This window comes from Danio rerio, chromosome 14 (genome assembly GCF_049306965.1).
Source record: "Danio rerio strain Tuebingen ecotype United States chromosome 14, GRCz12tu, whole genome shotgun sequence".
NCBI classification, from domain to species: Eukaryota; Metazoa; Chordata; class Actinopteri; order Cypriniformes; family Danionidae; genus Danio; species Danio rerio.
Genome location: NC_133189.1, coordinates 7,979,060 through 8,123,238, shown reverse-complemented (window position 1 = coordinate 8,123,238; position 144,179 = coordinate 7,979,060). Strand labels below are relative to the sequence as shown.

The following is a 144,179-nucleotide window of genomic DNA, read 5'->3' as shown; positions in this document are numbered from 1 at the left end:
TGCTACCCATTGAGCCACCGTGCCTCCATAAATTCACACACTTGCAAATGCTCTGAAATAGCACCTAATTTAATCGAAATAATTCATACTTGCAGCTTGCATGCGACCTCCAGCTGCAGCAGAATGACACATCCGCCAAGGAAAGCTCACATGTAATGATCCAAACAAATGGCCACAAGACAGAGTAAAAAAAGTGGGAGAGAAAAAAGGCGACAAAGTCGTGACAGAAGTTTTGTGTTTGTGTGTGTGTGAGAACTTCTCATTGTACAGAGGAGGTTTTGAAGTTCCCCATGAGAACCGGCCTGCCTCTTTCTTCCTGTCAGCCCTCCAGATTGTTGTTTCTTCTGCACCGCATTCTTTCCCTCCATCCTGCACAAACGAGTGTCGGGTTGCACTCAGCACCTGTTGGGGGTTGAAAGCATGTGGGATTAGACTGTTCACAGCTAACGAGTTCAAGGACTCCATTACTGCGTCTACAGAAGCGGCCAGACACAGCAGTGGTCGCAGGGCCAGGTGGAGATGTGTGATAGAGACAGAAACTGTTTTCTGGTTGTGTTTGCTGCTTCCTTTATAATGAGCAGAGACATTCACTTCGCGGATTTCCTTCATTTGGAATGACCTGCTGCGCCACATGATTTAAGCTAGATGACGTATATCATGTCGTTGTTTAAATAAAAGAAGTTGGATAGTGTTTTTTATATATATTAAACTTGCAAATTTAAAAATAGATATACACTACCTGACAAAAGTCTTCTTCCATCCCAGTTATAATAGCAACAAAAAATAACCTGACTTCTTGTTGACCATTTGGAAAAGTGGCAGAAGGTAGATTTTTCTGAAGATTTATCTGTTGAACTGCATCCAAATCATCACAAATACTGCAAAAGACCTTCTGGAACCCGCATGAAACTAAGATTTTCATAGAAATCAGTCAAGTTTGGTGAATTAAAAGTCATGGTTTGGGGTTTTGCTCAGTGTGGAGGTGTGCGAGAGATCTGCAGATTGGATGGCAACATCGACAGCCTGAGGTATCAAGACATTTGTGCTGCCCATTACATTACAAACCACTGGACAGGGCAACTTCTTCTGCAGGATAGCGCTCCTTCTCATACTTTAGCCTCCATATCAAAGTTGCTGAAAGCAAAGAAGGTCAAGGTGCTCCAGGATTGGCCAGCCCAGTCACCAGATATGAACATTATCGAACATGTCGGGAGTAAGATGAAGGAGGAGGCATTAAAAATGAATTTAAATAATCTTGATGAGCTCTGGGAGTCCTGCAAGAACACTTTCTTTGCCATTCCAGATGACTTTATTAATAAGTGATTTGAGTCATTGCAAAGATGTATGGATGCAGTCCTCCAAGCTCATGGGAGTCCTACACAATATTCATTGTTATTCCACTGCAGCATGACTTTATATTCTATACTGTACATTATTTCTGTTAAGTGGCTTAAAATCCCTTAAAAGTGGCTGTTACTTCTAAGACCCGAGATATATACTTCCCCCTCATACATTCATATAAACTGGAAGCCTAAACCATAACTTTAATGGCATACATGCATAAGTCATTAATTTTCATGCACTTCAGCAGACAGAAAACTGTTCGTTATACGGATTATTTTTCTGTCGAGAGTCTGACTAGACCAAATGTCCTCTCATACTGTACTCCCTACAAACACCCTTAAGGGTGCACCTCACAGGCCTCAATATTGTGAGATTTGAACTCACACCAAGAGAGAGAGAGAGGTGACCCCCCTGACGGGGAAAAAAAAAATTAAGAGGAAAGGAAGTGAGAGCGATAGATCTGATGTCATCTTGAATTAATGACAAGGAAAGAGTGAGAAAAATGGAAGGAAGCAGCACACAAACAGAGTGATGGATGGAGCCGCGCAGAGATAAAAAGCTTAGATATTCGCAAGGTTCCGCAGATGGAGGTGGGGGTGGGAAAGGCAGGAGAAGAGAATGAAATGAAGAGGGGGGAGAAAAAATTAAAGAGGGCAAGAAAAAACAGCAAGACAGAATTTTAGCGCCTGAGGAGATGGCATGAGCGAGCATCAGAGAGAAAGAAAGAGAGAGAGAGGCGCTCTGAAGAAGGAGAGAGTGGCCAGACGAGCGTGACTGTGTGGAGCAGGTGTATTAAACATGCTGATGCCTTTAAAACAGACAACAGACTATAAATTACTGCAGCGCCTGTTATTAGTGCAGCACAAGAGCAGTGAAGTATAGAAAGACTTCAGTTACCACCCTACACCCATACTAATGCACCGAGAGAGAGAACAAGAGTAATTAAACTACTGAAAAGAAAGAAGTGGAGTGGAGAAGTGCTGTTCAGGTGATGGAGGGATGGAGATGGAGAGAGAGAGAGAGAGAGAGAGAGGGGTGATAAAGAAGTAATGAAGGGGACCGAATATGAGAGTGTGCAAACGGCAAGAGCTTAGTGCTCATTAAAAACACAGGCCCCATTAGAGAGCAAACTACCCGTTTGAAAACACACACACACATACAAAAACACACACTCATATGCACACACACTCCCTGAATGAGTGCAAGAGGCTGAGGAGAAAAGAGAAAAAGTGAGGAATCTGGTTGTAGGACGTTGTCACTGTTCTAAACAATGTTGTTTCATTATTTCCCTGAATAAATCTTTGTCTTGTGTCTGAATTAGCAGTTAAAGTTACCCACGCTTGTATATTAACAATCACTGATCTCTTTAATATGTCGATTTCTTTACCTAAATAAAATAGTTCTCACTAAAATGATCTTCTGTCATCATTTACACTGTTAACAGTTTTGTAAATGACTCAATATTTAACTGCAATAGGAACTGTGTTTTACTGTAGGGCAGTTATGCAGTATGTTGCTGTATTTTAAAGTTGCATTGTGGAAAGTACTGTATACAGCATATACAGCAAGATAAATGGTGCTGCGTATGTAAATACAGCATTTTTGCTGTAATTGACTTGCAGTAAGTTACTGGTGAACTGCTGCCAGCAAGTTACAGTAGATAGGGGAGAGCAGGGCACGAAGTAACACTTTTTGGTTTTGGCCAAATAATGAATAAAGTAATGGGGTTAGACCAACTATTTGTTCTTTACCAACAACACACAAGCCTCTCCTACAAATGAGCACTGGTTGTATGATCGCCAGAGCTACGGTTTCTGTATAGAATTGCAAAAAGTGTCATGAGTATAAATGTTACTATTTACCCCACCTGCGGGGCAGTCAGAGGGTTAGTTGTAACACATGCTTAAAAAGGCAGATTTCACTAAATTAATTTAAATCCAGTTTATTTTAAATAGTAGCTTTATTTCCTCAGAACTTAGCTCATTGTATTTTTTATTCTTTATAGCACAGTATGTTTACTTATCTATTGGATAAACACATTTGGATTTATTTGGATTATCCATCATTATACAATGCATTTATTTGTAGTATTAGCGATAAAATATATATTTTTTGTCTATTGAAAAATATTTTCTATTAAAAACATTTTATTTAAAAAGTTCCAAAATACACTCAAAATTTAAAAAAATTACTTGTTCGTTTAGTTGGTGTCCGTCAAACACCCTGTTACAACTAACCCCGCTGTGTCGTGTTTTCCTCAAATCTGGCTTACAGTCACTCTGTTTTTACATCTTTGAAAATGGCTCCATCTTTTAGCCTAGAAGACGGTCATCACAACAATATAAGATTTTACGTACATACTTACACAGATTTTTTAAAGTAAAAAAAAAAATACTGACTATAATAAAAAAATATTTTTATGCTGCAAAAACGGTTTCTCTTGTGTTTCTCATCCAAACTTCGCCCATTTTTTTTGAATAATTGGCAGGAAGAAGTCTGCCGACACTGTGGTGAAAACCTCAGAAGCATGCCATGGTTAACCCTGAGCTAATACCTTAAAACTCCGTGTTACATTTTACCCTGCGTAACTTTGTGCCCCGTGCTCTCCTACTACAGGAAATTGTTAACAGTGTAGGAAAAAGAAGAATATTCTGGAATTCTTTTTCCATATATTGACCATGAATGAGGACCAAAGTAAAGCTCCTAGTCTTGTGAAGTCAAGTGTGCGAACAAATTTTGATGCTAAAGTTTTTGAGTGGAAAACTTCATAAAAAAGCCTGTGCGCCTCAATTAAATAGCTTTAGAAAGCTTGGAAGTTACTAAATTATAATTTGCTGATTTTATATACTTTTTGATTTTCTAATCTCCTGTCTATTTTATATTATACAGCGGGGGAAATAAGTATTGAACACATCGGCCCCTATCACACACCCGGCGCAATGTGGCGCAAGGCGCGGCGCAATACTTGTTTGCTAGTTTCAGCTTGGCGCAAGAGTGGTTTTGAGACGTTGCGTCACGGTCTTTAAATAGCAAATGCATTTGCGCTCATATGTGCACCCATAGGCGTTCTGGTCTAAAAAGGAAGGCGTTCTGAGGCGTGTTGCTATTTTAAGAAACTATAATAGATTTTTCATTAGACCAAAACAAACCCGGTCTAAACTCGCTTACACACTGCTTAATAGCCTACACACAAGATGTAGAGCAATACGCAAATATCTTTTTATATGAAAAAATTTAAATATTAAGGATATATAGGATGTAATAAGAATAAATATAGGATATAAATATAAAGGATTAAAATGTTACAAAACATTATTTTCTAGCCTACATAAATATGAAAAACCACTGTTTTTTTTTGCCTTCTTCATCTCGGGAGGCTTTTTCAGTTCATTCATAACAATTTGCTTTTGTATAATGTTATTTTTATTAGCAGTATTATTTATTATATCCATATTTATATTTGTTTTATTAAAAACAAGCTTAGATTTGCCCACTTTTTAGACCATATGGGGCACAGCATGTGTTTTAGGATATAACTCAGGTTTTTGACCACACTTCGTTATTATTGTTCATTTATTCATTTGCTGGAAATTTAAACTGAATTTAGAAATAGGTTTGAAACAAATATTTGCTCTTAACTTATGGCACGACGCAGCTGGCTCATAAAGGGAATGGGAGATGAGACTCTGGTTTATTCTCAAAACACACCTATAACTCATTAAGAAAATAAACTCAACCCTTTTAGACCATGCGCCACAGTGCAAAGCAGATTTTCCTGTTTTTAAATTAGCAAATATGGATTCTGACACCCCCTGAAAGCGTTTGCACCCTGCGCTTTCCGTTTTGTACATGGACCACCAAAATAGAGCCCATGATGTTCTTTTTAATGGAAATAATATTTCTAAAGAAAAAATCAGAAAAAAAAATATATTTATGGGTAATAAAAATGGAAATACGCATGGAGAAATTACTAAACTACTGTAATGTACTTACGCTTACTCTTTTTAGTGATGGCAGCTTAAAGACGCCTCTCATATGGTGAATGAAGTCACATGAATTTCTCAGGTGTGATTTTTTTTTTACAGACTTCAACAGAGTGTAAATATCTTGATGGTTCTGTGGGTCTCCTCTGTCAAATCTGATCTTTATTTTGTATTTTCTATTTGATTCAAGTCAGGTGATTGGCTGGGCCAATTCACAGCTTGATTTTCTTTCTCTGAAAGCATTTGAGGGTTTCCTTAGCTGTGTTTTGGATCATTGTCTTGCTGAAATGTCCACCCTAGTTTCAATTTCATTATCCTGTAGATGTTGGACTGAGGCAGCGAATTTTCATTTACAATGGCGAAGGGCAGAGGGTTGCTGAAACTACTGAGAGATTTCAGCTGCTGTCTGGGCTTTCACTGTCTCTCTTCACCTCCCTTTCTTCATGTTCAATACTTTATTTCCTGTGTCATTTCATTTTATTACACATATCTTTATTTGTAAACAATAGATTTGTTTTCTTTACATATATGTATTTCTTTGGTTTTTACCAACATCTGGTAAAAATTTCAAGTCAACAGCTAGAAATATGTTGACGTGTTCAATACTTATTTCCCCCACTGTATATTACACATTGTATTTTAAGACTATAGATGTCTGTATGATATCTGTCTATATGTCAGGTCTCTATGACATGCAAAATATGTCTATATGGCTTCTATTTCAACTTAAATTATTTTTTAAACAAATGGAAATTTATATTTTGCCTCTCAGAAGAAACATGGTTGGATTTGTTATTTTTTTTGTCTTAAAAGTAACACCCCATTTTTTTTTTTTTTTTTTGGGAGAAGAAGCTTAGTTTATAACTCCTTTAGAGTTAAACACCCCCAGTTTTATCATTTTTGAATCCATTCAGTCAATCCCTAGTCTGGCGGGAGCCCTTTTAGCTTGGCTTAGCTTAGCTTAGCATAAATCATCAACTCTGTTTAGACCAGGGGTGATGAACCCAGTTCCTAGACACCCGCACAGTTTAGCCCCATACCTGCTCCAACAAACTTACCTGTAGGCTTCAAACAAGCCTGAAGGACTCAACAAGTTTGATCATGTGTGTTTAATTAGGGTTGAAACTAAACGTTAGCCCTAATTCTATTAGGAAGACCTAATGTCACATCACTCATTACAATCAGTTTTTCGCTAAAAAGACCCATACAGATTCTGATAAGATCAGCGTATAGTTAAGGTGTGTGTGCACCTTGGGCGTTTTACTATGTGGTCACGTGTTGATTGGTCAGTTGAGCGTCTCAATATTTGGGCTTTGGTCACATGGTCAGGAAAGAGACAAAAATGGATTGAAAGTTTTGCTCTTGCTGATTCCTGCTTTGCTCCTGTCCATCTGCTTTGGCTCTATTGCTATCTGGCTTACTTTGGAGCCATCTCTCTGTTCTCAGGTAACTTTATTTTACATTTAAGCTGAGTACAGCTTGATTAATATCATATGTTCTTATTATTTCATGTTTTATCATTTTACACAGTTATTTTGGAACTAATTCACTTATAACCATAACATATTTTTGTTGTTAAATGATTTTATTTTCAAGTATTCTGTGAATTACTTTTGACTTAACATTAACACTTGGCTGCCCCATATTGCAATACAACACAATCACATAATAGCAACAACACTCTCTCACATTTTTAGCTTCTAAGACTGCCCTCAGTATTTCAATATCATGTTCATCTTTCTGCTTTTTCTAGTAGAACTGAGTTTGACCCCTGGTTTACACCATTTATTAGCATTTCATTCAAAAATTACCAAAGAATTTAGATGATTATCCAACTTCAAGCTTGACTCTTTTAGTTAACTAGTTAACTAAGACCAATGGAAAATTAAAAGTTGCTTTTTTTAGGCTGATATGGCCAGGAACTACACTCTCATTCTTGTAAGTTAAAGGGCACCTAGTTTACCCCCCTTTTTCAGATTTAATATTAATATTATGGTTCTTCTGAGTGTGCCAGCTTAGGTTAAATTCAAAACAGATATTTTATTATAATGTAATTTATATAAAGTGTTTATTTGGGGGCGTGTACACAGGTCACTGTTTTAGGGGTGTGTTGCTTCACATAAAAATAAGTTTCGACTTCCTGCCTAACTTAACAAGGGGGCAGAGCAAAGAGATCCCCTGCTTTGTGTTTGGAAACAGACAGGCAAACAGAGAGAATAACAGAGAGAAGCAACATTAGTGAGAGGACCAGCATTCAGCAGTACATGTACAGACCAAGCAGAGACTATAAAATCATTTGTGTCTTTGTATAGATTTACTGCCCACTGTGTACTAGTTTAAAGTTCCGAGCTTGTACACCGAGACTAATAGCCACGCACACTGAATTTAACTGCGGCACCGGATTTGCCGCTCAGACCTGCGACACGGCACACCAGGCGCCTGTTTCAGTAAGGAGGTTCAAACAACTCAGAGTTTAAACTTGAACTCTGAGTTGATTTACAGAGAGATTAAAAACTCAGAGTTTTCGGTTTCAGAATAGCTGATCTGAGTTGGGTCAATCAACTTCGAGTAGACCAACTCAGAGTTAAGCGCGCACACCGTGACTATAAAAAGGCATTATCAATGGAGCGCAGACATTACGAGTGACTATGGCAACATCTTATAAAAGAGATCACCATTTCTTTCTCCAGCTGAACTTGATTTGCTCATGCAAAGTTATAGCAAATATGAGCGTATATATTTGAAAAGAAGCAACCATCAGTGAAGAAAAGACAGTTAGCGTGGGAAAACAGCTGCTCAAGTTAATGCCTAATTTCACTTTTTAAGTATTTAAATATTTAAGCATAATAAAATAGGTAATGTAATTTGTGACGTTTATTTTTTTTTCAAAACTTTTTTACACATTTATTAGTTTTAAATGATTTAACAGTGCACTTGTGTGTCTGCCTTTTTTATTGATCAAGTGATAGAGATTAATATAACATTTAGAAGGTAAGCAGTACTAAAAATAATTTTTAGAAAGAATAATAATCCCATTAATCTAGTTACAGTGCATGTCGAAGGTAAATTTAATTTAATTATTTATTAAAAAAGGACAAGCCATTCTCGTACAGTTCTTCTGTGTGTGACTAAAATGTAGGCAATAGCTATGTTTCCATCCAAATATATTACATAAATGTATGTGCAAAACTGGAATATTGCATAAAAGATGCGAATAAAATTCCATACAACGAGTCAAAGAGAAAAGACAATGCTGAAACACAATGAACACGTGGGGGCGTCTGAAGCCATGAGACGCGGAGACTCTTGACACGCACCAGACGTTCGGAGGTAATTAATAATATACACTAATACTGAAACAGTTAAGGCATTTTAGAATGACTAACACAATAAGACGTGTTACAGTGTGCTCAGCCTGCTGGTTTGTTTATTTACACACATTTTCATTATCATATGATCATGATCTTTTTTTTAATGTACATACTGTAATTTGTTCAGTAAAAGTGTTTCCATCGTAGTTTATGCGCACATTTTCTATCGAATAAAAGTTTATCCTACTCAGTTATGCGCGTTTTTTATGCATATTTTAAAAAGTTATGTGCATCATGACGTTTCTATCAATCGTTTTTATGCACATATCCAAAATGGATGAAAATATTAAAATAGGTGGGTAGAAACATAAGGCTAAGACGAGAAATACCGCTTCATCTTTAAAAAAGGGGAGGAGACAGACAGAAACTCTGAGTTTAGAGAATAAACCTGCTTTTGACCAGGTCAGATTCACAGAGTAAGTTACCACAGTAACTGACTCTGAGTTAAAGTTACCTTTCTTTCAGAAACAGGCTTGACTTACCTTGCTTTCTCGAGTTTAACAAACCTGCCATTTTGAAACGGAAAACCCAGAGTATCTCTCATTTAAGGGTTAAAATACTCTGAGTTTTCAGTTAACCTCCTTTCTGAAACAGGGACCAGATGCGCACATTCACATGTTATTTAAAATGAAACTATTCAGATGGCGCCCTGTGGTGCGGCGGAAATATGAACAGTGTCTTGGGTCATTGCCGTTGTGTGTACCCTCATAGAAACCTATTTTAGAATTCTAAAATGCATGGCGTTGCACGTCACCGAGCGGCACTTCTGGTGTGTGACCTGCTTAAGGCAAGTTCGTTATTTCCAATGAAGGGATGCGCACGTGAGGCAACGCTCTCGCACTTTCCAGCTACACCTAGTTAAGATCACAGGGAGCTTTTGTGAACGCAAGAAATGCAAACGGCTGAAATTTAAGGAATACGCAATGAAAAGTACACATCGTCACGTTACAATTATAAGGTTCTATCTGTGTTCTGAATGATTTTGAGATATTGAGCTTCAAAGTTTTAGCATTCCATAGCAAACAGTATGTGTGTAACATTTGTTTGTTTTTTTTAATAAAAAGTCTTAAAATGTAAACAACTTATAAAAAACATCCCATAATGTAAATAAGTTGTCATTTAATAAGAATATGTAAATAACTCAGTTTTGAAAAAAATGTCAGAAAGAACCTTATAATTCTAAGATGACGAAATGTTTGCAAACCCACCTAAAGTTACAAACAATGGCACCGATTACATTGATCATGTGGTAAATGTTGAACTTGTGTTGAGCCCAATGAGCCATACATCTAAAAATAGAGCAAGGGTGTTCTTATGGTAACATCACTTTGACTCACAGGCTGAAAATGGCGGACGTAAACAACAAACTGAGGATATGGTAATGTGCACCTGTCAATCATTATTGGCGGACGAGGGGACCGCACTCCTACGTCAAGTTGCGGTCGATCTAAAAATCGTTCCAATTAGTCCACCGTTTTTATGTGGTGAAATAGAAAAAAAGGACAGGGTTTCACCCAATATGATGGTCTATACACTATACCTACACACATGTCTGTCCAAACAGCTTGAAAAGTAGATTTTTCATCATAGGTCCCTTTAAACTTGCTACGCTAAGCTAAAAGTTCTCCGGCCAGGGGTGCGTTTCCCAAACAACAACGTAACTCGTGGCTAAACTATCATAGTACGATGCATCGTTTGGGAAAAGAATGATGTAGTGACGAGTGTTTCCCAAAACCCCTAGTTTCTCTGTTGCAGATCCATCACTTGAACCATGTTAGCTATAATGTAAAACGGCCATAATGATGCTCTAAACAGGGTGGAGTAACTACTTTAGAGAAGAACACCATCATTTCTTTGTGCAAACTATATTGTTTATATACACAAAAACGCATTTAAAATAGAATCCAATAATAGATTTGGTAAAAACATGCACCTGGTTTCCATATTAACTGAAATATATGTAAATGGCACATATAGGGTCTATGTTTGTTTTACTAATATTATTGAAAATCTGACATATCCTATGATAAAACACGTACTCAACACGTATTCAAATCATGTATAAATCATATAAATATATAAATAATGAGGCCATTTATTAAGAAATGAAATTTAATATTTATTATGTATTAGAAATGAAAAAATCATACTTTAATAATTATATTAATAATATTACTGATGATGATGATGATCATGATTATTATTATTATTTAGTAAATTGTTTATTTATTTATTTTTTTTAAAGAAAAGTATACTTTTACAATTTGATAGAGCAGAAAGTTCTAACCAGCAGGCCCATGTCATACAGTATACAGTACAGATCATACAGTAATTAGTACAGATACTTAATGAATAACCAACTATAAATTAAAAGCATTAACGTATGCTATGTTTTGTTTTCACAAGCTTTGGAGATGTAACATAAATTCTGCTTTTAAATAATAGGTCACCTATAGCTTTCGCCATGAGGCTGTGTTCAAAATGACATCAATGTTTTCAAAGTGCACTGCGAAGGGAGCACAATTGTAAATATGAAGATCGCTAAAACTGAACTGTAAAATAGTTAGAAAGCAAATTACACCAACGATAGATGACCTTAATGCTTTTTTATTTTTAATGAATCCAACTTTGAATGTTCTAAATGAATAAGGCATAGGGGGGATAAGTGGGAATAGAACACAGCCAGGAACTATGTTTCTAACTACAGCTTCAGAGGTGAAGTTGTGAGTGCTCAAGTTTGCAACACAGTTTTTGAATGTTCGTTGGAGCAATGGATTTGGGAAACGGCGAACCAACAAAGTATATTTGTAACGACGGAACTCGCAACCTTAGTTGGCAAACGATGGTTTTGGGAAACGCACCCCAGAATGTTCTGAATGGTTTAAACATGGTAAACTGTTATAGGAGTTAGCCTTTTTTAAAACGAAAAAAGGGTCTTTTATTAAACATCACCAAAAAAAAATATTTTAGAATTATTTCTATCAGAAGTGTAGATTTGCTAGATTTTTTTTTTTTTTTTTATAAATTCATATTTAACTGACATTGTCATGCATTTACAAATTCCATTGCATTTGCAGTGTTGTTGAAGAATACCGAAGCCACTTCTGAATTCAGACTACTGATGTTGTATCTCTTAATCAGATGTAGGAAGAGTAACAGAAACAGACGGAGCCTCTGAGAGACACAGAGCGACTGCTGAGCAACTGCTGTAATGAAATAAAGATGTTCTGGAATGATGCCTGGCGCTCTGGACACCAGCAGGGATCTTCACAGAACAAACCTCTCACAGGCTGGAGCGGGCTGAACCACAGTCGCTATACTCCACGGCCTTCAGCTGTCTTATTGTTAATGCAAGTATACATGTTTGAATGGAGAAAGACTGAAACCCCCAATAAATAGTGTGTGCCTAGCTTATGTCACGTCACTAATAAAACTGAACAAACATAATATCAGGGCAATATATTGTTTTGATGTGGTCTAGCTCATGGAGTGGTACAACACCACATGCTATCATTACTCTTTAATTGAATTATAGTTGCTTAGTCATGGTGTGGTACGAAGCAAAGATAAATAAGGATCCATAGAGCAGATTAACCAACAGCTTGCACCAGCATAAACTCTCTTTTGGGGTAAATAATAAATAAAGTACTGACATAATGATGGCATAATTTTCAGTTTTGGCTGGACTGTTATTAAGATACATCTTTATCCTCGACAGACATTCAAACTATTGCTTAATTACGAAGAGGGTGATCTGAAGATGAGATTGACTTGATTGAATGCAGGGATAAAGGTAATCACACTTTCTCAGTCCATCTCTTGTGCTCTCTTGCATAACGCTGCAGTGTAATACTCCCCATAAACACTGATCAGGCATAACTTTATAGCCACATTTCTGATATTGTTTTGGGTCTCCCATTTTGCTGCCAAAAGAGCCCTGACCCATTGAGGCATGGACTCCACTAGACCATTGAAGATGTGCTTTGGTATTTGGCACCGAGGTGTTTTCGGAAAATCAAACGTGAGTGTACATGGTGTGAATTCTGATAGTCGGCAGTGAGCAGAAGAATATAACATTTCCCAGCTAGCAAAATTCAGTGGCTCAAATCTGGCCCACACCAGACACCTACAACTGGCCCACATACCGCATGGAATATTGGCACTTGGGCGGTCTGCTCCTGTTTGCCAGATCTGGTCCACAAGCCATAGCAATAACACGTATCAGCCAAAATTCAACCATATGAACCAGAACTGATCCTATTCTGGGCTACAGTTTGCTTTTATTCTGGCCCAAATCTGACCCACACCAGACACTTACATCTGGACCACATAATGAATGTAATGATGGCTCTAGGGCGATCCGCTACTGTTTGTTAGATCTGGGCCACAAATACGCCAAAGCAATACCAAATTATCAGACAGAATTCAACCAAATGAACCAGAACTGATCCTATTCTGGGCTACAGTTTGCTTTTATTTTGGCCCAGATCCGGCCCACACCAGACACTTACATCTGGACCACATGCTGAATGTAATGATGGCTCTAGAGCGGTCCGCTACTGTTTGTTAGATCTGGGCCACAAATAGGCCAAAGCAATACCACATATCAGCCAGAATTCAACCAAATGAACCAGAACTGATCCTATTCTGGGCCAGTTTGCTTACGTTTGCTTGTAACGGTAATGTTACATCGGTCATACTTTACAATAAGGTTCATTAGTTAATGTTAGGTAATGCATTTACTAACATGAACAAACAATGAGCAATACATTCACTACAGTATTTATTCATGTTATTAAACGTTAGTTAATGAAAATACAGTTGTTCATTTTTAGTTCGTTAACTCATGGTGCATTAACTAATGTTAACAAGCATGGACTTGAATGTTAATAATGCATTAGTAAATGTTCAATTATGATTAATAAATGCTCTACATGTGTTCATAATTAGTTCATGTTAGTAAATGCATTAAATTATGAACCTTATTGTAAAGTGTTACCGTTACATCTTTGAGCCAGATGTAACATATGGGGGCTTTTCCTATGTAAATTAATTTGATTTGATTTGGCTTGCATTAAACTTTATTTGTTTGAGCAATAGATGGGAGAAACCAAGAGGCGAAAATATTTGTTGGATCATTGGCTTTGGTGTTGTAGTACAATCTGAAAAGGTAAGTTATTGCAGACATAGGAAAATTAAGACTTGTATAACAAGATTTGAGACCTATATTTAAGTGAATTTAAGACTTTTTAAGGTCTAAAATTTTCAACCCGGGCTCATTGTGGAAATGTAGCCCCGCGGACGTTTCTGCGGACCGCGATTTACGTCCCGGGAGGTACGTATTCGAGCGTTTTTTTGTTTTCGCGGATCCGCGAGAGGCCGCTGTGCGCGCTTTTTCGCATCTCGGGTGGGCGCCTCTCGAAAAAAAAAAAAAAGCCCCGTCTTCGATTTCGACCGCGTTTTCGGATCCCGCCGCGTTCTCGCCCTTATTTTCCGGATTCCGTTTTTCGTCTTACCTGATTTCCGGAACCCGCCGTTCCCCGGACTCGATCCCGGTCGTCGTCCACCGCGGCCGGCTCCGGCTCGTCCTCCTCCTCCGGGGCCTCTGCTCCGCCAACGCAACGCTGTGAGCTAGGCGGACAAACTGATTGCGTCGGGAAAGCCCTCCACTCGGAGGCGAGCCGTCGGCCGGCGAGCGCGAAGAGGAGGGGCGGAGCGGCGCCACACCGCCCCGTGGCGTTCGCTCGAAAAAAAACAAACGCGGCCTTTACGTACCTCCGGCCACGTAAATCGCGGTCTCCAGAAACGTCCGCGGGGCTACGTTTCCAGAATGAGCTTGGTTTGAAAATTTTGTTTTTGTTTATTCTCATATTGCAATATATAGCGCATGATGGGCCCTATCATACACCTGGCGCAATGTGGCGCAAGGCACGGCGCAATAGTCTTTTGCTAGTTTCAGCTTGGCGCAAGAGTCGTTTTGAGGCGTTGCGCTACGCTGTTTTAATAGCAAATGCATTAGCGCTCATATGTGCGCCCATAGGCGTTCTGGTCTAAAAAGGAAGGCGTTCTGAGGCGCACTGCTGGCACAGAACAAAATTGTTTTCCATACAATTGTCAGTGGTCATAAGGTTATGCCAGATTAGATGAGTTGTAATTCAACTCAACTAATCTGGCATAACCTTATGACCACTGACAATTGTATGTGAAACAATTTTGTAACAATTTACGCATTCACTCACTCGTGACAAGATCTTCAGATTAGAGCTGCGTGATATTGGAAAAAACTGAATTCGAGACATATGCTTGCTATTCTATTGTATGTAAAGGGTTGCTGTTGGTGGATGCACGGATGCATTACAGTAGTACAAAGGGATTTAATGCGTTTGCATTGTGCTGTTTGTAAAATAATGTATATAATGCAACTAAAAAGTAATCAGTAATCAACCAATCACATGGCAGCCACTTAAAGGGATAGTTCAACCAAAAAAAAAGGGAAATTTACTCAATATTTACTCACCCTCAAGTGTTTCCAAATCTTTAGGAGTTTCTTTTTTCTGCTAAACACAAGATTAAAAAGTTTGAAAAACTGATAAGCAGAGTAGAAAACCAAATACAATGGAAGTCAATGATTACAGTTTTCCAACATTTTTTCTAAATAACTTATTTCAAGAGTTCGCCCTTAGCTGATGATTGATTATAAAGCTTGTTTGGCATGCTGTCCCGGCCGAGAGCCCTGAACTCGTGAGATCCTCGAGCTCGTGGCTCCCATTGTTGCAGGGCGAGAGGGAAGTCCGAGTTCAGGTAGGTCTTGAGTACTCCCCTGCTTGATAATGTTGGAAGTAGAATAAAATGCTATAAAGTGTCTATGCTGTCAATTTAGATTAGTCAATTTACTTATGTTACATGTTTTTGGTCTGTGGGAGGAAACCGGAGAGCCCGGTGAAAACCCACGCAAACATGAGGACAACATGCAAACTCCACACAGAAACACCGACCTGGCCAGGTAGAGTCCGAGCCGGTGGCATTCTTGCTCGACCGTGGTGCTAACCACTAGGCCTCCGTGCTGCCCTGACAAGGAAATGGGAGGAGTAGGGGTGGAAGGGGGGATTCTTCAAGACGAAGATGGTTGAGGTAAGATACTCTGGTTATTTACAGTGGTTAAGGAGTCGTCTGATTGGTGAATCAGCGTTAGCTAATGTGGACCAGGTGCTATCAATCATAGGCGCGTGCTCCTCTCGAAATGAGTTTAAAAATAAACTTCACTTTGTGTTCAACAGAAGAAAGAAACTCAAACTGGTTTATGACACATCTAGGGTGAGTAAATGATGACAGAATTTTCTTTTTTGGGGTTGGGTGGGGTGGGGGAACTATGCCTTTAATGCATTTAGACAAGAGGGACAAAGAAAAGTTCAGCACATTTTATGCACAATGTTAATTCAGAGTGCCACTCAGACATATCGCAGTGCTCTTTCAGTTAATGCACAGCTAAAAAGACGTGTTTAAAGTCTTGAATTCATTGTGTCTACTGTCAGAGCACATCAGATCATTTCTGGAAGCTGGCTCCAGCTGCAGGTGGCACAGTGCTGTAGCTAAAAGCAGACTCGCCTTACTTTGAGTGAACCCTTTGTATCTGTAATTGCCTTCATCCTAATGATTTGACTGAGGTTTTTATTTGACGAGCGTTTCTGAAATGTATTGAAGTCCTAGTTATAGAATTTTTAAAATCTATTTAAAATATTACTGGAAGCCAATGATGTAAAGACCTGCGGACTAGTATGATATGCTCTGGTCAGAATCCTGGCAGCAGCACTGTGGATGAGCTGCAAGGGTCTAATGGTGTTTTTGGGAAGGCCAGCGAAGAGTCCATTACAGTAGCTCACCCTGTCGGTTTCTCCAAGTCTTGACTGGAAATATTCTTACAATAATTTTGATGTGATAATATGCTGATTTAGACTACTTTGACTCCAGGATTACACCTAGATATTTGCTGATACTTTTTTGTCCCCTTTTACTAATATACATAGTAAAAATGCTGGATTCCACACAATTTGTTCAATTTGTCAACCAACATAAACCAATTAAGTTAGCTTAACAAATGAGTGGATTGAACATAAAACAATCAAGTGATCCTCAAAAAATCTCAGTAATTGTGTTGTTTCAGCTCATTTTAATGAAGTAGTTTAAACAAGCATGAAAAAAATACTTTTGAGTGTACATTCACCTTGAGAACTTCATTTTTGTTCCCGAATGTTTTCATTTTTCTCTTTGTGATGCATCCAAGTACTTTTGTTTCATCAATACATTGGCTATAGCCAGGGGTTATAGCCAGGGCTTGACATTAACACCCGCCAAATGTGGGTAGATTTCAGCTGTGGTGGGTTAAGCCTGGTTTAAACTTCTGCATGAAATGACCGGCGTAACCCACGGCGCGTAGCTGTGCATTTATACTTCTGCGCGCTGTCCCTGTAGGTCTGCATTAACACTTCCGAAACGCTAGTTGGCAGTGAGGTGTAAATGTTTCTCTGTGTCGAGTTTCTTTGCTTTCTTTGTTTTTCCTGAACATTTCCGGGATGTACAAGTGGCTCAAACTCGCTTATTTTGAGGCAGGAACCGGCAGACGCGCAACAACTTTAACTATGAGGTAAACACAAAACAAAACTTTCCATCCGGAGCTCCTTCACGAGACTCCACACTTGTAAACAATCACTCCATCAGGCTCGCACCATTTACGCGGCTCTCGGTCCCGCCCAGACTCGTCAGCGCTACCAATCCGACCAATCACAGAGCTTGCGCTACGCATTGCTGCGATGTGTAGTTACATTTTTTGAGAGGTGCACGTCAGCGACGCTGACAGCCACGGCGAAGGGCTATGCGTCAGCGCCGTAGCATACGCCGGCGTTTGACGCAGAAGTATAAATCAGCCTTTAGACAGACACTCCCACTAGCCACTTTGGCTGGTTGAAAATATTTTTGAAGTTACCAGAGCTGCCTCATCCCTGAAGATTGGAATTTTAATTTAAGACCGCTTGTCAATATGCGTGCAAATGTGATCTTAGAACTGAGAAGCAGCACGATGAATAACTGTTCGCGCTTGAAAAAGAAAGCAGGTAAATACAGAATGAGAGGATGAGCAGGATGAGCAAGATGAGACCAAGGCGATTCTCGCTTACTGACATTGTGAGCGAGGCAGAGTTGATGTGATGTGCGCAAGTGCTTAAAATCTCCTGTTTCCTTGCGCAAAACAACTGTGCCTGGAAACGCAAGTGGTGCGCTCATTTCTCTTTGAAATTGATTGGAAAAAGTGGTGCTCGTGCACCCACAGTTCTGCTACTTTAAAAAGATCTCCAGATTGTTTGTATGCAGCAGCTGTTGCCGCTTTCACTTTTACCAGTCATTGAAATAATTGGTTTGGTGTGGACAGAGAAAAAAATGGTAGTTCCTTAGTGTCGAGCCCTAAAGTCATGTGAAATAAAAAAAAAAGTTAAGGAGGTATGTGGACTTAACACATAATTAAAAAAAAAAAAAGTAATTTTCGCATGCCAAAGTCAAATTTATGCATATAAAATATACAGTTTCCCAAAAACAAAATTGTGACTAGTGAAAATGGTAAGTAGCTATTAACATTTGAAAACTACTAGCCATAGTGGCTGGTGATCACAAAAGTGTCAAGCCCTGGTTAAAGCCATTAGGTCATAGGGCTGAATGGATCATGGTAAGGCATAGCTGTGGTAAGCAGTTTGTTTTCTTTTTCCATTATTTGTCCTTGTCTATGCATATAGAGGATAAATGTGAGTAGTGCCATGATTGAGCCTTGTGGGACTCCATTTCACGGATCTCTCACATAGTGACGTCTTCATTCTAAGTAACTCCTGATCCATTTAGGGATCATCCCAGATTTCCAACCAATTAAGTGAACTGACAGTTTCAACAGCACTAAGTTCAAGCAGTACGAGCATTAGGCAAGTAGACATGGTCAAAATGATCTGCTGAAGTTCAAACCAAGCATCAGAATGTGCAAAAAAACGTTTAATTGACTTTGAATGCAGCATACAGTCTTTATTGGTGCCAGACAGGTTGGTCTGAGTGTTTCAGAAACAGCTGATCTACTGGGAGATTTACACACAATGATTCTCCAGAGTTTACTGTGAATGGTCAGAAAAAAAGAGAGTATCTAGTGAACAGCAGGGGAGGAATGCCTTGTTGATGCCAGAGGAGAATTACCAAACTGGTTTGAGCTAATAGATAAGCAACAATAGCTTCACCCTCACTCAGCTAGAAGATTGGAAAAGGGTTGACTGGATATGCTGGAACATTCGGATGCTGTAGGGTCAGAATTCGGCTTAAATAGCATGAATGCATAAACCCATCTAGCCTTGTATGTCTTGTGATTTTGCTGCTGGTGGTGTAATGGTGTGTATGTATGCTTTAGGTTCCTTGGTATCAATTGAGCACTGTTTAAAGGGCGCCTAAGATGCAAAATCGACTTTTGAAAGCTATTTGAACAGAACTGTGTGTAGTATAGTGTGTCCACTGTTATATTGAAGTGATCAAAACATAAAGAAATCTCTATTTTAAAATTTACTGATGTAACTTTTTTAAATTTACTGACGTTAAAATAGGATCCAGGGTGGCACAGTGTCGCCTCACAGCAAGAAGGTCGCTGGTTGTATGGAATTTGAATATTCGCCCAGTATTACGTGTGGGTTTTCACCAGGTGCTCCAATTTCCCCCACATTTCAAAGACATTGAATAAAACTAAATTGGCCTTAGTTTATGTATGTGTGTAAAGGAGTGTGTAAGCATTTCTCAGTAATGGGTTGCAGCTAAATGGGTATCCGCTGCATAAAACATATGCTGGAATAGCGGTTCATTCCGCTGTGGCGACCTCTGATATAGAGACTAAGTCGAAAGAAAATAAATAAATGAATAAATGAGTGCAAATCCCAGTGATTTTAAGACCCACTGCAACGCGATGTAGGAGTGTAGTTTTCCCTGCCCACCAAATTGGTTGAGCGGATTAACGTTTTACCATGTTTATAAACATGTCCACAGAACAGGATTTGCTAAGAAACTGGGATGAAAACTTTACTTGTTATTTTGATTCATAAACTAAATCTCTGCTTCATTTATGTCTGTCACTGACTGCTGTTTATCTGATGTAAAGCAGCAGGAGAAACAAACACGCATGTCGGAACAATGGGAGAACCATCTCATTTGCATTTAAAGAAGCAGGCAACAAAAACAGCTACAATGACATCAGACCCCAAAATATTCATCAGGGTTAATAAGTGATCTGATGGGTATTTTGAGCTGAAACTTTTTAGACACAAAAGACCCCTTTAAACTTACCCGACTGCATATCGTAATGTTTTGATTTTGTGTCTAATTGCGTATACATTTTTACGAGCTTGTTTGTTGTACACGTTTGTTTCTGTTTCAAGCTGCTTCCATGTTCTACTTTTCCAGCATTTAAGTGTCCCTGCAACAAAATGATGTCATGCCGCACGTGTTGCTGTTTCAGTGTGAAGTCAAGAAAGAGGTCTAACTCTGTGCCACCTCATAAATGTGTTAAAAATAATGAGCGAATATACATCAGAACAGCAGAGTCACTCGCTACTTTCAAGAAACGACTAAAAACTCAACTATTTAGTCTCCACTTCACTTCCTAATCTGCAATTGCCTCTTTGAATATCACACTAACTGTACAAAAAAAATAAAATAAAATAATAATAATATTAATAATAATAATAAAAATACTAATACTACTAATACTTCCCTTCTTAGACTTTACAGACCTGAAACTTGCCTATAGCACTTATTCATTGTTGCTCTTAGTTGTGTAAATTGCTTCCTTGTCCTCATTTGTAAGTCGCTTTGGATAAAAGCGTCTGCTAAATGACTAAATGTAAATGTAATGTAAATATATACATATATATATTCGAGTCCTGATAGGGAGGTAACGTCCGATTCCGATCGAGTCTAAAACAGCAATAACGTTATCAGATCTGGACATCCCTAGTAGGTTTACGAATGGGGCATACCTCCTTTCAATTATAGTATGTTTTCACACAAATTAAATTTAATAAATTACTCCCTTTTCTGACAACACATACAATAGTCATGTTTCCTTGTGAGATCAGGCTGGTATTGCTGACCATGATGCTATCGAAAATGCAACATAGGCTCATTCTGAAAACCTAGTCCTTTATACATATCTGGAGATTGCAAATTATGTAGCCAGAAGTATGTATGGCTGTATTTTATCTTTAAAACGAACGCTACGGGGTGGCCGTCCCTTTCACGCTTACCAACTGACCACTTACCTCCTTATGGACGGTTTTCCTGCTGTTACCAGTTTGTCCAGTTAGCAATGTAGGTCGGTGGACTTGAGATGCAGAGAGAAGTTATCCACGATGATGGTGTTTGGGTCCAGAGAAGAATGGTTCCTGAAAGTGGATAAGACAGAAACAGAAGCCTGTAAATAACAGATTGAGAATGTGGTAAAATCTGAAAATGTGGTAAATTCAGGCGAGTGCTCAATTGGTGCTTTTGAAAACCCTATTGGTTGGGTTTAGGGAAAGAGGAGGGTGGGTCAGTCGATCGGTCAGTCAGTAAGCCAGTTTACAGCAGCCTCTGGTGGATTTGCACAAGAACAGCAGTCGCAAATGGCATTTGTAAGAGAAATTTGAGGTCTGAAAAAGCACAGACAGAGGGCTCTAGTGGATTCACGAAAACCAAACCGCAAAAAAAAGTAGCTCCTGGGACATAATTTACGATCTCTAGAAATGTATATAGGGGTATGTTTTCAGACTGAGCCTGGGTTGCAAACATGCTTTCAGCACCATGTTGAATCAGTTCTGAAGACTGAAGAGGATCCAACCCACTTGATAAAATCTGCAATATATATAACTCAGAATATCAGAATACACGAAGAACTTAAGTTTGATCTTATAAGGACACATTTATTGGAGTGGAAAAACACTGCAGACTTCACAACCTCCAGCAATGAATAAGCAGCAGCGGCGGTATGAACACACCTTTGTGCTGCCTGATTGCAGTTTACACAGACACACAGAAACCTAGCAGCCCTGAATGAACCAAGCTATATAGAACTAAAATGACAAAAGACAAATGGATTCAGTCTGGGACCACAGGTCGATCCGTCTATGACACAGTTTTTCTTTGTTCTCATTGTGTTCTGCGAAATGGCTCACTTTGACCCCTGTCAGGAGGAAAATTCTGGATCATTTTCATTGTAAGCGACTCAATTAAGGTTTTTAATACAGAAAGTACCATAAAAGAGCACATTATGACACGCTTCAGTAGACAGTATTGATAACAGAACTCTATCTCGCTCTCTCTCTCTTTCTGCAGTGCAGCGTTCTGTGTTTCCTGTGACAACCTATCAGTGTACTCAAATCTATGAGCCATGGAGATGCACGGCCGCCTCCAGCCCTGCTCTCAAAAGGCATGACTCAACAATCCGAGCGTCCTCCCAGCCCATAATCCTCTGCCCAAGAGATGGCCACCACTCCAGACCAAAGGCATGTAGCCGAAGGTAAATCCGTGCTCGGGATAATAGATACATTTCGCAGTGCTTAAGGTAATGTGATATCTCACAAAAAATGTGATATGCGGATGCTAATTTCATGGGGCGGTGAAAAATGCAATGAAATATTTCCTCAATAAGCAGTAACATCTGAGACGCCCACCTGAGGCAGGTAAATGATAACTCCAGTTTTAGGGGAGCCTGCTTGACCTTTTGACCCTTAAGAGTTCTGATAGACGTGGAACTAATCAGAGTCATTTTCTTGCATAAGCCTGCGCCAATTTGTCAGCAAGTCATTTCTGTATCAGCCCCACTGTTCCGGTTTCAGCATTTTCTAAATATATCCATGTATGAAGAGAATGAAGACGACATGCTCGGGGGAAAAAATAGAACAAAATCACATATTCATGAAAAATAATGAGGAATTGGAGCTTTTTTTGAGTTATTTGGTGGATTTTTTTTTTTCCTTGAGCAACAGAAAAGTTTGTTTCGGACAACAGCGAGCGTTGCTTTCTAGCTTATTATTTAAGATCGGATTTTATGTTAAGTCTCCAAAGCTTGTGATAACAAAAACATAGCATATGTTAATGCTTTTAATTTATAGTAGTTTGTTTATTAAGTATCTGTACTGTATATAACATGGGCCTGCGTGTGTCAATTTGTAAAAGTAGACTTCATAAAAACAAAATAAAATAAACAATATTCTACTTAATAATAGTAACATTAATAATAATAATAATAATAATCATCATCATCATCATTCATTCATTCATTTTCTTTTTGGCTTACTCCCTTTATTAATCTGAGGTCGCCACAGCGGAATCGACCGCCAACTTATCCAGCATATGTTTTACGCAGCGGATGCCCTTCCAGTCGCAACCCATCACTGGGACACCCATACACACTCATTCGCACACATACATAAACTATGGACAATTTAGCATACCCAATTCACCTGTACCACATGTCTTTGGACTGTGGGGGAAACCGGAGCACCCAGAGGAAACCCACGCAAATGCAGGGAGAGCATGCCAACTCCACACAGAAACGTCAACTGACTCAGCTGAGGCTCAAACCAGTGACCCTCTTGCTGTGACGCGACAGCAGTGCCTACTGCATCTCCAATCGTCATCATTATTTTTCATTCATTCATTCATTCATTTTCGGCTTAGTTCCTTTATTAATCTAGGGTCGCCACAGCGGAATGAACCGCTTACTTTCCTGCAACCCATTTCCGGGAAAGTCATTATCATTAATATAATTATTATTATTAATAAAGGGTATTTTTTAATTTACTAATAAATGATGAATATTCAATTTCATTTCATAATAAATAGCCCCATTATTTATTTATATGATTTGTATATAAAGAATTAGAACACATGTTAGTGATTTTACGTTTTAGAATAAAATATGTAATGTTCTCAATAGGGTGAGGCAGTGGCGCAGTAGGTATTGCTGTCGCCTCACAGCAAGAAGGTTGCTGAGTCGCTGGTTCAAACCTCAGCTCAGTTGGAGTTTCTGTGTGGAGTTTGCATGTTCTCCCTGCCTTCGCGTGGGTTTCCTCCGATTTCCCCCACAGTCCAAAGACATGTGGTACAGGTGAATTGGGCAGGCTAAATTTTCCATAGCGTATGAGTGTGTGTGTGTGTGGATGTTTCCCAGAGATGGGTTGCGACTGGAAGGGCATCCGCTGCATAAAAACTTGCTGGATAAGTTGGTGGTTCATTCAGCTGTGGCGACCCTGGATTAATAAAGGGACTAAGCCGACAAGAAAATGAGCGAATGAATGAATGTTATCAATAATATTTGTAAAGGAAACATTGGCTCTATACGTGCTGTTTACAGATATTTCAATTAATATGGAAAACGAGTGCATGTTTTAACCAAAACTAATATTGTTTTTTTTTTTATGTGTGTTTGTGTACATAAACAATATAATTTGTACAAAAGTAATGAAGTTCTTCTTTGAAGACGTTGTTACTCCACCCCGTTTAGAGCATCTTTATGGGCGTTTTACGTTGGAACTAATGTGGTTCAAGCAATGGATCTGCAACAGAGAGACTACATCACTACACTCGTCACTACATCGTTTTTTCCCAAACGATGCATCGTATTATGATAGTTTAGCCACGAGTTACGTCATTGTTTAGGAAATGCACCCCTGTGTTGCAATTGGTTGCGATTGGTCTGTTTTTGAGGAAGCTGTAGATGTTTGTAAGTACACTGTGAATATGTGCGTAGGTATTGGCTGGTTGTAGGTTGTGAATGGTTGGTTTACTGTCGCCACATATTTAGCAAGTGGTTGGTTTACTGTAAATGTGTGTGTGGTGATTTGGGGGTGATCGGTGGCGCAGTGGGTAGTGCTGTCGCCTCACAGCAAGAAGGTCGCTGAGTCGCTGGTTCGCTTGGCGTTTCTGTGAGGAGTTTGCATGTTCTCCCTGCGTTCGCGTGGTGCGCCGGTTTACCCCACAGTCCAAAGACATGTTGCAGGTGAATTGGGTAGGCTTAATTGTCCGTAGTGTATGAGTGTGTGTGTGTGTGTGTGTGTGTGTGTGTGTGTATGAGGGTGACAGGCCCAGACAACAGGCCGGCCGGAAGGTGTAAAAAAAAGTCGTTATCATATGGACAAGTCTAAATGGAGGACTTGTTCCAAAGAGCCGACCCCGCAACCATACGGGACTAAGGCCAAAGAAGAAGAAGAAGAAGAAGAAGAAGTGTGTGTGTGTGGTGATTTGATTGTGATTGGTTGATTTACTGTGAATGTCTGTGTAGTGATTGGTTGTTACTATGTAACTGTGAGCATGTGCGCCATTTAATTGTGATTGGTTGGTTTACTGTGAATGTATTTAAATATAATTCGGTTTTTGACTTCATTATCACTCTGAAACAAAATTCGGAGTGAAGATTCTTGAACAATTTTGTATATTTTCGAAATTTTTCTAAGTAAACATTTGTGAATGATGAGGAAAACACTCAATTCCTCTTGAATGTAGCTAAAATAATTCCAATTTAGTAATTTTTTTCTTTCTGTCATTGCAATTTAACTTCCTGTTTCTGTACAGAACGAAAATAATTAAAAAAAAAAACGGTTTAATGAATGCAGGCTAGCAGAACAGGGCTCTTGGTTCTCCAGAGTCCCGTATTGTAGCTCTAAAAGTAAACCAGCCAGCAGTAAAGCTAGAACTGATAGCTGATACACTAATGTCCAGTTTGCACTCTTGTCTTCCGCAGCATTAGCCACATAAATGTTTAATACAAACCCAAACAATGTCTGTGCTTAAGCTATTAAATGAATCAGACCATCCCTCCATTAACAGATTAAAAGCTTTACATTGTCTCCTCGTGTTCTCCATCTCTATCTCCCTCCTCCATTTCTCCATCTCTAATTGACTGTAGATAAAGAAGAGCAAAAGAAAGTTTTCCCTGAGGAACCTCGGTACTGAATCACTCCAGTGTTTACAGGAATAACTAAAGATGAAGACTTCATCGTCAATTACTCACTTTCATCTTGGTCCACACCAGTGTGACTTTCTTTATTTTCAATTAATTTTTTTTCACAATGAACAGGGATTGAATCTTTCAAACTTCAAACAGGCAGAAGCACCATTAAATAAATGGCTCTATATGACTTTCATGCACTCTGTTTCAAGTAAAACCATGCGATAACCAAAATTAAAGTCATCATTATTCAGAGCTAATCTCATCTCTATCTGTGAACTGGATCAGACTATTCATTACAAATCTGCCTAGAAAGAATGATTCGCTTTCACACAATGGTATATGAGGTTTATTATGGTTAAATCAACATATGGATTGCATTTTTGTTAACAGTAATAAAGCAGACCTAATGAAATACACATAAAATACACATCTTATAGGAAAAAAAATACTAAAATATGAGCGTAATGTGTGTTGTTATGCTAAAATCATGAGGGTTTTTTACATTAAAATGTTCCAAAACCAGTATTTAACGTGATTTTAATGTGTCAATGCAGTGTTTTACTTGCACACGTTAAGCTCATTTATTATTATTATTTTCTCTAAGTGTAATTACAAAATTAAATACAAGATTGACTGAACAATTTAACATTCATTTAAATTAATTTTTTAACTGGAAATCAATTAAAATGAAAGGTGAACTAAAATTAATTAATTAATTAATTCATTCATTCATTCGGCTTAGGCCCAATCCCAATTCTACCCCTTAGCCCTTCCTCTTACCCCTCCCCCTCATTTTGCACGTTCACAAGAAGGGGTAGGGCTGTCCCAATTCCCTTTAGCCTGATGGTGTAGGCCTAAAGCCTGGTTTTTACTTCTGAGTCAAGTGACCGGCGTAACCCACGGCGCATGCAACGCGCGTAGCTGTGCATTTATACTTCTGCGCTCTCTCTGTTGGTCTGCATTAACACTGCCGAAACACTAGTTGGCAGTGAGGTTTCTCTGTGTCGAGTTTCTTCGCTGCTGTTTTGCTTTTCCTGAACACTTCCGGGTTGTACAAGTGGCTCAAACTCGCTCATTTTGAGGCAGGAACCGGCGGATGTGCAACAACTTTAACTATGAGGTAAACACAAAACAAAACTTTCCATCCGGAGCTCCTTCACGGGTATACACACTTGTAAACAATCACTCCATCAGGCTCGCGCCATTCACGCGGCTCTCGGTCCCGCCCAGACTCGTCAGCGCTACCAAGCCGACCAATCACAGAGCTTGCGCTGCGCGTCGTTGCGACGTGTAGTTACATTTTTTGAGAGGTGCACGTCAGCGACACTTGACGCAGAAGTATAAATCAGCCTTAAGGGGAAGGGCTAGATACCCCTTGAGAGAGAGATTTTTTAGGACCACTCAAAACCAAGAGGTAAGAAAATTTCCCAGAATGCACCAGCAACAACAGCAGCATAGTTGCACCTGGTAGTCAGGAGGTGCACAAATTAGGTTTTTTTTTTTTGTCATTATTATGAACAAACAAACACGTTTTAATATATTCTTAAAGGTGTTCGTTTTACCATCATGGTTAAAAAAACACTAAAATAAAAACTGCTATATTTCGTAATCTGTTATCCTTAATACCAACTCCTGTATAGTAATCCCACAGCATTCTGACACTCAAAGACACTCAACTACTCTGTCAGAAAATGCTGGAATTACTTGTTTACAGTGTCTGCTATAACGCTAATGTTGTTTTCATGATTACATGGATGAACATGGCCACTGTGTAAATGCACAGTGCAGTTATGAGCTTTTTGCCACATTATAGCATTATAACAACATGATATTGTTGCCTTCAGTGATTTGCTGAAGATAAATATAAAAAAAAATTAAGTCATAAGAAACGACATACATAAAAATAATATCATATACACAAATAACCAAGTTGTTAATAAACAAATGCAAAGTATATATTTCAGTCATTATTTGCAAATAATCTAACCTCTAGTAAACTATTAATGGAAAGTGTCTATTTACTGAAAATAAGTTCATTTGCTAAAATTTCCAACTAGAAACAAATTTAAAGCTGAACTAAAACGATATAAAGTAAATAAAATGAATTTTAAAATATAATGTATAAAATAACATAAAATTTCCAAACATCATTTTTTTGTCGTTACTTGTAATTACCCAGTAAGATCTTTTGAAATTATTGAGAAAAATAGTATAAATGTAAACTATTATTTCCTCTCTACATGCTACAACAAAATATAGACATTAAAGAATTAAAATAATAACTTTTTGTTGTTTTTGAAAATACCAACCCAAGCTGATTCTGAAAACATACCCCTTTATACATTTTTGGAGAGCACCAGGCAGTATGTTTTTTTTTTCTTTGAGATCTTAAATTTCTCTCATGAGTGCCAATCACGCCTGCTGTTCTTGTGTAAATCCACCAGAGGCTGATGTTGACTGACTGACCCATCCTTCCTCCTTCCCTAGACCCAACCAATAGTGTTTTCAAAAACACTGATTGACCCACCCACCAACTTCCCTAAACCCAACCGACCAACATTTTCAGATTTTACCACATTCTCACCCTGTTTTTATTTGTTTATTTATTTTTTCAGCTTCTGTTTTTGTCTTTTTGGCCACTTTCTGGAACCGCACTATACGAGACTCGAACCCCGTGGTCATACTCACACTATGTGCAGTTGCCTTGAACCGGGCCGAAACACGCATGTCCCCCCCTCCAGTCTCCCCTGACAGCCTACTCACATTACATTCGGGCCTGGGCACGCTTACGTCATCGATGATGCGCTGTTCAGTGAGCGCTTTCACTCAGCACAGTGGAGATTTCTTTAGTTATATCGTTTCAGTCGTTTGATATGGAGTGACAAGCAGTCAAATATTTCGCCAAACTGATCTGCTACTTTTGATGCTTATAAACAATCATAAAGTCCTCGTGCTGCGGGTATTAGGAGGTCTGCTGAAGGTGCAGCTGTCATGCAGTGAGGGGTTTGCGTCTTTAATAAACTGCAACAGTTTGTGTTCATTGAACAGTAAGAATGATTAATAAATCCATATCAAACAGTCCCTTAAAAGTCACGTCTTGCTTTCAGTTTCGGGCTTAGGCACATTTTGCACTCACAACCAAGTGTACCGTGCCAAAACCCAAGTAAACTACACTCAGACACACCTCTTCCAACCGGGCCAGGGCCGACCAAGTGAACGGTGCCTGAGCCTGATTCAGAGCACTCACACTTCTCAAACGATCCGGGAAACGGGAAGTTTGGATAGCATAGTGTGAGTAGGCCCTTTAGTCCACCGACATACATAGTGATCTACTGGATAAACTGGTAACAGTGGGAAAGCCGCCCTTACGCTGGTAAGCGCAAAAAGGAATGGCGTCATATCGCCCTGAAGCATTTTTTTAAAGACGAAATGCAGCCGTACAATCATCTGGCTACATAAATCGTGATCTCCAGAAATGTATATAGGGCTACGTTTTCAGAATGAGCCTATGTTGGAAAATACTACTGACCTAAATATTTTACTCAAAATAAGTAATATGAACTGGGACCTAATAAATGAACTCTGAATTCAGAAAACTTGAAACATAGTGCAGAGTTTGTACAGACCTCTTTCATGACACTTTTATCATTGACCTTCATTACATTTAGGCCAGAGGAGAACCGTTTCTCGATTGAGTCTGGTTTTCCCCAAGGTTTTTTTTTCCATTTCAGTTTTCCTCACATAATGGAGTTTGACTTCCTCTCCACTGTCACGTTATACTTGCTTAGTTAGGGTCTAAAAGACACTTAATGTTCAGCAATAACTTCGGTTTGATGGCATGAAGTGAAGTTTTAAGAACAAATGTCAAGACAATCATGTGCTTATGACCAGGGCTGGTCCCCATCATCAATCACTAACCAACCAATTAGATCCACCCAAATGCACATAAATAGTTTACCTTCTTTACCTTAGTCATACTCGTTTGTCGACGAAAGCCCCCATCTACCTCGACTCCTTCCTTCTTCAAAAGCTGGGGAGTTCTCGAGACCTACCTGAGCTCAGACAACCCTCTCTCCCTCTTGACTGAACTGGAGGAAACTCAGAGCTTGTGGATCCTCAGAGCTCAGGGCTCTCTTCCAGGACAGCATGCCATATACGCTTTTACTTAATCAAGCATGAGCTCAATTTAGAACTTGTTTTTATAATAAAGGAACTAAACTGAATCAACATCGACTTGAATTAAGGTGAATCTTTTTGAAGTTGAATCATTTATTTTTTTGTGTTTAAAGTGATGATTCATACAAATCTGAGAATTCTGTCATCATTTGCTCACTCTTCACTTGGGCCCAATCCAAATTCTATTTTTGTACCCCTTCCCCTTAGCCCTTACAACTGAGGGTCAAGGGAAAGTGCTTCAAAATTTACCCCTAAGAATTGGGACAGCACTATAGCACCTGCACACGTCATCATATGTCATCGCGACATCGCTTCATATCAGATCAGACGATCACGACTGCTTTAGTTATTTCAGTTGTGTTGTTTTTAGGTATTTATCTTCAAGAAATCACTAAAGGCATATATTATGTTATCATAACGATCAAATGTGGCAATAAGATCGTAACTGTACTGTGTATTTACACGGTGGCCATATTCATCTATGTAAACACACGAAAACAATATTAACATTAAAGCTGCAAGCAGCGATGATAGGGACCTCGCACCCGGGCTTACCGCCGCCCGGTGGCCTCAGGATGACAGAGAACAGTGAACAGTAATAATTTAAGCCGATATGTTTAAAAAATCGGAGAAAATCACCAATTCATGCCAAACCTCCTCCTCTCAGCAGGTGGCGCTATAACTGTGACTCAAGATTGGCATGTAGATGTCACCAGGAGAGGAATCTTATCAACCATGTGAAGTTTCAGGCAGATCGGACATTGTTTGGCTGAGTTATAAGCCAAACTGCCTTTTGTCAGCAGGTGGCGCTACGACAGACTCAATGTTGTTATGTAGATGTGTTCAGGAGAGGACTTTTATCAACCATGTGAACTTTCAGGCAGATCGGACTTTGTGTGGTTGAGTTATATTGCAAACTACCATCTGCCAGCAGGTGGCGCTATAACTGTGACTTAAGATTGGCATGTAGATGCCTTCAGTAATGGAATTTAATCAACCATGTGAAGTTTCAGGCAGATCGGATGTTGTTTGGCTGAGTTATAAGCCTATCTACCTTCTGCCAGCAGGTGGCGTTATGACTGACTCATTACTGTTTTGGGGATGTGTTCAGAAGAGGACTTTTATGAGCCATGTGAAGTTTCAGGCTGATCTGACTTTGTGTGGTTGAGATATAAGGACTTCCTGTTCCACGGCGAAGTGTTGAGGTTTGTCATGCCGCCACAGACACGCCCCTCTGCAAAAACTCTAGATCTTGACAATATATCATCACTTAAGCTTTCAGATAACAACCCACCAAACTTGGTGCTGATACAAAAAAAAATAGTGGGAGGAGTTTATTACTCTGTAAATCATGACATTTCCTGTGGCCAGCAGGTGGCGCTATAACTGTATCTGGATATTGGCATGTAAACGTGTTCTGGTCTGGACTCTTATTAAACATGTGAATTTTGAGGCAGATCGGATAATGCATGCCTAAGTTATAATGACTTCCGGTTTTGTGGCGAATCGTCAAAGTTTGCGGGGCCGCCATGGTCACGCCCATCGACAAAAACTATAAAGCTCCGCAATTTAACATCGCCAAGGCCTTTAGATGACAAAACCTTATTTTGGTGTCGATAGCATAAAATCCCTAGGAGGAGTTCGTTAAGATACAACGCCTGGAAATGGCAAAAATGCCACTTATTTGCAGCAGGAAGTTAAAAATATCCGACTTCCTGTTGGGTTTGAGATATGGCTCCAAGAGACTTTTTCGTATGTTTTGGCGTGTTTGAGGTGTGTGCCAATTTTCACGCATGTGCGTGATTCGTAGATCAGGGGCTCGTCCGTTATATTTTTCTAGGTGGCGCTGTCGAGTCATTTTGCCACGCCCACTTCAATATTGTTATGTGGATGTGTTCAAGAGATGACGTATATCAATCATATGAAGTTTCAGGCTGATCAGACTTTGTGTGGTTGAGTTATGAGGACTTCCCGTTCCTTGGCGAAGCGTTGAGGTTTGTCATGCCGCCACAGACACGCCCCTCTGCGAAAACTCTAGATCTTTACAAAATATCATCGCTAGAGCTTTCAGATGACACCACTCAATTTTGGTGCTGATGCCATAAAATTTGTGGGAGGAGTTTGTTACAGTGTAAAACATGTCATTTCCTGTGGCCAGTAGGTGGCGCTATTTCTGTATCTGGATATTGGCATGTAAACGTGTTCTGGTCTGGACTCTTATCAAACGTGTGAATTTTGAGGCAGATCGGATAATGCATGCCTGAGTTATAACGACTTCCTGTTTTGTGGCGAATCGTCAAAGTTTGCGAGGCCGCCACGGACACGCCCATCGACGAAAACTCAAAAGCTTCGCAATTTAACATCGCCAAGGCCTTTAGATGACAAAACCCAATTTTGGTGTTGATCGGATAAAATCCCTAGGAGGAGTTCGTTAAAATACAACGCCTGGAAATGGCAAAAACGCCACTTTTTCGCCGCAGGAAGTCAAAAATATCCGACTTCCTGTTGGGTTTGAGATATGGCTCCAAGAGACTTTTTCGTATGTTTTGGCGTGTTTGAGGTGTGTGCCAATTTTCGTGCATGTGCGTGATTCGTGGATCGGGGGCTCGTCCGTTTAATTTTTCTAGGTGGCGCTGTCGAGTCATTTTGCCACGCCCACTTCCGAAGCCCATAACAAACGTAAATTTTCGCCACTTCTGAGGCGTTTGCAAAGTTGCGTGAGTTTTCGGGCATGTTTAGCCCCTCAAAACCGCGATTCATTCCGCGGAAGAAGAAGAAGAAGAAGAATAATAATTAAAGCTGCAAGCAGCGATGATAGGGACCTCGCACCCGGGCTCACCGCCACCCGGTGGCCTCAGGATGACAGAGAACAGCGAACAGTAATAATTTAAGCCGATATGTTTAAAAAAAATCTGAGAAAATCACCGATTTATGCCAAATCTCCTCCTCTCAGCAGGTGGCGCTATGACTGTGACTCAAGATTGGCATGTAGATGTCACCAGGAGAGGAATCTTATCAACCATGTGAAGTTTCAGGCAGATCGAACATTGTTTAGCTGAGTTATAAGCCAAACTGCCTTTTGTCAGCAGGTGGCGCTACGACAGACTCAATGTTGTTATGTAGATGTGTTCAGGAGATGACTTTTATCAACCATGTGAACTTTCAGGCAAATCGGACTTTGTGTGGTTGAGTTATAATGCAAACTACCATCTGCCAGCAGGTGGCGCTATAACTGTGACTTAAGATTGGCATGTAGATGCCTTCAGTAATGGAATTTAATCAACCATGTGAAGTTTCAGGCAGATTGGATGTTGTTTGGCTGAGTTATAAGCCTATCTACCTTCTGCCAGCAGGTGGCGTTATGACTGACTCATTACTGTTTTGGGGATGTGTTCAGAAGAGGACTTTTATGAGCCATGTGAAGTTTCAGGCTGATCTGACTTTGTTTGGTTGAGATATAAGGACTTCCTGTTCCACGGCGAAGTGTTGAGGTTTGTCATGCCGCCACGGACACGCCCCTCTGCAAAAACTCTAGATCTTGACAATATATCATCACTTAAGCTTTCAGATAACAACCCACCAAACTTGGTGCTGATACAAAAAAAAATAGTGGGAGGAGTTTATTACTCTGTAAATCATGACATTTCCTGTGGCCAGCAGGTGGCGCTATAACTGTATCTGGATATCGGCATGTAAATGTGTTCTGGTCTGGACTCTTATTAAACATGTGAATTTTGAGGCAGATCGGATAATGCATGCCTAAGTTATAATGACTTCCGGTTTTGTGGCGAATCGTCAAAGTTTGCGGGGCCGCCATGGACACGCCCATCGACAAAAACAATAAAGCTCCGCAATTTAACATCGCCAAGGCCTTTAGATGACAAAACCCAATTTTGGTGTCGATAGCATAAAATCCCTAGGAGGAGTTCGTTAAGATACAACGCCAGGAAATGGCAAAAATGCCACTTATTTGCAGCAGGAAGTTAAAAATATCTGACTTCCTGTTGGGTTTGAGATATGGCTCCAAGAGACTTTTTCGTATGTTTTGGCGTGTTTGAGGTGTGTGCCAATTTTCACGCATGTGCGTGATTCGTAGATCAGGGGCTCGTCCGTTATATTTTTCTAGGTGGCGCTGTTGAGTTATTTTGCCATGCCCACTTCAATATTGTTATGTGGATGTGTTCAAGTGATGACGTATATCAACCATATGAAGTTTCAGGCTGATCAGACTTTGTGTGGTTGAGTTATGAGGACTTCCCGTTCCTTGGCGAAGCGTTGAGGTTTGTCATGCCACCACGGACACGCCCCTCTGCAAAAACTCTAGATCTTTACAAAATATCACCGATAGAGCTTTCAGATGACACCACTCAATTTTGGTGCTGATACCATAAAATTTGTGGGAGGAGTTTGTTACAGTGTAAAACATGTCATTTCCTGTGGCCAGTAGGTGGCGCTATTTCTGTATCTGGATATTGGCATGTAAACGTGTTCAGGTCAGGACTGTTATTAAATGTGTGAATTTTGAGGCAGATCGGATAATGCATGCCTGAGTTATAACGACTTCCTCTTTTGTGGCGAATCGTCAAAGTTTGCGAGGCCGCCACGGACACGCCCATTGACGAAAACTCTAAAGCTTCGCAATTTAACATTGCCAAGGCATTTAGATGATAAAACCCAATTTTGGTGTCGATCGGATAAAATCCCTAGGAGGAGTTCGTTAAAATACAACGCCTGGAAATGGCAAAAACGCCACTTTTTCGCCGCAGGAAGTCAAAAATATCCGACTTCCTGTTGGGTTTGAGATATGGCTCCAAGAGACTTTTTCGTATGTTTTGGCGTATTTGAGGTGTGTGCCAATTTTCGCGCATGTGCGTGATTCGTGGATCGGGGGCTCGTCAGTTTAATTTTTCTAGGTGGCGCTGTCGAGTCATTTTGCCACGCCCACTTCCGAGACCCATATCAACCTGCTATTTACACCGGGTTTGGTGTGTGTGCAATTTTTCATGAGTTTTCGGGCATGTTTAGACCCTCAAAAGTGCCCCGATAGGGGGCGGAATAATAATAATAATAATAATAATAATAAAAAACGGAGCAATTCCAATAGGGCCTACGCACCGTTTCGGTGCTCGGTCCCTAATAAACGGAGCAATTCCAATAGGGCCTACGCACCGTTTCGGTGCTCGGTCCCTAATTATAGCAGACACTGTAAAAAGCTCATTCCCAGCCACTAGACTTTTCTGACAGGGTATTTGAGTGTCATCGAGTGTCAGAATGTTGTGGGACTGCAGTACAGGAGTTATGATTATGGATTATAGATCGTGAAATTTAGCTTTTTTTTTGCGTGTGTGTGGTTTTTAAAAGCATGATGGTAATACACAAATGCTGTTATTATGAATATATTAAAACATGTTTGTTTGTCGTAAAAACTTGTAATAATGACAAAAAATACTAATTTGTTGACCTCCTTACTTCTGAGTTCAGCAAAACTGCCATTGTGGCTGTTGTATCCTGGGAAATTTTCTTACCCCTTGGTTTCGAGTATGGTCCTGAAAACATTTTCATTTGAAGGGCTATTCACCCCTTCCCCTTAGCCCAACGCCTTCAAGCTAAAAAGAAGTGGGACACCCATACCCCTTGGCGTGAATGTGCTAAAACGAGGGGTAGGGGTAAGGGGAAGGGCTAAGGGGTAGAATTGGGATTGGGCCTTGATCAAAACCTCTTTGAGTTTCTTTATTCTATTGAACATTCTGGAGAAAGCTGACAACCTGTAAACAATTGCCGTATCTCTATATGAGTTCCTGTCTGTACTTGTGTTCTTGTATCCCAATAAAAAATCATCAACCATCACTGAAGTACTGTTCCAATTTAAAGTTTACATCTTCCCAAGTACAGGATGATAAAAGTCCTGGTAATAAAATTGTGTACTTGCTCCGCCCATTTTGTCGAGGAAGCATTGAGAGGTGATTTGTGTGATCTGACGAAGCACAGGTATTTCAGAATAGGCACGTGCACACATAGGGCTCAACCTGTGCAGTGTACATGCCCTTTTTAGTCTTGGATAGAAAATGCCCTACCAAAATTATTTGAAGTGGCCCCCCGCGACAACAACCAACAACCACCCCCCTGCCCCTTCCTCTTCAGTCTCTGCACGGGGCTGTTTGTTTAAGAATGAATTGCAGCGTAACCAGTGAAAGCCAATGGCGGAAGAGAAAACTTGCACAATTTTAAAAATACTCCTATTGTGTCAAAAAATAAGGTTTTAAGAGTTTTTCAGACGAGAATGTAGTTGTTTTAAACTTTAATCGGCAGTTCACAAAGATAGTGTGTTTTTGAGGATGTGCTTTAGCTTATGCGGGCTTTGACACCCAGAATGTAAGCGAGAGCTCCATCATCGGCTCCCCCACCAAGAGCAGCTTTAATCGGCCAGTCCATCTAGGATCTACTGCTGGTTCTCATGTCCATCGTAGTTAAACATGATATTTAATGAATCTCATCTATGTCTAACAGACAGTTTTCGGTCATTTATAGTTATTATTTGTTCTCAGGTGTATTTTGGCAGTGTTATTTTGTTACGTATTACAATTTAATTATGCAACCGAGTTGTACGCTGTTTGTCTTTGTTTACCTTATAGCTTAGCCTTATCATTATTTCCCTTTGTTACATCTTGTATAATGTCCACTGTAGTTTATAAAATCTGATAATCAAAGTGTAACGTTGGGGAGGTGAAACTCACAACAGAAGGTAGGATCCAAATGCAAGTTTTAATCGTTGTCAGGCAAGCAATGGTCAACAGGTATAAACAGATGTATTCAGGCAGTCCAGAATCATAATCAGTACACAGGCGAGAGGTCAAAAAGGCAGGCGGCAGGCAGAGAGAACAAGAGTACAAAGCTAAGTCAAAAAACACAGGAAAACAAGACAGGATAAACACGTTGTAATGTCATCTTTACAGTGAACAAGACTCGGCAACTTGTGTGGAATAAAGGGGTATAAATAGTCCAAATAATCAGTGTGTGAGAGGCTACAGCTTTGAGAGTGTAATCAGTCTGGATCTGGAACCGGTTGTGTGTGTGGCATGACTGGGTATGTAGTCCATTATAAGCAGGTTTGTAGTCCTGTGTGTGTGTGTGAGTGTTTACCAGCGACGTCGGGTGGTTTGATCGCTGGTGATCATGACACAAAGACACGATTCTGTGTATAATAACCCATTTTACTTCACATTTATGGTGATTGATGTTTACATTTTCTTAAATCAAACATATTTATAATTTAATATTAATTATGAGCCTCTGCTTTATATTTCTAAATCATTTTAATGCTAATGTACAATGAAACTGATGAATCCATGGTAAAGTAAGTGATGTTATAAAGTAGGCTGCCCTGCCATTTCATTTGAAGAAGTACCCGAGTTGTGTCCCATGTTCTCTGTAGTTCGTTCTTCCAAGCCTGAACTTCCAAGCACGCAAGTCTGAACTTTGCATACTTGGTATTGAGAAACAGCCATTGGCGTCCATAGTAGAAAAAAAAACAAATAATATAGAAGTCAGTGGTTACAGGAACAATCGATAAAGAAACTCATAAAAGTTTGGAACCACTTGTGGTTGAGTAAACAGTGAACAAATCATTCATTTTTGAGCAAACTATCCCTTTATAACTTTGAAGACTGTTTGAAACAATCTCTATTGTATAAAGCACTGTAAAAATAAAGTCAGCTTGACATTGAAATTACCAATATATTCTTCAAAAAGCATTCTAGAGAACGAAAGTCAGACATGAGGGTGAGCAGTTAATGACAGCGCTTTCATTCGAGGGTGGACTTTTTTCCTTTTAAAGACAGACGGAGAGAGGGAGAGCTGGTCTGACTGATTTAGTCGATTGCCTTATTAAATGATAAAACTATCAAGCCTGCCTTCTGGCCAGAGAAGGAGACGCCGCGCAATTATAGAGCGAAAAGCAAAGGGGAGGGCTGCTGCATTTCTCAAACTGTCAGACAGAGAAGAATCCTCACAAACAACCCCAAACATTCCCCTGCATGTAAAAGTTGACGTTTTTTCCTCTTTGTTGAGGACACTAGCTTGATTTGTATCTTAGCATGAATCTTTTCAAAGTTTGCAAATAGGGAGAAAAAATACAACATTTTGAGCATTTAAGTTATTAGAGAGGCTGAGTGCAGTATTGGTAACCTAGTAACCAATAAGGCAAGCATAATGGCAAAGACTACAGAATACACAAGACATGTCACTCGTATAGTTTTGAATTGGGAAAAGTGTAATGGTCAATGTCGTGGATGAAGCTCCGCCTACTACAACAGGAGCCAATCATCGATCGCTATAAACTTATGTTTCTCTGGGGAAAATCTCGGACCAGATGTGTGCTTTTATGACAGTTTGGTGGTCAACAAACGCACTGGAATCTCAGTGAATACTTGCTTCACAGACATAATAAATATATCCAAATAAAGCTTGAAATCTGTAGTTTTAAATGAACCGACTACACTTGAAAACAAAAGTTTTCTGGTTTTGTAATTTGTATAAAATTAACACGAGGTACAGTTTATCCTGTCGAACACAGATCACATGACAGCAACTACTCAAACGCCACAAACTTGTAAACAGAAGCCCCTTTCACACATACAGACCTTACATGCAATTACATGCAATTTTCCAGAAAAGTCTGTATGTGTAAACAGGCCCTTTTTGAAAATACGGGTAAATTCGTTATGGCAATTTTCCGGAAAGAGAATTTGTAACATTATAGGTAATTTGCCGGATTGCTGCGCTGAGTGAATGCAAAAGGAAGATTGCCGGAAAAGGCGCATTCACGTCTAGAACACGCTGATGTGAGACATCTACTTTAGCCAATCAGAACACTCAGTTGCATTGACATCCGTGATGTTTATGAAAACGCTAGATGTTAGTCAAATAATGTTTGTATGTTCCCTCTTAATGCCTACTGTGTAACAAATTATCGATAAAATGCTTATAATTAACCGCCGTTTGTTTACCACTGCTCTGCTTCAGTTGCTTGACGTGTGTGCACGTGAAGGAGCCGGTGAGTGCCAGCACAGACACATATTATGAACATTCAATTCAATTAATTTCACCTTTATTTGTATAGCACTTTTACAGTGTAGATTGTGTCAAAGCAGCTTCACGTAAAAGATTGTAGTGAATTGAAACAGTGTCTGTCAAGTTTAAGTTCAGTTCAGTTCAGTGTGGTTTAATATTCACTGCTGAGAGTCCAAACACTGAAGAGCAAATCCATCGATGCGCAACTCTACAGGTCCTGAACCATGCAAGCCAGTGGCGACAGCGGCGAGGAAAAACTTCACCAATTAGCGAAAGTGAAGAATTCAAAAACCCAGAAAGAAACCAGGCTCAGTTATGCACAACCATTTCTCCTTTGGCCAAATGCCTTGCGCCAGAGGCTGGAGAAGCTGAACATCAGCGAAACTTGTCTGTCCCTGGAGCGTCACAGGAATCAGTCTCATGCTCTCCAATCCTCCATGACCACCACAGAAGCTGCTCAGGATACGGCCTGGTCCAGGATTATGGGAACCTTGGGATCAACTCGTCACGGGTTTTGGATCACATCAGTGGCACTGCATAGTGTCTGGGGGCCTCGGGATGAGTATCCCTAGGTGGAAATAAAGAATAAAGATAATAATAAGCCTAGCTGCTGTTCATAGTGTATATAGATGAGATGCAAAAACCTGCGTATACCGTTATGTGATGCATTGAGTGTGTGCTTTACTAAAAAGATAGGTCTTTAATCTAGTTTTGAATTGCGAAAGTGTGTCTGAGCCTCGGACTTAATCAGGAAGGCTATTCCAGAGTTTAGGAGCCATAAATGAAAAGGCTCGACCTCCTTTACTTGACGTTGCTGTTCTAGGTACTAACATCCCAACATGCGAGAGTGTTCCTCCATATGTTTACATACAAGTTGTTCACAATACTTATCATCCACATAATTTGTAATGTAGTCAAGTGTGAAAACATTTAGCTGCGGTTAGCGCTTCTGTCTTTTGATGTCTCACAAAGCAGCTGCATGAATGCTATAACTTTAGATAGACTTGAAACCATCAAGAAAAGTTCGATGTCAGAATTTACTGGTAATTTGGAATAGATGTTTGAATAGTCTTTTCTGGTAAAATTACGGAACATCCGTGCCTGTGTGAACACATTTTTAATGAAATTACTGGTAAAGTCGTTCTGGAAATTTTTCGGATATTTACCGGTATAACTGTGTGAAGGGGGTAAAAGGGTCGCTGTCATTTCTGAAGGAGATTCACCATTAAGACCAAGTTATGACTTCAGAATTCCAGCATGATCAGTCGGATTGTTATTTAGAGCATGATAATGTGTAGAAAGGCCATGAATGAGGTTGGTGTCATGATCTCGTTGCTTTCGAGTGCGCATTAGCTTGGACAACTTGAAAAATATGCCAATTTTGTTTGATTTGGACGTTTATAAACGTAACTTCTGAGACAGCTGTTGTCAATTTTATTGGTGATTTTAAATATGTAATGTAATCATAAGCTTGGCAAACAGTTTTGAAGAAGTTAATGTTTCCCAATTCAGACAGAATGCCCAAGTATACTGCCTAACAAGAGTTTCAAAGATGGCCACCAAGTGAAGTGACTTGCCTTAAAGGGACCTTTTTACCCTAAGACCTTTCTTCACACAAGTCCAAAAACCACCTCGGGTTATAACCTGTTTTTATTTTTTATTTTTGGGTATTTAGGAAATGTGAAGTGCTTATCAGAGGGGCAGTAGTGCGTTTGTGTGCCATTTTGTATTTTTGGAAGGGGAAAGCTATGGAGGTCACAAAAAACACTGTGTGATTAATCTCAGTGGGACACAGGCAAATCTGATTAATAAATAAAGGCTTTCTCGCCGGCTTCCATATGGCAGAGAGACTCCACCAGCACCTCAGATGGCTTTTTTTCCGAGGTGATGATGCTCTGATTAACCCAGATGCAATTAGAACAATGACACGACCCAGGGGAGGTCACCCACTGCACAAACAAACCCACCGCATTCATATGTATCTGAGATGACATATGCAAAGCATCAAACATTGAGTAGGCACCTAGATTGATGGCAATTAAACAAGCCCTATTATGCTTCTTACACTTGCTTTAGTGTGTAATGTCACTATTTGAGCTTGAAAAATACACATAAAGATTATGCACTTATTTATTTATTTTATTTTATTATTTTTTGTTTTTTGTTTTGTTTTACAAGCCAATTTGGAATGAACAGGAATTGGACCTAAGTTTTATATGCTTGATTTTGAGTTTTTTTTAAAGAGCCCCTACTTTGCATTATAAAAGATTATATTTTGGTTTTGGGGATCTCCAATAACAGGCTTTTTTGATCTCCAATAACAGAACACTTATTTGCCTGAGACCCCCTTTTCCCTTGAAAAATATTGTAAGCCCCCCCCTCCACATTTAATGATATTATCGCTCATATACATTTACAGTAATGATGACAAAAAATTTAGTTTTCAAACAAACGGTATGTTTATTACTATATTTAGATATGTTTATGCACAAATAATAGCCTAATGTAAAATATAAAAGCAAAACATCAGTAGGCCATATGTAACTGAAAAAACGTAAGCCTCTGGCCTTTAAATTTGCCCTATTTGAAATTCAATAACAAAAATATCAGTATTCACACTGGTGTATAAGGGGAAAAAACAATATAGGCTATTACAATTTACTACTTGCATCCCTGCTGAAAAATCCAGCTTAAACCAGCCTAGGCTGGTTGGCTGGTTTTAGCTGGTTGACCAGCCTGGTTTTCGAGGGGTTTTGGCCATTTTCAGGCTGGTTTCCAGCCATTTCCAGCCTGGTCTTAGCTGGTCAGGCTGGAAAATGACCAGCCAAATCCAGCTAAAACCAGCTTGACCAGCCTGGTTTAAGCTGGATATAGCTGGTTTTGGCTGGACTCCCAGCTTGGCTAGGCTGGTCAAGCTGGTTTTAGCTGGTCATCTCCCAGCCTGACCAGCTACGACCAGGCTGGAAATGGCTGGAAACCAGCCTGAAAGTGGCCAAAACCCCTCTAAAACCAGCCTGGTTGACTAGCTAAAACCAGCCAACCAGCCTAAGCTGGTTTAAGCTGGATTTTTTAGCAGGGATGTTATTTGTTATGCTCTATCAACTAGTGTGAGGACTGCTGGCGAGGCGAATCTGTGAGACTGTCATTTTTTGTGAAGGACGAATTACAAATTTGTCTATTTTTGGTCAGCTATGACAGTGGTCCTTAACCGTTTTATCACCGCGGACAGTTGACAGTTTTACAGCGGATCGGGGGTGGTAGTGTGTTTTGTAGGTTGTAGGTTGCTAGGCGACCCATCAACCGCTTTCCCAGAGGATCACAAGCTGACAAAACATTGCTGTCACTCTGATACAAGTTTTATTTACAAAGCAGTGCAGCGTTTGGGTGTTCTGTGTTTGTCTGAGATAACTAATTTTACCGAAGTATATTCCTTACAAGCTGAAGCTGATCTTTAAATTCTTGTCACGTGACTTGCAGTGTGCTCGCGGGAGTCATTTAGCGCGAGCACGTCACGCCTCTTGTGAGCCATTGGAAACAACAAACTTGTGCAAACTCTAAAAGGCTGCGGTCATTTGCGATCTCCATCAGTTGATCTTCCTGCAGAGCCATGCTGGATTCATCTGATTCGTTGACAACTGGGTTGCAAATCAATTCCTTGGCAGCTTGTGGGTTGTTCACTGGATCTATTTCCTTTCGCAAAGACATTTTCCAAAGAAGTCTTTTTCTTACCCATTTTGCTACTTGTGAGTTAAATTTGGGTGCTCAAGTGACCAAGACATAAGCAAGAGAGTACTGTCATTTTTCAAAATAAAAGACTTTTCAAAATAAAAGATCGTTTAGACTCAGATAATAAATAAAATGTAAATTATTAATGATTTCTTGTGCAGCTGGGTATCAAATAATCCTCTGACCGATAGTTGAGCACCACTGAGCTAAGGGATAAAATGAATTTAGGCAACATGATCATTCTCCTAATTGTCCACTGCTAAGAAATGACGCAACCCCCCACAGAGCTCGCTGAGGCCCTCTTGTGGGCTGGAAACCCCCTGTTGGGAACCACTGCATTAAAGCAATGCAGTTAAATACCAGCATATACTCTATTCTTAACTCTAACCCCAAGTAATAATGATGACACACATTCAGGATTAACCCACACAGTAGCAAAAGATAAACTATTTTGAAAATTGCCCGCTGCGTGTGTGAGCAACAGCTGATGGTGGCCATAGCAAAGACAAACGGCAGAGGATCGAAGCTCACATCATGTTTTCAACATGGTTTTGGACACATTATGTGATCAGCCCCATACAGATTTAACCTGAGAGCTGAATTACAAGCACTGATCTATAATATATAAGTGATTACAAGCCACAGAAAACGAGACAACAATTTTAATGACACTTACATGTTATGATCCGGAGGAAGAAGAAACTGGTCCATGTGAACTGTAACTGTTTCTGACAAAGTCCCTGTCAAAATCTGGCAAAGTCCCATACATCATAATCTCTGCTGCTCCTTCCTTTAATACCAAATGGCAGATGAATGCTGTCTTTTAGCGTAGGTTATTGTGTCAAAAATCAGCAAAATGACAGGAACAAACACAGCACTAGGTTGGCTATACTGTGGTATTGTTGTGAATATCTCCATCTGTCAGTGATCATCTTCGTGTCATGATCAGTCCTGTGATCCCCTGCGCTCTGCTAGTATCTAAAGGGAAAGGCTCGTTCACGTTTTACCGGATCTGGTACTACATATTTGGTGATGTATCGTATTGACGTCGATGCATTCAGGCAAACGATCTAAACCCAACACGATTCATTTATTTGACTCTGAATCAACTATTTTATTAAAGAATCAATAGTTTTAAACACGTTGCACTTTCAGATTTAAACCTCTGCTGGATGTTTTTATTCACTTAGTGCTGTTTTACACACTACATCGAAGGTCATTTTTTAAACCCATAATAGGGGCTCTTTAAATCAAATTAAAGTTGCTATTAAACATTATTTTATTCATTAAGTCAGTTTAATGGTGTAGAGATTGATCGAATAGGCCTGGTGGAAGGTTTGCGAAGAAAGATCATACTCTTTTGTAAAAGTATTTTTAAACTTCAAAAATACTTTATTTTGATACATGTTGCGACTGCTCCATTTTGTAGTTTATTTTGATACACTTATGCTTAAGGTATTTGTTATTTTATTTTAAAATACATTTTAATGTATTTTTGGCCATCCCTGGCAGTATCCACACTTCGTGATGCGATGTCACTTTAATTTTCAGATGAAGTCTGCTGCAGCGCTCACCTCAGAGGCCAAATCCCAAATGGCACACTTCATGTACAATTTCTGCCTTGCGGACTTACAGTGTGCCTGTCTGTTAAAGGGATAGTTCACCAAATGTTCTTACTATTTACTCACCTTCAAGTGGTTCTAATCCTTTGTGAGTTTCTTTATACAGTTGAACACTAAATAATTTATTTTGAAGAATGCTGAAATCCATAAAGCTGTAATCATTGACTTCCATGGCAGGAAAAACAAACAAGTGGAGGATAAGTAAATGATTATGTAAAGTCCACAAAATCACACAGTCTTACAAAAATAAGCTTAAAAGCCATCTCTGGAGAAGTTCCTTTTACTGTACTTAACAGGATATTAATACAAAATTGAAATATCTGTCATGTGCTCACCTTTTAGTTGTTCTAAATCTGTTTTGGAACAGCAATCAGCTTGAGTTTATTTCTTCTGTTGAATACAAAAGTAGATTCATTCATTCATTTTTTTTTTAGCTTAGTCCCTTTATTAATCTGGGGTCGCCACAGCAGAATGAACCGCCAACTTATCCAACACGTTTCATGCAGTGGATGCCCATTTACACATATACACTACAGGAATTTTTTTCAGCCTACCCAATTCACCTATACCACATGTCTCTGGACTTGTGTGGGAAACCGGAGCACCAAGAGAAGACCCACTCGAACACGGAGAGAACTGGCAAACTCCACACAGAAATGCCAACTGAGCCAGTTGAGGCTTTATTATGAAAAATACAACCCGGGCTCATTGTGGAAACGTAGCCCAGGGGACGTTTCTGCGGACCGAGAGATACTTCCCGGGAGGTACGTATTCGAGTGTTTTTTGTTTTTGCGGATCCGCGAGAGGCCGCTGTGCGCGCTTTTTCGCGTCTCGGGCGCCTCACGGGAGCGGGCTCCGTTCGCGCCCCGCTGTTCTCGCGCGAAAAGCCGCTGGATCGGCCGACCCGGCCGCCCTCCTCTTCCTCCTCCTCCTCCTCCTTCCCTAAACCCGAGCGACGGTTTGCAAAAGCCGTCCAGAAAAAAAAAAAAAGCAAAAGCCCTCGTCTTTGATTTCGACTGCGTTTTCGGATCCCGCCGCGTTCTCGCCCTTATTTTTCGGATTCTGTTTTTCGTCTTACCTGATTTCTGGAACCGCTGTTCCCCGGACTCGATCCCGGTCGTCGTCCCCGCGGCCGGCTCCTCCTCCTCCGGGGCCTCCGCTCCGCTGACGCAACGCTGTGAGCCAAGCGGACAAACTGGTTGCATCGGGAAAGCCCTCCACTCAGAGGCGAGCCGTCGGCCGCTCAAAAAACACTAAACGCGTCCGTACGTACCTCCGGCCAAGTAAATCGCGGTCTCCAGAAACGTCCGCGGGGCTACGTTTCCAGAATGAGCTTGGGTTGGAAAAATAGCCTATTTAAATTCTATAGTTGCTCTGGTATCACAGAAACTATAAACATAACCCAAAACTGAAAAACTTGTTTAAAAACACTATAGTATTTACTATAATCATCAGTATTTTTTCATGAGGTCATTCTTCCGCAATAAAAAATGCGAATGTGATCTCCACCACTGGTAATGTTTCCAGGCGACAAAACGATGAGATTCAGGAAGTGTCCGGCTTCTGATGTATTGTTTGAGCCCTCCTCTTACTGCAGCTGCCTGCTCTCGTCTACAATGCAGTCAAGGCGAGGCGCACCTCAAACAAGGCTAGTGTCTACCTGTATCTAACTTTTTCAAAATATCGATCTAACCCTTTTTTGATTTTTAGAAAAGAAAAAAAACATAAGCAGTATTACTAATAAATGCATTTTTAAAGTATCTGTACTTGTTTTAGTGAACATTTTTATTTTAGGACTATATAAACTAACTGTTATAAACCACCTAAACCACAAATATCAAACTGATCAATGCATTATGAATCTGATTGCATTCTCTGTTCTTTAAAAGTAATTGGCCCAGACTGATGGTGCTAAATGTAAGTCACTAATGACGAATTTCAGTATTTATTATTGTAAATCTAAATTATATTTAGTTCAAAACTGACAGTTGTTTGCGAAATAGTCCTAATAGTTCCTTAAAGGAAATGCTGTTTAAGTTCCATGTGTCCAAATTGTGTATTACTGTCAAAACAAGCTAATTTAATAAAAAATTAATTGTCTGATTGTTTTTACTTGCCACAAAAATTAAAAATTAGATACAAAGTATTGTTCCTAACCATAATAGTTTATCATTTACTCAGTTAAAGACACAGCTGACAGAAATGAATAAGGCTGAATGGAGCATACACTAACCAACATATTATTGAGTCACAAGGTGACTCCAAACTGTCCAAAACAGTAGCGTGACATATGATAAAAGCATATAAATATAGATGTAAAAGCATTCACTGACAGCCAAGATGATTCAACGTACCTGGATGAGCTTGTGTTATTAGTTTTAGCAGTTGTTATGTGGAAATAACATACCTTAGAATCACGATTGACCAATCAGAATCAATTATTGCAGACAGCCCCAGGGGTGTGAATAATTTTGACTGTAATTAATGCTAATGACTCATCCTCTAATGCTTTAGTATAAAATAGATATAAAGCTAGCTTTTATAATAAATATTCAAGCCAATCTCATTCTGAAAGTGTACCGCTGTATACATTTCTGGACAGCGCCAAATACATTCCAGGAAGTATGTTTTTATGCAGTTTTTTTTTTTGCGAATCTGTTGTGTATGCTTTTTTAAATCTTAAATTTCGCTCGTGTTCCCACCAGCTCTTCCCGCATAAATCCACCAAAGGCCACTGTCAACTGACTGACTGACCCACCCTCCTCTTTCCCAAAACCCAACCAATAGAGTGGAAGGACTATGACGTCACCTTGTAGGGGAATCGACTGCTAGCATAAAACTGGTTCCCTCGATAAAATCCTTATAGGATTTTCCCATAGGCTTTTCGAAGATTGCAAATAATAAGCTCTCTGTTTAAACACTGTTCATTACACTTGCACGTTTTGTCCAACCGGATAATCCTCTTATGAAAATACCAGTTTTAGCACTTTTGGATCTTAAATGCAAACGCAAGAACTGAAAAGCTAACATTAAACGGACTACAGTGCCTTTGATGCACGCGTCTGTGATGTCAGCACCACCCTGCTAGAGACAACTTTTCAAGCTTATTTTTAGAAATTCAGTCCGTGACAAAGATATAGGGCCCTATCATACACCCGGCGCAATGTGGCGCAAGGCGTGGCGCAATAGTATTTTGCTACTTTCAGCTTGGCGCAAGGGTCATTTTGAGGTGTTGCGCCACACTGTCAAATGTGCGCCCATAGGTGCCCATAAGCTGGCTCTTAGAGGGAATGGGAGATGAGACTCTGATTGGTTTATTCTCAAAACACACCTATAACTCATTAAGAAAATAAACTCAACCCTATTAGATCATGCGCCACGGCGCAAAGTGGATTTTCCCGTCCTTAAATTAGCAAAAATGCATTTTGACACGCCCTGAAAGCGTTTGCGCCCTGCGTTTTGCGCCCTGCGCATGGACCGTCAAAATAGAGCCGATAGTCTCTCTGTGTATCTTTTTAAAATACACATTATATATCATAAACAAATATAAATACACAAAAACACATCTTAATAGACCTACGTGCCTTTTGGATTAATTTTTTTTTTTTTTTTTACATGGGAAATACATTTTTGTTTTGCTTTACTTTTGTTTTAAAAGTTTTAAAACTGTATGTATAATTATATGTCTGATGATATTTTTTCTCCTGGAGAAAGTCTTTTTGTTTTATTTCAGCTAGAATAAAAGCAGTTTAAACATTTTTAAAAGCCATTTTAAGTTCAAAATTATTAGCCACCTTGAGCTATTTTTTTTGATAGTCTACAGAACTAGCCATCGTTATACAGTAACTTGCCTAATTACCTTAACCTGCCAACTTAGTCTAATTAACCTAGTTAAGCCTTTAAATGTTACTTTAAGCTGTATAGAAGTGTCTTGAAAAATATCTAGTCAAATGTTATGGACTGTAATCATAGCAAAGATAAAATGAATCAGTTATCAGAGATGAGTTATTAAAACTATTGTTTAGAAATGTTGAAAAAAATATTTCTTTTGAACAGAAATTGAGAAAAAAAAAATAAACAGAGGGGCTAATAATTCTGACTTCAACTGTATATGAAAATTCTAATTACAGACATATCCCCAAATGCCCAACACAAGCGTGCTGCGTTCCAGAGTTCAGCTTGATGACATATAATGTCTCCGACACTGCCTGTAGTCCCATTTAGCAACTTGATAACAACCGTTTTATTAAAGAAGCGTAACCAATTGAAAAAAATCAAGAGTGTGATGTAACTGATGTGTTTCATGTCATAGAATAAAACGTAAAAGTATCTTGAGTTTGTGTTTGCCACAAACCTTATTTAAGTGATTTAATAAAAATCCTATTAAAAAAACCCATTGACTTTGGGACAAGGAAACCGGAAATGCTAAAATGCTAACTTGTTTCCGGGTTTTTGCATACAAATTGACGTCATAGTTCCTCCACTCTATAGTGTTTTCAAAAGTACAGATCGACCTGCCCACCCACGTCCTTAAACGCAACCTACAGTTCTCAAAAGCAATCAAGAAAAAGAAAAGTCCTCGCCTGATTTTTACCACGTTTTCAGATTTTACCATATTCTTCTCCAGCCTATTTCCAGGCTGGTTTTCAGCCTGATCTTCTAAGACCAGGCTGGAAATGGCTGGAAACCAGCCCGGAATGGCCAAAACCCCTCTAAAACCAGTCTGGTTGGCCAGTATAAACCAGCCAACCAGCTTAGGCTAGCTAATGCTGTTTTTTTCTTTTTTTTCTCAGCAGGGCTCACCCTGTTTTTTTATTTGTTTGATTTGTTTTTGTCTTTTGTTTTTGTTTTACCTGCTTTCTGGAACCGTTCTTTGCCAAACTCGAACCCCATCATCGTGTCAACTCCTCTCTGCGTCTTTAGTCCGCTGACGTACTTGGCGTACTAACTGGACAAACTTGTTACAGCAGGAAAGCCATCCATATGGAGGTAAGCAGACAGCTGGTAAGCACAAAAAGCAACGTCATCATACCGCCCCGTAGCATTCGTTTTTAAGACAAAATGCAGCCTTACGTACTTCTGGCTACATAATTCACAATCTCCAGAAATGTATATAGGGCTACGTTTTCAGAATGAGCCTGTGTTGTAAACATTGTATGCCCGAATGCCTTTGTAAACACCAATAAAGAGTTAATTGTTCCCATTTAAACACTTCATAGTAACTCCAAACTTTTGAAACGTAAACGCATAACACACAGCACTGCTCTGATAATTTGTCTGTATTTAAAGAGTTAAATGAGAAATCCTGAATCTCTTGATTGCGTGCTTAATGAGGAAACGCACGTGAGATTACCGCGGTCTTTTGTCATGCGAGAAGCAGGAAAAGTCTCAGTATGAGCGCGGTTTAATCTCATTGCTATGCGTTCACGCTGACACGAGCTGCGTTTTTCCAGCTACCACAGGCGGAGAAGATGACATCCAGACGAGCACAGCTGATTTGTTTTCTTTCTTTTATTTCAGATGGTACATTATCATGGATCACAGAAACAGTGAAATCTCGTTGTTTTTTTTTAACACCTGATAGGAAACAGGGCACACAAACAGAAGATGAGCAGAGGGAAAGATCCGGCACAGTTAAACAGGTCAGAAAAAAAGTGACCCAGAGGGCGGTTGAAGAGGTCGAAGTTGCGGAGGAGGTTTATTAAAGGCAAGTCCAACATGGCACAGAGAGACATGCTCGAACCACAGCACACTCCACATGTCCACTCAACCAGTCACCGATGGCAAGGATTTCAAGTATAATGACTATTTAAAACTTAATCTTGTGTGCTATTTAAGTGTTTTGCCACTTCAGCTCCTTAATGAAATGTCACATGAAGCGTTGAGCATGACTGAGCATGTGCGGCAATAAGGGAGACGGGATTGGCTACATGACTCTGGGTTATGATGGACATAATCATCATTCAGCACCAACGCTGAAGCGAATCAAGTCCTGAAAGATTCTGTACATGCTTCTGCGCTGGAATTGGGAGTTAAACACTGTAAATGTCCTCAGTTGTGGTGACGTTACACTTCCAGTCACTTCCATTGAAGCTTAGTACACATCAATAATACATGTTTTTCCTCTCTGTTGTCGAATTCAGTTCACACCAGCTGTTTCTATCTTAACAATCCTGAATTAGGTGCGTTTCTAACAAGTTATTAGAGAGGTTGACTGTAGGATTGGTAACTTAGTAACCAATAGTAAACAAGGCAAGAGTTTATTCGGTATGTGTTTTCTTCCTACATTATTCACATTAACCCTTTTTTCACACCTCCAAAACCACCTTAAGTGAACGTATAAACTTGTTTTTTGTTTTGTTTTTTCTAAATGTGTCATTTCCATCAGTCGTTTCTCATATGACATTTAAAAATACGCATAAACACAGGCTGATGGAAACCTCGATATTAAGACAGCGCTGTAAAGCTTTTCAAAATGCATGCGTTCAAAACCTCTGATGTATTTTTTCGTCATGTAATGCAGTCATGGTGTCACATTTAGCCCGTCTGTTCATACTTCAGATTGCATTTCTTCAACAGAGTTTACTCGCAGTCTTTATGTTCTGGAACATTTTACTCAGTGCACAGTCCAGGGACACAAACGTTTTGAGAAGTTTCAGTGTGGATGAAAAACTTATGGGAATTGTTTGAAACAGTGGACATAAGGCTTTTTTTTTTTTTAAACTTACACACTATTTTCAAACCTAGGTTTGTGTGAATGAGACGTAAGATTTGTAGCTGTTTTTGCATTTTAATAAGTCTCTGGCTCTGTCTGATAACTCTTCTCAAGAGTTCACACTTAGCTGATGATTGATAGTAAAGCTAGTTTGGCGTGCTGTCCCGGGAGAGAGCCCTGAGCTTATAAGATCCTCGAGCCCTGGGCTCCCTCCCGTTGCAAGGCGAGAGGGGAGTTTGAGCTCAGGTAGATCTCGATGACTCCCCTTCTTGCTTGTTATAGCTGAGTGGCAGATATGTATACTGAAGGTGTACTCAGAGGTTAGCTAATGTATTTTGATTAATTATTTAGAGTGCTTGTTTTTGAACTGTGGGAGGAAACCGGAGGACCCGGGGAAAACCCACACGACCACTGGGAGAACGAGCAAACTCAGCACAGAAATGCCGTCTGGTGTGGAAAGGAATTAAACCAGGGGCATTCTAGCTGTGAGGCAACAGCACTAATCGCTGGCCACTGTGACGCCCGTTTGAAAGGAGGGAAAGTAGGGTTGGGTGTGGGGGTTTCTTCGAGACGAAGATATTGAGATGAGAAAAGTCTGGTTATTTATAGCGAGTTAAGGATCGTCTGATAGGATAATCAGTCATTAGCTAAAGTTGGAACAGCTGCGAACAATCATAAGCACGTGATCCTCTCGAAATTTGTTTATGAATAAACTTCACTTAAACGTATGTAAATAGACATTCTTATTTTGGTTTAGGTTTTTGGCATATTATTTAGACTAGATGATTTACTGTCTCAGTCTGATCTCACAAGGAAATGCAACTATTTTACGTTTTGTCAGTTTAGTGGCTAATTCGTACAAATTTGTATGACTAAAATGTACGATTTTAAAAAAGGAGGCGTGGCACCCAACCTTCCCCCTAAACCCAATTGTCATCGGGAATGAGCAAATCGTACTAAATTGCATGAATAAATTCATACGTATTAGCCACTAATTAAAAAAATTACGAATTGCCGTGAGATTGTGTTGACTGTCTGTTCAGAAGAGTGAAGTGGTGATTTGTCGCGACTGAAGCCCCGTTCTGTATTTCTGATGAGCTCAAAGTCCCACTGACCTGTAAAACAAATAGATTTGCTATGACCACTTTGTCGCCTACGTTATATAGCTTTCTCCATTTGCATATTTATTTGTTCATTCATTCATTTTCTTGTCGGCTTAGTCTCTTTATTAACCTGGGATTGCCAAAGCGGAATGTACCGCCAACTTACCCAGCATATATTTTACACAGCGGATGCCCTTCCAGCCACAACCCATCACTGGGAAACATCCACACACACTTATTCACACACACACACACTACAGGCAATTTAGCCTACCCAATTCACCTGTACCACGTTTTTTTTACTTGTGGGGGAAACGAAGTTGGGGAGAACATGCAAACTCCACACAGAAATGCCAACTGACCCAGTCGAGGCTCCAACCAATGAATGTCTTGCTGTGAGGTGAATGTGCTACCCACTGTGCCACCGTGCAGCCATATTTATTTGTATAAGCCTCAAAATAGATGGGCGGGTAGCAACCATTTTCAATGGAATTTAGCTAAAGCCTTGTTAAAAATTAGCTAGATGATGTTACTGATATTATCCCATCCTGTTTACCTGTGTTATCTTGGCACTTTGTGACTGTTACTTTCTACATATCCAGATTAGCGACTAAATCCCAATTCAGAAGAAGCACAAGTCACCTAATACGAAATTCTGTATTGTTGGTAAACACTTTTCTCTGTAATGTCAATAACAATTTAACATTATAAAATGATTTTTAGATCTTAAAGCAACACTATGCAACTTTCTTTTGTGACTCCCCCTTGTGGTTGATAATTACAAGTGCCTGTTGCCAAAGAAGCAGTGTTCTGCTCATATATATATATATATATATATATATATATATATATATATATATATATATATATATATATATATATATTTATATATATATATATATATATATATATATATATATATATATATATATATATATGGGTGGGGGGGAGCGGATTGATAGCAGGCCAGTTTGATCGTCAGGTCACAGAGAAATGGCCCGGTACTCTGGATAGCCAGTGTGCCCCTCTTATAAATGAGTGGTTGTGTGTACCAGGTAGTTCACCCAAAATTTCAGTCAATAGTAGGCAGATCTGGTAGCCACAGCAGCAGAATTTATCTAGGTAAAAGTTATTCTAGGATATAATTTCACTCTGTAATGATAATCTCAGGTGTCACAGTGGATAGCACGATCGCTTAACATCAAGAAAGTTGCTGGTTCGAGCCTCAGGTGGGTCAGTTGGCATTTTTGTGAGGAGTTTGCATGTTCTTCCCGTGTTCGCGTGGGTTTCCTCCGGGTGCTCCGGTTTCCCTCACAAGTCCAAAGACATGCGGTACAGGTGAATTGGGCAAGCTTAAAATTGTCCGTAGTGTATGTGTGTGAACCAGAATGTATGGTGTTTCCCAGTGACAGCTGAAAGGGCATCAGCTGCGTAAAACATATGCTGAATGAATGATTAAATAATATTCTCACTATTATTCTTATATGTAATAATATGTAATATTATTACATATTCTCAAAAAAAAAATTTCTGTCTTGTAGCCAAACATTGGATCACATATGGACAAATTCAAAAAAATGTGTTCTTCATATTTTGTTAAAATTTTTCCATATTTGACCCCCACATTGTGATAAAAAAAACTACTGTGAACCTACTAGCTCAAATTATTAATAATAATCTGAATAAATTATTCCCCCATGTTTATCAGTCTGATTAAACTAATAAACCTTTAAATTTTGAGTTCGTAGAAAGACATTTGCGCACAAATGAATTATTAATTCATTCATTTTCTTTTCGGCTTAGTCCCTTTATTAATCCGGGGTCGGCAGAATGAACCACCAACTTATCCAGCACGTTTTAAGCAGGGGTTGCCCTTCCAGCCACAACCCATCTCTGGGAAACATCCATATAACTCACTCACAATCTTACACTATGGAAAATTTAGCCTACCTAATTCATCTATATCGCATGTCTTTGGACTGTGGGGGAAACCGGAGCACCTGGAGGAAACCCACGCAAACGCAGGGAGAACATGCAAACTCCACACAGAAACGCCAACTGACCCAGCTGAGCCTCGAACCAGCAGCGTTCTAGCTGTGAGGCGACAGTGCTACCTACTGGGCCACTGCGTCGCCCATAAATTAATTATTTCAAAGAATTTAGCAGATTCCTCGTCAATATTTCAAAAACAATGATTAATATCTGTTGGCTGACAAGAAAAAAAAACTCTCATTAGCTCTCTTTGTAAATCCTAATTGAATTCTCAAGCATACATTTTGGAGGTGGGACTACATACGCCAATCAATGTAGAGTGTTTGTACAACCGATTTGAATGCACCAATTACAACAAGCGACATTAGCGGAATGGAAATTGAGCGATAATAACCAAACGTGTAGATCTTTGCAATCCTTCAGTCGGCAAGAGTGCTCAGTGTTGATAGTTTCACTCAAATTAACTGCGGAACAAGACAAAAGAAAATCCGTCAAGTCATTATTAAAAGTGAGAGAGGAAATAAAAAAACATAAGTGCACTCCATAAAAGAAGATTAAATACTGACACTATTTTGGGCATCTTCATTAGAAAAACATTAGCGGTGGTGATTATTTTCGTGCAACCGATGATGCATTGTAGGGTGGCAAACAGTGGCTCACAGTCCAGTGGGCTCACAATGAAAAGAGAGAGAGAGAATCAACATCAGTACAAGTGAAATGAGTTTCAGTACGGGTGCCTGCAGCCGCCAAATAAATCAGTGTCCGCATACAATAATAATAAAGCTATGAGCCTACAGGGTCTCTCTCTCTTTCTCTCTCTCTCTCTCATGCAATCTTCCAGCTCTTCTCTCTTTCTCTCTCCATCATGCTCGCAGCTCTCGCCGGGGTGCTTTTTTTTTCCCCTAACCCACACTCTCGCTCTCTCTCTCTCCAGCACTTTCTCCATCCCTTTATCCCTTATTGTGTGTTTATCTCTTTTCCTGTCCCTTGCTCCCTGCAATCTAGCGCTCGGCGCGGAGGATTCGCTGTGGCAGGTTTTCTCTGTGTACACAGACGCAGATGGGCGAGGGGGAAATGTTAGACTCGTATTAAGCAAATCTGTATACGGGCCAAGTCGTGGTTGTAATGCGGCGCACGCAAGCAAACAACCAATATTGTTATGGTTAATTTAGTGTGGGTTCTTCAGATCTTGTTGCTAAGCCTGCTTAACCAGGGCTGGTTAACCACAGAGATTGACCTGACCTGTTATCGATTCCAAGAGAGTTTGAAGTTACAGCATGATACACCAGTAAACAGAATACATAGTGCACTGCAAGAAAATATTTCAGACATGTTTACTACTGAAGATATCTTCAAATAAAAAGTGTAGTGTCCTTTTATATTTTAACTCCCTACATACAGTAGAGTTGCTCATTTTGACATATTTTTACTAATAAACATAAAAAAATAACTAATTAAGGATAATTTTAAATTGTTTTTATTTACGTATTATCCACATAAATTAATTACTGTAGCATTTGTTTCTTGACTTCTTTGAATTTAAAATAGCTTGCAATCCTCACAGAAAAAAAATACTCCTGAGCGAATATTAGCAAACAAACATTATTGTTATGGTCAATTTAGTGTGGGTGTTTCAGATCTTGTTTCGAGCGCGTAGCTAAGCTAGCTTAACCAGGGCTGGTTAACCACAGAGACTGACTAACGCCAAATCTTGCCCTGGATTCTAAGAGAGTTAGCATGCTACGCCGCTAACAGTGTGGGACGTCAATAAACAGAATAGGCAGTGCACTGCAAGAAATTATTTTGGACATGTTTACTACTGAAAATATCTTCAAATAAGAAGTGTTTTATCATATTATATTTAAATTGCCAAGTAGAGATGCTCATTTTTACATATTTTACAAATAAACATTAAAAACCACTAATTAAAGATCATTTTCAATCATTTTTATCCACGTATTATTCACATTAATTAAGTAATACTCATTTCTTGACTTGTTTTTTATTTAAAATTGATTGCAATCCTTACAGAAAAAATTACTCCTGAGCGAATATTAGCAAACAACCATTTTTGTTATGGTCAATTTAGTGTGGGTGTTTCAGATCTTGTTTCGAGCGCGTAGCTAAGCTTGCTTAACCACGGCTGGTTAACCACAGAGACTGACTAACGCCAAATCTTGCCCCGGCCTGGTATGGATTCTAAGAGAGTTTGAAGTTAGCATGCTACACCGCTAACAGTGGGGGACGCCAATAAACAGAATACGCAGTGCGCTGCAAGAAAGTATTTTGGACATATTTACTACTGAAAATATCTTCAAATAAGAAGTGTTTTATCATATTATATTTTAATTCCCAAGAAGAGATGCTCATTTTTACATATTTTACAAATAAAAAGTAAAAATGACTAATTAAAGATCATTTTCAATCATTTTTATCCACGTATTATTCACATTAATTAAGTAATACTCATTTCTTGACTTGTTTTTTATTTAAAATTGATTGCAATCCTTACAGAAAAAATTACTCCTGAGCAAATATTAGCAAACAACCATTTTTGTTATGGTCAATTTAGTGTGGGTGTTACAGATCTTGTTTCAAACGCGTCGCTAAGCTTGCTTAACCAGGGCTGGTTAACCACAGACACTGACTAACACCAAATCTTGACCTGGCCTGGTATGGATTCTAAGAGAGTTTGAAGTTAGCATGCTACGCCGCTAACAGTGTGGGACGCCAATAAACAGAATACATAGTGCACTGCAAGAAAGTATTTCAGACATGTCTACTACTGACAATTTTTTATTATCCACATTGGTATTATAGTATTACCCACATTAATTAAGTAGGCTAACCGCAGTTTCTTGGCTTGTTTTTCCATTTACAAAAGCTTGCAATCCTTACAGATAAACCTACTCCTGAGCAAATATTAGCAAACAACTATTGTTATGCTTAATCTAGTGTGTGTTCTTCAGATTTTGTTGCTAAGCTTGCTTAACCAGGGCTGGTTAACCACAGACTAACGTTAAATCTTGACCTGACCTGGTATAGATTCTAAGAGAGTTTGAAGTTAGCATGCTACGTCACTAACAGCATAGTACGCCAATAAACAGAATACATAGTGCACTGCAAGATAGTATTTCGGACATGTCTACTACTGAAAATATCTTAAATTTTATTCGAAGACTGTTTGGTAACACTAACTCAAGTATTAAAGTATTAAACACTGGCTAATTATTAACGATTTTTGTATATTACACAGTATTTAACTGCAATATGAACTGTGTTTTACTGTAGAACAGTTACAGTATGCAGTATGGTACTGTATTTTAAAGTTGCATTGTGAAAATTACTGTATATTTTACTGTAAAGATTTACAATACTGTAGGATAGAGCACGAGAAATGGTGCTGTATATGTACAGTAAATACAGTGTTTTTGCTGTAAATGATTTACAGTACAGCTGCTGTAGATTCTACAGGAAATTTGCTAACAGTGTATTTAAATATGAACTGTTTGTTAGTAGTTCTAAAGTATGATGTCTTACCTTTCTAATCCTAAGCTGTAAAGAAATCGATGACAAAAAGTCATAAATTTTTTTTAATTACTTTTAACTTATTTAGTTGAAACCTGATTCACTGATTAAAATTAGTTTTAATCCGTTTGACTGATGCTCAGTTGAGGAGACAAGAAAAGTTCATTTGATACAACTAAAGAATTTTAGGTGGTTTTTACAGTGTAATCCAGGGGTGTCAAAACTTGGCCTTGGAGGGCCGGTGTCCTGCAGATTTTAGCTCCAACTTGCCTCAACACACTTGCAAGGATGTTTCTAGAAAGCCTAGTAAGAGCTTGAGCTAGCCCATGTGTGTCTGATTGGGGTTGGAACTAAACTTTGCAGGACACCAGCCATCCAGGACCGAGTTTGAACATGCCCGGTGTAACCAATACCTAAACCCAACTGCTTATTATTAATAAGCAGCTAATTAGTACTTTATTGAGATAATGTGCGTTAATAGTGTTAATTGTTCATTGTAAATTGTAACATGTTAGGACTATAAATTTTGTCCAACTTACTTTACAAGCCGAAATATGCTCAGTTTATATTTTAATATATTTAATTTATTTTAATATCTTATGCTGTTTTTTTAAGTGTTTTAAATTTAAGAATTTTGACAATTTTTTGACTGGAAAACAAGCAATAAATCATTGAAAAGTCATATTTTACATTTCTGTGTGTGATTTGAATGTTTTTGAGTTGAAATATTAAAAAAGTACTTTAAAAAGTACTTAAAACAGGAAAGCGAAAAAAGTAGTGTGGTGTTTTATTATTTATTATTATTATTTTAAAAACGAATTTTTCTACATTTTAATTCCCTATATAGAGTTGCTCAGATAAATAGAAGTGATTTTATTATATTATATATTTATATTATATTATATTATATTATATTATATTATATTATATTATAGAAGTGATTTTTCATATTTTTACTAATAAACATAAAAATATACTAATTAAAAACTAATTTATAACTTTTTTTTACATTTTATCCACAATAATTCAGTAAAATGAAGTAAAAGACTTATTTTTTAGATGAAATAGCTTGCAATTCTTAAAAATAAAATTGAAAACAACATTAGGTTTTTAATACCTTTAATACTTGTAGCAAAAAAGTGATGCCATTTTAATACCGTCTTGCTCAAATAAATCCGCCTTGATTTACGATTATTTATTTCGATAGATTTTTAGATTATTTAAATATTTTTATCGATTAACAAGTCAAATAGACTAATTAGAAGCATTTTTATAGCATAAATGCTCATCAAATGATTGAAAAACATGTTGAAAAAAAAAAACTTTTATTTTCCAATAAATCCAATATTCATATTTTTTTTATTTTTGCTCAAGCTTTACTATCTTATCTGGTGTTTCTAGCGCAATCTGAACTTTGAACGAATCTGAAGGCTTTTAAACAATTTTACTGATAAACAAGTGGAAAAAAAAGCCTAATTAAAAACTAATTAAGCAGTCTTTTTTTTTTTTTTTTGAGTGTATGGAAAATAATTAGCCATTCAATCACATACTCATTTGTAAAATTATATCACTTCTTTCCAGTATTTAATCAGCTTTGTTTATCGTCACCCGCATTCCATTGCAGCGTATATTAAAACAAGCACTTAAAAGTGAGACTCTCTATGGTTGAGGACAACGTTGACACTTTTCTCCTCTCTATCTGTATCTGTCCCTCCCCAAACTTTTTCCTCTAGTGCGCATTTATTTAACGCATGGTTTATTTGTTTATTTATTTATTTCTGAAATATTGTAATGTGAATCGGTGACAACCCACGGCTTCGCTCTCCTCCTCCGGTGTCACTCATCCTCTGCCTCCCTCTCAGTTATGGCTGGGCGGACGACACTGGCCCCAGATAACAATTAAAAAATAACAACAGCCATCATAAAGGCTGCCCGCTATTTGGACAGGCACATCAATCCAGAGGCGCTCTGGTTTCTTCTCTTAATTAACCCTGCTGATTGAACGGGCCTCGCTGACCTTGAGAAAAAATAATAAAACGTTGAGGAGCGCGACGTCTGTTCAATCTCGTGTTCCTCCGCATAATACATCAGTTCGGCGACTGGTTGTTGAAGTGGTGTCGGCGTAATCGAAGGTGCTTCTTGAGAATGCCGGATGAGATATGTACACTTTAGCTGAGCTTTAATTTCATCCTGAGAGAAGAATGAGGAGAGCGAATGTGTCTGGTTGCCAGACGCTCAAAAAACAAAAAGCTGGATGAAAGTGGATTAATGCTGCGGCAGATTATGTGCAATTGAGTCTCTTTTGGGGTTTTGTGTCATGGTTTTAACAGAGATATTGTGCAAAACAACTGGTTTTAACACTGAAAATTATGAGTCAAACTATTAGAGTGGCTGACTGTAGGATTGGTAACCTAGTAACCAGCAATAAACAATCATAATAGAGAGAGCTGATTGGTCGGATGTGATATGAACACTTTAGCTGAGATTAAGTTTCATCCTGGGAGAAAGGAGGAGGAGAATGAGAAGAGTGAATGTGTCCGGTTGCCAGACACTCTAAGAACAAACATCTGGATGGAAGTGGATTAATGCTGCGGCAGAATGTGTACATTCAACTAAAGTTTAAAGAGTCCTTTTTGGGGTTTTGCGTCATGGTTTTAACAGAGATATTGTGCAAAACAACAGATTTTAACACTGAAAATTATCATTCTAACTATTAGAGTGGCTGACTGTAGTATTGGTAACCTAGTAACCAGCAGTGAACAAACATAATGGAGACAGCTGATTGGTCACGTGGGATTAATGGTAAATGCAGGATTAGATATAAACATGTAAGCTGAGCTTTAATTTCATTCTGAGCGGAGAATGAGGAGAGCAAATGTGTCCTGTTGCCAGACGCTTAAAAAACAAAAAGCTGGACGTAAGTGGATAAATGCTTGGGCAGATTATTATTATTATTATAGATTTAATTCAAACTATTAAAGTGGCTGACTTTAGTATTGGTAACTTAGCAGTAAACAATCATAATAGAGAGAGCTGATTGATTACGTGAAAATTATTTTAAATGCCAGATGTGATATGAACACTATAGCTGAGCTTTAATTTCATCCTGAGAGAAGAATGAGGAGAGTGAATGTGTCCGGTTGCCAGACACTCTAAAAATAAACATCTGAAAGGAAGTGGATTAATGCTGCAGCAGAATTTGCGCAATTCACAAAAGTTTGAAGAGTCTCTTTCGGGGTTTTTATGTCTTGGTTTTATCAGAGATATTGTGCAAAACAACTGATTTTAACACTGAAAATTATAAGTCAAACTATTAGAATGGCTGACTGTAGTATTGGTAACCTAGTAACCAGCAGTAAACAAACATAATAGAGAGAGCTGATTGGTTGCGTGGGATTAATGTTTAATGCCGGATGAGATATAAACATTTTAGCTGAGCTTTAATTTAATCCTGAGAGGAGAATGAGGAGAGCGAATGTGTCCGGTTGCCAGACACTCTAAAAACAAACATCTAGAGGGAAGTTGATAAATGCTGAGACAGAATATGTGCAACTAACTAAGGTTTGGAGAGTGTATTTGGGGGTTTTGTGTCATGGTTTAACAGAAATATTGTGCAAAACAACTGATTTCAACACTGAAAAGTATAAGTCAAGTTGTTAGTCAAGAACCCAGCAGTAAACAAGCCTAATAGAGACAGCTAATTGATCACATGGGTGAATGTTTGGTACAATTTATTTGGCAAATGCATTTCCATTTCTAATTATTCACATTAAACCTTATTCGCTTAAGTCTAAAACCAACTTATTTGCGCATTTAGAGACTTTTATTTAAAATGTGGTGTTTCCATCCCTCGTTTCTCATGCGATACTTTAAAATGGCTGATGGAAACCTATTAACATTCATGTGCATGAGCAGAAGTAACAAGTTGCTAATGTCCCTATTAACAAGATTTTTAGAATTATACAAAAAAAAACTAGCATCTTATCTAAAGGATGGCTTTTTTGAACTTTAGCTGTTTTTAAATGTGCAAATTTTAATCTAAATTAAAAAAAGGAATCTCTAGTTTGGTTATTTACACGTCAATATTTTTCTCTGTAACAGTTCGAATTATCCTCTAGCGCTAACTTGCTCACAGTCCATAGGGAACGTGAAGGGACCGAATGTTGTATTTATACTGCACACCTACTGAACACACTCCATTACCGCTTGAGAAGTAAGTTCTTGATCGAATTCTCTACAAGTGCACCCTCTTTCTCCCTCACACACACTTCCACGGACATCAACGAGAGCGAATGAAAGAAACGAGATTGAGAAAAAAAGCATCTGTGTCAGCAAAAGATTTATAAGAAACAGAAAAAAAGGATGTGATTCTAGACTGTATGTTTGTTTTTTTCTTAGCTGGAGGGTTTGAGTCTCTCCTCCTCGTCTCCGTCTGTTCTTTGCCTTGATCTCTCTCTCTCTTCTTTTTTTTCGATTTCGTTCCCATCACGAGTAATTCGTCTCCGTGAACACACAACAAGATAAACAGTTTGTGTTGTAAGCCATTATCTCTGTGAAAGTAAAACAACAGGCACAGGGAGAGGTGCGAGGCGACAGGCGGTTTGGAAAATGACTTCCCGTTTCTTCCCCTCGGGTTCTAAACCCAGACCGGACTCCGACACCTGCTGTGTGGCGAGATATTTATTTATTTAGTGTGTTTATTTCTTTATTTTGGGCTTTATTACTCATGTTTTTTTCTCTGTTCGCGGACGTGTTTTTTTATTTATGCCCCTGGTTAGAGTGCACAGTCTGTGCTGAGTCAAAAAAAATGAAAGCACATCGCAGATAGAGCAATAAATGAAAAGAGCTTGCATCTGCGCGATCGGCTCCGCAGCAGGCCAGAGGAGTGTGTGTGTATGTGTGTTTGTGATTAGGTGTGCGGCCTGACTCGTGAAACACGGAGGCATGATAAACGAAACATTCGGCAATCATGCTCGACGTGTTTTGTTTTCGTTTTTTTTTCTCCAGCGAATCACGTACTTACAAACACACTCGTTTCATACACAACAACATGATCAGCGACAATAAACACGGCGGGTTTTCTGAACGCGGGAAAAAATGCAGTGTTTTCCCACACTTTTCTGAAGCACACACAGACGTTATATAAGAGATACATGGGTCATTCGGTTACCGTCGGCTTTGAGTCAGTCCGAGGAGTCGCGAATCTTCTGAGTGATTCAAAGGATTCAGGTGAGAAGCTCCGTTCAGAAAGCGATTCCCTAATGATGGACAAGCAGCTATAACTATAGCACACCCTCTTCCCAGGAGAAAAAGAAATGAATGAATGAAAGAGGGAGAGAAGAACGGTTGTCCATTGGTTTTGTCGTTCTCGTCATCCCCTGATGATTGGTCTTGAGTCTGGATGTGAGCGAACGCTTCAGGAGGAAGTGTGTTTGCATGTGTGTGTGTGTCTGTGTATGTGTGTGATGGTTTTTTACACCCAGCGGAAGGTGATAAGCAGCAGAACGGCGAGTAGGACTTGAGGGACGCCGCAGGTGGAGGCTGAGCTTTGGACTCTTCCGGCTTCAGAGCCCAGGTTAGTGACTGTCGCCTTGTCTGAGAACGGAGGGATGACGTTGAAGCCTCCTCCACCGGCTTGGTTTTCTTCTTCCTCCTCCTCCTCTTCTTCTTGCTCTTCTTCTTCTACTTCTTCGCTTTCTTCGACCTTTAGGAAAAGAAAAGAGAGAAGATAAATTTGTATCTGCTTTGTTTGTCATGAAATAGGCAGCTTTTTTTGGCCTTGGTTCTAGAAGTGCTTTTTCCTTTGGGGAAGTCCTTGTGAAAGAGCCATGAACCAAACCAAGCAACTACAAGGTCAATCATATGAGTTCCATTGTTTCATTTTTGGGATGCTTCAATAAAAACAAAGACTGGATTGGTTTGCACTGTGTACATGCACTTAAAGTGTCCTTAATTAAGAGGCTGTTTACAAAACATGTTCAGCTAAAAACGGGAAACTTCTATGTGTGTTCCTTTGCTCTTTTTAAAGTTTGAGGTTTGTTTGTTTTCTGCAAAGCAATGCCACCACGATTGAATTATTGCAGAAATGACATCAATACAAAATACCAAAAAAGGTTGATAATAAATAAAGGTTGATACTTGATGATGTCCATTTGTGTTGTGTTTCTTGGACATTTTACAGAATCAAAACTAAGAACGGGCTGAGGATAGTGAGCTAAGTTAGCATAATATCGACAGCTCTCGCTTGTTTATTATTGCCTGTGACAGCGGTGATGTCATTTTTACAGTGGAGTGTCGCTTTTTGATTCGTACTCGTAATCAGGTCATCGTGTTAGTGGTGAATCTGCATTTTCCTGTTTGTAAAGTTCACCCACCATAAATTTATAAGACAATGAAAATGAAAAATAAATGCAGAATTACAAAAATAAACATATTTCTAAATCAAGTCATTCTTACACAACCAGCATCCCCACATTAAAGATCAAAATGATTCAAAAAATAGGTCCCACTTTATATTAAGTGTCCTTAACTACTATGTACTTACATCAAAAAATAAATACAATGTACTTACTGTGTTTATAATGTATTTGAGAACACCTGTGGTGCTTTTGAGTTGGGATAGAGGTTGGGTTATGGACAGGTTTGGTGGCATGGGTAGGTTTAAGGGTGGGTTAAGGTGTAAGGGATGGTCAACAGTGTATTTACAAATGTAATTACAAAAGTTAATTACAGATGTAATTACATACATGTATTTAATCAAGCATAAGTACACAGTAAATACATGTATTTACACAATAAGTACATTGTAGAAAACTTATTAATTCCTGTGTAAGTACATATTAGTTAAGGCCACTTAATATAAAGTGGGACCAAAAAATATATTTAAAAATATAAATATTCTGTGCGTAAATAAAATTCACTCATCTGTAATTATAAAAAACGTAAAGGACAACGGAACATCCTTGTGATTTTACGAGGGTACAAATCTGCAATTAGAACAGACACAGATGTGACATTTTCTTTTTCTGTGTGTATACGACTTATAAATTTATGTTGGGTGTACTTTACAAACACAAACACAGTTTCACCATGGACACGGTGACCTGATTATGAGAACAAATTAAAAAGCGTCACTCTACTGTCAAAACGACGTCACCGATGTCACAGGCAATAATAAACCAGCGAGAGCCATTGAACGCAACAGTGCGCTTACGTGATGAGATTCTGAATCCTGACTAAAGGAAGCCCACCGAGCAAAATGACTGGGCACTCGAGCTCCCACACACTTAAGGTTAAGGTGAGATTTAGGTGCAATAAATATATAGTGCTGTATGTGCAAGTAAAATACGTAACTGTAAATTAGGGTGCTACTTGAGGCTGATTTATACTTCTGCATCAAGCGCACACGTATGCTCCGGCGCAGCCTTCATGCGGTCGCATATCCCTCGCCGGGACTGACGCGCACCTCTTAAAAGATTTAACTACATGCTTCAGCAACGCATAGCGTAAGCTCTGTGAATGGTCACCTTGTTATCGCTTACGAGTGTGGGCGGGACACAGAGCCGTGTGAAACTGTTGGAGTCCCGTTTACAAGTGTCAAGTCCCGTGAAAGAGCTCCAGATGGAAAAGTTTTGTTTTGTGTTTACCTTATGATTAAAGTTGTTATACGTCTGCCAGTTTTTTGAGCCACTTGTACATTAGGTAGCAATCAGAAGAAGAAAAAAATACCCATGGAAAAACTCGACAGAGAGGAACATGAAAACCTCCCTGCCAGCTAGCATTTCAGGAGTGTTATTACAGAGCAACACAAACAGTGCGCAGAAGTATAAATGCACGGCAATGCACAAGGCATGTGACATGGGTCACATCGATCACTCAATGCAGAAGTATAAACCAGGCTTTAGCCTGAACATTGCTGGTAGCAATTCATTGTTAAATAGCATGTAAAGTTTGCAACATTAGATTTTCCATTCAACGTTGTGAATAATCTTAGGTCCAATCCCAGTTCTACCCCTTATCCCACATTTTGCACGTTCACTTGAAGGGGTAGCAGAGTCCAAATTTTCTTTAGCTTGAAGGCATAGGGCTAAGGGGAAGGGCTAGCTAGCCCTTGAAAATGAAATTTTCAAGGACCACACTAAACACGAAGGGCTATAAAAAATTCCTGGAATACACAAGCTACAACGACAACATGTCTGCGCACAGTAAGGAGATCCACAAATGTGTTGTAACGCCCCATTTACACGGGGCTTCAGCTGCAACGCTTCCCATTCACTTTGAATGGGTGTTGTCAGGCATCGCCAAACTGCACTGTGGATCTGTCTGCGCCGCTTCAGTGGCGTTGCTCGCTGCAGAAGTTTCTCAACTTTTCAAGGGCCAACAGACGTGTCAGCCAATCAGATCGTTTTATGCAAATACCCCAGCTCAGACAGAAGCCAATTGCGGACTAATTTTATTGGCTGACCCTGCTATGACAATCACGTCTGCCCCTACTTCAGACACGCCCTCTGTCAAGCGTTAACGCTGAACCCTCGTGTGAATGCACGGTAAGTATTTTTTGAAGAAAAACGAATTTTTACAACAAGCAAGCATATGTTTTAATACAGTCATAACGGTGTTCATGATTTACAGTCATGCTTTTAAAAGAACATTAAAAAAATAGCTACATCACATTTCGCCATTTTCGTTCATTATTTTTCCTTCAGCTTAGTTGCTTATTTATCAGGGTTCACCAACACGGAATGAACAGCGAACTATTCCAGCAAAATTTGCCCTTGCAGCCACAACCCAGTACTGGGAAACACCCATTCTCACATTCACACACACACTCATACACTATAGGCAATTTTTGTTTACCCAATTCACCTATGGCGCATGTCTTTGGACAGTGGGGGAAACCGGAGCACCCAAGTAAACCCATGCAAACACTGGAAGAACATGCAAATTCCACACAGAAATTCCAACTGGTCTAGCTGGGACTTGAACCATCGACCTTCTTGCTGTGAGGCAAAAATGCTAACCACTGAGCCACCATATCCCCATACAAAACCAAAATAAGAATAAAGCTTTATGAAAATCATCTGTGACCTTAGTCAAATGTGTTATGATACGAGAAATAAACAAATCACCTGGGAAAGCGTTTCAGAGAAGCAGGATGGTGTCAGGGTGAGGGACGGAGAGATTGTGAGCGAGAGGGATTAAGAAGGAACGATAAAAGAAGGAGAAAAAGAGAAAAGAGAGTTAGCGCGACAGACAGACAGATGGGTGCGAATACATTAATATTAATGAAGTTTGACTGATGCACCGCTGCTTGCAAACACCTTTAGCTAATCCGTTCAGAAGGAAAGCAAAAGAGAGAGAGAGAAAGTGAGAAGCACATCAAGAGAGACAGATCTGGAAAGACAGGGACATTTGGAGAGGAGAGATTTGCTGGAGAACACAAGTGTGAGAGAGAGAGAGTCTAGGAAAGAAATAAATGACGGCAGAAACTGAATTGAATCCTTTTTGTCTGCGGGCCCAGATTATCTCTAAGCTGAATGCTGTGGTCTGTGTGTTCAGAGAACAGAGGAAGTGAACGCGTTCCAAAGGGAGGACACACCAACACAAAAGACACACAGATCAGAGCAGCGTTTCTTGATAATGTCTGTACGCCTATGGACGCCAAGGGATTATTTGCTTCTCTTTTATGTGTGCTGCAAAATATACAATCATAGTCAAGTAAGCGTCGCTATCGTGGACGCTGTCGTTCCCTGAAGCGCTAAAAAAAACTGATCGACTATCAAGAAATTACTTCAGCTGGATATTATGCTACCGCTAATGCGCTAATGCTAATAACATGGCCAGGGGGGTCAGGGTTGAGCCGATTAGCTTTAGTGCTACACTATTATGCTGTCACAAAAGTTGCTTCTTCCTTGACAACCATTCGAACGTATAGCAGGCTTAATAACTTGTGGAATTAATGTAAAAAAAATTATATTACACAAGATGATTTGTTTGGATGGTGTCACTCCCTGAAGCTACAGGATAGCTTATTTGTCTATAAGGAAATTGACTATGATACATATTACAACTGGAATAGCTTGTCAACGGGGTCATGGTTTAATAGATGCTATAAACGCACTGGGGAAACAAACAATTATAAAAGTACACATTAATATTATTGGTTATAATCGGAGTTGGGTATAACATGTTCCACAGTAATGCATTACTGTATTCTAATTACATTTTTGGGGAATGCAGTGATGTAACAAATTACATTTTAAATATGTGTAATTTGATTACAGTTGTTAAAGTCAAGCATTTGCATTACAAATATAGTTTTAGAAGAAAAAAATGCTTCTTTTAAATCACATTTTACATTTACATTTACATTTTGTCATTTAGCAGATGCTTTTACCCAAAGCGACTTACAAATGAGGACAAGGAAGCAATTTACACAACTAAGAGCAACAATGAATAAGTGCTATAGGCAAGTTTCAGGTCTGTAAAGTCTAAGAAGGAAAGTATTAGTAGTATTAGTTTTTTTTTTTTTTTTTGGGGGGGGGGGTACAGTTTGATATTCAGAGAGGCAATTGCAGATTAGGAAGTGAAGTGGAGACTAAATAGTTGAGTTTTTAGTCGTTTCTTGAAAATAACGAGTGACTCTGCTGTTCTGATGCAGTTAGGGAGTTTATTCCACCAACTGGGCAGATTGAGCGTGAGCAATCGCGAAAGTGATTTCTTCCCTCTTTGGGATGGAACCCAAGAAGGAGCAAAGCCAGAAGTCGCTTTGTAGGCAAACATCAGAGCTTTGAATTTGATGCGAGCAGCAACTGGCAGCCAGTGCAAACGAACTAGCAGCGGAGTGACATGTGCTTGTTTAGGTTCATTGAAGACCACTCGTGCTGCTGCGTTTCTGCTGGAACATCAGTTAATAAGCATGCACTTTTAAATTGCTGGAGACTGGGAGCTGAAATGGTTGCTGTCGAGAGAGGCTGCTTCTTCAAGTTGAAATACAGACATTACTTTAATTTCATTGAGCGTAAAAACAAAAATATTGCTGTCAAATGCTATCCATGTCCAGTCTCTAAAGGACTTTTGACGGCTTTTAACTCGACCAGCAACTTTTTCAAGCATTCTACAACAATACTAGTCACCAAGGAGGACACCGGCACCCAAAAACACAGCTTATATAGGCTAAACTGGATTTAGAGATGTGCAGCTTTTCCAGGCGCACCCAGTTGAAAATCACAAGTCGCGTGACAAGAACTGACTGATCAGCTTTAGAATTTGTATGGAATATACACATTGTAGTAGTGTAATTACTTCAGACAAACACAGAATGCTTTTTCACACTATATATACCCAGTTTTCGTCTAAATGTCTTCTTTCGTGTAAAAAAAAAAGACAAACAGGTTTGGAACAAGTGAATGATGAGGTGATGTTTATTTATAAACTAATTTCGAGAGGATCACATGCTTATGATTGTCCATGGCTGTTCCCGCATTAGCTTACGATTGATTCACCAATCAGATGTTTCCTAATTCGCTATAAATAACCAGAGGTTCTTATCTCAGTATCTTCGTCTTGAAGAATTCCCCCTACTCCCCCTCTTTTGTAGATGGGCGACAAGGCGGCCCAGTGATTAGTACTGTTGCCTCACAGCAAGAATGTCTCTGGTTTAAAGACCCTACTAAACCAGTTAGCATTTTTGTGCGGAGTTTGCTTGTTCTCCCCATGCTCATGTGGGTTTTCCCCAGGTTCTCCGGTTTCCTCCTACAGTCCAAAAAACATGCATCTATTTAAATTGAAGATACTAAATAGCATCAATTGACGTCAAGACTTTTGCAAGCCGTATATTTATCCTTAGCCATCCCTATATCTTTCAGAAGGTAGCTGCTTACGGGGCATGCCAAACAAGCTTATTACCAATCCCTAGCTAAGTGTGAACTCTTTGGGCGAACTATCTCTTTAAGTCTTTTGAGTATGTCAAGCTACTGTGATCTACTCAATGTAATGTTTTTCAGTTTATATTAAATTACTGAAAGAGCTGAAGTTTATTTTATATTTTTTATAGGATTTATATGTTTAAAAGTAACGACAAAGTTAAGTAATTAGTAATCTGACTACTTTTTACATAAAGTAATTAGCAATGTAATCGAATTACGATGTCCATTAGTAGTCAGTAATTTGTAATCTAATACTTGTTTTAAAGCAACTTACCCAACACTGCTTATAATAGAGGATTATTGATTTATATAGTCATTTGATTAAATTGCATTCAAGTAAAAATGCTTAAAAATTGTTTATTTATTTTATTAAATTGCACTAAAATTTAACAATTTGTTGATTTATCAAATTAGCTCGCAATTGAAATCACAGTTTATTTATTTACTAATTTATAGTTTGTTTCATTAAATTACATGCAAGTCAAATCAAAATAATATATTTCCTAAAAAATTGCACCTGAAGTTGCTCACAATACTTATCCATTCACAGAATTTGTAATGTAGTCAAATGCGGTTCACGCATCTGCCTTTTAATGTCTCTGGGACAAAAGCAGCTGCATGAATGCTAAAGCTTCAGTCAAAAGTGAAATCATCAACAAAAGCCTGACCCCTATTATGTTTACAAATAAAACCACAGCAATTTAGAGGTCATTTCTGGTTAATGATGTCAGAATTTACTGGTATTTTGTCATGGATGTGTGAACGGTCATTTCCGGAAAAATTTCGGAACGTCAGTGCCAGTGTGAACAGCACATATTTGTAGTCGTTCCGGTAATCTTCCAGATATTTACCGGTTTCACTGTGTGAAAGGGACTAATGACAGATATTTTACATTCAAACACACTGCAAAGTCTACATATACACAAACAATTGCAAATCGTCACTTCCCTACAGGCACTGTTTACTAACAAAGTGGCTGCCAAACTCTGGCCTGGTATATGTAATACAGCATTTGTGGTCTATTTCTAGAATGGGTAAATGCGGATCATTTTAAAAACGTCATGTAAGCCTGAAAGGGGAAAACCTTTTAGTTTTTGGCAAAATCGTTGTCTTGTAAACATAGCCTAAAATTGTACTGGATAATATAAGGTAACTACATGGTTTAAGGTAAGCGTTAGGTGTATTATAGTATTCATTCGTTTGTTCGTTCATTCATTTTTCTTTAGCTTAGTCCCTTATTTATCATGGTTTGCCACAGCGAAATGAACCACCAACTATTCCTATAGCATATGTTTTACGCAGTGGATGCCCTTTATGCTGCAACCCAGTAATGGGAAACACCCATACACACTTATTCTCTCACACACACACTCCTACACTACAGACAATTTTTAGTTCATCCAGTTCATCTATAGTGCATGTCTTTGAATCAAAATAATATATTTCATAAAAAACTGCACCTAAATTACCTAACTATTCATTTGTATATAACCAGTATATAACTATTTTAACGAAAATACTTAAGTCTCATTACTACATGAATTAAATTACACTCAAGTTGCGTAACTCCTCACTTGCAAAACAGCAAGTAACTTTTCATTGCTTATTGAAACTTATTAGAATCTGTGGCTCAAGCTCTGTAAAATATATGATCAGACACAGAAAAAACCCACAAGATTAGGCCCAAATTAGAGATCTGATCCAGTGACGCTGCTTACTAAGTCTCATTGAGTCATTTAAAGTTTGGCGGTCGGCCATAATGAAAGAAAAATAAAGCTGACACCCTCATTCCAAAGCACAATATAATCTGACTAAAGGGAAGAGCAAATCAATATAGGTTTAATTCCTTACCATGATTGTGTTCTTGGGGGCCTGTGGGTTGTGTGATTACTGCCGATTGAATTGAAGGTGGCAGTTTGATTCCTACCCCACAGTGATCTCTTTAGGTACATGTGGCATTTGTTTACCATACCGAAAACCATTACATCAAGTGAACATGTCCGTGAAATGACCATTTTCAAGTAACAGGGTCATCTTGACAAGGTCATGTGCGTAGAGATCAGAGGTTAGACTTTAAGGTCAAACTGTCATGACCTATTGATTGAGTTGAAGAAATGGGTAGAGCTAAAAAGAGAACGAGCAAAACTCGCATTCATTACTCTTGTTTCCAAATATATGCACCACAGATGAATCAATAGAGTAAATGAATGAGGAACGTTAGTTGCACCACGCACATGGGGAGCCAAATTAAATGCAGAAGGTATAGTTCTGAACAAGCGTTTTTGTGCTTACTGTAGCGGCTGCAGGGGCGGCGGCGTGTGACCGTGTGTTTCTGCAGTGACACGACCAGCCGCGCATAAACGCTGTAGTTCAGTTCTCAGATCCATCAGTATGCTCGAAGCGGCAGGACTGCGGGTTTGTTCAGGCTGTGTTTTCGCAAATCTCAAGTATCACAGTGGTGACACGATTAACCACATTTGGATGTTTAATCAAGACTTTGGCCATGATCAGAGTCAGGTTCATTGTTATTACTTTGAGTTTGTACATGTGGGAGCTTTTAAAAATGGTTAAACATGTGAATGATGTTGAGTTAGTGTAGTCTCTAAGTTTATAGCCCACAATAAACTGGTGGGACACCATTTCGAACAACAAACATTTCAGACGGAATATTCAGAGTAGCGGTAAACAATATAGGGAGCGCGTCACAGGTTGCCATTGTTCAAAAATGAACTGACGTGTATATAAAACCAACTTCACCTCAGTAAAGCTGGCTAGGCGGAATAGAGCGGTTTACCATGTTTTGTTATTAAACTAAATAAAAATCTACATTATCAATGCTGTAAAATGTACTTTAAGGAATTGAAAATAGTCACATCAATCGTTCACCGGAAGATTTCAGTGGCTGAACAACACTTCTGTGCATATAGCCCATTTGTAAAACAACACAATCTACATCAACTTTGTGTGACTAAAATAGATTTAAGACATAACATTACCTGTCTAAAGGAAAAACTTTATCCATGATGTCGTCCTTCCTACAGCGTGCAAAAGTAACTTTAATATTGATTTTTTTTTTAGTTTTTTTTTTTAACTTTGGTTCAGCATTCGTTTTTACTGCTGTCACTCACTCACAAGAGAGCCTTTCTGTGTGAAAGGCCAGCCTGATCTCACGAGAATATAGATAGAGGTAGAACCTTCTATCTAACTGCAATCTATCTAACCTTCTAATTCTGAAAAGTCATTTTCCACTTGGAATTATTAGGTTCTATCTGGCAGATCGTTAATTGAAGCAATACTTATCAAGAAATACAATAAAAAATATTGAATATGGTGTTGTAACAATATGTTGATGCTTGAGAAAGTTACATTCTTGCTTTCTATAACATTTATTTTGTTTGTTTTATGATAAATATTTTGTCTTGTTCAATTTAAGCATACAAGGCTGTGCTAAATATTTTGTCCAGTGCAGATGTTCATTTTATTTAATTAATGGGTTAATATGTATTAAATTGTATGCTTTATATGATTTATTAAATTATATTTATTGAATTGTATGCCAGATGAATTAAATGATTTGCCTTTTTGAGGCCTAATATAAAATTGAAAGAATTAAAAGAAAAAACAGACAACGAGCAAATGAGTTTAATAAACACTGAAAAAATATTTCACTGACTATAGATACAAATAATAATCATTTTTTTCAACAATGTAAAATTTAATATTCCATCTTAATGTCAAAAAATGCTTATAAATCATCACATTTATACACATCTCAATTTTGTGTGGTGCGAAATTATTTACCCGACACTGTTTTTTTTTTTTTATTGTGATTTTGTCTTTCTGGTCTTTCCTGCTATCAATGGAACAGTCCAGGAAAATGTCAAAGAAAGCTGATCCTGATTGGTCCTTGTGTGTGCATTAAAAATGCTGATTGGCTCACAGAAAGAACCTTATAGTTTATAGCTAGAGTTTGACTTTGTAGATAAACTGTTTTTGTTTTTTAAATAAAAAGTCTTAAAATGTGAACAAATGATAAAAAACATCACATCATGTAAATAAGTTGTCATTTATTAAGAATATGTGAATAACTCAATTTTGACAAAAATGTCAGAGAAAAAGAATTATAATTCCAAAGTGACGATATGTACAAATCTTTGTCGGAATTATGGGAGATGTCGGCCTGACAAATTTTAATTGGATGAACATTTTTTAGTCTTATGCCTCACTCAGAATATAAAAATACATATAAACACATTTAGATCATTTACTTTGACCATTACAATTGCAATGTGAAGACACTTTCAACCAGCACAACAAAACATACTTCTGAAAACAATCACATACTGCACCTTTAAGGACTTTTTTACAAGAGCTTGCCGAAGAAAACTTTCCAGAAATGTTTTACTTCAGCAAAAGTATAGGATGTGAACTTCAAAGCAAATGACAAGAAGCACAGTATGTTCTTCAAACCATCTAAGTGCAGAGATAAGCACTTAGGTGGTTTAAATCCAGTCTGATCATTACCATTTTTGTTTTTTTTAAATGGGGGAATCGTCCAAGTTAACACTATTAAAGTATGGAGTGCAACAAAGATTTCTCTTAGGCCCTCTCTTAATAAAATGTCTGATGAGTTTTTTTTTTTCAATTAATTTAAAGGAAACGGTTAAGATGATTATTTACTCCTAAAAAATGTTCTTTGTTGTGAGTATATCAGAGTCTTATTAATATGTTGGTTCTGTGTTAGGAAATGTGTTTGCTACTCACTGCATTGGGTTCAGGCAGCAGGTTGATGTTCAGCTCATCACGCTGAACCTGAGGGGAGGGGCGTGGTGGAGGAAGGGGTGTGCCCTCTACGGGACGAGGGGTGGAGCTTCCCATATTATCAATGGCATTGCCTGTCAGGCAAAGAGATGAAGAGAGTTTCAAACTGGTTTTATTTGAGTTTTACATGGAAATAAGAATTATAAGGTACATTATACGGAGTACAGATAATGATCTAAAATGTAATTCCATGAAATCAGAATTAGAGATCAGGAAAGAAGACACAATGCACCTTTAGTTCATATCCTTTTTTTAAATGAACAAATATATCGATGGTATCCTATGCAAGAGTCTTTAAAGAATTAGTTTGAGTTCATTATATAAATGAATTGATATAATGGTGAAAAACTCATTTAGAGGTTGCTTGGAAGACAGAATGTCCTGTGGAGGATAGGCTGTAAAAGCTGCCAAGGCCGAGATCCCATACCAACCAAATTACTGAAAGAGATGCTACCTGTTGCACCAGAGCCTCTTATTACATTATTGCTAGGCCTCATCCCCAGACCCTTCATGATAATACTTATTAAGCACTTATTAAGCCCCTCATTAAAAACAAATGGCAAAATACAGACCCTATCTTGCTGCTTCTTTAAAACTAATGATATCAGCGAAGAATTATAGTTCTATCATAGTATAGAAAGTGTACTTGTTAAAACTAAATTACTAGTGCTGCATCCGATGAGATTGTTCACAACATACTTGCATCTATTACAAAATCTTTCAGGGATAATCACTATGATTGTTTAAACCTCTGACGTTTGCCATTTTTTTATTATTTTGCTTATTTAAAAATTATCAATCTAAAAAACCATGATACATGAACTCCTACACAGATCTGTCCTCGGCCCTCTCCTAAAAATAAAGTAACCAGTGAGATTACAGCTGTTGTTGTTCTTGTTTTTTATAGCAGTAAAATATGGAATGCCACAAGCATATCTATCTTATCTTATCCCTGTTCTGTTAATAAAGTGTCTAGTTGAATTTCTTTTTTTTTGGACTGTATATTTGTTTTCTTGCCTTTTTACCTGCATTAAATGCTACAAGGATCAGTCTTAGGCCATGTCCTGTTATTTAATAGTATCTGGATGCAGCCTTTATGATGCAAGCTGAGATTGCATCACTCAGCGATGCAATCTCAGAAACAATGCACTCAATGGAACGAGTGACATCACTGTGACGGGTAGGGTTAGGGGTGAGGTTAGTTGAGCCCATTAAAAAGCTTTGGATGCAGCTCAGATTGCACTGCACCAGGTCTGCATCCAGACCCCTCTTTAAAATTTGTCCCATAGCCGGTATCTTTGACAGCAGAACTATAAGGAGTATCACAAGAACCTATTTTCTTCTATTGCGTAGAGAATTGATCATTTACTTATTCATTCTTTCTTTCATTCATTTATTTATTCACACATTCTTTCATTTACTCATTCAATTACTCACGCATTCACCCATTCACTCACTTATTAAATCCATTTTCATTTACCATTTACTTATTCATTCATTCACCCATTCACTCACTTATTTATTCACTCATTATTTCATTCACCTATTCACTCATGCATTCAACTACTCATTCATTTACCCATGTAATCACCTATTCACTCATTAATTAATTCACTCATTCATTCACTAATTTATTCACCTGTTCATTCATTCACTCATTCATTCACCTATTTATTCACTCACCCATTCATTAACTCACTCATTCATTCATTCATTCATTCATTCATTCATTCATTCACCCATTTACTTGTATTAATTCATTTACACATTCTTTCTTTCATTCATTTTCTTCTTTTATTAATTTATTCATTCAGTCATGCATTCAACCTTTCACTCTCATTCCATCATTTATTTACTTATTTATTCACTCACTCATTCCTTCACTTATTTATTTACTCATTTAATCAACCATTTACTCTCATTCGTTATTCACTCATTTACCGATTCACTCATTCATTCTTTCTTTCATTCATTTATTCATTCATTCATGCATTCAACCATTCACTCACTCTTTCATTCACCCATTCACTCATTCATTTACCCTTTCACCCAATCATTCAATCATTCAACCATTCATTCACTCCTTTATTCACTCACTCATTCCTTCACTTATTCTTTCATTCATTCAATCACCCATTCACTCTCATCCATCCATTCACTCATTCATTCTTTCTTTCATTCAGTTATTCAGTCACTCATGCATTCAACCATTCACTCACTCATTTATTCACTTATTCATTCATTCATTTACCTATTCACCCAGTCATTCAATCGTTTAACCATTCATTTAATCATTTATTCACACAATTATTCCTTCATTTATTCATTCACTCATTAAATCACCCATTCACTTTCATTCACTCATTCATTCACTCATTCATTTACCCATTCATTCACTTGTTCATTCTTTTTTCATTCATTCTTTCATTTATTCATTCACTCATGCATTCAACCATACACTCACTCATTCATTCACCAATTCACTCACTTATTTATTTACCTATTCATTCGCCAATTCACTCATTCATTTGCCCATTCACTTATTTGTTCATTCATTCATTCACTCACTCATTGACTCATTCATTCACCCATTCATTCACTCATTTGTTCACTCACTCATTCGTTCACTTATTTATTCGCCCATTCAGTCACCCCTTTACTCTCATTCATTCACTCATTCACACACCTATTCACTCACTCATTCATTCATGTATTTTATTTATTCCTTCATGTTCATGAGAAGGTGCTGTCACAGTATGAGAAACAGATGGCAACTGACCATTTTAAAAAATGTAAGCACAACTTGCTTCTGTAGGAAACAACAAATATGTCAGAAAAGTGCTAAACTAACACTCTCTTTCTCAGACCTCTCAGATATGCAAATTAATTTCCGCTATACTCACGAAGACAAGTGTTGCTGTTGAACATATGCAGGATACGCAGGCAGTCCTGCCACTGGTTCCCGCTGCCTTCGCAATTACACCACTGCGACACCTCTGTACTGCTGTTACTCACGTAGTTTGGTGTCATGATGGTACCTGTGGTGGGAGGGAGGGAGAGAGAGAGAGAAAAAAAAAAGACAGGATGAGAGACAGCCAGAGGAAAAGATCCCATGCCAATTACCCCGAAGCCCATCTGGGAGAATCACCAAGCAGTGTAGCCTATCCACCCCCTTCCGCTTTAATTATGTTGCCTCAGGTTGGTCTGCTAATTCAATCTAAGTGGCACACTGGGTTAAAGCAAACCCACGACATGAAGTTGAACCCAAACCGCTCTGGCCATTCCCGTTACCAATTCTCGTCTCAGTCTACTCGCTCCAGCAGGACGCAGAGCGAAGTGCTCGTCATTAAAAATGTAATATTATTTAAGTACAGACTGTGCAGTGATGTATCGATTTGTGCGCTTTGTGCTCTTCATTAAGCGTGCATCCATTTTTCAAGGTCGTGCGAGGTTGGTTTCTCACCGATGAGCCCAGCGTAGGCCTTGAGGCACACGGCTCCACTATCCCGGAGACAGCCGGAGGGAGAGAGGGAAGACGGCTGACAGTTCTGCTGGAAATCAGCCAGTCTTGACCTGATGGACCAGACAAATTTGAATACAGACACGGATTGGTTAGAACGAAAATGTGTGTTCAATTCTGACAGAGGAAATGTGTAGATATATACACTATCTGACAAATGTCCATGTTTTAAGAACAACAAATAATAAAATGACTTCTAATAGATCATTTATTATCAGAAGTGGCTTATTGAAAGGAAAAGGCCTCTAGATTTAGCTTATTTTACGAAAATAAAATATGGTCATGCCTTGATATTTAGTTATTTATTTAGGACAGTAAGATCTGACTTTGGTTAAACAAAAGTCTTGAGACTTGTCAGAAATAATGTACAGTATAGAATATAAAGTCATGGTGCAGAAGAAAAAGTATTAATAATGTGTATGACTCCAATGAGCTTCATCCATACATCTCTCCAGTGACTCGAATAACTCATTAATGAAGTCATCTGGGATAGCAAAGAAAGCATTCTAGCAGGACTCCCAGTTTTTATCAAGATCCTTTAGATTTAGCTTCAATTTCTCCTCCATTTTACCGCAGACATGCTCAATAATGTTCATATCTGGTGACTGGGCTGGCCAATCCTGGAGCACCTTGACCTTCTTTACTTTCAGGAACTTTGATGTGGAGGCTGAAGTTTGAAAAGGAGCGCTATCCCGCTGAAGAATTTGCCTTTTCCTGGGTTTTGTAACGTAATGGGCAGCACAAATGTCTTGATACCTCAGGCTGTTGATGTTGCCACTCTGCAGATCTCTCGGACGGCACGCCCCATATTGAATGTAACCCCAAACCATGATTTTTCCTTTACCAAACTTGACTGATTTCTGTGAGAATCTTGAGTCCATGCCAGTTCCAGTAGGTCTTCTACAGTATTTGTGATGATTGAGATGCAGCTTAACAGATGATTCATTGGAAAAATCTACCTTGTGCCACTTTTCGACATGATCAACAAGTCAAATTATTATTTGTTGCTCTTACAACTGGGATCAACGACAAGACTTTTGTCCCGAAGTGCATACAGTAAATACGATTTGTTGACCTTATTCTGCAATGTGAATGTGCGCTTGTTTCTCAATTGTTTTTGTACTTCTGATTCAGTTGCCTATGGGAAAAATGACTTGGAGTAATAAACGGCAGAAAATGGCCAAACTAATTACTAATTATTAACACTACAAATTAAAGTGTGTTCATGGCTTAAAAGTAGACTAATATAATAATAAAAGATCAGTTTGAAGCATGAAGTAGCATAATAAGCTGTTTTCAAGTTCACACTTTGATAATGCCCGACTATAATAGCAGGTTTGGCATGCTGTCCCAGGAGAAACCCTGAGCTCTGAGATATATGAGCCACGGTTCCTGCCTGGTCAATGAACATTAGTAGGGATACGAGATTAGGTGTTTCTCGAGAGCCCCCTGGTTAGTTTTTTACCTATACCTTGGTTAACAGGATGGTTCTACAAGAGCCAATTCAGTATGTAAGCATTAAGTGCTTGTGACTGTTATTACAATTCGCTTGTGTCACATGTTTTTAGACTGTGGGAGGAAAACAGGAGTACCCGAGGAAAACCCACGTGGACATGGGGAGAACATGCTAACTCCGCAGAGAGAGTGCCGACTGGCTCAATTATGACTTAAACCATTGGCCCTCCCGCTGCGAGGCGGCCCATATTGCTTGATCCTAGAAATGAGGAGGAGGGAGAAAGGGAAGGATGGGGGAGGGGATTCCAAAATGAAGATAGGAAATGAAGTTTAGGCAGGACATTTATAGCAGTTTTGGAATGCTATAAATGATTAGCAATAAGGACCAGCAGTAGTTGATCATATCACATGCTCCTCTCGAAATTAATTTGTGAAACTTCTCTTTAACGTCTAGAAATCTATGGAAGTGAATGAAACTGGAAGTCTTGAGCCATAAAGACTTTAATGATGGCACTCGCTCATACGTGAAGAATAAGGTCAATTATCTGGCACCATCTTACTTATCAGACCTCCTACATGTATATAATTCTGGTAGGTCACTCAGGTCTTCTGATCAATGTATTCTTATAACACCAAGGTCATGGTGTAAGCGAAGTGGGGATCTGACTTTTGCTGTTAAGGCCCCCAAATCTCTGGAACAAGCTTTCACCCCACATCAGACATGCTCCAGCTCTATCTGAAGAGTTCAGATGCAAAAGCCGCTAAACGTCACTTCCGCTAAAAATGAGCTAATGACATTAAGTGAATGCTTTAGGCACATACTACACCATCAACAAATAGATTTGCTGCAAATCATCCAAATCCCAGCATCAGCGCATTCAGAAATAACAGTTTGTTGGCAAAAGCCGCTCAATGGCACTTGCCTTTGACAGCAAAAGCTGCTATATCCTGAGAACCAATCAGAAGCGTGAATCGAATCATATGTTTTCAATGTAGCAGCGCGCTGATATGCCGGCTTTTATAAGGAGACTGTTTTATTAAGCTTCGATTTCGATTTTTAAAGAAGGAGTTTGATGAATTGGATGAGCCTGTCCGACTGTCAGTGAATGGCAAATGAAAATGTCCATTACCTCAAAACTGTGCATTATAAGAAAAAGAAAACACAATGAGCAGTGGGAAGTGTAACATGCATTCATTACATGTTTTTGTGCAGCGACGCTACTTTGAATGAGTCTGATATACTATACAATAAACGACAACTCCATTTCAGTTAAGATGCCATTATTTTATCCCACGTGGACGCTATGAGGATAAACTAAGTCCTTAAGTATGGTGAGAATGAATGAATGACAGCTTCTAAAATTGTCTGAGAGAGAGGCATCCCCTTTTTGCCCAGTAGGCCTACATTGCATTTTATTTGCTAAGTTAAGCTATTTTTAAAAGATAAATATAATGTATAAAACTATACATTTTTAGCCTACTTCATAATGCCTATACGTCTGATAAGCTTTGTATATTAATAGGCAATGCACATATATGGATGTTTTACAATGTTTTTACACTACATTATTTGAATTTACCAAGCTTAGCTTATGTTTGCAATGTTTGCATTGCTTTACTTACATTAAATCTAAATCCAATTATCAGAAATGCCAATAGTTAAGATTTAATTAATGTCAGTTTTGATGTTAATGATTAATGCACTTACTTTCCAAATTTCATTCATGCATTTCCCTTCTGCTTTTTCCCTGGTTTATCACAGCGGAATGAACCGCCGCTTACTTGACAGATGTATATATTTTAAATTTTAGGTGGTTTGTGTAATGTGTTTTATGTTTGGTAAAATAATTTCTAATGGCATCTTTTTTTTCAACTAATCAGACTGTCTTGTTCCAATGGGTGGATTTAGAGGGTTTTGCAATACAAGGAGATGTGGATTTATCTGGTTTAGACACAAAAGAAAATTCACCTTGCTAAAAATCAAAGAATTGTTTAAAGTGACATTTTAAAAAAAAGATATTTTATTTAATAGCTAATAAACGTATCATTACATATAAAATACAACTTCTGAACTTTATCTGAGGAGCCTGATAGAAAATGCTCTTTTACAAAAAACCAGGTCGGATGGACTTAAAGGGTTTTGAATCTGAACTCTTCATCTGTTTTTAAAAAGCTTCAGAAACTCCATCTTTATTCTTTAACATTTGAGCCTTTTTAATGTTGAGAGGTTTGCCTTATGATTGACCTGTTATGTATGTGAAGTAGGATTTATTTTAATTAGTATTGATTGTGTTCAGCACTTTGGGTAATAATGTGTAACTAACTCACTAACTAACTAACTAACTAACTAACTAACTAACTAACTAACTAACTAACTAACTAACTCTGTAATATACCTAATGAAACTGCTGATCATATTTTTTGGAATTTCCCTCATACACAATGCTTTTAGATTGAACTTTCCCTGGATATTCATTGCAAAATACTACCGGGATTCTTGTTATCTTTTAAGGATATCCTGTTGGGTTTTTTCAATAGTCCTGATGATAAAAGTAAGGAAAATTTCATTATTAATCTCCTTCTAATCCTTGCTGAATTCCATATACAGCGCTGTAAATTCTCTAAGCATATACCTTGTTTTATTGTTTTTGAAAAGGAAATTTAACAGTACATTAGAACTATTGCTTCCTCTTAAAATATAAGAACTGTTAACTTATTTTCTTTTTTAATTTTCTTAATATATAAATTTAGTTTTTTGTTTTTTTCTCTTGTATGTGCTTATTTGATGCTTCTCTGTAAACGTCATGTACACTCTTTGTAACAAATTTGTATGATGTTGTTATTGTTACCCTGACATTAATAAAAAAAGGAAAATAAAACTAACTAACTAACTAACTAACTAATAGAAAATGTGTATTTTCTTTTTTTTTGCAGTGTTTGAATTTTTAAAGGATGCTTAATAATGATCTGAAAAGTGGGATGAGTCACATTATAAACCTCATGAGTATGATGTAATGTTGTAATGAGTGTGATGTAATGATGTCCTCTGATCATTACTGTTTACAGACAGGTTATTTGGGTGATAACCATATTAGGTTAATTGCTTGCATGCTTGTTCATTTTACTGCTAAAGGTCTAGGTTTACGTATTTTTCTGCATTCCACTCTGTATTCATACAGTATATGTTCATGAGTGAGGATGGAGTTCATGGGAGTAGAGTCCTTGCCTTAGGTAGAGGAGTTCAAGAGATTGAAAGACAGATTGGTGTTGCGGCAGAAGGAATGTGGTCAATGTAGAGGTCTGTTGTGGTGAAGAAGAGAGCTGAGCAGAAAGGCAAAGCTCTTTATTTACCAGTCAGTCTAGGTTGCTTATTTCACCCATGGTCATTAGCTTTGGGTTATAATTGAAAGGACGAGATTTTTCTTTACAGGATGGCTGGGTGCACCTTTAGGGTCCGTTCACACAGAATACAGTATGTGTTTTTCCTTTCCAGCAAGCTACTTTTCTATTGTTTTTCAGTGTAAGCACACGTATGATGGACATTTTTGACCAATACGCTAACGTCTTGAGTCTTTTGAAGCATCACACATGTGAGCGCAGCATTTTTTAGACACTGTGTCAAGTTGAATGATCTTCAACTTTCATACTTCACTGTCAGTTACAAGGACAAATCAGAAGAGGTCGGAGGTGGGTTAAGCATTGCGAGCTTCTGTTTAAAGTAGCAAGTTTGCATTACAACTGTTTTATTTATCATTATATAATGGTGGAGGATGCGCTCATTGTGACTGTGTCCAGAGAGTGAAAGTTATATGATTTATGTTTAAATGCTTATCATAACATATTGTTTCTCTATGAGATAAGGGTTAGTTATTACATCATGTTCATAATATCACATCACGTGGACCTTGTGCAATGCTGTGCTTTTTTAAACCCTCGCGTTTTAAAAAACAAAGATGCGTTTGGTGTGAATGAATCCTTAGGGGGGGGGTCACACACCGGATGCATCACACGACGCCACAAATTTATTTTAGAAACATTTTAAATAACACTCGAATGTGCGTGTCTTGTGGTGCGAGACTTTCATCTATCATGTGTGCACCGTGTTACAGCGTTGAGCGGCACATCCGCTGCGCGACACCCTTAAGGGCTGGGGTTTTTTCAGTGGGATGTTATGAAACAGCTTATTTCCACTGCAGAACAAGTTGAAAGTCTTTAGCTGATTTTTCTGCTGAGAGTTGCATAATATTGTCCTGCCACTCCTTCACTGTGATTGGACGAATAGCTCAAAATTGACACTAAGGCCGTACTCACAATAGGTACAGCTGCCTCGAACCGGGCCAAAGCACGCTTGTCCCCCCTCTCTTCTCCCCCGACGGCCCGCACTCACACACCACAATCGGGCCTCGGCACGCTTACGTCATCGCTGCTGCGCTGTTCAGTGAGAAGCGCTCTCTCACTCAGCACAGTGGAGATTTCTCTAGTTATATCGTTTCAGTTGTTTGATATGCGGTGACACGCAGTCAGATATTTCGCCGAACAGATCCGCCACTTTTGGCACTCATAAACAATCATAAAGCCCTCATGCTGCAGGAATGAGGAGGTTTGCTGAAGGTGGGCAGCTGTCGTGCTGTGAGGAGTTTGCGTATTTAATAAACTACGGCAGTTTGCGTTCACTAAACAGTAAGAATGATTAATAAATCCATATGAAACAGTCCCTTAAAAGTCATGTGTCTCTTTCAGTTTTTGCTTTGGCGCTCAGGCGCTCAGGCACACCTCTTCCAACCGGGCCAGGGCCGGCCAAGTGAACCGTGCTTAAGCCCGATTTAGCGCACTCACACTTTTCAAATGATCCGGGAAACGGGCCTGGGCACAGTACGGATGGCATAGTGTAAGTAGGCCCTAATTGGCACTATGTTTTTCAACTTGCAGCGTCTGAAATAATGCAGAACCGACTGTAAAACCCTTGCTCATGGGTTTGGATGGTTGGATGGTTGGTTGGTTGGTTGGTTGGTTGGTTGGTTGGTTGGTTGGTTGGTTGGTTGGTTGGTTGGTTGGTTGGTTGGTTGGTTGGTTGGTTGGTTGGTTGGTTGGATGGATGGATGGATGGATGGTTATTTGGTTGGTTGGAAGAAGTGATGGATGGATGCATGTATGGTTGGATGCATGAATAGATGGAACAGGAACATTATGTACTTTTTGATGACTGGCAAAAACGCAATTCAACAAACGTTTGACAGCGTTTTCTAAGTAAAATAAATGCTATGTATGGTTGGTTGGTTGGACGGACGGACGAACGGGTGAGTGGATGGGTGGGTGGGTTGGTTGGTTGGTTGGTTGGTTGGTTGGTTGGTTGGTTGGTTGGTTGGTTGGTTGGTTGGTTGGTTGGTTGGACGGACGGACGGACGGACAGACGGGTGGGTGGGTGAGTGGATGGGTGGGTGGGTTGGTTGGTTGGTTGGTTGGTTGGTTGGTTGGTTGGTTGGTTGGTTGGTTGGTTGGTTGGACGGACGGACAGACGGGTGGGTGAGTGGATGGGTGGGTGGGTTGGTTGGTTGGTTGGTTGGTTGGTTGGTTGGTTGGATGGATGGATGGATGGATGGATGGATGGATGGATGGATGGATGGATGGATGGTTAGTTGTTTGGTTAATTATTTGGTTGGTTGGAAGGAGTGATGGATGGATGGAGTGATGGATGGATGCATGTATGGTTGGATGCATGGATGGATGGAACACAGGCTCAGTGGGAATATGTACTTTTTATGAAACTGTGTTTTTTTAAGTAAATTAAATGCTGTGTGGCAGTGCAAAGCCAACAACTTTTGTTCCTTTTCACAATAATGACATTTACCTATTATTCACGAATAAAGGATTATTTTAATTAAATACCACCCAACAACTTTACAACATCTGTGATTTGTATTCAAATACTTTGGCCTCACCTATCTACTGCTTATCCACATGGAAAACTTTTCTGGCACGGTCAGTTTGCAGATGTGAAAGCAATATAAAATCAAGGTAAACTATGTTGTCGTTTTCGCTTGTTTTTGAAATTGAAAAGACTATGTTTTTTTTAGGGAGTTCTTTTCAATTCTCTATGCCCATGTATCTATTTCCTCTATCTATTAGACCAACATTCAAATGGCTAGTAGTTTACTGGATTAATAAACTCAAATGCAGGCAGTATTAATATCATTTTAAAATTGGAGACTAGTTTGAGTCAACTACTGTAAATAAATACCAATTCAAGTATCATTTAGAAAGCTGCTAATAACACATTTTCTGTATTCTACAGTGAGTCTATGTAGATGTAGAAATTCCGGTTATTAATGACACCAGCAACCCTAATTTGGTTTTTGTTGTAAATGTATTAAGATCTGCCTCTTTTGAGAAAATGACCCACGCTAACTACAATGTGTCCGTGTTAAAGGTTAGTGTCTCTGTTCTGCAAACATATCCTTGTTTTATCCTTGTTTAAATACACAGTCGACGTGTCTAATCGTATAATACATGACCTGTTGTCCCTTCTTCCATCCAACTCAGCATGTTCTGTGCTATTAATGATGCTTAGATAAGCATTACTGCCAGAGACATCTGTTTCTAGAGGAAGATAAAAGGAAAGCCTTGTACTTTGCGAAGAAAGGTGGAAATTATCATGCTGCGCTGTTATCAAAGCTGGAGTTTGTCTGGTTTGAATGAGTGGTAGAGCATCTGACGGCTGCGCGATATTTCAGAATCACTTACACAAATTGGCAGTTGATTTCAAAGAACAGATTCAAAATACTGATTCAGCAGATCTTTTTATCATCACGTCAGCTCTGACATTCTGCAGGAGCATCTTTTTTTTAATCATTCAAAAAAAATAATAATCCCACAGGGCTGATTTTATTTTATTTTTATAAAATAAAAACATTTAAATATTACATTTTATTGTAATTACTACTTATTACAACCTCTAAAAATAAATGTACTTTTTTTTATTAAAACCAAAGCTACACTTTTCATATATATATATATATATATATATATATATATATATATATATATATATATATATATATATATATATATATAAATATATATATATATATATATATATATATATATATATATATATATATATATATATATATATATATATATATATATATATATATATATATATATATATGAAGAGTTCAGATGCAAAACTCTCTAAATCCCTTTATATCATGTATATATGTAACAATAAGGTTATTAGCTGGTACATAAAATACCTTTTTTTTTTAATGTCACTTTAGATAATTCTTTGGTTTTTAACAAGGTAAATTTTCTTTTGCGTCAAAACCAGCTAAATTCACTCGTGCCTATTTTTGCAAAAACCTCTAAATCCACCTATTGGGACAAGACAGTGTAATCAGTTGAAAAGGACTAAAGGTGCTCTTAGAAATTATTTTATCAAACATAAATCACATTACACAAACCACCTAAAATTAAAATATATATATATATATATATATAAATGTGTCAAGTAAATGGCTTGTAGATCACAGGGAATCATTCACTTTTACTCAGGAGTACAAATCCTGTCATGCACCACACACTCACACCTGTTCCGGTTTTCCGCTGATTACTAACACACACAGCTAAAGCTGTTCAGAACTGATTACATGGACTTTAAAAGCAGCACTGACGCACACACACACACACACCAGTTGCTGAGTCTTGTTAAACTGTACCATAAACATTGTGACACGTTTTCTTTGCCTTGTCTTGCCGTGTTTGACCTTCGCTTTGTTTTGTTGTTCTGTTTATTCTGTTGAATAAATCTGTATTTGGATCCTCAACCCCATTGCCCAGCCTCCCTTCACATTACACTCATATATCTTATTTTATATCTGTTTATTTTATTCTTACTTACTTTAACTACTAAAAATAAATGCACCCTTTTTATTAAAACTAAAGCTACAATACGAATTTCATCCTTCTCATATATATATATATATATATATATATATATATATATATATATATATATATATATATATATATATATATATTTATATATATATATATATATATATATATATATATATATATATATATATATATATATATATATATATACATATATATTTGAAAAAATAATAATGTTGTTGAAATATCTCTTTAAATGCTAACCAAACCTGCATTTTTTTTTATAAAAATACATTAAAAACTGTGATCAATTAAAATAATATAACAATTTAAGCTCCAGTCTTCAGTGTCACATGATCCTTCAGAAATCATTCTAGTATAATTATTTGATGCACAGGAAATGTTTAAAATAGGGATTTGCAATATGTATAGTCTACAACAATGTTGCAATCGTTGTTTTAACAATATACTGGCACATGTACTATGTTATGAAGCATATTAAAATGTACAGTATAATGTCTGTATAATACAAGTTATAAAAGCAAAAATTGTCTATGTACATGTACATAACTTTAAGTTTCAAGAAAATAAAATATTAAATAAATAAATATTGAAATTAAATAAATAAATAAAATAAGAATTACAATAAATTACAATAAAATAAAACAATAAAAAATAATATAAATAAATAATAAAATTAAATAAATAAATAAATTACAATAAAATGTTAAATAATAAATAAATAATAAAATTAAATAAGTAAATAAATGAATTTAAAAAATGACTTTAAATTACAATAAAATAAAATATTAAATAATAAAATAAACAAATAATATGATTAAACAAATAAAATAAGTTACAATATTAAATTACTATAAAATAAAATAAATAAAAAAATAAAACAAAAATGCAATTAAATAAATAAATAAATTCCAATAAAATAAAATAGTAAACAATGAAATAAAAAAATTCATAAATAATAAAACAAAATAAATAGATAAAAAATTACATTAAAATACAACAAAATTTAATTTGAAATGATGAAATAAATAAACAATAAATAATAAAATAAAATAAAATAAATAAATAAAATAAAAAGTACATAAAATAAAATAAAATAAAATAAAATAAAATAAAATAAAATAAAATAAAATAAAATAAAACAAAATGAAATAAAATAGAGCACAACTGCTAGGAGGCAGATTTTCTGACCTGCACAGGTTGTCTTTGAGGCAGTAGCTCTCCAAATGAAGGCAGTTTGGTTGTCCGTCTCGCTCCTCGTAGGAACAGGAGGGCACAATGGTTTTTCTCCTTCTCTCTCCACACAGAGTATCCGAGCAGGGGCAAAATAAGACACCAAAACTGTATTCCTCAGGAACGCGCTCCAGGAACCTCCGCAGGGCTCGGTGACATTTGTGTCGGTTACAGTGGTTTGTGTTGGGTAAGATCTTAGTGCAAGCTGAAGCGTATTCAGAGCGCAGGGAGCCACACTTCTCATACAGCCCACAGTCCTGAGCGGCTTTCAGACACTGGTTCTGATCCGTCAGTGGAAGGGACGACACTGGAAAAGAGAAAGAGACACTTTCAATCAAGTGTTGTATCTAAAATCTGACTGCCCTCCCTGAAAAACCTGTTTTGATGAAGATAGAATCAAATAATTTAGTATAGTTACTCTATACAGCATGACATCTGCATTCATTTGGTTTATATGTGACCTTGTATTTGTAGGTGGAGTTGACTTGTTTTTTGTCCAACTGGCCTACATATATGGGCTAGTTCCAGTAACTTGTTGAATCTAAGCCAACCCGGTACTAGTGAGGTGTACCTAATTATGTACCTAATTATATATACAATTATGTACCTAATTATATATACACACACATATATATATATGTGTGTGTGTGTGTGTGTGTGTGTGTGTGTGTGTGTGTGTGTGTGTGTGTGTGTGTGTGTGTGTGTATATACACACATACATACATACATACATACAGGGTGGGGCATTTATATGGATTCACCTTAATAAAATGGCAATGGTTGGTGATATTTACATCCTGTTTGTGACACATTAGTATATGTGAGGGGGCAAACTTTTCAAGATGGGTGGTGACCATGGTGGCCATTTTGAAGTCAGCCATCTTTGAGCCAACTATTGTTTTTTCAATAGTAAGAGGGTCATTTGACACATCAAACTTATTGGAAATTTCACAAGAAAAACAATGGTGTTCTTGGTTTTACAAGTTGTTTACAAGTTTATGACCACTTATAAAATGTGTTCGATGTGCTGCCCATTGTGTTGGATTGCCAATGCAATCCTCTTCTCCCACTCTTCACACACTGTAAAATATTATTTTTATATATATATATATATATATATATATATATATATATATATATATATATATATATATATATATATATATATATATATATATATATATATAAATCAGAATTATTAGCCCCCCTGAAATTTTTTTCCACAATTAGTATTAACTAATTTCTTTATTTTCTCTGCTATGATGACAGTTAATAATACTTTATTATATTTTTTTCAAGACACTTCTATACAGCTTAAAGTGATATTAAAAGGCTTAACTAGGTTAATTAGGTTAACTAGGCTGTTTAGGGTAATTAGGCAAGTCATTGTATACTGATGGTTTGTTCTGTAGACTATCTGAAAATTAATATAGCTCCAAGGAGCTGATAATTTTTTTTTATTATTATTAAAAACTGCTTTTATTCTAGCTGAAATAAAACAAATAAGACTTTCTCCAGAAGAAAAAAAAAAACATTATCAGACATACTGTGAAAATTCCCTTGCTCTGTTAAAAATCATTTGAGAAATATTGAAAAAAGAAAAAAAATTCAAAAGGGGGTTAATAATTCAGACTTTAACTGTATGTATATATATATATATATATATATATATATATATATATATATATATATATATATATATATATATATATATATATATATATATATAGTGAACTATCCCTTTAATTTCTTACCCTGGTCTGAAAACCTTCAGACACTGTCATACATACTTTTTAGATTTATTTCTCCCACAGAAATACAACAGCAAGACAACAAGGAAAAGACTATTAAGCGCAAACATACAGCGATACACTCCGTCCGTCATCACAGTGCATTCAGGTGTGAAGGGAAACATTGTATCGCAGGCTGAAATACCTGAAACTATGGAGGCCAGTTTTGATGTTTCAGTGTTTCTCACAAGTTCCAGTTCAATGTCTTCATATGGGGACGTCTCAATGTCATCATAACCTGCAACACACACAAACACACACACACACACATTAACACATCTGATTGTTTTGAGCAGCTAATCTAAGCATAATTTTATTGATATACCTAATTAACAGCACCACGTATAATTAAATTGCAGAGATCATATGGTATTTCTTTGGTTTTGATTTACTGAATTTTTACAGGAAGTTTGCATGTTCTCCCCATGTTTGTGTTGGTTTTCTCTGGGTGCTTCAGGTTTCCCCCACAGTCCAAACACATGCACTATAAGTGAATTGAATAAACTAAATTGGCCGTAGTGTACAGTATGTGTGTGCATGTGAGAGTGTATGGGTGTTTATCAGTGATGGATTGCAGCTGGAAGGGCATCCGCTGCATAAAACATATGCCGGAAAAGTTGGCGGTTCATTCCACTGTGGCGACCCCTGATAAATAAGGCACTAAGATGATGAATGAGCTTTCACAGATCTGAATAGGTTGTGATTTGTTGTGATATACACATTTATTAAACTGTCAATCCACACGTTTCAGGGTCAGGAACAAGACATGAGTTGCAATAGCATTAAGTCTGTTTGTATCACATGACCCTGGGGATGCCGCAAATCAAGATTGGTGAGAACCACACACACACGCGCGCAAACTTAAGCTTATACTGTATATTTACTCCTGTGGTGGCTTTCTATTTATATGTATTGTACTTATATAGGAGGTCATGGTGGTTCAATGGATAGCACGATCGCCTCACTGCAAGAAGGTTGTTGGTTTAAGCCCTAGCTGGGTCAGCTGGCATTTCTGTGTGGAGTTTGCATGTTCTCCCCGTATTGGCGTGGGTTTCCTCCGGGTGCTCCGGTTTCTCCCACAGTCCAAAGACATGCGGTACAGGTGAACTGAATAAACTTAATTGGCCGTAGTGCATGTTTGTGAAGGACTGTGTATGGGTGTTTCCCTGTGTTGGGTTGTGGCTGGAAGGGCATCCACTGCGTAAAACATATGTTGGATAAGTTGGCGGTTCATTCCGCTGTGGCAACCCCTGATTATTAAAGGGACTAAGCCAAAAAGAAAATGAATGAATGTACTTATATAAACAGAAACACGTCTACTTATGTGTACATCATTTAAATAAATGTATCTGTTCTTTTATAATTACATTTATTAATTTATTCAAAGTTTATTTTAACAAATTAACAATTTACATTTTCATTTTACATTTACCTTTATGTATTATTTTGACTTTGTATATTTTACTATTGAAATTTTGTTTTATTCTTTATTTAATTTGTATATTTATTATTTACTTTTTTATTAATGGGGGGAGGGGGAGGTGAGGGTTGTGGGTTGGGGGTATGGGGGGAATGTTCATGGCCCTTTAACAGGCCTTATCAACAGATTACCAAGCATTGCTAATACTTGCACTGCTCATATTTTCTCAAAATAGATCTTACACACTTAGCCAAACCCCACAATACACATCCAGTCATTTCACGAGCATGTTATTATTGTGTCAACATCACCAGAAGGAGGTTTTTGTCATGTTGTCATATTCCTTTGGGGACATTTTTGTAGAATTTTGGTCGTCCCCTTAAACAAATGCAAACAGGCAGAATCCTGTTACAAATCCTGTACACGCACTCACACATACTGCACATCTCCATCTACGGAGGCGCAACATCAAGTGTCAGTCCTGCATGCATATTTAGACTGCATTTACATTTGCACAAAAACTGATTTTTTTTGGTCCCATCTGACACAGATCTGAATTTGTTGAACACATGTAAACACAAAACTATTCTGAATCACATGCCTCCCACTCAGTTTCACTGTGTATACTGTATATGTAAAATTTGTAACAAATTTATTCTTGTTTATTTATTTTATTTATCAAATTATATTTTTTCACACAAATTTTTTCTTAGATAGTTCAATGAAAGGAGTGGTGTCAAGCGTTGTGCTGTTAAATTTGTTTTTAATACCTAATGTAGCAGTGTTAAAGGAACCCTCCACTTTTTAATAGGCTCATTTAAGAGTCCTGTAGAGTTAAACAGTTGCGTTTTTACCATTTTTTAATCCATATAGCCTATCCCTGGGTCTGGCGGAAGCACTTTTAGCTTAGCTTAGCATAAACCATTGAATCTTATTAGACCATTAGCATCTCACATATGCAAAGATATGTGCCAGTCTCATTGAAAGAGTTCACCAATATGGGGACTAATCAAAATCAAATCAGGCCTTTATTTGTCACATACACTTTCGTATAGTGAAATTGAACCCCCCAACCGTACACAAACATCACAATTTTCAGGGGAAGACAGGTCACAGGAGGTAGCATTTATAAAGGGAAGTAAGATACATCTGGAGAGTTAGGCTGAAAAAACATACCCACTAACCTTACTCTTGAATTTGAGTAGGGTGAGAACAGGGAGAACATTTATAAGACTATTTTGATGAACTGCATAATATCATTGCGCCTGCTTCATCCATGGCACAGCATTAATGTTCCTTGATTATTATGCCGCAATGACAGTATTGTTCCTATCCGTTGGTTATATTAAATAATGTAACAGAGGGGTCAAGCTTTGAATAGGAAAATTATTAAAACATTTTGGTCATTTTTGAGGGAGACCCTAATGGACCTGGCGATTAAATTCAAAATGGAAAATACTCAACTGTTAATTTAGGAGAGTTGTAAAGTTAGACTATTTAAAAAAAAAAAAGTGGAGTGTTCCTTTAATGAAGATAGCAATTATGTATCCAATTTGCGAAATACAAGAATTTGCAAGAAATGCTTCAGTTTGTTTTTATAGCAATATCAGGCAACACTGCATCGCGGGTCAAAAAATAAGCATGCAACAGTTTATTGCTGAGAAGACCCAGCATGATCTCATGAGGAAACGTAACTATTTTACATTTTGTCAGTTTAGCAGCTAATTCGTATGAATTCGAACATTCGATTTTTTAAAAATTAGAATTTATACGAATTAGCCAATAATTCAAAAAGTTACGAATTGCCGTGAGATTGTGTTGGAAGACCACAAATTGGTAAGACAAATGCAATGATCACAATATTATTCATACAAAAGTGTCAAACATGTTCAAAACAGTATCATTATAATCCTTGCACATTGAAAAAAAGATTTATTGAATTTACAAAAAATGTATTAAAGGTTGCAAACAATTTATATGGGCTGTGTTTAAACAAACAAATGAAGATGAACATTACTAAATTAAATGTGCTTGTTTAAATTAAACCCATAAAAATTGTTTGCAACCACTTAGTTTAAAAAAAAATTGTAAATCCAATGATTTTTTTTTTCAGTGTAAAACCAACATAATCTCACGGCAATTCATAACTTTTTGATTTAGTGGCTAATTCGTATAAATTTGTACAATCTAATTTGTACAATTTAGTACGATTTGCTCATCCCCCAATGACAGTTGGGTTTGAGGTGGGGTTTGGTGCCACACCTTCCTTTTACAAACGTACAATTTCGTACAACTGAACTCGTACAAATTTGTACGAATTAGCCACTAAACTGGCAAAGCATAAAATACTTACGTTTTCTCGTCAGATCAGGCTGGTACAACAGACCTCTCAATGCAATCTCATGGCAATTCGCAACTAGTTGATGTAGTCGTATAAATGTACACCGTTAAAAAAAGCTGGTGTACCAGAAAAAAATGTAAAATTACGGTTGTTAAATTACAGAAATTTACTGTTAAATAACAAACATTAAATTACAGAAATTTACTTAAATTTAAATTTCTGGTAAATTACGATATTTTTTTACAGTGTATATTTTAACACAATTTTCTCATCCCTCAATTGATATTTTTTCTATAAATTAGTTTCTTTTCTGGCAATACGTAAAATGGTTATATTTCCTCAAAATTCAGCTGGATCTGTACAACAACAGAAAAGACCACGAATAAATACTAAAATTGATCGAATTCGTAAATCAATTCAATTCATTTAACAGTCAAAATAGTCCATAAGTTGGACTTATTCTTGTACTATTCATACAGCAATTCTTATTAAAGTTGCCATGAAATGGAAATCCTTTTTTTTTGCCATCTCATGATGTGCATCCAATTTAAAATGGTTCTGAAAAAAAATTAAAAAAGGAGGCGGTGTGTGATGTCGCCCATTTGGAACTGACTGGATCATTAAAAGATGGGTGTTGCTAACAAAATGAAAGAAGACTGACGAATGGATGAAATCAGAGCAGAAACTTGACACACCCTGATAGCCCCACCCTAAATGACTGATAGCTCCACCACTGTGACCAAGGCATGCATGTGACCAGAAGTTAAGTGATTATCAGGGCAGATGAATTGTAACAAAACAATGAAGATACACAGATACATTACTATATAAATATTAAAATAAGAAGAGCAAAATTTAAATTCACGCGACTATAACGCTGTTAACAATTTTTGTAAATTGCATAGTACTTACTGCAATATGAACTGTATTTTACTTTAGGGCAGTTATGCAGTATGTTACTGTATTTTAAAGTTGCCTTGTGAAAATGTAGGCTATTTTACAGTAAAGATACTGCACAATACTGCAAATACATATACAATGAGAAAAATTGTGCTTTAAATATAAATAGAGTAAATTTGATGTAATTTATTTACAGTAGATTATAACTCCTGTCAGTAAGTTACTGTATATTCTACAGGTAATTATTTACAGTGTAGTTGTAATACTTGAAATGTGTTACAGCAAAAAAAATCATTGACATATTCCTGCAAGAAAGACAACGAATACACATATAATGAACAGCCATTACTGCAAATAACAAGCCCAAAGACTTCAATTTCCCACCGCGGCTTCAGACGGTTCTGATTTATGCTGCGCGCAAGAGAGGAACACTTAACATTTCCAGATGAAGTGTTTTAAAAGCACTTATTTGTGAGGCTGTCGATCAGGCCGGGCCCTTTCTGGCCCCTGCGGCCCCTCAGACGCATGACGAGCTCGCCGACGGAGAAGCCCAGGATTAGTCAGCGTTTACAACAGCTCTTGATGAGGCGCTGTGGGTACCCGTCTTCCTGTTTCATAAGATTTAATATTAATAAGCCATATTGGGTGGGAATACGGACTCGGAATCAATTAATTTTGCAGCCGCGGCGCGGTAATCTCCACAGCTCGCGAGCAAACACACAACAGAACCAGACGCTCTCGACGGTACAAACCGAGCGAGTCCCGGTTCCTCCATAAGCGCGCGCGCGCGTGTGTGTGTGTCCCGCCGTGCGAGATGAACAGATGAGGGAAACAGCAAGATTAATCACGATAGCTCTGTCAGCGAGCCGCTCGTTTGTTTAGTGTCTGACTGGCTTTTATGCCTCCTTGCCATTTCATACACATTACTGAGCAGTCATTAAACGCTATTACTGGCTGAATCGAAATCCTCTGGTAGCTCACTCAACACTCTCATTAAAGCGCTTTGGCATCTCCTGAAAGAACATAACAAACGGCATCCGCTGAGATACGCGAGTTCACTGTTTATGACCGGCAGAACAAAGGCAGACTTTTTAAAAAAAAAATTAATGTAACTCAATTCCTTATGCGTGACTTTACCTTCTCTGTTCTCATGCGATTTCCTTCTTTAAAACGTGATCCTTTCATTGTGATATTGGCTGGTTTGGAATAGATGGACATGTTCATGAGGTTCGGTCTGGGAATATTCTTGAAAAAATTTGAAACTGCATTTAGCCGATCTTCTATAATGTGGCTGACTTTTCTGAGTGAAATTAAATATTGTGTACGAGCGTATATATTTAAAGACTGAAATTGTGAAATGTATTATGGTAATATATTTTCATAGAGCCTATTAATAACATTAATAAGATATTTTATGGCATATTTACAGTACAGTATGTACACTACTGGTCAAAAGTTTGGGGACGGGTTTTTTATGTTTTTTTTTTTAAGAAAATCATTCTGTTCATTAGGGCTGCATTTATTAAATGTAAAAATAATTGTTAAATATTTGTTAAAATTTTAAATAACTGTTGGCTTATTGTATGTAGTTTCAAATGAAATAATTACTCCAGTCATTCTTACTTTTATTACTATTACGAATAATAATAATGTTATTAATAAGAATAATAATAACAAGGATCATGTGACTCTGAAGACTGGAGTAATGAAGCTGAAAATTCATCTTTAAATCACTGGAATAAATTAATTCATTCATTCATTTTCTTGTCGGCTTAGTCCCTTTATTAATCCGGGGTCGCCACAGCGGAATGAACCCCCAACTTATCCAGCAAGTTTTTACGCAGCGGATGCCCTTCCAGCCGCTACCCATCTCTGGGAAAACAGGACTAAATTTTTAAATTAAATTATAAACTACTTTGGAACAGTTATTTTATAGAACAATAACATTTCGGCGGTTCATTCCGCTGTGGCGACCCCAGATTAATAAAGGAACTAAACTGAAAAGAAAATGAATGAATGAACAATAACATTTCACAATTTTATCTGTACTGTATTTTTGATTAAATAAATGCAGCCTTGGTGAGCAGGAGAAGCTTATTTTAAAACATTTAAAAATCCTATGGACCCCAAACTTTAGTACGGTAGTGTATATATAGTATTTTTGAAGTGTATTTTATAGTATATTTATATTTTAGATTTTAAAAAGCTGAATTTTAAGCAGCGTCACATAATTCTACAGACATTTTGATGACATTAGCTGTTCTGCTTGATATTCTTTAAGGAATACAGACTTTTGTAACAACAAAAACATAGCTTACTGTTATTTGACCACACACACACCCACCCACCCACCCACACACACACACACACACACACACACACACACACACACACACACACACACACACACACACACACACACACACACAAACACACACACATATACACACACATACACACACAGTTGAAGTTTTTTTTTTTTTGTAAAGAATTTATATTCTTTTTTTCAACTATTTCCCAAGTGTTGTTAAAACAAATGGTAACACATTTAAAAAAAAATGACTGTTTTAATAACGAATCAATAACGAGCTTTAGTCTTTGCCATGACGAGAGCACATAATATTTTCCTAGTTATTTTCAAGATACAAGTTATCACAGACACCAGATATCCAGTCCAAGCAGATCCCTGGAGAACTACAAATCTGCCAGCAAAAAAACTACAAGATCCAGTCATGCAACACACACACACACCTGCTCCGAGTCTCCATTGATTAGAATCACACAGCTGAAGACTATTTCGACTATTTATACACCACACAAACAAACAGAAGTTGCGGAGTCTTGTTAAACTGTATAGTTTTGTTTTGCTTGTTCATTTTTATTTGCTGCCTGCTATTTGACCATCTGCCAGTGTATTCGACTTCGACTGTTTACTGTTATAATAAACCCTGCGTTTGGATCCTCACCTCCCTGTTGTCAGCGTCCAGTTCACGTTACACTAGTATTTAGCTTAAAGTGCAATTTAAATGCTTAACTAGGATTAATTAGGCAAGTTATTGGACAACAGTGTTTCGTTATAAAAAAAAATAAAAATTTCTTAGAGGAGCTAATAATAATGACTTTAAAAATATATATATATTTTTTAAACTGCTTGGATTCTTATTTCCATAAATGGGGATGTTTTCTGAATTTATGTGTCCCTCTTCAATGCTAGCAAACATGTAACAAGATTCGTCTTTCGGATGAGACGTTAAACCAAGGTGGTCGTTAAAAATCCCAGTGTGTCCTTCAAAACAAGAGGTGGGGGGGTAACCCTGGCATCCTGGCTTAATTTGCCCACCGGCCTCTGTCTATCATGGCCTCCTAACCACCCACATATTATAATTGGCTTCATTACTCTGTCTCCTCTCTACCAATCAGCTGGTCACGTCACGTCATCCAAGTGGATGCTGCACATGGGTGGTAGATGAGGAAATTCCCCCAAAATTATTATTACTATTACAAAAAAAATGGCAATGATATTGGCAACCCCCCCCCCTTATAATTAATACATTAATTATGTAATATGCATATACATTTAAATGATGTTATTTATATATTTTATTGATTTATTTTGTATTGTTCTGTATTTGTATTTGATATTCATCTGCTTTATTTGCAAATAAAATATAATAATACATTTAGATCATTAAAAAACTGTTTTGATTCTAGCCAAACTAAAGAAAAAGGTTTTTCCAGATATATATATACACTGTAAAAAAAAATCGCAAGTTTACGGTTTATTTCCAGCAGTTGGGGTGCCGGGAAAAAAACGTTAAATAGCAGCCGTTAAATTACAGAAATATATCATAAAATAACAGATATTAAAGTACAGAAATGTCCTTAAAATTAAATTTCTGATAAATTTCTGTAATTTATTTAATATCTGTTATTTTATGGTAAGTTTCTGTAATTTAACAGACATTATTTTCAGTTTTTTTTTTTCCACCACCCCAGCTGCCGGAAATATACCATAAAACTCTGAACTTTTTTACAGTGTATAACATAATAGGAAAGTTATGATTGTGATAACAATATGATCAAAATATTAATAATTCAAAGTATTTGTTTATAATGATGATTCAAATTCATGTCAATAGCCATTTTCCCGGATCTAAAATTGGTCTTTTACAAAAACAATATTTTCTCTTAAACTTTCTACGGACCCTTTAGGGCTGACTTTGCAGCCTCTGGGAGTCCCTAGATGAAAGTTTTTCCAGCTTGAACAGGATTTTTCATAAGAAATAAACTTAGGGAGGAAGTAAATGTCAGAATAGATCCAGGTGGTTGGAGAGTAGGGGTGAATTATAAGACAACTTACAGCTGACAACGGTCACTGAGGAAAACACACAAGAGCTGCACAGTACAGGAAAAAATTTTTCATTGAACTTTTATTTTTCTGCAATATACAGTTGAAGTCAGAATTATTAGCCCCACTTTGATTTTTTTTTCTTTTTTAAATATTTCCCAAAGGATGTTTTACTGTCATCATGGCAAAGATAAAGTAAATCAGTTATTAGAAATGAGTTATGGAAGCTATTATGTTTAGAAATGTGTTGGAAAAAAAATCTGCTTTACATTAAACAGTAATTGGAGAAAAATAAACAGGGCGGGTGGGGGGGCTAATAATTCTGATTTCAACTGTATATTGTGAAAATTGGGGACAAATTTTACCATGATGAAGTGAATAGATTGAAAAGAATTCATAATTTTAGATTGATTAGGAATGCATTTAATGGAATACATCTGCATAAAGTATAATCAACCAATCACAAGCATTGATAAATACTGTAGAGAAAACATACAAAAGACAAAAAAAAAGGGTTTTCTGGGAGTCTAGCAGTATTCGGGTACACAAACTGAATCATTAAATGTAACGTAACACTGTATAATGTTCATTGTTTAAAATATTCGCCTTCTCGTGAATTACTATTTCATTTTTCAAATATTTACCAAATCAAGTTTAACAGAGCAATGATATTTTCACAGTATTTCATATAATATTTTTTCTTCAGGACAAAGTCCTATTAGTTTTATTTCGGCAGGATTAAAAGCAGTTTTTAAAATTTTTTTAAAGATTTTAAGGTCAATATTGTTAGCTTCCTTAGGCAATATTTTTTTCAACTGTCTACAGAACAAACCACTGTTATTCACCTTATTCTTACCCAACGAGTGGGCACAGCCATTTGAATCTTTTTGGCTCGAGACTTCCGGTCTGATTTACTTCCATTTATTTTTGGCCGTTAAAAACTGCTCGATACGCTGCTTGATATTGCAAACTGATATTTTCTTATTATATTATTCTACTTAGTCTGAATAGTAATGCAAATATTTGTTTGCAGAGCAAGTAGTTTGACCATTTTCTGCCGTTTATTATTCCTAGTCATTTCTCCCATAGGCGACTGGATCGAAAGTTCTAAAACAATCACGAAAACTGGCGCACTTCCACATTTTAGAATAAGTTCAATACAGTGAGACTGATTCCTGTGACGCTCCAGGGACAGATGAGTCTTCGCTGAGGTCCAGCATTCTCCTGCCTCCGGTGCCTAGACTGCAGCTCTGCGCAAGACGTTTGGCCATAGAAGAAATGGTCGTGCGCAACTGAGCCTGGTTTCTCTCGAGGTTTTTTAATTCTTCACTTTCGCCAATTGGTGAAGTTTTTTCCTCACCACTGGCTTGCATGGTTCGGGATCTGTAGAGCTGCGCATCAATGGATTTTGCTCTTCAGTGTTTGGACTCTCAGTAGTGATTATTAACCAGACTGAACTGAGCTAAACTGAACTGAACTTAAACACAAAACTGAACTGACACTGTTTCAATTTACTTTGATCTTCTATGTGAAGCTGCTTTGACACAATTTACATAGCAAAAGTGCTATACAAATAAAGGTAAATTGAAATTGAATTGAATTATACAATTTGCCTAATTAACCTACCCCATTTAAGTCTTTAAATTGCACTTTGAGCTGAATAATAGTATCTTTGAAAATATCTAATCAAATATTACGTACTGTCATCATGGCAAAGAAAAACATTGGCAAAACATTATAATTTTTCTGCCTGAATGCTTAGAATTGGCTTGAAATGCACAGGTCTAAAACACACATGCAGATGATTTTTTGGTAACTTTATGATTCAACTTTTCACAAATCACTTGCGTTTTCAACAGTGACTCAACTATAATTCTGCCTTAACATTAACATTACATATGCTGCGATGTGTCTGTTGTGGATGCACACGTTGCAAAATCGATACGATATACAGTTGAAGTCGGAATTGAAGCACCCCTAATTTTTTAGCCCCCTTGTTTATTTATTTCCTTAATTTCTGTTTAACGGAGAGATTTTTTTCAACACATTTCGAAACATAATAGTTTTAATAACTCATTTATAATAACTGATTATTTTAATAGACAGTAAATAATATATGACTAGATATTTTTTGAGACACATCTAAACAGCTTAAAGTGACATTTAAAGGCTTAACTAGGTTAATTAGGCAGGTTAGGGTACTTAGGCAACTTATTGTATAACTATGGTTTTTTTCGGTCCTGGAGGGCCGGTGTCCCTGCAGGGTTTAGCTCCAACTTGCATCAACACACCTGCCTGGGTGTTTCTAGTATACCTAGTAAGAGCTTGATTAGCTTGTTCAGGTTTGTTTGATTAGGGTTGAAGCTAAAATCTGCAGGACACCGGCCCTCCAGGAACAAGTTTGGTGACCACTGCTGTAGACTATTGAAAAACATTTAGGTTAAGGGGGCTAATAATATTGTCCTTAAAATGGATTTAAAAAAATTAAAAACTGCTTTTATTTCAGCCGAAATAAAACAAATAAGACTTTTTCCAGAAGAAAATATATTATCAGACATACTGTGAAAATTTCCTTGCTCTGTTAAACATCATTTGGGAAATATTTAAAAAAGACGTAAAATTCAAAGGGTGGGATATAATTCTGACTTCAACTGTATATGATTGAAATCGATACAAAATTTGAAACGATATATTGTATTGTATTAGATTATATTGAAACACATTCTCTTGCAGCTCGCTCTTACCCTGTGGAAAGCGGATGGTCCAGTAAATGCTCAGACACTGTTGCTCCATGCGAGACCCTCGCTGACACTTGCAGTCCTGCAGCGGCTGGTAGTGCATGAGGGTGTTCTGGGCATCGACGCAGAGCTGCCGCGCGTCCAGATTCAGTGGAGCCACCGCTTCCTCGTCAACACAATACTCCAGGTGCCGGAACTGACGCTTGCACTCCGGCTCCATCATGCATTCCTGGAGAGCCTCTAAACAGCCCACAGATTCAGGGAACACCGGCACCACAGAGGAGACAGACCCTGGAGGATTGCGAACAAAGTCATTTTTTTTGGAAATCAATTAACCACGTGTACTTTAAAAAATATGCTTTAGTGACGAGCTAATTGATTTTGCAGACTGCAGTTGGCATCGCAGACAGATATTTGGCTACGGTCGTGAGCAGGCCCAGATGGAATCACACATTTTCTGTGTGTATGTGTGTGTGTTTTCATACAGCCTTGTTTCTATATAGTTGTAATTCAGCAGTGGGATGCGTTTAAACATCGTTTTAAAAAGCGCTTGAATATTTTAAGCTTTTTAAAAAACAATGAAGAGTTTTTTGAGATTCGAGGTAGCAAACAGAATGGAAGGTAAGTGTGTTTATATAGCACATTTTATACACGATGGTAAATCAAAGTGCTTTAGATAAACAAGAATAAAGAAACATTCATTCATTCATTCTCATTCATATTGACGTTGTACCCCAACCTTTGAAATTAGTTTGAAAATGAAAATCAGGTTTACATCAGAACCCAATGTCAGGCTGACGTCAATGTCCAACCTAAAATCAACCAAATATTAACATCTAATCATGTTACATCTGTTGTAAAATAGGTTCAGTTTTTTATTATTTTTGTCTCTTTTTCTTTTAATCAAACAATTATTAGTATTGGTCATGTAAGGGTCATATATTAACTGAACTTCTAATGTTGTGTGTGAGTGCTGTGCATACTAATTAGCATTTTTGCAGAAGTAGATAGGTGCGGGTCCAAAATAAAATTCAGCTCTGCAGAAACTTCCTGTCTGAAGAGAGGTGTTAAAACTGAACACAAACCACAGAAAGATGTATGCTTTGTTGTTGTGCAGAGAATTCATAGAAAAAGAGGAAGTATGTCGAAGGTGCGGCCAATGGAGGACTGAACAATGACTGACAAGTGACGTTACACCAAAACTCCACCTGTTAAGATCGGTTGTGTATATATGCTGAAGTCAGGTAATGTATGTTAGTTGCGAACCTCTTGAATGTAATTCTTGTATTGCATTGGGGTAACGTAACCCAGAGCTCTGTCATCGAATTATTCATTTGTATCCAATAAATTGTTACGATTTTTGACATTGAAGAAAAACCTCTCCTGACCTTTTCTATTGAACACGCATGGAATTGGCTAGATATTCCAACACATCTTGTGGACGTTACCACTATGACATCCATCAGATGTTGGTCACAGCTTCTGGTTCATGCGGACTTTAAAAAATAAATGCACAAAAATAAAGTTATTTTGTCCTAAAAGAAGGTCTAGATTCTGTGCCGATGAGTTTTCAGCAATAGCAGTTTGACTTCTAAAACTGTTCTCCCTTTTACATGTGTGTAATCTTCACTGCTGGCCGTCTAAAACCAGAACAATTCATTAGAATCACTGAGGCTGTGAAATGTCTTGCACATTGTTGTTTATGATGAAGAATGCATTCAACGTAAACAGCTGGGAAAGGATTCAAAAGTTTACATTAGATTTGAGTGTTAAAATGATGGCAGCATAAAACACAGTGCCTACCACTGTCTGATGCTCTTAATATAAAGCAGAAGAAAATCAATCATTGCTCTTGACTGAATAACATTAGTAGCCTAATAGGAATACATTTCTTTCCTAAATGAAGTGATTCTGACTGACCGTCAGTAATGGGTGGGGCTTGCGGCCTCACAGTTGGATGAAATGATTTATGGGGATTATAAAAAAGCTGTGGGGGCATGGATTTTCATCATTATGCTGGTTGTTTACACACTTTGGACACACGTCAGTGTTCAAACACTAAGTAAAAGTGAATTTTGTCCCCTTTAACGATCTTCCTGGAAACAAAGCAGTGACGCCAAATCACCTCACAGAAGAAGAAAACCACATCCGTGACAATGAACGCTTAATAATATAAGCCAAACAATGGATTTTCAAAATTAAGTGTAATTCTCTCTTGACAAGTAAACACAATGCTCTTGAATGGATGATGTATTGCTTGCGTGCCAGTCTTTTATTGTAGTTCCATCAACTTTACATTTTCACAATTTAAAGTTTTACATCGCCTTCATTTCTCTAAAACTAGATTAAGTAAAATCTTTCCCTCTGTATCTCCTAAATGTGACAGATGTGGTAGAGCAGAGGGGACTTTGGCACATTTATTTTGGTTTTGTCCTGTTCTTTATGAGTTTTTGGTCCAGCATCTTTGAGTTGTTTTCCAGTGCTTATGGAACCACTATCCAACCTGACTACAATTTGGCTATTTTTGGATATTCAAACATAATGGACACTTTTCCTTCAACCCAACAGCAAGCCCTGATGGTTGGCATGATCACAGCTAAAAAGATGATCTTACTTAATTGGAAGTCTCCAAAGGCTCCCTGTTTTAAGAGATGGTTGAATGAGCTGCTTTATGTCTTTCAAATGGAGCGACTACGTCTTGAAACTTCACAGAAAAAAGCTGAAACCACATGGGGACCTATTTTAAGACTCTTGGGAATCTAGCATTTTACCTTTGGAAATTTTCATCTCTAACTCATATATTCATGACACTGACTTTGTAGAAATGTGAATACTGTCATCTTTTTAAAATTTTGTTTATGCTGTATACTTGTGTATATTTGATAACTGAGACGATTCCTCCCTTTGTGTTTTTTTTTTTTTTTTTTTTTTTGAGGGGGTGGGATGGGGCTAATGTCAATTATTTTGTATTGTATTTATTATTATTTTTGTATTATTATTTGTATTGTACTGTGTTTGTTAAAAATCTTATAAAAATGGTAAATAAAACAAAATATTACAAAAAAAAAAAAAACTTTACATTTTCACACTCATAAATATAACACTAAAGCAAAACAACTGCGATTGGATGATTTAAAATCTCTTGGGCAGTCCTTAGCCAATGAAAGGCTTTCTGACGTCAGTCTCAAAGTCTGGCAACACAAAAACACATTGTCAAAATATTTTTGCTATTTAGTAAATTCAACTTCCAGTCCTTTAACTCTTGAACCAAGGCAGCCATTTTGACCATTTTTAAGTTTTGCAGTTCAATCTCTTTAAAAATCTAACCATATAGTAGCCAGGATTTTCTTAACCCCTTCCACAGCGCCCCAACAAGGACGCACTGAGGCGCTGTTTTTTCCACATGTCAATGTTTATGAATAGATTACACCAAAGAGGACAAGAGTAATCTGTCCCACTTTATATTAAGTGGCCTTAATATGTACTTACACAGGAACTAATAGTTTGTTATAATGTACTTATTGTGTAAATACATGTATTTACTGTGTACTTATGCTTGATTAAATACCTGTTTGTATTTACATCTGTAATTAACTTTTGTAATTACATTTGTAAATACACTGTTGACCAATCCCTACATCTTAACCCACCCTTAAACCTACCCACACCACCAAACCTGTCCATAACCCAACCTCTATCCCAACTCAAGAGCACCTCAAGTGTTCTCAAATGCATTATAAACACAGTAAGTACATTGTATTTATTTTTTGATGCAAGTACATAGTAGTTAAGGACACTTAATATAAAGTGGGACCAGTAATCTTGAAAAACTCTACCTCAGTTTAAAGCTACATCCCCTAAGCACCCATTGCAGCTAGTTGTTTTTCAATGGAAAGCTTATAAAGAATGTATTGGCTAAATTTGTGCAAGTTTGTGCAGAAAACGCTTCTTAGATATGGCGTACATATCATGTAATAACAACACACACACGCATTGCTGTACATCACGATTTATTTTGAAAGGTAAGAGTCCACAGAAAAACATCCGAACACATTTATCCACCAACACAATAGTGTTAAATTATGGATGATGTGTCTCTCTAACATTGCTAGATTATTAAAATTAGAAATTAATAAAATTAGTTGAGAAACATTTGCCTTGAAACATATGTGCCTAGCAACTTTCTGCTAACAAAAACAGCTTTACTTCAGAAATGTCTTTCGAAACAACATATTCATCACTGTGAAAAAACTTGGCTAGACAAAGTGAGGTACACAACTTTACAGATGGTTTAGTAACAACTACACACTCACTGGCCACTTTAATAGGTACACCTGTCCAAGTGCTTGTTAATGCAAATTTCTAATCAGCCAATCACATGGCAGTAACTCAGTGCATTAAGACATGTAAACATGGTCAAGACGATTTGCTGCAGATGATTTAAGTGCCTTTGAACGTGGCATTGTTGATGCCAGACGGGCTGGTCTGAGTATTTCAAAAACTCCTGATCTACTGGGATTTTCACGCACAACCATCTCTAGAGTTTACAGAGAATGGTCCGGAAAAGAGAGAGCATTCTGTGAACGGCGGCTCTGTGGGCGTAAATGCCTTGTTGATGCCAGAGGTCAGAGGAGAATGGCCAGACTGGCTCGAGCTGATAGAAAGGCAACAGTGACTCAAATAACCACTCGTTACAACCAAGATTTGCAGAAAAGCATCTCTGAATGCACAACACGTCATACCTTGAGGCAGATGGGCTACAAAAGCAGAAGACCACACCCGGTGCCACTCCTTTCAGTGAAGAAAAGGAAACTGAGGCTACAATTCACACAGGCTTACCAAAATTGGACGATAAAAGATTGGGAAAAACGTCACCTGGTCTGATGAGTCTCGATTCCTTCTGCAACATTCAGATGGTAGGGTCAGAATTTGGCGTCAACAACATAAAAGCATGGGTCCATCCTGCCTTGTATCAATGGTTCAGGCTGGTGGTGGTGGTGTAATGGTGTGGGGGATATTTTCTTGGCACACTTTGGGCCCATTACTGCCAATAGAGCATCGTGTCAACGCCACAGCCTACCTGAGTATTGTTGCTCACCATGTCCATCCCTATATGACCTCAGTGTAACTATCTTCTGATGGCTACTTCCAGCAGGATAACGCACCATTGTCTTAAAGCATGCATCATCACTTTGACATGACAATGAGTTCGCTGTACTCAAATGGCCTCCACAGTCACCAGATCTCAATCTACTAGAGCACCTTTGGGATGTGTTGAAACAGGAGATTTGCATCATGGATGTGTAGCTGACAAATCCTCAGCAATTGCGTGAAGCTATCATTTCAATATGGAGCAAAATCTCAGGAATATTTCCAGTACCTTGTTGAATCTATGCTACGGAGGTTTAGGACAATTCTGAAGAAAAAAAAGGGGGTCCAACACGGTACTAGTAAAGTGTACCTAATAGAGCAGAGGTGGCCAACAATGTTCCTGTCAGGGTTCTGACACTCTGGTCTTGTAAATTCTTGTTTTGGTGGCAGAGCCCGGACACTAGTTCTGTCTTGTCCTGTTTCTGTCATTGTGTGTCTCTGTGTGGGTGTACGCAGAGTGTGCGGCCGCGCGGGCTCTGCGTGCCTCGGACGCGCGCACCCTTGTACTCGTGTTTGTGTTTTCGTCTGTCTGCAGCTTGGTGTTTCATTCCCAGCGTCTCTGTCCAGTTGGTTTCAGTTTTGGTCGGCGCTGGGATGAGACATGCACGCTGCGTGTGTGAGTGCACGGTGAGTGCTTTCTTTCATCGTATGCTCGTGTCTTGCGTTCAGTCTTCTGTTGGTGTTGTGTTTAGCACGTGGTGTATGTTTACATGCACCGCGTGCTTGTGTTGTCATGAACGCGTGGTTAATGAGTTCTCTCATTGGCTGCGTGTTCTAGTCTTGTTTTATGTGAGCGCATGGCTTGTGTTGTCTCTCTGTCATGCGCTCTCCCGTCTATTGTCTAGTCCCACCCTCCTTGTTAACTCATTATTAGTTTCTCATGTTCACCTGTTTGTGTCAATTTACTTCTGCTTTATAATCCCCTCATGTCTTCTGTCCTGTGCCAGTTCGTCGTCGATTTTTCCCTGTCCTGCTGTGTCCAGCCCTGCCTTGTCTTGCCTGCCCAGTCAAGTTGGTTTATTTGTTTTATTTGTGTTTTACCCCTCGAGGTAGTTTGTTTTGCCTTTTTGTTTTATTTGTACTTTAATATTAATAAAACCCATTATTTCTTGCAATTGAGTCCTCACTCCTTTTTCCCCTCACCCTGACAGTTCCTGGAGAGCCACCTTTCTGCAGATTTCAGTTGCTACCCATATCAAGCACACTTGAACCAATTAATTAGGACCTGAAAACCACGTGGTAATTACAGGCAGGTGTGTTTGATATGGGCTGCAACTGAAATCTGCAGGAATGTGGCTCTCCAGGAACAGGGTTGGCCACCCCTGTAATAGAGTGACCGGTGAGTGTAGACTATATCACAGAAAAAGACTATATTTTTAGGGTAATTTACAGTAGGGAAATCATTAAATATGATGATAGACTTTCAAAGCTTAATTTTAAAATCTCACTAGACGCTTCAAATATAAATATGACATGCCAAAAAAAATGTATTCATTACAGTCTTATGTGCCATTCCAGCAGTTATAGAGTTATTGTAGTACTAGTGCTAAATTCCAATTCGACGTCCTGAGGGGTGTTGATCATTTAAATGCAACTAATTAAATGAAAGTAATCACTATGCTAATGATCTAATCCGATTCAATGATTTATGCTATGCTAAGCTAAAAGTGCTCATGCCAGACCCAGAGATCATCTGAATAGATTCAAAAATGTAAAACTCAACAGTTTAACTCTAGGAGAGTTGTAAAATAAGCCTGTTTCCCAAAAAAAAGAAGAAAGTGGAGTGTTCCTTTAATAAGCAAACACTTAGTAGAGCCGAGAACATGCAGAACTTGCTATCGAACATTGAATAACAATGTATGATAGCAAAATAAACACTGTAAATTTTGATCTCACACAGACTTTAAGGTGAGGAGTGTCATTACAGTGCAAAAATAGGCACATTAACAACTGTTTCCATCCTTAAAATCACATTATTTGTCAGTCAAAGTTGCTCTGCTGGATGCCTTTTTGATGTTACATTTTTTAGTTTACCACGCTGAATATCATGACGCTGCATTTTAAATTTGAAATCAAGAATTTTAATATCATGACTATGTACAAATTCCCAGTAACTAATTGTAAAATTCAATGATTTATGCTAAGCTAAGCTAAAAGTGCTCATGCCAGACCCAGAGATCATTTGAACGAATTCAAAAATGATAAAACTTAACAGTTTAACCCTAGGAGAGTTGTAAAATAAGCCTGTTTCCAAAAAAAAGAATAAAGTGGAGTGTTCCTTTAATAAGCAAACACTTAGTAGAGCCGAGAACATGCAGAACTTGCTATCGAACATTGAATAACAATGTATGATAGCAAAATAAACACTGTAAATTATGATCTCACACAGACTTTAAGGTGAGGAGTGTCATTGCTGCGCAAAAATAGCCACATTAATGACTGCTTTCAAACTGGTTTCCATCCTTAAAATCACATTATTTGTCAGTCAAAGTTGCTGGATGCCTTTTTGATGTTACATTTTTCAGTTTACCACCCCGAATATAATGACGCTGCATATTAAATTTGAAATCAGGGATTTTAATATCATGACTATGTACAAATTCCCAGTAACAAATTGTAAAATTCAATGATTTATGCTAAGCTAAGCTAAAAGTGCTCATGCCAGACCCAGAGATTATCTGAATGGATTCAAAAATGGTAAAACTTAACAGGCTTATTTTACAACTCTCCCAGAATTAAGCTGTTTCCAAAAAAAAAAAAAAAAAAAGAACGTCAAGTTTCTTTATTAAGCAACACTCAAAGCAAACACACAGCCGAGAGCATGCAGCACTTTGGAATGAGTTGCATTCTAATTTTGTTTAATTCTGAGTCTCTGTGGGTTATGATATATCGCCATTTCAGGGTTTTCATCTGTTTCAATATAATCCGCCACAGTTCTAATATTTGCAGTCTATACGCATACAAAACATTCTGACAGTGGCCGTGCATAAACGGAGATCAAAGTCCCTTAACTTGCCACTCAAGGGCAGAATTAATAACATGTAAAATAATTTAAAAGAGACCTCTTCCTCTGACAGGAATTTCCCGGGCTCGATATTGCAGGCGGACAGATAACTTAAACCAGCAGAAAATCTTAATTCATCAACAAACTCCATAGATCAAGCCCTTCATCTTTGACAACAGACACTGTTGTGTTTTGTGTCCATTCTCAGCTCAGTTCTGACAGACGTCATCAACTCGCCATCAGCCGGGGTCTCGGCATGACCTGAGGGGAAACTGTGGCAAGGCTGTGTAATTTCATGGCTACGTTTGCTGTTTTTCATTAAGAAGCGACAGAAAAAAAAAAGTCTTGCACTCCTGTAGAACTGCGAGACATGTGTTTCCCTTTCTTGTATTTCACCCCATCCCCCTTTGTGTCTGCTTTCCGTCGCAGCGGCTGGGGCTGTAATTGCGCTAGGGCTCATTTTAAAGCGTGTGGTGATTGAGAACCTGCGGCTGTGGCCTGCGGACCCAGCGCTGGTCATGGCTACCACAAAATGGCACCTCAGTCCACAGCGATGATCCATGCGTGAAAGACCATCTACTGCTGCCGCACGAGGTAAATGAACAAGTAAACACACTTTGATCTCACGCATATTCGACAAACAGTTCAATACGGTTGTGTTTGTTTGAATTTTGAAGGGATTTGTTTGATCCACCGTATTAAGTTTGTTTTTCTTTAAAGTATCGGAACAAAGACTATAAAATCCACAAGACGTGTTACTTGTATAGTTTTGTATGGGGAAAAGTGTAACAGTCTATCCGCTTGTTAAGTGGTGACGTGTTGGTGACGTGTGTAATACTGTTTCCGGGTCCAAGCCGCTATTCATTTGAGTTGAGAAATAGTTTGTTTAGGATCTCTTTTTATTCATGTCACACAATAAAGCTAATTTTATATAAAGTCATAGTGTACACAACAATCTCTGAGCTTGCTGCATAACAAATACCAAAATATTAACAATTTATCAAAAAATGAGAAACTTTCTGGCTATTAGGCATGGACATATATTGCGATCGTGATTTTCGAAAGTATTAAATTGCTTTGTTAACGTTTATTATTACCATTTACAGTTGAATAGAGCGGTTGGACCCGGAACCGGCTTCGCATGATGTCACGCTTAACAAGCGAATATGGTGAATGAAGCCCCGCCCTCTAGTACAGGATCCAATCATCGATTGAAATAGACTGATGATTCTCAGGGGGTGGGTCTCGAACCAGACTTGTAAAGTAAAGGAAGGGACTCCCACCGTTTTTATATTTATTTTATATTTTCCATTACAGGCAATCTTGCCCCCTTAATGCAATCCTCAAAACAGACGCTGTTTCCCAAATAAGAGGATCGGCTCTTTAATGTTTATTGCCACCCTTCGTAGAAAGATTGAAAATATAGGACAAACATGGGAAAAGACCTCTACGGGATGATAGTGGGACGGAATTGTAAAGAATCCTGTGAAAAACGGAAGGGTTGACAGGTATGCAATAATGTATTAAAATGAGCTTCATATGGGGATTATAAACATGTGATTAAATAATGCAAATAATTCGATTAAAGTGACTGTTCACCTCAAAATATAAATAAAAATTATAATTCATCATTTACTCTTCAGTCGTCTGAGTTCCATCTTCTATTAAACACAAAAGAAGTTATTTAGAAAGATGTTGAAAACCTGTAACCTGTTCTATGGAAGTCAATGGTTACAGATTTTCAACATTCTTCAAAATATCTTCCTTTATGTTCAACAGACAAATAAAAGTCATAAAGGTTTTGAACCACTTGAGAGTGAGATTATATTACATTTAAATAAAATATTAAAGTATGTTTTAATTTTGAGGGGAACTACTCCTTTAAAACAAACGATCACGTCAATAAATTGTTTTATTATGGCATTAAATTCAGCATGATTGATTTAATTAAATCATATGTCATGTCACGAAATTTAGTTCAATTTAATATCACAAAAGCGCTGCATAAAATATCCCAACATCTTTAGGGAGAATGTCTTCTCTTCCCTTTAACAGAATATGGAGCAACTGAGGGAGGGAAAAGTGTAGAGAGGAGTTGAAAAGTGAGCGATGGAGTGAAAGAAACAAACCGAAAGAAAGAAAGTAAACAGAATGACAGACAGCAGACGCCTCACACAATAGGAAACCGTCTCAGTATGGAGGCTGATGGCAATCAAACACATGCTGGCCGGGTATTACGAGATATGTGTGTGTGCGCGCACTAAAATCACATTTAGCAAGTGACAGTGACACACACACACACGCACACACCTTGAGGCTTTAAGTCACACACACACAAACAGACTGAGCGGGAAGGACAGACGCAGTTTCTGCAGTGAAGCTCAGCTGTACAGGCGACTGAAATGAATAAAGAGGTGAGTGAAATGGAAGGAGACGCGTAATGTAAGTGTAAGTATCCTTGTGTGCCCGTATTTACAGCAAACCGGCTCCAGCTGTCGATATGTGCGGGTCTAACGTGATTAACTAATCAATGCGCATACAGCGGTCTGGACCTCAGCGGTAAACCGAGCGCCACTACATCAAGATACATATCAAGAAAACGTCTGTTCTGTCGATCCAGACGAAACCAAAGAATCCATCAGCTAAATTACAGCATGCCGCATCTCAGGGCCCAAACCGACAATTTAGACAAATTACTCCACAAAAAAACGTACATAAACAAACCCCCTCGTCTCAATTTAAAACACTAAGTGAGTAGAAAGATGACACGGGAAGCAATAAAAGAGCCATCAAAATGGATAGTTCATCCAAAACTGAAAATTCTGTCATCGTTTACCTACTCGTCCCTTCCTTGCGGGTAGGGTTGTAACGGTATGAATTTTTTACGGTATGATAATCGTCTAAAACAATACCACGGTTTGACGGTTTCGCGGTATACGGTATGTTACAAATGTTACAAAATAATAGAACAGTGAAGCAAATTTGACTTTTTCCAAATAATATATTTTCAGTTACTATAAAAAACACCACTTACAATGAACAAATAAAAAAATAAGAAAATAATAAATAATGTGTCAAAGTCCAAATAAAGTCCAAATAAACATGGTGCAAATCCTCAGTAAAAAATAGATATAAATATTTACTATACTATAAATAGTTACATAATGAAACTAGATTCAATATGGAACATCCTTAGGTTTTATGTGCCAGCATGGATATGGTTGTCTGTGGATATGGATTTGGATATGGTTGTCTGCAAGGCAGACAAACAGCTGCACCTTCATTTGCGTCTTTTGAAAACAGCAAGAGCAGCAGTTTGTCTTTGCTGTGTCACTGTTTTGTCATGTTTCTGTGCTGCTGTGCATGCAAAAGTACTTAGTATGAGAATTATTTCATGCAAAACTCTTTTTTTTGCGTTTTATTTAGCCGCTCATAAATGTATGCCTATCTCTCATTCCGTGTTGTTCAAAAAGCTAATTGTTGGTCCACAAACAAAAGCGAAACCTATGCTTATTGGTTGTGATATAGCGAGTTTGAACCAATCTGGGCATGGAGGAGGGACAATGCATCAATGTATCATGTCTGGTTTGTCCGGAGACACAGTGACGAGCGTTTCTTTGTCAAATCAGCGTTGTCAAATTTTGATGACGTAACCGCACTGATTCCGGAGCCTCTGAAAGTTCGCGTGATATGTGATACAGCACTGGAAAGCTGAGATTCTCTTCTTTATGCCAATCTTTGAATTGTATGAATCGGATCAGCGGATCAAAAGTTATTAAACATTTAAGAGCAATACTTATTTTTAGCCGCGGGCGGCTGTCTCGGTCTTTAAGGGTTAAAACCGTTGATATGCAATTGTTTATGGTATGATAATCGTGCACGTTCAAATCGTGGTAGACCGTCATACCGGTATATTGTTACAACCCTACTTGCGGGTACCTGGATGTCAAAACGAGATAAAAAAACAAAGTGTCAAACAAATATTTGACGTATTTTTGATCCAAATGTCAGATGTCGATTAGTTGTAATTTTGACTTAAAGGGAGTTTACATCGTAGAGATATAAAATCCAATTAAAGCTTTCAGAACATTCCCAGCAGGCCATGTGATGTTGAATTTTGATTGGAAATGAAAATCTGGTTGACATCAGAACCCAACGTCTATGTCCAACTTCGACAGATGTTGCATTTTGGTTTATTTCCAACGCAACCTAAAAACAATAAAATATCAACATCTAAGGATGTTTGTTACAGCTTGACGTTGTGTGGACGTTACCACTATGACGTCTATCAGACGTTGGATTTTGGTTGCCATACCTGATGAATAAATGTCAGTAGTTGACATCAATATGGCATTAGTTTAAAATGTTGGCTGGAGGTTGGATTTTGGACACTTTCCAACACAACCTAAAATCAACAAAATATCAACGTCATTTCACGTCGTTATTGGACGACAAAATAACATTGTCTTAAGATACTGGCGACCTAAATCTAACTTAATATTAAAATCTTCTGATATTGTGTGTCTGCTGGGTTTCTTTTCTGTCGTTATTCTGGTACACTGTAAAAAAAAAAAAAGCTGGGTTCCTGGAAAAAAAAAAAAACGTAAGATGAGGGTAGTTAAATTACAGAAATTTACCGGAAATTGAATTGAAACATTTCTGTAATTTAACGTCTGTTATTTTACGGTAAATGTCTGTAAATTTAACGGCCATTATTTTATGGGAGTTTTCGGCACCCCAGCTGCCAGAAAAAAAAAAAAAAAACGTAAACCAACGGATTTTTTTTACAGTGTGGTCGAACAGGCATCTATGTGTGGATGTTAAAAGAACGTAAGGTTTTGACGTCAAATCAACTGACATTTTTTTGTTTTTAACATCATGCTTGATGTCAAATTGATGTTATTTTGACATCAATGTGTCCAGGTCACAAACCTATTTAAGTTTCTTTTTTTATTTAATCACAAAAGAAGTTATTTTGAAAAATGTTGGAGACCTGTAACCCTTCATAGCATTTGTTTTTCATAGAGTTCACTTGTTAACAAAGGTTCGGCAGCGGGACCACACCTCACTTTGCCTCCTTAACAAATTACCTACATCCTAAAAATTATAAAATATTACACTGTTCTTTTTGTTCTCTCGAACCCACCATACTTCCCTCTATTTCCTTGTTACCCATTAACAATCCTTATAACCCTCTCTTTCCTCCTACACTGAAAAAAAAATGATTCAAAGATGATTCCTTAGATTTACTAATTTACTTTAAGTTACTTACCGGTGTTTTGGTATATGGAAAGACTGTCTCTACTCTGTTTTGATCTGTTTTCATATTATTTGTTTTTATTTTATTTATACATGTTATTTTTTATTCCTGTTTCTGTAAAGCACTTTGAATTGCCACTGTGTATGAAGTGTGCTATATAAATAAACTTGCATTATTTATGTGTTTTGATGTTGTGTTTTGATGTTGTGCAAAATGTCAATCTGATTTCATTATAACATGCAGGTGCCCATTGGTTTGTCACAAAGCTATTTGAGGTTTTATTTTAGATTTTTTTGCTTGAAGACTAAATATATTATGTTTAAAAATGTTGAAAACCTGTAACCATAGTATTGTTTTCTTACTATTAAGGAAATCTTAACCAGTTTCTAACATTTTTCTAAACATCTTCTTTTGTGTTCAACAGAAAAAGGAAACTCATAACAGTCTGAAAGCACTTGAGGGTGAGTAAATAGTGAGTAAATTGTCATTCTTTCAGTGAACCATCCCTTTAATGATGTATTCGAAGGCCTTTCTGACAGTAAATGCATTGCTGTTTGCCGTATCTAGACTTTCAGTGCACACTGTTATTTGCTGCATTGAGGGTTTTGTCAAATGTGGGTCAGAGCGGCGTATCTATTCACTATTGGTGACACGTCACATCAAAGCATGGCGGTGGTATTAAAAGAAGCGGGTCGGATGGCCCCCGTCTGATTGACAGTGAGGAGAAAAGGAAGACAATCCGAGAGCCCCGGGAGGAAGGAGTTCACCGCAGGGACGTGATGCTGAGACGGCCCTCGTCACTAAATCACAGCGCTCAGCTCCTTTAATGAAAATTGGCTACAACATCATCATAAAAGCCGTGTTTGAGCACAGCACACACACACATGCTCGCGCGCGCTCTTTCTGATTCTGTCGCTTGGCTTGAATCTTCCAGTCGAGGCGAGAGAGTCCAACACCATCTGCCGTCACCGTGTTTGCCTTTCCAAATCCTGGTTATCAACAAAACACACACACGACCCTGAAAAGACCCTAAACGTCGCCTCATATGTGAAGAAAACACGCCCGTGGGGGAAGATTACCTTATTTGTTAACTAGTACCGTGTGGTTTATTGAACCTGCTTCTTACGACTCCTCTTTGATTCCCTAAAAAAATGCCCGTGTAATTAGACTGTCCCTGGGTATGTCCTTGGCTGGGATGCGTCCGAGTCCATTATGGCACATTTTTCTCCATGCAATTAGTGTATGCGCTGATAAAGCCCGGTTCACTTGTGTGTATTAAACCTCACATAACTTGTGCAGCGTGTGTGTTTATAAAACAACAAACTCATTTGGGTAAAAGCAAAATCAAGGAAGAATGCTTTGTGCCAGGCTTGTTTTTCCCAGACCTGTCAGCATCTGTCGCTGGCAAATGAGTCGAGGCTGCCAAAGTCCAGAGTTGCGCACGCACCTTTTCCCAAACACACCTGTGCTTGTGGCTGGCACGAGTTCACACATGCGCACACCTTCTCACAGACGGTGGTGCTAATAAAGGGTTAGTTCACACTAAAAGCAGAATTCTGTCATTATTTACTTAATCTCATGTTGTTTCAAATCTGTGAGACTTTTTCATCTCTGCAACATAAATTGGAAACACTTTTAAATAATGGTGCGCAGGCCCGGCTCCAGCTCAGAACTTTAGGGTGGGCCAAGTGACATTACAGGTGGGCCAAAAAAAGTATAAATATAAGCATTTTCAGGGTCAATTCAGCTACAATTTAGTAACTATAAATAAAAATCTTGCTTTGATTTATTGTTATGTTTACACATTACTATATTCATCCATAACAGAGTTGAAAAACTGACAAAAAATGTTTATCTAAAAGTAAAACATTAATGTTCAGCATTAGCTGAATTATAAAAATTAAATATGCTTTTAATAAGACGTGGAAATGATTTCTGTTTTTAAATAGTTTCATTCATTAACTTCATTAAAATATCTACTACACTTCAAAAAATGCTTTTCTTACTTAGATTTTTTTTGTCTTGTTTCTAGTCCAAATATCTGATAATTCTTATATCAAGAAACATTTTCTAGGCAAGCAAAATATATTGTCTTGTTTTCAGAAATAATATGCCAATATTAAGGGAGTTTTTTCTTGAAACAGGCTAATTAGGTTCTCATTCATCTAATGCAGCTTGAATGGTTTAATATGATTAAAAGGCAACACTTTATTCAAGATTGTAAATTAGTCTGGCTTGCCAAAACATGTTTTTAAAGCATATGGTCACATCGTATGTATACTGCTTTCTCAGTTATGAAACGCATCGCAAAAAAATGTTTCAAGAGTTCCCACTTAGATATGCTTGGCACTTATAGCAGGTTTGGCATGCTGTCCCGGGAGAGAACCCTGAGCTCTGAGATATTTGAGCCCAGGGCTCCCGCTCGGTCTAGAAGCATATCAGGAGAACCGAGATCAGGTAGGTCTCGATCGCTCCCCCTTTAGAAGGGGAGAAAAAGGAGGAGATGGGGTGGAAGGGGGGATTCTTTCAAAACGTAGATAGAGCAATAAGGAGAAAGTAATCCATTTATATTAAGCTAGGATCATTCTGATTGGATTATTACTGATTACGCATGATTGGCCAGCGGTGCACAATCATATCACGTGCTCCTCTCGAAATTAGTTTATGAAACTTCACTTGTTTTCTAATGTGGGGCCAGAGTGCGATTGGCCGATGGTGCGTTACTTAATGTTAACATTAACAAACAATTACCAATACATTTATTTCACTATTCCTCTTTGTTAACATTAGTTAATGAAAACAAAAGTTGACTAATGTTAATAGGCACAACTTTGGATTTTAATAATGCATTAGTAAGTGCTGTACTATGATTAATAAATGCTGTACAAGATTGTACTCATGTTAGTAAACTCATTCACTAATAGACCATTATTTTAAATCTGAGGTCTCAAACTGGATTCCTGTAGGGCCGCAGCTCTTGCTCCAAACCTAGTCAAACACAGCTGATTCAAATAATCAAGGTGTTCAAGACTACTGAGACTATTGATCAGGTGTGAGTTGGAGGTGTTTGGATCTAAACTGTGCAGAGCTGCAGACCTCTTGGAATTGAGTTTGAGACCATTGTTTTAAAGCATCACTCATAAATAACGTCATTTGAAATCACATCTGAGCCATTTGTATTCTTCTACTGAAAGTCTGACCAAGCAAAAGTCTGATGCTTCGAAATGTGCATAAATAGGTCATAAAATAAATCCAATGGATCATGCGGTTTAATGCTAGACTTCTAAAGAGACATGATGACTTGATGTGGTCATCATATTTAATTTAGGCCTTTATAAACATTGATCAGCAAACATAAAGCTGTTTGGAAGCTCAAACATATGGGTTTCCATCCTAACATGAAGCAAATCTTTTCAAATGTCGCAAAAAAAAAACAATTAGGTGAGATTTAGGTGTGTTTCTGTCGAGTTGTTAGAGCAGCTGACTGTAGTATTGGTAACCTAGCAACCAACAGTAAACAAGGCAAGCTTAATGATTAGCTACATCGACAAATTTGCGTTTTCATCTCCCATGATTTAAGTTTACTCTTTTTTTACACCTCGAGCAAGTCCAAAATAAACTGTTTTTTTGTGTGAATTATAAAATATATATATATATTTTTTCCCATCACTAATTTTTCATGCAATGAAACCTTTTCACAAGACTGTTATGGTGAGTTTAACAATCATCAGCATCTTAAATCCTTGAAAGTTTTTTTTTATTAATTTAAAAAAAAAACATATGAACATTTATATGTATTTATGTATGTATTATGTCATCAAATTACAAAAAAATAAAATAAGTAATCCACTTATGCGAGGAGTTTCTAATGCAGCATCTATGGCAGGGATGTCCAAACCCGGTCCTGGAGGGCCAGTGTCCTGGAGAGTTTAGCTCCAACCCTAATTAAACACACCTGATCCAGCTAATCAAGCTCTGAAACAGCAGTCACACTGGGCTTTTCCTCCCACAGACTTCCATTCATACGCACGTGAATGCGTCAGACCGGAAACGCAGGGTCATGCGTCAAGTTTCGCAGGTTGCTGCGGTGCAGAGTTCAAGCTTGGTGAACTCTGACCTGCGAAATCGCATCACTAGACTGCATGAGACCAATCGAAGGATCAAAACATGACCTCTCTGGACAGAAATTAAAAATATGGAGCAATTGCTGGCTTTTTAAATGTCTAATCATCTTGTTTAATCCCGCCCCTTTTCACAGAGCCGTACGATAATTAAATAACAGAGCCCTTTTCATAATTTCGCACACTCAAACTCTGGTGTGACCGCAGCTTTACTAGGTATACTAGAAACTTCCTGGCAGGTGTGTTGAAGCAATTGGAGCTAAACTCAGCAGGACACCAGCCCTCCAGGACCGAGTTTAGACACCCCTGGTCTACAGAACAGGACAGTAAACTTGACGTTGTTTTCTTTTCTGTCTGCCGTGTTTAGAATCAAACACATAATTTCCCCTTTCTGAAAGTCTTGATACCACCATTACAGAGTTTTTCTTTTATTATTTCAGCAAATTGCATTGTACAAAAAAAGTGGGTCCCACTTTATATTAAGTGTCCCTAACTACTATGTACTTACATCAAAAAAATAAATACAATGTACTTACTGTGTTTATAATGTATTTGAGAACACCTGTGGTGCTTTTGAGTTGGGATAGAGGTTGGGTTATGGACAGGTTTGGTGGCATGGGTAGGATGAAGGGTAAGTTAAGGTGTAAGGGATGGTCAACAGTGTATTTACAAATGCAATTACAAAAGTTAATAACAGATGTAATTACAAACATGTATTTAATCAAGCATAAGTACACAGTAAATACATGTATTTACACAATAAGTACATTGTAACAAACTATTAGTTCCTATGTAAGTACATATTAGTTAAGGCCACAATATAAAGTGGGACCAAAAGGTGTTTGTTGTATATTCACTTCTGCTACTGAGAAACTTGGAAATGTGAAAAGGGTCCATACTTTAAAAATATGCATTAACACAGGATTATGTAGGGGGAGTCTCTCCACACCACCTCCAGTGTGCAGCAAATACATGGATGATGCGACGGCAGCCAAAGAACACTCACCACTTAACCTGCTATATAGGGTACGTGGAGATACAGTGATAAAACTACTTTGGTGGATGGGAATGATTGGGGGGCCATGATGGGTAAGAGCTGATGGAGGGAATTTGGCCAGAACACCAGGGTTACACCCCTACTGTTTTACGAGAAGTGCCATGAGATTTTTAACCAAAGAGAGTCAGGACCGCAGTTTAACATCTCATCCGAAAGACCGCGCTCACTGAAAGCATAGTGTCCCCTTCACTATACTGGGGTATAAGGACTCCCCCTGCTGGCCTCACTAACACCATTTCCAACAGCATCCCAGTTTTCTCATGTGGTGTCCCATCCAGGTACTAGCCAGGCTCAGCCCTGCTTAGCTTCAGTGAGTCTTGGGCTGCAGGGTGATATAGCTGTGGCAGTCAAATTTAGTCAAATTAGTGACTTTAGACAAAAGCGAAAGTCAAATTTTAATCTGTTTATCTATTTGGAGGCTTTTACAGATGCTTTAATATAGTAGTGTCAAAAATATTGATATTTTGAAATAGGTGACCCTGGATTACAAAACCAGTCTTATATTGCATCAGTATTTTTGAAGGAATAGCCAAACATCATTAGAAAAGTAGGAAAGATCATGTTCCATTAAGACATTTCATGAATCTCCAACTGTAAATATATCAAACTCAGTTTTTCATTAGTATTGTGCATTGCTGAGAACATCATATGAACAACTTTAAATGTGATTTTCTCAGTATAAAGGCTCTTATAGCTAACGATAACGAACGAAAAAAACGTAACTAAAATTTAAATAATTGTCGTAAATTGAAATGAAATTAAAAACCTTTTTTTTTTTAACTGAAACCCTATTGTGTACATATAATGCTAATTAAAAGTATAGCAAAAACCTCAGTTTTCGTCTTTGTAAATGTATTTAATACATAATCTTACTGTAAGCATTTTAGAAGTAAATAAAGTTTGTGCTGCAGGTGTTTGAGCTGTGCGGCACCTCAGAGTCTTTTAGCCCTGCTGCCATTGGCCAGATTGAGCCGGTTCTCCTCCAGTCATCCTCGCTGTTGCTCCCGCGACAAAAACAACGAGTGGATATGACAGCAGCACGGTGACAGCATTAAATACAGACACTTAAAACTATTACTTTATTACTTTATTAACCCAATAATAGGTTTTATTTCTGTATTGCGAACAAAAAATTTTTAACCGGATCTTCAAAGTGAACCGGTTAAGCTAGTTCACCAAATCGAACTGAATCTTTTGAAATTAATAAACTAATACCCCCTCTGACTCTAAATAATCCAATGTATACTCTTATTCAGTCATTAGAACAGTAACGTTACACTGAGATCAAATTTGAGAAGCGGTTAACCGCGTGATTCAGTGAACCAACCACAAACAGTACATGACAGCCTGCTGTGACTGAACTAAACTTGAACAACTGCAGCGTGGGTAAACCAAGGGCTTAAATGAGAGGATCTGGTGAAACATAAGTTTATTTCATAGCAGAAAATTGTAATGGAATTTTAATAAGTAAATCATGCTTCAGTTGGGTGGCAAAACTTTACATTTTTTCAGATCATGGTTAACTGACTGTAATTACTATTGCTGACTATATAATGTTGAGTCCTAACATCCTCATTAAAGATCACTACCTCAGAAGGAGCCGTGCACACATATTGCACTTTAGGCTGCTATCTTCTGGGCTGTTGTATTTGAATTTGAGGATGGGTAGATGGTAGTGGTAGATGATAGTGTTAATATGTCCTCTAAATTCAGGTTTTAAAAAATGAACGGAGTTTCATTTCACAATATTTATTCTGTTGATTTTGAATCTTGCACCTAACAAATATCCTTATTTAGAAAAACTAAGGCTAACACTAAAACTAATATAAATTAAATTAAAACTAAATCATTTTCAAATATAGAAAGTAATTAAAACTAGTAAATCTCCCTCTAAAACTAATTAAAACTAACTGAATTTGAAAACAAAGTCAAAACGAAATAGAAGCTAAAACTAATGAAAAATCCAAAACTTTTATAACCTTGCTCACTATTTTATTTTTTGAACCCTCATAATATAGATTTTCAAGTACAGTATCTCAAGTTGTATCTCAGCCAAATACTGTATCGCATAATAAACCACACAATAATTGAAAGCTTATTTTTCAACTTTCAAATACTGCATCATTTCCAAAAATTGACCCTTAAAACTGGTACTGTGGTCCAAGGTCACATATTATATCATTTAATTTTCCTTCAACTTAGTCCCTTTATTAATCAGGGGTCGCCACAACGTAAGGAACCGCCAACTTATCCAGCATATTTTTTACACAGCGGATGCCCTTCCAACTGCAACCTAGTACTGAGAAACTCCCATATATTCTCGCATGCAACATGGCCAATTTAGTTTATTCAATTCACCTATAGCGCATGTCTTTGGACTGTAGGCGAAACCAGAGCACCTGGAGATCATGCAAACTCCACACAGAAATGCTAACTGACCCAGCTGGGACTCGAACCAGCGACCTTCTTGCTGTGAGGTGAAAGTGCTAACCACTGAGCCACCACGTCACACACATATTAAATCAATTCTAAATATTTAGAAGATGATCGCCTTTCAGCAGTATTGATACAGTAATACCAAATGAAGAGATCAGATGCAAAAACCTCTGTGCCGTCTAAAAACGTCTTCTAATAAGGGTATTTTCCACAGGTTCCTGTGTGTAGGTTAAACTTATGTACTTTTATGGGAAATAATATGTCATTTATCAAATATCATTGACTTTAAGCTGAAATAAACATTTTCATGCTCTTTTAAGAAGAAAATGTAGAGGTTTTAGCCTCTGAACTCTTCAAATGAACTTCTCTCTCATAATGGTGATTTCACACACACATACTACAGTCCTACTAGTCACTCAATCAGCAACGCTTGTCTCATTCAGTCCAGATGAAGCGTTTTGTTATGGTGTTACAGCCCACCACAGTCTATTCTGTCCCACCACACTTTCACTTTCATTTATCCGGTATTTTCAGCAGTTCAGTGTGACTTTACTCACAATAAAGCCATAGACTTATTAAAACTAGTCCATTAATCGCAATAGTCTCAAACTCAATTCCTGAAGGGCCGCATCTCTGCATATGTTAGCTCTAGTAGTCTTGAACACCTTGATTACTTAGATCAGCTGTGTTTGATTAGGGTTGGAGCAAAACTGCGCAGAGCTACGGCCCTACAGGAATCAAGATTGGATTGACACCTCTGATTTAATGGAAGACAACGCAATTATTAAATTATTAAAGTATTGTTGTCTATGTGTGCACACCGTGCACTTCGAATGAATAAATAAATGTCAAATTGAGTATAAATAGCCTTCTTGGCTTGCATCCTAATAAATGCAGCCAGTTTTGTCTGAAGTGAATGTAAACAGCTGAGAAACAAGTCACATGACGCACATCAGTACATTGAGTTTGGGCATTAGCTTATAGAGTGACCACAGCCTAATAATAGATGCTGTCTGTCAGTCAGTGTTAAACATACTGTTAGACCATCATGGAGACTTTCATTTAGATCTCTGTGCTGTTGTCATTGTTTATTTGAACTGTTCATAGGTTAAGCTTGTAGTTCATTGACTTGAAAGCTGTGAAATGTTACTATTTTAAAATGTGGTATCTTAAAGGGATCGTTCACCCAAAAATGAAACTTTATTTACTCAGCCTCAAGTGGTTCCAAGCCTTTATGAGTTTCTTTTGTCGGGTGAACATGACAGAAGAGAGCTGGAAGAATATTAGAAACCATTATCTTCGATAGTAGGAAAAACAAATATTATGGAAGTCAATGGTTAGCAACATTTCTCAAAATAATTAATTCTGTGTTCAGCAGGAAAGAGAAACTCTAAAAAAGGTTTGTGACAAGTAAAGGGTGTGTAAAATTTTGTGTGATCTGCCCCTTTAAATATTAGAATACATAGTTTTGTGTGAGAAAATGATGGTTATTTTTTTTGTCATTTTTTGCTATGTAATTGAGTTATTGCAATAGTTTGGCTTTGTAGAATGCGGATGTGACGAGGGTATAGAGTAGGGTTTAAATCTCCTTAAATAAAAATAACCGACTACGCCACCCCGGGAGTTACCCAGGGAAACAACTATTAGAAAAGGACACAGGTTCGTTTCTCCAAGAAAGGCACAGAGATAATGCAAAAGTACAAAAATATTTATTTGGAATAAAACTGTCAAATTGTACGGTTCTTAAAAACACATCAAAAACTTATCAGAACGAGCGCAGAGCCTCTACCTGTAGCCGCGACTACAGACACCCAAACCAGTGCGTCGGAGTCGGACGTGACGTATCCCAAGCACCAACCAATCAGGTTTAAAAAGGCGGTGCTACGTGCCGATTGGCCGATGTCAATGCCAATCAGCTGCACAGCACCATCACATTTTGGTTACTCATATCAATCAGCTGCACTACACCATCACACGAAAATCATGTTAACTGAGACATAAATCACAACAAAAAGTTTTTTAATTATTTTAGATGAGCTAAAACACAATTCTCGAGTTCTTGAAGGACAACTTTATAGTTTTTTTGTTCAATCTACTTAAATTTGTAAAAAGTAATGAGTTAATTTAGTCCCTTCATGTTGTCCCAACACAAATAAATTGTGTGGAACACAGCATTTTTACAGTGTAGATTGATTTGCATTTAATTTTCTTTATTATTATATCTATTTATAGTTCAGATTATTTTTTTTTTGTAGGGGGTGAGGCCCTGTTGTATTAGGAATTACACTCATAGCCACTTTATTAGGTACACCTGTCCAACTGCTTGTTAACGCAAATTTCTAATCAGCCAATCACATGGCAGCAACTCCAACATTTAGGCATTTAGGCATGGTTAAGATGCTGCAGTTCAAACCAAGCATCAGAATGGGGAATGAAGATGATTCAAGTGACTTTGAATGTGGCATGGTTGTTGGTGCCAGACGGGCTGGTCTGAGTATTTCAGAAACTGCTGATCTACGGGGATAACAAAATTTCAAGTGTTTTCAGACAATAGCCAGAAAAAGAAAAAATATTCAGTGAGCGGCAGTTCTGTGGGCGCAAATGCCTTGTTGATGCCAGAGGTCAGAGGAGAATGGCCAGACTGGTTTGAGCTGATAAAAAGTCAACAGTAACTCAAATAACCACTCATTACAACCGATGTATGCAGAAGAGCATCTCTGAACACACGTTAAACCTTGAGGCAGATGGGCTATAGCAGTAGAAGACCACACCAGGTGCCACTCCTGTCAGCTAAAAACAGGAAACTGAGGCTACAATTCACACAGGCTCACCAAAATTGAACAATAGAAGATTGGAAAAACGTTTCCTGGTCTGATGAGTCTCGATTCATCTGCAACATTCAGATGGTAGGGTCAGAATTTGGCGCTCAACAACATGAAAATATTGATCCATCTTGCCTCGTATCAACGGTTCAGGTTGTTGGTGAATAGGGGTTACTTTTTTGGCAGACTTTGGGCCCATTAGTCCCAATTGAGCATCATGTCAACGCCTCACCCTACCTGAGTATTGTTGCTGACCATGTTCATCCCTTTATGACCACAGTGTACCCATCTACTGATAGCTACTTCCAGCAGGATAACAAACTACGTCATAAAGCGTAAATCATCTCAGACTGGTTTCTTGAACATGACAATGAGTTCACTGTACTCAAATGGCCTCCACAATATTTAAAACATTAAATGACGCCTTTAATTTAGAGATAAAACCTAGTGTTGAGTTAGCTATCTTTGGGGTACCAGAACACAATATATTGTTGACAAACAAGGAAAAAAATGTATTCGCCTTCGCTACTTTGTTAGCAAGGAGAAGAATACTACTTGAGTGGAAATCAGCAGCTTCACCTAAAGCTTCAATGTGGATGTGTGATCTGATTTTATATTTGAAATGAGAGAAAATTAAGTATTTAATGAAGGGATCAGTCCAAAAATTTTATGAGACATGGTAACCTATGATTACATGTTTTGGGAAAAGGAAGACTCTCTCCTTTAACTGATTTATATAAATAAATCTGTGCAAACAGGTTTAACTGTGATCACCAATATGGTTTAGTTTGATATTTATGTAAAAGACCACTATAAATGTAACAGAATATTGATTTGTATTATCATGTACTGTAGGTAATTATTAATTTGAATTTTTTTTTAAGTTTATTTATTTATTTTTTATTAATTTACTATTATTATTATTATATATATAATTTTTTTTATTTATTTAATTATTAACTATTATTAACAATATTTTCAATTTTGCTATACTTTTATTTATTCCTGTTGTAATTGTATTTTAGTTTTATTTGTTTGCTAATTTATTTCGGCGGCAATGTTCGAAAATGGGGGGAAAGTTACAACTTTAAATGTACAAAATGTTTTGTTAAAGCTTGAGAAAATCATCACAAATAAATGTTAAAAAAAAAATGGCCTCCACAGTCACAAGATCTCAATCCAATGAATAGAGCACCTTTTGGATGTGGTGGAACGAGAGATTCACATCATGAACATGCAGCCGACAAATCTGCAGCAACTGCGGGATGTTATTATGTCAAAATGGAGCAAAATCTCTGAGGAACATTTCTGGTACCTTGTTGAATCTTTGCCACGAAGGATTAAGGCAGTTCTGAAGGCAAAAAGGGGCTCCAACCCGGTACTAGTAAGGTGTACCTAATAAAGTGGCCGATGAGCTATATTTATATCACTGATATTATCTCAAAGTTAGAAATTCTACTATCATGACAACATACGCAAGTATTTTCTATACAATAGATAAGTACATTTGACATCTTTCTCTCTTTAGTCCAATACAATTAATTAGTATTTAATTATTTTGTTCTAGTTTTGTCTATTTCCACATTTTCTGTTCACCTTTTTAGTTTTCATCCAACTGTGATGATTTCTACAAAACCAGGGTCCATCTGAGATTTCATGTTTGCACACATCTTTCCACCTCAGGTGGCCTTTTAAAAGCATCTTCAAGCATCCGTATCTTTATGCAAATACACTGTGGAAATTAAATCTTTTTGCTACTTGATCTCCGTCAGGGGGTCCCTTTGCGTTTTCATGCGGCTGATATACGACCCGACCCCCGGGGATACACACAGCACGAGTGAGCACATCAAATCTGCAATCATTAACACAGCTAATAAATAAACCTGTCGATCAGAGCGCGCATTACAGCGTGTTCTCATGGCACCAGGGTGCGACAAACACCACTCATGATGATGAATGCCACTTGGGCTACAAAGCACTCGCACAAGACACTTGCAATATTGCACCGTGCCGTCCCAGGTGGGGAAAAAGAAAGTCCCACATCCCTCAAATGTTGGTTGCTGTGCTACGGGGACACTATGGAGCTGCCCTTTACCAGCCTAATCTATCTCTGTTTGTCTGTGTGTGTGTGTTCTTGCCGTCACATAATTAGGATAATATTGACTGTGACAGATGTCTCATAACATAGTGTTATTTGCTGACAGAATAATATTTTTAGACCTGGCCTGCGCGGATTATCATGCTCAGAGGAGCTCCTGTAATGTTTGTGATATTAAAACTATTATGCTGCTGCGATCAAAAGGTGTGAAGAAAATAAACACAGAGCTGCTAAAGCACATCTAATTGGCTGAAATATACAGGTGAGGTCAGACTTATTAGCTCTCCTAAGTTATTAACCCCCGTTTATTTCTTTTCAACACATTTCTATTTTTTCAGCACATTTCTAAACATAATTGTTTTAATAACTCATCTCTAATAACTGATTTATTTGATAAATAAATAATATTTCAATGGATATTTTTCAAGACACTTCTAATCAGCTTAAATTGACATTTAAAGGCTTAACTAGGTTAATTAGGCATTTTAGGATAATTAGGCAAGTCATTGTTTAACGATGGTTTGTTCTTTAGACTAAAGGGGCTAATAATTTTGACCTTAAAAAGATTTTTTAAAAACTCAAAACTGCTTTTATTGTACCCCAAATAAAACAAATAAGACTTTTTTTAGAAGAAAAAATATTATCAGACATACTATGAAATTTTCCTTGCTCTGTTAAACATAATTTAGAAAAAAAAAAAAAAAAAAAAAAAAAAAAAAATATATATATATATATATATATATATATATATATATATATATATATATATATATATATATATATATATATATATATATATATATATATAAAATTAATTCATTAATTAAAGGGGGGGCTAATATATCTGACTTCAACTGTACATATAAAAAGATTTATTAAAAGTACTGAGAGTCAAAAGAAATTACATGAAATCATGAAAGGAAAAAAAAAATCAGAAATTAATCAACACTGAAGAAAAAGGTTTCCTAAAGCTCGTCCCCAGCAAATGAAACAAATGGTTCATGTCATTTCTTCCAACATAAAAAGTTGTTCTGTTGTTATACGTGCTGCATATAACACAACATTATATGTGATATTTCTTAAGAGTCCATGGTGGTTGTTAGTCATAATAAGCAAGTATAAGAGGATGAAGTGACAGACACATCTGTTCTGCTCAGCGTAAAGCACTCTAGAAAATGAAGCCCTTTCTATTGTTTCGGCACAAGCACATGGCACAGCGGTCACTCGAAAACACACCTGTGCAGCAAGTTCCCATGCAATTGTTATTTAATCTGTTCTGGCTTTAACGTGTTTATGATGCAGAACAGTATAATGCATGCACAATATGAATCACTGTCTGATGTACGTCCAATGATATAAAAATCGTGTATGGTGGACTCTTGTATAAGACATCTCGGATGCTTATTCTCATTTGGTCTAGATGATCGTTTTACATATGGTGAAATCTGTAAATCTTGTTTGTAGTCTAGTTTAATTATGCTTTGTGGTGTGTTTGGTGTTTTACAGTATGTCTGGCTGTTACTGCGCATCCACACACAACTCTATCTATCTATCTATCTATCTATCTATCTATCTATCTATCTATCTATCTATCTATCTATCTATCTATTGAAGTTGTTTAATTCTATGGTTCTAAAATTGCAATATTATGAACTTATTATTGTACATTCTAAAAATGCTCGGTTGTTTTAACCTAATTTTTGGTCAATATACACGAACCAATATTGAGTTATATATTTTTATTTAACCCAATATTGTGTTAAAACAAAACAAATTTTATAATGTAAAAATCTTATTTACACATTTGGCTTCACCAAATAGCCATTTACATAATGAAATATCTATCTATCTATCTATCTATCTATCTATCTATCTATCTATCTATCTATCTATCTATCTATCTATCTATTTAAATTTTAATAGATAGTTTTGCTTTAGTAATGGCTCCATTTAGTTCGTCTTAAACTCCATTTGGCTACAAATCTGTATCTCTATAACACGTCACATTATGAATATGAAATATCTTAAAACAGTTATACAAGTGTATTTGGCAGCTCTACATAATCACATGTGCGCGTGATTTTTTCATTAATCCATTACTTGCGTAAATATGCAACGTAAATACTTAATGTAAATATATTGCATAAACATTCCCGGGTAAAGCGTGACCCTGATGTGTCAAAAATAACTCACGGAGGCTGTTTTTAAGAGTCTTACCCTTAATGACGAACAGATTTAGAAGTATTCCCAGAAGGATCATGTCGCCTGCTGCTGGATGCGCTCGGCTGGACGGTGATGCTGCTGGGGAATCTCGGGGAAGCGCGTCTGGAACCCCCGGATCGGTCCGACTCAGTCCGACCCACTACATCCATACAAGAGGACCACCGTCCGACTGATAGAAATCTCCGAAAGCGACGTGTCCGAGAATCAATTCCAACTAAAAAAAAAATAAAAACTTGTGCGATATCAGCGTAAAGAGGCGTCAGAGCAATGATTTCATACAGCAAACAAGAGGAATTACAAACTGTCAAGCGCACTAAGCAGTAGATGTCCGTTTTAGTCACGATCGGAGTCTTTCTAAAATAATAATCCTCGATTCAAACGCGTACCACCATGATAGACGCGTAACCACAGGCGCGCGTCAGATGTGCCAGTGTGCGCATTAGTGCGCATCAGTTTAATATATGTGAGCGCGACCCCAGATGCTTGACTCCTGCTGTCCCACAGCACAATGTGCTCACTCCAGTCCTCAAACTCAGCGGCGAATTTTACATGCATCTGCCTCCCTGTGATTGGCTCGAGCGTTCGCAGGCGCATCCATGCAAAATCCCTGACCAGCCTTCTGGAGAGCAGGGTCGCTGCTCCTATAGGCTACACATATTCAGCCTGCGCTGCAACTATCCAAGTTTGCAAGTGATTCTTTCAGCATGTCCGAAATGTTACGGAGATTTTCCAAAAATGAGGTGGACAGATCTGTTAAACTGTGCACTCTGCAAAAAGAAAGATTTCTAAAAGATTTCAATAAAGAGGTGCTGAATTATGGCTCTTAAATGGTCCATAATTTATAGAAAAATAAATTTTTGTCTGTAACTAGTTAACAAAAATGTTTTCCAGGGCCATTGTACACTTTTAAAAATACAGTAAATGTTTTTTTTGTAAAATATATATATATATTTTTTACAAATAAATCATATTTTTAAAATCATAAAGAGATTTATTGATTATAAATGTTATATATATATATATATATATATATATATATATATATATATATATATATATATATATAACATTTATAATCAATAAATCTCTTTATACTAAAATTTCTTTAGTACTTCTTTATACTAAAATTACTATATATTAAAATTATATATTAAAATTACTATATATATTAATTACTAAATATATTAAAATTACTATACTAAAATTTAAAATGTTATTGAGAAAATAGGATCATTCTTTTTGTGTGTATAAAATTCACATTTTTAAAATCATTATTAAGGTTCCTCAAATCCTCAGTTTGAGAGATTTAAAAGTGTATTTTAAAAATGTTTTTTATAGGTTTTGCGGTACGACTTTACAATAAGGTTCATTATTTAATGCATTTACTAACATGAACTAATCATGTACAACACTGGTACAGCATTTATTAATCATAATTGAACATTTACTGATGCATTAATTAACATTCAAGTTCATGCTTGTTAACATTAGTTAATGCACCATGAGTTCACATGAACTAACAATGAACAACTGTATTTTCAATAACTAACGTTTATTAACATCAATAAATACTGTAGTAAATGTATTGTTCATTGTTTGTTCATGTTAGTAAATGCATTACTTAACATTAACTAATGAACCTTATTGTAAAATGTGACCGGTTTTGCAAATGTAAAAAACATACACTCACAACATTTACTGTCCCTCAGGTTGTTAAAATTCTAAATATCTTTGTTACATCATTTGGTAGAATGTCAATAACTAAACTGATCTCACCACATATTTACTGCCATAGTATTTATTTTTTCTACTGTGGCAATAAATGTGTGCCGAGATCAGTTTGGCTGCCAACATTCTTCCAAATATCTTCATTTGTGTTCAGTAGAACAATGACATTTATTGAAACAACCTGAGGGTGAGTAAAAAACTTTCGCTTTAAGGAAACATTTCTTTTTTGCGAGCAGTATGGAAACATCACGAATGCTCGTTAACAAATCAAATATTGAAGTTAGAAAAGTTTGCATACATGTCCTTGTATCTAATAATTGGGTAGGCCTATATTGTTCTAAAGTATGTCTTAATGTGCCATTACAGGTTCTTCAGAGTTGAATATTTGTTGCTACTGGAAGCATTTTTTTAGGGACATAAGAGGATATCTTATTCAAATATATAGTTTTACATTTTCTATTTTTAATTGACATACAGTTGAAGTCAAAATTATTAGCCCCCCTGTATATTTATTACTCAGTTTCTGTTAAACAGAAATATTGTTTCCACATATTCCTTAATATAAGTTTTAATAACTAATTTCTAATATATGATTTTTGCCATGATGACAGTAAATAATATTTTTCTAGATATTTTTCAGAGTGCTTGTATTCAGTTTAAAGTGAAATTTAAAGGCTTAACTAGGTTAATTAGGTAGGTTCGGGTAATTAGGCAAGTCGTTGTATAATATTGGTTTGTTCTGTAGCATAGCAAAAAAAAAATGTTTAAGGGGGGCTAATCATTTTGACTTTAAAGTGGTTTTTAAAAATTAAAAACTACTTTTATTCTAGTTAAAATAAAACAAATAAGACTTTCTCCAGAAGAAAAAATATTATCGGAAATACTGTGAAAAATTCTTTGCTCTGTTAAACATCATTTTGGAAATATTTAAAAAGTGAAACAATTCACAAGAGGGCTAATAATTTTAATTTCAACTGTATATCATAACAAAATACATAATTTACTAGATGTTCTGCAGAAATGTTATTTGCTGACGTCTACTATTTATTTTTAATCCTTGTGTGGGGTTAATTTCCATGTAAATTAGCCACTTTTGGGTTTTTAATTCGACAAAATCCAAACTTGTGTGTTAAAATATATAACAGATCATCTTGCATGTCATATAAATGTGTAGGAGGTGTATGATGTGTGGTCATTGAACATTTGTACTGACTTATGTTCTTCATAGAAAATGATAAATTTTATTCTAATAAACAATAAAAACGGGTCCTACGGTCCCAAACACCATACAGAGGTTAAATAATTTGAATTTATTAAAAAAGCATTTCAAGCTCAGATTGAATAATAGATGTAATGGCTTGCACTTAAAGCATTTAAAGAATCAGCATTTTTCAATGAATCGCTTGAATCAATGATATAACAATCTTTTGAAGGAATATGTCACATCCATCAGTGACCACCTGAGGGCGCTGTAGTGCATCAGGACTCAGTTAGCACTACAGCGTCCCAGAAAAACTACATTCTCATACATACCACGCGCATACACCGGAACACCTACACTGACCTGTCATCTCATCTGTTCTGTGTTACCGTTGATTATCTGGACTATATATTCTACCCTTCCACCTTTGTTTGTCATCGGGTCGTTTGTCTTTCTGGTCTTCCATGTCTCGCTTGTTCCTAGTTCCAAAGTAAGTCTTGTATTCATAGTTCGTTGTTCCTGATCGTGTTTTTTAATTTTGCCTAAGTCTAGTTTGTAGTGTTATTGTTTCTGAGCCTTGTCTCGGTTTTAGTTTCTGGTTTTGTCGTTTGTTTGTTACTTTGTATTTTGATCACCTCGTTGTTTCACTGTAAATAAATATCTGCACTTGGATCCGCACCTTTTTGTTTTTGTTCCTGTTTTGTTCACACTAAACGTGACAGAATATCAAAAAAAGTTCAATGACTTTAGTTTTTTTTTTTTTAGAAATACATGTCAACTCCGCTCTATTAGTGGCCTAAAGGGTTAAAAAATTCAAATTCAAAAAAGGATTTCAAGCTCAGATTGAATGAAAGATTTAATGATGCATTCATTTGTTGAATCAGCATTTTTGGACGAATCGCTTGAATCAATGATATGACTAAACCTTTTAAAGGAATGTCAAAAAAGCTCAACGACTTGTACATGTCAACTGCTCTCTAGCAGTAGCTCTCTAGATCTTTGCTGTTTTTAAAAATAAGACTGTGTAGCTGTTTTTTTATATAAAATTATTTTGGTTATTTTTTACCTTTAACTGTAGGGGGCAATATCAAGGACCAGTATGTGGTATGAATGCCATATGTCGACGCACTAACCACTACGCCATTAGCGGCGACACTATGTAGGTGTTTTAATCAGGATAACAAACTTTTAACAATTATAAATGCAGGTCTGATTTTAGGTAATGTGCTATATGCACAGCTAGTGTTTTTCAGCCAATGATGAACTTCCGGTGAAAGCTTTATGTGATTATTTTCAATTTCATACGGTTTCTTTTACAGCACTGATGTTGTAATGCAGTTGTAATATAGTCAGTTAAATAGACTTTTGTTATTAAAGTGTAAAAAGGGACGAAAGACTGTTTAAACTCAGGCGCCGTCATTAGCAGCAGGCTAGCGCAGAAATTCCATTGAAAATAATGGGGTAAAATTAATTTCCATATTTTAAAGACTAAAAAGAAAAATTTTAGAAAAATATAGAAAAATATAATTTAATGCAGGGCTTCTTGTTTGGTCCGATACTCACTTTATATCGTATCTCATCTGTTTTTTAAAGAAATCATATCTTAAGCCGCCTTTCCACTGCACATGACAAGCAACAAGCGACAGGCTGGAAGTCATTTATTTCCAAAGGAGAGTAGTCTGGACATCTGGTGGAATTTCGATCATCTCTGTTTGCGTAAAATTTGGATTGATTTGATTTGCGGATCTGTTAAAATATTTAAACTTCTGCAACTGGACCATATTAACCGGCCAACCAGATGTGATGTATTCCAGTGTTGTCCAAGCAGGTCAGTGCGCAAGAGATGAGAAATACTAGGTTTTATTTTTCTTTTTTTTTTTTTTCATCAAAAAAATATCTATATTAAAAAACATTTCCATTTATAAATGAGCATTAAAAAATATTATTTATTTAATGTTGTTAAATAACATCCACATTACCTCCAAAATGTTTGGAGGTTTTTAAGTTTCTAGTATTCATTCATTCATTCATTCATTCAACCATGGTGAACGCTTGGAGACTAAAGCCACGGTCACACTGCACTTTTCTCCCCATAGACTTCCATTTATACGCACACAAATGCGTCAGACCGGAATTGCAAGGTCATGGGACAAGTTTCACAGTTTACTTCATTGCAAAGTTCAATCTTGGTGAACTCTGACCTGTGAAATGGCATCACTTGACTGCATGAGTCCGATCGAGGATCAAAACATGACCTCTCTGGACAGAAATGTAAAATATGGACCAATCTCTCACTTTTAAAAATTTTAGTCAACTTGTTTAATCCCGCCCCTTCTCGCAGTGCCGTACTACAGAATTTCACAAGCTGAAACTCAAGTGTGACCACTTCTCTCCCATGGTGCACAACAAAACTGACAATTCTATGAGACTGCCACAAGGGGTGTATTCCAACAGTCGTGTCCGAATGTTGTTTGCAGTGGAATGGCGGCTTTTTTTGATGACAATTAACCAGAAGCCCTGGGGCTGGCTGACTGAAATTGAAAGTCTGTGTGTCTGTGTACCCTAAAGCTGCACAATTAATCAAAAAAAGATCGCGATCTCGATTCGACCCCCTAGACAATCTTAATCCAGCATTTCTACGATTCTCATATTCTCATATTTTCAAGTTCAGGAGAGAAGCAAAGGCGGCTGCACGAGTCTTTTCATCGTTTCACACACGTTTCTCAGCGACATGGACACCTCCAAATGACTAAAGAGTTAAAAGAGTCACATACTGTATTTACAAAGGTATAATTCACCTAAAAATGTCATTTGTCTTCAGATAACGCTGTATTCGTGGCCGGGAAATCACACGTGACGTGAGCTGCTGACTGTGCGGGCGCACGCCCTACTTAATGATTTAGTGAACAGAACCTGCATATGCTGTGAATAACAGGTAATAAAGTTGTAAATAATATTCAGTTTGTGACACAGAGTGCAGTGGCGTAGCGCAAAATGCGGAGGCCCCCCTGCAGGGATCGCTGACGGGGCCCCCTGATGAAGTTTGGGGGGGGATGGATGCGTCATACGTCAATTTCTATATCACTGACGTCATCACGTTCTACCGTTTCTGTTTGTTTAACAGCCTATGGTTAATAAAGGGGTATTTATAATTGCACTACACTTTATAAAAGCATGTTTATTTAACTAAATGTATTGCTGTTTGAATACAGTATGTCATTATAGATGTGTAGTGAATGTGCAGTAATCTCTCATATGTAATAAACTCAGACAAGTTCAGAAACTGTCACTAAAATATCTGTGATTGTGAACAAGAAAAGAATAAACGGTCCAATTAAATTGTTAAAATAAAGGAGAAGTAGATCGGTTTGACTGTACAAGGGAAATACCTTCACACTGCCTGTGCTAAATCATTTGTCGTCGGTACGCAGAGGGGTGAGCTGCTCTCGGGCTGCAGGTGGGAGAGGCTGCTGTACGAGGACTGACTGGGCCGCCTGTCAGTGCTGTGAGGCGGGGGAGGGGCCGGCGGCATCACACGCAGCTCGTTGAGAAGAGTAGGGACGGTACAGTATGGACAAATGACAGTCTAAAAAAAATCTCCAATAACACAGAAAAAGTCGCTAGATTTGTCGCTAGGGGGTCTGAAAAATCGCTAAATCTAATGACAAAGTCGCTAAGTTGGCAACATTGGCGGCAAGCAATCAGAATGAAGTAGTCCACCGCTTGAGAGGAGTTCAGAGAACACAGACCTGTGAACTTTGGTTCCGACCACAGTTGTTCCCAAGAGTTTGATTAATGCGGTTGCCGGATTATCAATTATTGAAAATCGCGACGACGCGGGGCCCCCTAATCACGCGGGGCCCCCCCGCGGTGCGTGCCCTGCGGGCCTGTCCGCTACGCCACTGACAGAGTGGTCGTTTGAGAGCCGCGCGCAAAGTATGAACAGCACTTAGCAGTGAAAATGAAACCGAAAGCGTGCACAACATTTAAATAATCATATCGCATTTTAGAGTTATGATTGTGACAAGCATTTGATATTTTTTCTTTCATAGCAAACACAAGAGTTGTGCGTGAAAATAAATGTTTACAGTGTCAGTATAACTACTCCAGCCTATATAATGTTAATTTTACAAGTGAATTAAATGGTCTAATAATGTTCTCAATGACAGATTGCAAGCATAGGCCTGTATCTCAAACATAATTCAACATCAGAATTATTATAAGTAGAATATAATTATTTATAGACACCAGTAGACCTACACATAATATTAATATTGTTGTTTTACCATATGTTTGAGAAAAAACAATCTCAAATTAAGCTTTATTTTACAGCTACAGAATCGTGGGAGGATTGTGATCTTTATTTTAAGCAAAAAAAATTGCGACTCATTTCAGCCAGAATCGTGCAGCTCTAATATACCTCATTCTGTTTGATCTAATGCTGCATGAAAAAAATTAAATAAAATAAACACCTGTCAATTTGAACATTTTGGGCAAGCATTCAGGCTTTCCATGAGTCTTTTTTCACTCTAAATAAAGTTTTATTAAAATTTAATTAAAACTCCCCAAAATACACCTTTAAGTGTTTTTTGTTTGTTTGTTTTTTTGTTTTTTTTGCACTTTAAAAATCTGTATAAAAGCAAATGTATCCAAATAAGTGTTTTATCCTGCAGGTAAAGTCAAAATTATTACAAACTTCTTTTCTTTTTCAATTATTTCCCAAATTATGTTTAACAGAGCAAGGAAATGTTCACAGTATTTCCTATAATATTTTTTTCTTCTGTAGAAAGTCTTATGTTTTATTTCGGCTAGAATAAAAGCACTTAAAATCTTTTTTAAAACAATTTTAAAATATTTTGGGAATTAGAAAAAATAAACTGAAGAGCTAATAATTGAGGATGGCTCAATTCTGTAAATCTCACTTCAGCATCACTCACACCAAACTTCAGTTGAAATATCTATTTAGGTTTTAATATATTTAAAGGTTTTTACAGTTCATGAAATAATCAATGTTCGTACATAATTCCTGCTTATAAATATACTAAAATTGTGTTCTTTTCTGGCTGTTCGCAGTATTTGCTGAATTATGAAGTGATAAAAAAGACCCACCGAACGTGTTAGAAATGTATGCAAATTACCACATATTTAATTAAATAATGCCTGATTTGCATTGCCAAACTTGTACTACATAAAGTGTTTGCGATTCTTAATGTAATCAATCGACTGGGGAAGTATAATGATAACTGTTTACCTGCAGGGTCTTGCCTTAATTATATAAAGTAATACCATGGGCTAATATACAGTAGATTTCGTTTTTCTTCTTCACAAAACAACAGTGCAGTCGAACCGAAATATGGGAGCTGACGAGACTTCACTGAGAGAGTTCACAGGGTATTCGGTTTCGGTTTGTTTACAAAACTCCACATTGAGAAATCCCAAATGGCCGATGAACTGCACAGACAGACCGATAGCGTGAACACAACACTGTTCAGAAGTTTCCATTTTTGAAGTTTAGCTGGCAGGACAACACAGAGCTACACCAAGGCATGTGCGTTTGTTCCAATTTCAGGATTTTGCGAATGAAACTTTAATGAGAATTTGATTTGTCCAAGTTGTCTGACTGGGGCTATAATCAGTCGGCTTATGTAGATACACATTCGGCTGATTACCGCAGAGCAATAGCCTGCGTGGTCATTTGTGTGTGTGTGTGTGTGTGTGAGTGGTTTGCTGGGCGGACAATCATGGCCATTTAACTAATCAGAGTAAATGCCATACAGAGCCATTGCCCTGATGATGTCACAGCTCCGGAGTCGTCACTTTGAGTGCTTCCATCTGGTTGGGCTTTTCAGTGGCCGGAGAGCCACACTTCACTTTTTTTTCTTTTGTCCTCTCTCATTTTTAGGCAATCTGGGCACTCTTGCTGTCCCCTTTTCAAATGCGACATGCCGTTTTATAACCCCTTTCTCAAAGATTAGATGTAACTTGATTTTTTACTGTGAAAATGCGAGTGTATAGTGCTTGCCTGTGCAAAACTCACCAGCCCAATCTCCACACAGCTGGCAGAAAGGACTGTAGTTGTTAAGCTATAACCCAATCACAATTGGCAGTAAAGATGTACTCTTGGGGGGGATCTTGGAGTGCGGCTGGGGGATATTTACTTAGCAGTGTGAATGTACAATTGAAGTCAGAATTATTAGCCCTCCTGTTTATTTTTTGCCCCATTTCTGTTTAATAGAGAGCAGATTTTTTAACACATTTCTAAACATTATAGTTTTAATAACTGAGATATTTTATCTTTGCCATGATGACAGTAAATACTATTTTACTAGATGTTTTTCAAGAAACTTCTATACAGCTTAAAGGGACATTTAAAGGCTTAACTAGGTAAATTAGGCAGGTTAGGGTAATTAGGCAAGTTATTGTATAACAGTGGTTTGTTGTGTTTGCTATTAAAAAGAAAATTGCTAAAAGGGGCTAATTATTTTGGCCTTAAAATGTTTGTAAAGAATTTAAAAACTGCTTTTATTCTAGCCCAAATAAAACAAATAAGACTTTATCTAGAAGAAAAAATATTATCAGACAAACTGTGAAAGTTTTTCTGCCCTGTTAAACATAATTTGGGAAATATATATATATATATATATAAATTAAAAAGGGGGGCTAATTTTGACCTCAACTGTACACTCAAAAATTATTTTTGCTGCTTGTTGAAACTGCTTATTTAAAATAAGTTGAATCAACACAAATCTTGTGTTTTTTGTGGACAACTTAATTGTTTTATGTTCAATCCACCTAAATTAGCAAAAACAATTACGTTTACTTAATTGACATGTGTTGGGACAACATAAAGAAATTGTTTGGAACTCAGCATTGTACACTGCGAAAAATGCTGGGTTTTACAAAATAGAGCAGAAATCTAGGCAGAGTTGCGCTATTTGCTGATGTTTTGTTGTTAAACTAAATAAAAATCCACATTATCGATGCTGTAAAAGAACCCTTATGAAACTGAAAATCACATCACATAAGTCACATCAATCTTTTGCAGACAGATTTCAGTGGCTGAAAAACACCTCCGTGCACATAACCCATTCGTAAAACAACACAATCTACATCAGCTTTGCATGATGACATAACATTACATTACGTGTCTAAAAGAAATACTTCAACCATGGTGTCGTCCTTCTTCCAGCATGCAAAACTAACTTAAATATTGATTCAGGATTTTTCAAAGTTTTGATTCAGCATTTGTTTTTACTGCTGTTACTCTCTCTGCTGTGTGCTCATGAACGCACAAATGGTGGATCTGCGTGAACAGGTGTGCAGTTGTACAAATCTACATTTATTGACAGACAGTTTAGGTTACTTATCAGAATTATGGGAATTGTCGGCCTGACAAATTTTAATTGGATGAACATTTTTTGGTTTTATGCCTTACCCAGGATATAAAAATACATATAAATACATTTAAATCATTTACTTTTATCAGTACTGTTGGAATGTGAAGAGACTTTCAACCAGCAAAACAAAACATGTTTCTGATGACAATCACCTACTGCCCCTTTAAGGCAGATTTAAGGCTCATTTATACTTCTGCGTCAAGCGCACGCGTATGCTACGGCATAGCCTACGCGTTCACACATAGCCCTACGCTGTGGCCGTTGCTGACGTGCACCTTTTAAAAAAATGTAACTACATGTCGCAATGATGCGTAGCGCAAGCTCTGTGATTGGTTGGCTTGGTAGCGCTGACGAGTCTGGGCGGGACCGAGAGTCACGTGAATGGTGCGAGCCTGATAGAGCGATTATTTACAAGTGTGGAGTCACGTGAAGAAGCTCCGGATGGAAAGTTTTGTTTTGTGTTTACCTCATAGTTAAAGTTGTTGCACGTCCGCTGGTTCCTGCCTCAAAATGAGCGAGTTTGAGCCACTTGTACATTCAGGAAGCGTTCAGGAAAAACAAAACACCAGCGAAGAAACTCGACACAGAGGACCATTTACACCTCACTGCCAACTAGCGTTTTAGAAATGTTAATGCAGACCAACAGAGACAGCGCGCAGAAGTATAAATGCACAGCTATGCGAGTTGCATGAGCCGTGGGTTACGCTGTTCACTTGATGCAGAAGTATAAACCAGGCTTTATACTTCTGTGGTCCGGTGCAGCCTTCGCGTGGTCGCATCTCTCTGACACGCACCTCTCAAAAAAATGTAACACGTTGCAATGACACGTATCGCAAGCTCTTATTGGTCAGTTTGGAGGTACTAATTTGTGGGCAGGGCTGAGAGCCGGGAGCAATGGAGCGAGTGTTTACAAGTGTGGAATCCGTTGAGGACCGCCGTATAGAAACATTTGTTTTGTGCTTACTTTAGGATTTAAGTTGTTGCACGTCCGCCAGTTCCCGCCTCTGAATAAACGAGTTTTAGCTACATGAACATTAAGATGGCGTTCAGAAAAAAAACCAAACCCCCTCGAATAAACTTGACACAGAGGAGCATAACGTAACCTACTGCCAGCTAGCGTTTCGGAAGTGTTATTGCAGAACAACACAAACAGCACAAATGGATGTTTTCGTGCAAGGCACACACCGCTAGTTATGTCAATCGTTCGCCGCAGAAGTTTAAAACAGTACTGTGATACTCTGGAATAAATTCCTGAGGAAACAGGATAACCTAACCAGTGGCGTAAAGTAACTAATTACAAATACTCAAATTACTGTAATTGAGCAGTTTTTCTCAGAAATTGTAATTTACTTTACATTGTAGTTTTAAAAATGAGTACTTTTCCTTGAGTACATTTTTAGTGCAGTATCAGTACTTTTACTCCACTACTTTTCTTCAATCTTCAGTCACTACTTTATTTTTTTCTTGTCTATGTGGATTAGAGAAATCAGTTCTGTGATTCCTGTCCAATCAAATCACACATAGAAGGTAAATCGCATCATTATGAACTACCTCAAGACATGTGCACTTTACATTGCAGCAAACTGTTTTGGAAGCAATAAAAATGTTTAAGAAGATGTTCAAAAATCTTTACACGCGTTGACCCAGAGACTGTTTAGATCAGGGATGCTCAAACACAATCCTGGAGGGCCGTTGTCCTGCAGATTTTAGCTCCAACTTGCCTCAACAACACACCTGCATGGATGTTTCTAGAAAGCCTTGTATGAGATTGATTAGCTAGCCCAGGTGCGTATTGGGATTGGAACTAAACTTTGCAGGACACCGGCCCTCCAGGACCAAGTATGGGCACCTCTGGTTTAGATGCATGTCACTGATGAGAAGATGATGAATATTTACAGTATGATGATCGAAATGGCCTTAAACACCTAGTAGACACAAGACGTCAACATACCGTCAGATTGAAATTGTACACTAACGTCCAACCTAAAACCAACCAAATATCAACGTCTAATGATGTTGCAGCTTGACGTTGTGTCGACGTTACCACTATGACGTCTATCAGACGTTGAATTTTGGTTGCCATAACTGATGAATAAATATCAGTATTTGACATCAATAGGATGTTGGTCTAAGATGTTGGCTCGACATTGAATTTTGGTCACTTTCTAACCTAAAATCAACCAAATATCAACGTCATATGATGTCATTATTGGACATCAAAATAATGTTGTCCTGAGACGCTGACTAGACATTTAATTTTGGTCACCTGACATCACAACCTAAATCTAACCTAATATTAACATCTTATGACATTGTGTGCCTGCTGGGCAACAACTAAATGCACTACAGAATGTTACGTTTACACACACACACCCACAAATGCATCAACTTTTAACAGCAAAATACTCACTACTCACTACTCATGAGTACTTTTAAAAGGGCTACTTTTTACTCCTACTTTCACTAATATTTACAACAGGTACTTTTACTCTACTCACTACATTTGTAGGCAAGTAATGGTACTTTTACTTAAGTATGCTTTTTTAGTACTCTTTCCACCACTGAACCTATCAGATCTGAACATAATATTAAAGGTCTATGGTGACATTTTTAATGTCAACACTTTTACCCTGTATTTTATTTGAGCAAATGTACATATTCAGACATAACTACGCACATTCGACTTTTTCTCAAGCATTCACACAAGCAGATGACTTACATGTACAGTCACTAATGAGATGTGCATCTATATATAGGCCGCTACTTTAAGTTCACTACTCTCCAAAACTGGAATGTTCTGAGTGGTTGCCAGGGTCATTGCTATGCGGTTGCTAAGGCAGTCTGTATAGTTGCTAGGGTGCTTTTAAATGGCAAGTCAAAAGTTATACACAGCATTTCTTAAACAGCCATTTTGCTAAACACACAGCTAGTTTTCCGCCAGACTTTCTTGTAAGTTCTTCCCTGGATCCACTCACAGAGTGTTCCGTTTGTCTTTCGTCTCCAGCTCTCCATTTCTCCTCTCCACTCATCCCTCGCTCAGCTCATCATTGCTTTACGATGGCTGTGACCTTTTCAGTGGCACTCCACTATCAGACTCTTATCTCACTGCCAGTGTAGCCGAGCGGTCATTTATGAGGTCACTTCACAGAAGTGGACATTAGCGATAATGTACTTCCAGTGACTCAGGTGTCACACTAAAGCGTAGGCAAGCAAGCGCGCACACACATACACACACGCGCGCGCGCACACAGCATATAATCATCCAGCTCTGTGTACATGACAGAGATGTGGACGTTGTAACAAATTAAAACGTCCGTAGGTGGAAGGAATATTTCGCTTGATGAGAGAAGAGAGGGGGGGGAAAAAAGAGAAAGAGACAATATATTTTCTTCAGAGTATTACAAATGCGCACGCACACACAATTTCTCGATCCCACTCGGTATGTACGCTTGTTAGTTCCACTTGAAATGGCAAATGACAAACAATCAGAGGCAGTGAAGCAGTGGCTTACCAGCTCACAGAACCAGCCAAAACAAAACAAACAAGGCAATTACTGCAATTCACACTACACCAGTTCTCCATGTTAAACACACACACGCACACACAGATAAACACAAAGGCCTTTGCAATTATAAACATTATTCTCATCTCT

At 37.6% G+C, this 144,179-nt stretch overlaps 1 protein-coding gene across 1 annotated transcript; it reads right to left on the bottom strand.

Annotated features, from left to right (window-relative positions):
* Positions 1 to 62,842: 62,842 nt before the first annotated feature.
* Positions 62,843 to 130,721, bottom strand: gfra3 (GDNF family receptor alpha 3). The gene is given in 8 exon segments (NM_001256636.1): positions 62,843 to 63,326; positions 74,314 to 74,444; positions 77,274 to 77,408; positions 77,834 to 77,943; positions 88,451 to 88,799; positions 90,428 to 90,520; positions 102,036 to 102,320; positions 130,196 to 130,721. Coding segments are annotated over 8 exon segments (1,377 nt in total). The 5' UTR covers positions 130,239 to 130,721; the 3' UTR covers positions 62,843 to 63,095.
* Between the last annotated feature and the right edge of the window lie 13,458 nt (positions 130,722 to 144,179).